The 144,179-nt window shown below is 45.2% G+C and overlaps 1 protein-coding gene across 4 annotated transcripts; it reads right to left on the bottom strand.

Moving 5' to 3' along the window:
* Positions 1–85,433: 85,433 nt before the first annotated feature.
* On the bottom strand, positions 85,434–143,765 carry KLHL38 (kelch like family member 38). Of its 4 annotated transcripts, none has more exons than XM_078686800.1 (4): positions 143,531–143,765; positions 139,442–141,039; positions 116,191–116,296; positions 85,434–90,098 (listed from the first exon to the last, which is right to left on the bottom strand). In XM_078686800.1, the coding sequence occupies exons 2-4, from the start codon at positions 140,789–140,791 to the stop codon at positions 89,809–89,811; spliced, it is 1,746 nt and encodes a 581-aa protein (XP_078542926.1). In that variant the 5' UTR covers positions 140,792–141,039; positions 143,531–143,765; the 3' UTR covers positions 85,434–89,808. The 4 variants fall into 4 exon arrangements, with proteins under 4 accessions (XP_078542926.1, XP_078542925.1, XP_078542927.1 ...); XM_078686799.1 differs by having other exon boundaries at positions 139,442–141,008; XM_078686801.1 differs by lacking the exon at positions 85,434–90,098 and adding an exon at positions 114,805–115,464 and having other exon boundaries at positions 139,442–141,008.
* Positions 143,766–144,179: the final 414 nt, after the last annotated feature.

Raw genomic sequence — 144,179 nt, 5'->3', positions numbered from 1 at the left:
TGGTTGTTGACAGCTTTCTCGATGACTTTTGCCGGGAATGGAAGAAGCGAGATGGGGCGGTAGTTTTTGAGTTCGGCGGGGTCAGCTGTGGGTTTTTTCAGAAGGGCGCTGAGTTCTGCGTGTTTCCAGCTTTCCGGGAAGGTGGCGGAGTTGAGGGAGCAGTTGATGACATCTCGGAGGTGTGGTGCTATGATGGAGTCTGCTTTGTTGAAGATGTGGTGAGGGCATGGGTCAGTTGGGGATCCTGAGTGGATGGAGTTCATCAGGCGGATGGTGTCCTCGGTGGAGATTGGGTTCCAGTCGTTAAGGATGTTCAAGGGGGGTGAAAGTCCTGCAGAAGGTTGGGTAGGTTGGTCTCCAGGTCGGTTGTTGAAGCTGTTGTGGATTTCTGCGATTTTGTTGTGGAAGAAGGAAGCTAGGGAGTCACAGAGGGCTTGGGAGGGGGTGATGTCGTTGGAGTTGGCTGATGGGTTGGTAAATTCTTTGACGATGTTGAATAATTCCTTGCTGTTGTGGGCGTTGTTATCTAGTCAGTCTTTAAATGCGGCTTTCTTGGCAGATCGGATTAGTTGGTGGTGTATGCGGGTGGCGTTTTTGAAGGCGTCCCTGGTGCTGGTGTTTGGGTCTCTTTTCCAGGCCTTCTCGAGGGAGCGACAGAGTTTCTTCGATTTCTTAAGATCATCGTTGAACCAGGGAGCGTTTTTGCTGCCTAGTTTGATTTGACGTTTTTTCAACGGTGCTAGGATGTCGGCGCTGTTGGATAGCCATTGGGTGAGGTTAATGGCTGCTTGGTCGGGTTTGAGGAGTGGGCGGGGGGGTTTAGAAGAAGCGATGAGGAAATCTGGTCGATGGTGATTTTGTTCCAGTTTCTTCGCAGGGTGGGTTGAGGATGGTTGTGGATTGTGGTCTTATTGTAGATAAAGTGAACGCAGCTGTGGTCCGTCCAATGAAGAGCTGTGGTGTGACTGAATGAGACATGTTTGCTGGAGGTGAAGATGGGGTCGAGTGTGTGACCTGCAATGTGGGTGGGGGTATTGACAAGTTGTTTGAGTCCGAGGTTGGCGAGATTGTCCAGAAGGGTGGTGGCGCTGCTGTCATTGCTCTTTTCCAGGTGAAAATTGAGGTCTCCCAGTAGAATGTAGTCATCGGAGGGGAGGGCGTGTGGGGTAATAAAGTCAGTGATGTCGTCACTGAATTGTGCACGGGGTCCTGGAGGCCGGTAGAGGAGGGTGCCTCTGAGTGTGGTCTTAGGGTCGGTGTGGATCTGGAAGTGGAGGTGTTCGGCGTTGGCGAGGTTGACGTCTGAGCTGGTTGAGATGTGGATGAAGTTCTTATGGACGATAGCGATGCCTCCTCCTGTTTGCTTGATGCGGACCTTACGGATGATCTTGTATCCTTCCGGGATGGCAATGGTGATGTCTGGGGCTGAAGAGGCATTCATCCATGTTTCTGTTAGGAAGGCGACGTCCGGTGAGGTGGTGTCTAGTAGATTCCAGAGGTCGATGGCGTGTCTGTGGACCGAGCGGGTGTTGAGCAGGATGCATATTAGGTGGTTGGTGTCAGGTCTCTGTTTGGTGTTGGTGGATGAGGAGTTGGTTTTGGTGCCGTCGAACTTGCAGGAGTTGCAAGAGAAGGGTCCATGGGTGTGTCCAGGAGCGGCTTGGACGCAGTTGGGGGAACGGCCGGGGTTAAGGGCTAGGAGGGTGGTGGCATTGTAAGTGATGCGAGTGGGCTGGGCATTACGGGAACCAGGGGGTCTGGCGCTGGGCGCGGGCTTGGCGCGGACGGGCGTAGACGGGCTTACCTTTGGCGCGGCCGTAGCGCGTGGACGCTGCGCGTTGGGACATCTGACATAAATGGAGAGTGGAGGGGGCCGAGCGTGGGCGGGTCAGCTGGGAGGCGGGAGCGAGGTGGAGGAAGGGCCAGGGGTTCCGGACAAAATGGCAGCAACAACAACAAACTCCGGAGCAGTGGTAGCGTGGGTGCCCGACAATATGCAAATCACGCTATCATACACAGCAACGAGGTGCGCGCTAGCGCTGCTAAAAAATATTAATTCAAGCTCTACGATATGGCCAAGGGCTGTGCAGTCGAGCGCTGCGCTGGGGGTGAGCAATCTGCAGTAGGCGCTACAATAGAGATCACAAAAACAGAGTCAGGCGCTACAATACCGGTCTGCAGTTAAGCGTCACGATGCTAATGCCACAAGTGGAGACAGGCGCTGCAACACAGATCTCAGCAGAGGAGGAAGCAGGGGGAGCGACCACTCGTGTCCAGGGCAGGACGGTCACTGATATAACTGATAGCAGAAGGATTTATGCTATAATATGGCCACTATTTACAACACTCGTATTGTTGCCATGCTCACTCCTAGGTGATGTCTGGTTGTTTTGTTAACACATGAGAATGAAATGGTTGAAAATGAAAGAATCCAAAATGGAGCTTATCCTGAACAAGGTTTCAGCGCAATTGAAATGGGTGGATTTCCTCACACTCCAAATAGAAGATGAATTTTTATCTGTTGGGAAATGGAAACGAGAAGTGTGGCATTTGTATATATATATTTATATATATATATATTCATTCACTTAAAAAAACCTAGGTTTCAGGCCTGATATAGTTAGGAATTAGCATTTAAAAAACCTTAGAAATTCACTGAAAAAACTGTAGGTTTTAAGGGTGTTATAGTTATCTGGACATTTCACTCGTACAAAACCATTAAAATTCCTCCGATATAGTTAGTTGTACTAACTATATCTCGCGCGCCCGCAATCCACTGCTGATGACGTCACATATTACATCATTCATGACATGGTCAGTGACATCACTGATGACATCTCAAATGACATCACTGATGACATCATCCAGTGAATGTGGTTTGCTTCGTTATTTAAATATGTATTATATATATATAGCAATTTGCATTGAAGAATGAGTGGATATATAAATATAAATATCTGGATGGAGGATTTAGTAGCAGTGTGATTGACTGTTTACTTGACTAATTTAAAGTGTCTCTCCAAATATATTGGATAGTGACTAAACTGTGTGAACATCTGTATCACTTTGTCAGTTGCTGTAAAAACTACTTCTCCAGTTGGTTACTAGCTATTTGAAAGTCTATATTAGTTATTGACTAGCTAACTGAGTATTTGTATGGGAGAGTGAATGTGTATGTGGTTCGGTGGGAGGTGTGTGACTGCCCAAAGATGTGTGAATAGTTGATTTAGTAGGTATATGACGTTAAGACTACATGTTATAACAGTTGTTTGGGTGAGTGAATATCTTTATGGGTGTGGTGATGAGCAAATATCTCTCTTAATGGTACATGTTCAACAAAGTAGAAAAATAAAAGGCAATGTATGTGTCAGTTGTTGTTCATAAATAAGTATACATAAGACTCAGTGACTGTATGCGTGACTGTATGGATAACTGTATACTTGTAATAGTGATTTTATAACACACTAAGTAAAATTTACTATCTATATGAATAGATAAAGTGGTGTTTGTATAAGTGTATAGCTAAGTAAATGTAAGTATGATCCATTGTTTGCATAAGTGAATAGGATGACTTTATAAGTGAATAGGATGTGTGCTGGTGTATAATGTCGATATAGGTGTATAAGTATATTTGATAGTGTTCTATTGATCATTGACTGCATGTATGAGTGAATCTGTAGGTAAGTGATTAGATGTGTGTATAGATCTAGGAATCACTGAGTGGGTTTTTAGAAACTTGTATTGGTGTGTCAATGGATTCAAATATGGTACTCTGTATTTAGAGGAATATTTGTACGTTTCAAAAATAGACACTTAGAAACTTTCTGGTGAAAACCACACAATAGATTCCTATGGATGTAAATACAAGTTACTGGTAAGTACGCTTAGATTTACTTTTCAGGGTCCGTACTGGGCTCAAAGATGCAGCACTGACGTCTCTGGTGATAACAAGTGAGTAAATCGGAATTCGTAGTTCTGCTGATTTTAGAGGAATATTGTGCTCAATAGTGAAGGAAGGGGGCAGGGCCTGAGGTGACATGTGTGCAAACACGCCCTGGGGTGCGTTTTAGATTGGGGAATTAATTCCTCTTCAATCCTGAAGTCCCCTGTGAGCCAACTAGCCCACCAGGTACCTCCAGTATGCGCCAGGGAGCTGTGTTGCAGAGAGGTGTTCAGAGGGCACGCCCCCTTTTTACAACACTCTGCAACGCAGCTCCTAGGTGCTTAATGGAGGTACCTGTTGGATTAGTTAGCCCCTAGGGGACCTCTGGATTGAAGAGGAAATAATTCCCCAACTTAAAACGCGCCACAGGGCATGTTTGCACACATATCACCTCAAGCCCCGCCCCCTACCTTCACCACTGTGAAAACGCGCCCCATAGCGCGTTCTAAGTTGGAGGATTAAGTACCCTTGCATACTGGGGGTCCCTGGAGGCCAAGTAGCCCACCAGGAACCTCCAGTATGCGCCAGGGGGCTGTGTTGCAGAGAGGTGTAAAAAGGGGCGTGGCCTCATTACACCTCTCTGCAACACAGCCCCCCGGCGCGTTTGCAGAGGGGGAACTAATTCCCCTTGAATACTGGGGGTCTCTGGGGGCCAACTAGCCCACCAGGAACCTCCAGTATGCGATGGGAGCTGCGTTGCAGAGAGGTATAAAAAGGGGCGTGGCCTCTTTACACGTCCCTGCAAGGCAGCCCCCTAGCGCATACTGGGTGATCCTGGTGGGCTACTTGGCCCCCAGGGACCCCCAGTATTCAAGGAGAATTATTTCCCCCTCTTCAAATGCGCCAAGGGGCGTGTTTGCAGAGTGATGGCTTAATGGTTTTTTTTTTTGGGATGGGCAGGGTACACGTACCTTGCGCATATCCCGGGATTGGGGGGGGCTTTGGGCAGGCCTAGGGGGTCAGGAACCTCCAGTATGCGCCAGGGGGCTGCCTTGCAGAGAGGTGTAAAAAGGGGCGTGGCCTCTTTACATGTCTCTGCAAGGCAGCCCCCTGGCGCATTTGCAGAAGAAGAACTAATTCCCCTTGCATACTGGTGGTCCCTGGGGGCCAACTAGCCCACCAGGAACCTCCAGTATGCGCCAGGGGGCTGCTTTGCAGAGAGGTGTTCTGAGGCCACGCCCATTTTTACACCTCTCTGCAACGCAGCCCGCTGGCGCGTTTACAGAGGGGGAACTAATTCCCTTACATATTGGTGGTCCCTGGGGGCCATCTATCCCACCAGGAACCTCCAGTATACGCCAGGGGGCTGTGTTGCAGAGAGGTGTAATGAGGCCCCGCCCCTTTTTACACCTCTCTGCAAGGCAACCCCCTGGCACGTTTGCAGAGGGGGAACTAATTCCCCTTGCATACTGGTGGACCCTGGGGGTCAACTAGCCCAGCAGGAACCTCCAGTATGCGCCAGGGGGCTGTGTTGCAGAGGGGTAGTCTGAGTCCACGCCCCTTTTTACACCTCTCTGCAACGCAGCCCCCTGGCGCGTTTAGAAAGGGGGAACTAATTCCCCTTGCATATTGGGGGTCCCTGAGGGCCAACTAGCCCACCAGGAACCTCCAGTATGCGCCAGGGAGCTGCATTCCAGAGAGGTGTAAAAAGGGGCATGGCCTCTTTACATGTCTCTGCAAGGCAGCCCCCTAGCGCATACTGGAGGTTCCTGATGGGCTACTTGACCCCCAGTATTCAAGGGGAATTATTTCCCCCTCTGCAAAAGCACCAGGGGCACGTTTGCAGAGTGGTGCCTTAATTTTTTGGGGGATCGGCAGAGTACAGGTACCCTGCGCGTATCCCGGGATTTGTTTTAAAAATAATAATAATTTGGGGGCTCCTTGGTGGTCCTTGTGGGACCCCCTGAGAAGGCCTAGGGGGTCAGGGTGTTTCTACCCTGCCCCCTTTTCTTCTTTTTCACCTTTGTTTCCCTGTTTTCTTGTGGCTCGGTTCTACCGAGGCACAAGATGGCTGCCAACACTTCCTGGTTCGGAGTGTTGACAGACAGTTGACAGCCAATCAGCATGCACCACGTGCTCGTAATTGTACGCGTACGGTACTTCGTCTCTAGATATCACTATGATTTTACTTTTTATATTCTCAGGAACTACTGAACGGATTTACACCTGGGGGCCAACTAGCCCACCCGGAACCTCCAGTATGCGATGGGAGCTGCGTTGCAGAGAGGTGTAAAAAGGGGCGTGGCCTCTTTACACGTCCCTGCAAGGCAGCCCCCTAGCGCATACTGGGTGATCCTGGTGGGTTACTTGGCCCCCAGGGACCCCCAGTATTCAAGGGGAATTATTTCCCCATCTTCAAATGCGCCAGGGGGCGTGTTTGCAGAGTGATGTCTTAATGGTTTTTTTGGGGGATGGGCAGGGTACACGTACCCTGCGCATATCCCGGGATTTAAAAAAAAAAATGTTTGGGGGGGGGGGCTTTGGGCAGGCCTAGGGGGTCAGGAACCTCCAGTATGCGCCAGGGGGCTGCCTTGCAGAGAGGTGTAAAAAGGGGCATGGCCTCTTTACATGTCTCTGCAAGGCAGCCCCCTGGCGCATTTGCAGAAGAAGAACTAATTCCCCTTGCATACTGGTGGTCCCTGGGGGCCAACCAGCCCACCAGGAACCTCCAGTATGCGCCAGGGGGCTGCTTTGCAGAGAGGTGTTCTGAGGCCACGCCCATTTTTACACCTCTCTGCAACGCAGCCCGCTGCCGCGTTTACAGAGGGGGAACTAATTCCCTTGCATATTGGTGGTCCCTGGGGGCCATCTATCCCACCAGGAACCTCCAGTATGCGCCAGGGGGCTGTGTTGCAGAGAGGTGTAATGAGGCCCCGCCCCTTTTTACACCTCTCTGCAAGGCAACCCCCTGGCACGTTTGCAGAGGGGGAACTAATTCCCCTTGCATACTGGTGGACCCTGGGGGTCAACTAGCCCAGCAGGAACCTCCAGTATGCGCCAGGGGGCTGTGTTGCAGAGGGGTAGTCTGAGTCCACACCCCTTTTTACACCTCTCTGCAATGCAGCCCGCTGGCGCGTTTACAGAGGGGGAACTAATTCCCCTTGCATATTGGGGGTCCCTGAGGGCCAACTAGCCCACCAGGAACCTCCAGTATGCGCCAGGGAGCTGCATTCCAGAGAGGTGTAAAAAGGGGCATGGCCTCTTTACATGTCTCTGCAAGGCAGCCCCCTAGCGCATACTGGAGGTTCCTGATGGGCTACTTGACCCCCAGTATTCAAGGGGAATTATTTCCCCCTCTGCAAAAGCACCAGGGGGCACGTTTGCAGAGTGGTGCCTTAATTTTTTCGGGGATCGGCAGAGTACAGGTACCCTGCGCGTATCCCGGGATTTGTTTTAAAAATAATAATAATTTGGGGGCTCCTTGGTGGTCCTTGTGGGACCCCCTGAGAAGGCCTAGGGGGTCAGGGTGTTTCTACCCTGCCCCCTTTTCTTCGTTTTCACCTTTGTTTCCCTGTTTTCTGGTGGCTCGGTTCTACCGAGGCACAAGATGGCTGCCAACACTTCCTGGTTCGGAGTGTTGACAGACAGTTGACAGCCAATCAGCATGCACCACGTGCTCGTAAGTGTACGCGTACGGTACTTCGTCTCTAGATATCACTATGATTTTACTTTTTATTTTCTCAGGAACTACTGAACGGATTTACACCTGGGGGCCAACTAGCCCACCCGGAACCTCCAGTATGCGATGGGAGCTGCGTTGCAGAGAGGTGTAAAAAGGGGCATGGCCTCTTTACACGTCCCTGCAAGGCAGCCCCCTAGCGCATACTGGGTGATCCTGGTGGGTTACTTGGCCCCCAGGGACCCCCAGTATTCAAGGGGAATTATTTCCCCCTCTTCAAATGCGCCAGGGGGCGTGTTTGCAGAGTGATGTCTTAATTGTTTTTTTTGGGGATGGGCAGGGTACACGTACCCTGCGCATATCCCGGGATTTAAAAAAAAAAAATGTTTGGGGGGGGGGGGGGGGGGCTTTGGGCAGGCCTAGGGGGTCAGGAACCTCCAGTATGCGCCAGGGGGCTGCCTTGCAGAGAGGTGTAAAAAGGGGCATGGCCTCTTTACATGTCTCTGCAAGGCAGCCCCCTGGCGCATTTGCAGAAGAAGAACTAATTCCCCTTGCATACTGGTGGTCCCTGGGGGCCAACCAGCCCACCAGGAACCTCCAGTATGCGCCAGGGGGCTGCTTTGCAGAGAGGTGTTCTGAGGCCACGCCCATTTTTACACCTCTCTGCAACGCAGCCCGCTGGCGCGTTTACAGAGGGGGAACTAATTCCCTTACATATTGGTGGTCCCTGGGGGCCATCTATCCCACCAGGAACCTCCAGTATGCGCCAGGGGGCTGTGTTGCAGAGAGGTGTAATGAGGCCCCGCCCCTTTTTACACCTCTCTGCAATGCAACCCCCTGGCACGTTTGCAGAGGGGGAACTAATTCCCCTTGCATACTGGTGGACCCTGGGGGTCAACTAGCCCAGCAGGAACCTCCAGTATGCGCCAGGGGGCTGCGTTGCAGAGGGGTAGTCTGAGTCCACGCCCCTTTTTACACCTCTCTGCAACGCAGCCCCCTGCCGCGTTTACAGAGGGGGAACTAATTCCCCTTGCATATTGGGGGTCCCTGAGGGCCAACTAGCCCACCAGGAACCTCCAGTATGCGCCAGGGAGCTGCATTCCAGAGAGGTGTAAAAAGGGGCATGGCCTCTTTACATGTCTCTGCAAGGCAGCCACCTAGCGCATACTGGAGGTTCCTGATGGGCTACTTGACCCCCAGTATTCAAGGGGAATTATTTCCCCCTCGGCAAAAGCACCAGGGGGCACGTTTGCAGAGTGGTGCCTTAATTTTTGGGGGGATCGGCAGGGTACAGGTACCCTGCGCGTATCCCGGGATTTGTTTTAAAAATAATAATAATTTGGGGGCTCCTTGGTGGTCCTTGTGGGACCCCCTGAGAAGGCCTAGGGGGTCAGGGTGTTTCTACCCTGCCCCCTTTTCTTCGTTTTCACCTTTGTTTCCCTGTTTTCTTGTGGCTCGGTTTTACCGAGGCACAAGATGGCTGCCAACACTTCCTGGTTCGGAGTGTTGACAGACAGTTGATAGCCAATCAGCATGCACCTCGTGCTCGTAAGTGTACGCGTACGGTACTTCGTCTCTAGATATCACTATGATTTTACTTTTTATTTTCTTAGGAACTACTGAATGGATTTACACCATTTAACAAAAAGCACAATCTGTGAACCAAACTCTACCTTTTTGCCAAATTTGGTGTAAATCCGTTCAGCCGTTCGGGCTGTAGCCCTGGCTAAAGGTCCCTATGGAAAATTGCATGGGGAAAACACGTTTTGGGACTCCCCCTTTTTTCTCGGTCCCCACTTCACGAATCACCCCCAAACTTTCAGGGAAGGAGCGGAGAATTTTGCTAAGATTCATCCACCAGCGCCAAAGTTATTCCAAATAGAATGTTGTGGATTTCCTATGGAAACTAGGTCCTAACTATATCAACCTACTGGCGACCTCCAGTAGGTAATATATTTACATATACATATATATATATATCTATATATATATATATGTATATATATTCACTGAAAAAAACCAAAGGCTACAGGGATCTTATAGTTAGGCTCAGATTTTTTTTGTGAATTTCTCTGGTATTTTTGATTTTCTATTTCCTAACTATAATGTCCCTGTAACCTTTGTTTTTTTAAGTGAATGTGTAAGTTTTTTAAATGTTATTTCCTAACTGTAACCACTACCCTTTGACACTAAGGGGCCGATTCCGATCTGGGTCGGAAATCACTCCGACCGAGCCGGATCCGGGGTGTTTTCCGACCGATCCAGACTCCTGCAGTCCGACCGAGTGAGTACGATGCGGCCGTATGCTGTTGGACTCGTTTCGGTCGGACTCCCATTGAAGTCAATGGGAGCCGGTCGTACAACGCGCACATGGGCTCCCATTGACTGAATGGGTACGTTCCGGACAAGTGCGCCCCCTACAGTGTGTACGCATCAATGCCATCCGCACCGTACATGCCTGTGTTGGGGAGACCCATGGGTCTCCCCCTGTGTCCGAGCCATAAGGCTGCAGGTAACAGGGGGTCCGATGCGGACCCCCAAAGTCCAGCTACGTGAGCTATTGCGAGCTGGAAGCTCCGACTCGATCCAGCTGTCCGAATCGTGCATCGTACTGGCTCGGTCGGAATTCGCCTCCATTGCGCGCCATGGTTAGCTTACGGCCGAGACGTACGGAGCAGTTCGGACCCGGAAACAATTCGGCTGGAGATTTCGTGCTTGTTCGCATCGTACTTCGTCGGCCGGACCTGTGTACGAACCGGACGGAAATTCAGCCTCCGAATCCGACCCGCTAATCCCAAACCCGATTCGGAGCCCTTCCGACCGAGATCGGAATCATGCCCCTAAGTGTGTGAGTGAGTACATGAGTGTCTTAGTGGGTGTAAGAGTGTCTCAGTAAGTTAGTAAGTGGGTGTGAGAGAGTATAGGTGGAGCTATAAGTGGGTATATGAGTGCCTCAGTGGGTCTGTGAGTGGATGTGTGAGTCTTTGATAGGGGTGGGCGGTAAACTCTACTCTGCCGGTTAAGTTTGCAGAGTTTTGTCACTCTGCTTGGAATGCGGAGTTCTGCAAAAACTCTGCCAACTGCCAGTGAAGCAGAGTTTACCAGCATGCTCACCCTTAGACTTTATCCCCCAACCAGTAGTGCGCCATTAGGCCCCTCTGCTGAGTGGTTGAGAAAGGGGTCAGGGCCTCTGATGAGGTCTGAGCAATCCCGTTGTTGGGGACTTACTTGTGGGTGTTATTTAGTCCCGGGAAAGTGGTGGTCCGGGAGGGGTCCGCTTGCCCCCCATTAATCTTTCTTTAGCACCAGGGAGGTGGTGGTTCTCAGGGCTCAATGAACCTCAGGAGGGCGACTCATGCATCCCCTCCTTTAAATTTTCTATGAGCCCGCATGCCCACCCGGGGGAGCCCGCATTGCCCACCCGGGGGCTAAATTGTAAATCAGCATGGGAGCCAAAGCTGTAATGTCCTGCCTGGAGTGGTATAAGGCTTATGTCATTGTACAGTTCACATGGATGGCACTGTGCTATGTTTACAGACTTTGCTGTAGAAATGGCAAAAGACTTTCAGCTAGATTCATCATTGTAAAATTGGCTCGCAAAGGGCCAGATTATGAGAATCCGGCCCTTTGCGAGCGCTATTTTTGCATTTGGGATTCATCATCCCAAATGCAAAAATCGCTAATACAGAAAGCGCAAAATTGCGAAGAATCGCATTTAAGGAATCTCAATTAGAAATTCCTTAAATGCTATTCATGAACCTTTTAAAAATTGCGAATTCGCAATATGGGGCCGCTATTTACCCCGCAGTGTAACTTCGTGGTAAATAGCGAAAACGTAGAAAAATGCACTTTAGTGCATTTTTCTAAGTTGCATGTTACACACACACATGTCCTTTGGACATGTGTGTGCGCAACACCTGTGTACATTTGCATTTCAGGGGTGCTACAGAGTGTCCTTTGGACACCCCTGGCACCCTTGAAATAGCTTCCTTATTTGCGATTCTCAAATTGCTAATCGCAAATAATGAATGAATGGGGAGTCATTCCTTATTTGTGATTAGCAATTTGCGAATCGCAAATAAGGAAGCTGTAGAAATCGCATTTAATTGTGCGATTTCTACATGAATCCCGTTTTGCGAGTCCTTAATAGCGATTCCTTAATAATCGCTATTAAGGACTCGCAAATCGGGACATTGATGAATCTGGGGGTTTGTCCCTTTCTATCTCGGCATGGATGACAATGGGCTAATCCCATGTTTAAAAACTTTGAAAGAAAAACAGACATTTAAGGTGAGCAGATTCAGTGTAGCTGGTGTTGTAGGGTGATCAATACAGGTTCTGCCCTCCACCTAAACTTTGGAACTAACCAGAGTTCTCTGCTACTTTTTGGCAAAATGTATGCAGCACTCTATGCCTGAAAGGGTATGAGTATAAATAGATATATATATATACACACAGACATACACACACACACACATGTTTAGTTCGAGGGGTTTACCACCTGAACGAAAAAAAGCAGGGGCATAGAGGAGCTAACTTCCAAGTAAAGTAAGAGAAGAGTAATATAACTTAAAAATGCAATGAAAAATATTGTAAATGAAATACAATAATACTAATAATAGTAATAATAATTAAATAAGAATGGGGAGTTCAGGGGTCAGCCGCCCTCTCTCTCTAGGGAGTATGTGGGGGAGAGAAAGAGGGAGGGAGAGAGAATACTTTATGGGTAACTTTGTAATGTGGGCCCATATTGCAATAGTGGGGTTTTGTTGACATTTACAAACGCCAAGGACCACACTGCACATGCATTTTTATATTACAGGATTTAATTAATTTTACTGCTCTTTAGAAGACCATTTCAGCATCATCTGTTTAGTAATTATTGTCTACCTCAGACAGCAGCTATGTCTTTCAGTCATTTGAGAAATGTGAGTTTTGTTGTGGATAATGCTCTAATATTAAATATGTGTGCTCAATCAATCAATCAATCAATCAATCAATCAATCAGGTAACTTGTAGAGCGCACTACATACCCGCAAGTATTCCAAGGTGCTGGGGGAGGGGAGGGGGAGGGTGGTGCTGTTGCTACTGGTCAAACAGCCAGGTCTTGAGTTGTCTCCTGAAGGTTAGAAGGTCTTCGGTTTGTCGTAGGAGAAAGGGGAGAGTGTTCCAGGTCTTGGCGGCGCGTGGGAGAAGGATCTGCCTCCGGCTGAGCTCTATGGATGCGTGGGACGGTAGCCAGGGAGAGGTCTGTGGAGCAGAGTTTCCTGTTGGGTATGTAGAAGGAGAGTCGACTGTTGAGGTAGGCTGGACCAGTCTTGTGGAGTGCCTTGTGTGCGTGGATCAGGAGCTTGAAGGAGATTCGTTTTTCGACAGGGAGCCAGTGCAGGTTCCTCAGGTGGGGGGTGATGTGGTCGCGGCGCGGGACGCCGAGGATCAGGTGTGCAGGGGCATTCTGGATTCTTTGCAGTCTGTTGATGAGCTTGTTCGGGGCGCCGGCGTAGAGGGCGTTTCCGTAGTCGAGTCTGCTGCTGACTAGGGCCTGGGTGACTGTTTTCCTTGTGTCTGTCGGGATCCATCTGTAGATCTTGCGGAGCATACGGAGGGTGTTGAAACAGGCGGAGGAGACAGCACTGACTTGTTTGATCATGGTGAGTTTCGAGTCGAGGATGACTCCCAGGTTGCGTGCGTGGTTGGTGGGTGCGGGGGGTGTCCCTAGTGATGCGGGCCACCAGGAGTCGTTCCATGCTGAGGGGTTGGGCCCAAGGTTGAGGATCTCCGTCTTGTCTGTGTTCAGCTTAAGGCGGCTATCCTCCATCCATTCGGCGACAGCCTTCATTCCCTGGTGGAGGTTGGATTTGGCGGTGAGGGGGTCCTTGGTGAGGGAGAGGATCAGTTGTGGTTCGTCAGCTTAGGAGATTATGTTGAGGTCGTGATATCGGGCGATGCATGCGAGGGGCGCCATGTAGACGTTGAACAGTGTCGGGCTGAGGGAGGATCCCTGCGGGACGCCGCAGGTGATCTCGGAGGCTTTGGATCGGAACGGGGGGAGGCGGACTCTCTGGGTTCTGCCGGAGAGGAAGGAGGAGGTCCAGTCGAGGGCCTTGTCTCAGACCCCTGTGTCGTGGAGACGTGTACATAGGGTGCGGTGGCAGACAGTGTCGAAGGCGGCGTGAGGTCCAGAAGGATGAGGGCCGCAATCTCGCCATTGTCCAGTAGGATCCTGATGTTGTCTGTAGCGGCAATGAGGGCGGTCTCAGTGCTGTGGTTGCTGCGGAATCCTGACTGGGAGGGGTCCAGGATGCTTTTTTCTTCAAGGTAGTGGGTGAGCTGGATGTTGACTATCTTCTCGAAGACCTTAGCTGGGAAGGTAGGCAGGGAGATGGGCCGGACGTTTTTGAGTTCGCTCGGGTCCGCCTTGGGATTCTTCAGTAGGGTGTTGATCTCGGCGTGTTTCCAGCTCTCAGGGAAGGTCGCGGTCTCAAAGGAGAATTTGATGATGTTGCGCAGGTGGGGTGCAATGGAGCGGCCGGCTTTGTTGAAGATGTGGTGTGGAAAAGGGTCAGACAGTGAGCCGGAGTGGATTGTGCCCATGGTCTTGATTGTGTCCTTGATGCTCACGTTGGCCCAGTTTGTCAGGGGGTTGTGGTTGGTGGGGTGTGGTGGGTCCGGTGTGTTGGGACCTGTTAGGATTGTCCGGGAGTTGAAGCTGTAGTGGATGTCGGCGATCTTGGGGTGGAAGAAGGTGGCGAGGGAGTCACACAGGGCTTGCGACGGCGGGATGTCGTTGGTGTTGGAGCTGGGGTTGGAGAGTTCCTTCATGACATGGAAGAGCTCCTTGCTGTTGTGTGCGTTGTTGTTGAGGCGGTCTTTGAAGGAGGTTCTCTTGGCGGTCCTGATAAGGTGGTGGTGGTTGTGGATGGCGTCTTTGTGGGCTGCGCGGCTGCTCAGCGACTTCTCGCTGTGCCATATGTTCTCCAACTTCCGGCAGACGCGCTTTGACGCTAGGAGTTTCGCGGTGAAAGAGTTGGCTTTGAGGGCTTGTTTTTTTCAGTGGGGGTAAGGTGTTGGCGCAGTCGTCCAACCATCGTCTGAGGGTGCGCGTATATAACAATAAGTATTACTATAAGTCAAATTTTAAATGCAAAGTGCATTGCAAGGAAACTAAAAACATATTCTAAAATGTGCTTTTCTTTTGTTGAACTTTTATGCTCTAGAATGGGTTTAATAAGACATATACAAAGAAAGAAAATAAAGTGCAATGAGAGACAATCTTACTTTTAGGTGACATTGTTCTACATTTACATTGGTAAAGGCATGCATCAAGATTTGCCCTGCAAAGGTGAGCTTGTAGGTTATGTTAATTATTGCTCTGAGAAGAGCACAGTCATTGCGAAAGTGTTTTTTTAAACAGCACAAAGAAAGTTCTGTGTTAACAAATGAATAGATTTTTATTTGATTTGGAAGGCTAAATATGCTGCATGTGTATTCAGCATTTGGAATTGTGGGAAACAGTTAAGATCTGCTTTCTGTGAAATACGAATTTTAAAATAAAAAATCAAACTTACATGCAAAATATTTTTTCTTGCTCTTGCCATGTATTTGTACTCTAAATGTAAATGTAGTGACTCACAAAGTTATGGCAGCGACGTAACGACTCCCTATTATGTGACTCAAAAAGTAGTGACACCTGTTTGCCTACGTTTGTGCCTTTGTGTGTATGTCTTTATCTATACAGTGTAAATGTGTCATTATATAGGCATGTGTGTGTGTTTCTGTTTGTGTCTCATACAGTGTGTTTATTTTCAGTTGGGGGCTTGTATATTTGTTTATGAACATGCCAATATACATATGTGGTTTTTCTATAGCCTGAACCGAGCAAAAAGGCAGTGGAGCGCAGTACATGGTAAAAGACAAACATGAAGTCAACAAGTGATAGAGAGGTAACTAGTTTTTGGACTGTTACTGCATTGTGATGTAGTGTTCTTTGTGCATCTTCAACTCTTTCCTAACTGGATCAGTGTTAGAACTGTCCTGAAGAAAGGTGCAAAGTAGGAAAGGGCCTCCTGCCTCGTGTTTTTTCATTTTTACATTTCCTAGTCTGCAGTATGATGGTGTCCTAACTGCCGATGTACTGGGAAACCAGAGAGAGTGAGTTTGTCTGCAAGAAAAGCGGGGTGCTGGTTGTGATGGCTTTGTAAATTATGCAGATGCTATGGGCCAGCAAGAGGAGGCATTGGAATTCCATCAGAACGGGGTGATGTGATCATATTTCTTCAGGTCCTGGATTATATGTAGTGCGGTATGTTGGATGCTCCTAAATGGTGTCACTGAGTCACTATTGTAGTATTGAGCTTCAGGCATGCACTAGACATCCAGATCTGGATGACGTGCAGGCAGTGTTTAAGGTCAACACTAAGAAGTAGATTTCTACATCATCAGCATGTTGGTGAATCTTGATGCAGTTATCTGTGAGTAGAGCATCAAACAGCACAATGTATTGGTTGAGAATGACGGGGTCAATATGGTCAGCGGTGATAGGGATATTTTGGGATCTAGAGGTACCCATGTGGCCACACTGGTATCAGTTGGACACATAAGAGAAGAACCAGTGAAGCACATTGCAGTTCAATCTCATTCGACTTTAGGATACATATGAGGGTCAGATGGTCGAGGTGGACTGTGTCGAAAGCAGCTGAGAGGTCCAGCTGGAATCTGTTGCTTTACCACTCATGGAGGTTCTTAATTCAGCTATTGAAACAGGAACATTTCCCACTATGTGGAAGAAAACATCAATCCTACCTCTGCTAAAGAAATCAAACCTGGATAAAACAGAAGCAGGAAACTACCACCCTATTTCCCATTTGCCCCTTCAAGCAAAGGTATTGGAGAAACCTATGAACCAAGAACTAGCAGTTTTTATTGAGAACAACCACATTCTGGACTCCACTCAATACGGCTTTAGACCCCAACACAGCACCAAACTGGCCTTGATTAATGCAACAGAGGAAGTCAGACGGGCAGTGGATGAAGGAGGATCAGCAGCTCTGATCTTATTAGATCTATCAGCCACCTTTGATACGGTGGATCACGGTATTCTAATACATCAACTTCAGGAAGTAGGAGTTGAAGGCCTAGCTCTAGCACTGTTCAGATCCTGTCATGCCCCGAGATTCTCAAGTACTGTCCCTTTAAGACCTACAACTATAAATCCTGACTGAGCCCTGGGAGCGACGCTTTACGTTCTTGCGTCTAGCTCCGTGGCTCTTAGTTCCGTCTTGACTCTTCTGCCTGACTTCCTGTTTGGTTATTTCCGTCTGCTGACTGAGTTCGGAGTCCTCTGTCCTTCGCGTTTACCGCGTTGTTCACAGCTTCTACTTAGGATCTCCTCCGGTGCCTTCGCGCCTTTTGCTGCTCCGCCCGATGGCCGGGTTTGCACTCCGCCGTCCGGCCGGGCACTATTTCCTTGACCCTTGCTCCCGTCCATAGCTCCGCCCGACGGCCGGGTTTGTGCTCCGCCGTCCGGGCACACTTTTTTTTGCACCCGATCCTGCCCTTCGCTCCGCCCGACGGGCGGGCTTGGTCTCCGCCGTCCGGCCGGGCTACACGTCCCTACCCACTCCACCACCAGTTCGCTGCCCCGCCCGATGGCCGGGCTTGGTCTCTGCCGTCCGGCCGGATAATGTGTGTCTCCCTTTCCCTCTTTTAGGTATATTATTCTTGTGTTTTACATACTGCTCTAAGGCCGGGCTTGTTCTCCGCCTTTCCATTAGTTGGTCCTTTCCTTCCTGACTTGGCTGTATTCGACTGGCTCCTTCTACTTCTATTTTCTGTGCCAGCATAAGTTCGTGTTTGGGAAAACTTGCGTGGACTCAAATCGGGGTGCAGAATTCCAGAAACTACACATCAAAGACTTACGGTAACAGGGCAGTGCGCTGCCCACTTGATTATGTAACAGTGTTTGAAGGTTATAGTTTCCTTATACATGTGTTTCGTATTATAGATTTGCATACTCAGCATTGGAGGTGGCTCTGGATTATCGCCAAGTGTATTTCAATTACTACATTCATTGGACAATCTTGCACATTAATCCAAGTAAGAACATTGTGTTTAGGTGCTTAATAGTACATGTCCAAGTTGTAGGAGAATTGACATTAATTATTGTTTATTCACTCTAGTCATAGTTCAAGACGACCTTCCACACTTCCTATACATCTGTTCTGAGGCTTAGACAAAACATTGATGGTATGTACTATTGACACAGGGAAACATAGAGACAATAGTATAAGACACTGTTGTTTCATAACGTGTATATTTGTTTCAGCCCTACGTCCATCAGAATTCCGTACAGTGTGTGCACGACCAAGCAGAAGATTACAGTCAAGATTTCTTTTTACCTTCCCAACCTTTCCTTGTTTTGTCTCCCTGTTTTCCCCTGGCGAGCCTCTCGATACTCTAGTGTTTGATAGAGTCGGAAGGCCGTAGGGGAAGGCTGTGGTTTATCTTCGGATCCCTGACTCTCCTGCGGAACCTGCCTGGAAATCATTACAGAGCCTTCCTGCTCAACCACAAACAATTTGTTGAAGTAGGAAGCTACAAATATAAATGTTTTAGGCTTCCTTGTGGGGTGCCACAGGGCTCATCATTGAGCCCTACCCTTTTCAACATTTATGTTGCCCCCCGGCGCGGATGATTAAGTCCCATGGGTTTGAATTAGTATCATATGCTGATGATAACCAGATCATTGTATCAATTGCAAGTAACAATCCTAAGATAGCTCAGAATTTTAAGGAGTGCATGAGTTGTGTCAGTGACTGGATGGCCGAGAATTGTCTCAAATTAAATTTAGATAAAACTGAGGTCCTACTCTTTGGGAAAGACACAACCTTCTGGTCCCCAGAATGGTGGCCAATAGAGCTGGGGACTCTTCCTATACCATCCACTAAGGCAAAAAATCTCAGAGTCACGATAGACACCACCCTCCTTTGGTTCCCGTGTAAACAAACTCACTGCTTCCATCTATTACACTTTAAAAATTTTGAAGAAAATTCTGCCATTTATTCCGGCAGAATTGCAGAAAACAGTGGTGGCAGCCTTATTGCTGTCCAAAGACTATTGCAATGGATTGCTGGTTGGAGCAAATAAATCGGTAATAATAAAACTGCAGGTTCTTCAGAACTCCACCAACAGATTGCTCTTTGCTCTGTCCATATATTCATCTGCCAAACAGGCCTTAAACACCCTGCACTGGCTGCCGATTGAGAAGCAGATTAGGTTTAAAGCACTGTGTATTGCATTTAAGACCCCACAGAACTTGGGTCCTACTTACCTAATCAAACGTTTCCAATGGCATATACTGGCTTGCCTACTCCATTCGGGCTCTTTGAGACTGGTGAAGGTACCATCCTTCCACCTCCAGAGATGGGGTGGCAAAAGCTTTTTTAATATCACGACTAGATGGTGGAACAAGCTACCTTTTCATTAAAAAATTCCACTGATCTTCTGTCCTTCAGAAAGGGACTGAAGACCTGACTTTACGCTCTGTAATTTTGGTAAGAACTGGTTTCTACATCATGCAGATGCTCTGTGAGCTACCCCCACAAGCGCTTAGATACCCGCGGGTAGTAGTGCGCTATATAAATTTATAAATAAATAAAGAAATAAATTAATTAATTATTTAATTAATAAATAAATACATAAATAGAGGTCCCGCAATGTCAAGAGGCAAGGGGCATCCTTATCCGTGGTCAGCAGGGCATTGTTTATGATGTGTAATGTAGTGGTCTCTGCTACAGCGTGATCTGAAGCCAAACTGGTAGTCATGCAGGAGATAGTAAGCAATAATAGGATCCTGGAATCAAACACAGGCTGTTGTTTCAATGATCTAGCTGATGAATGCTAGGCTAGTGATAGGCTGGTACCTGACAAGGTTATGAGGGTCTAGTTTGGGTTTCTTTAGGCGTAGGAGGATCTGACCTGTCTTGAGCGACTCTGGGAAATGTATGCTAGGGGCACTCAAAATGGGTAAGGATGACAGAGAAGTTTAAGGAATGAAGGTAGGATATCATCGTCATAACAAATGGCTTTGATGGCGTTGAGAATGTCAGTTAGATCTACAAGAGTCAGGGTTTTGAAGGGTGACAATTGCAAGATTCTACAGGAAGAGGTGGCCTTTGGAGATAAAGCATGATTTTCAGCCTTGGTGATGCTGTTGGTATAGTACTTTGTTTTGGCTGATGCGTTGAGCTGTCGTATGTTGCTGCAGTATAATGAGGTCATCAGGAGTTCTGTTTTCTTCCATTTTCTTTCCTGTCTTTGGGTGGATCATTTATTGTCTGCAATGTCTTTAGAGTACCAGGGTATTTAAGGCTTTGACTAGCACATGGGTGTTTTAACTGGGTATGGATGTTCACATAGATTTCCTAAAAAATGTGTTGAAGTTGTTTAGAAGTGTGTTAATAGGACGTGGAGTTGATAGGGAGAGAAATTAGTTCATGTAGTAGGTTATCTATGGAGAAGTCTCTGAAGCATCTGGGAGTTGGGTGTTCTCAGTACATTGGTAGAATGCTGAGCATGGAGAAGGAGATAACAAAGTGGATGGTCCAGTTTAAGGGTATGGATGGTTGAATGCTAAACCCTCGCCAGAAGATCAAACACATGGGGACACTACTCGCAGTGGCGGTAACGTGTTGGGATAGAGGCCGGGCGAGAACTAGGGATCTACTTCTTTACACGCCAAGTTTACCAATTACGGGATTACCACAGGCTGGAATGAGCCCCCCTCTCACGCTGTGGCAGTTACAGGATTGGGAGGAGGCAGGCGTGTCATCCATCGGGGATTGCTATCGGATGGTGAATTGCTCCCCTTAACTGAGTTTCTAGAATACCATGACTTACCACCGGGACTGTTTCTGAATTACCATAAGACACGGGGGTCTTGACGGAGCTGTGGGGAATTGCCACGGATGAACCCCCAACACATGCAGCCCTCCACGCGATGGTGACTTTGGGCTCGGCGGGACATCAGGTAAAATGGCTGTATCTGGCCTTAACTGAAATGACCCATTGACCTTTGCCCCGACTGCAAGAAAGATGGGAGAGCACGCTGACTGGGCAACTAAATGAGAGGGAGTGGAAGAAGATTCTGGGAAGCCCAAAAAAAAGCATCTAGGAACGCGGCCTTTAAATTTATACAATTCAATGTGCTCCGGAGAGCCTACCTTACCCCTCATAGACTGAACGTGGTGTACAGTATAGCAGATCAGGCCTGTGCAAGGTGCTCCCAACTCGACGCGGATTTAGACCACCTGATAGGGGCTTGTCCGGGACGCCAAACGTACTGGACCAAAATTGAAGAGACGGTAAATGCAGTTTTGGCCCGGACACTAGCTTGCCCACCAGAGGTGTGTCTGTTGGGTCTCTTCCCGAGACCCAAATCTAAAAGACTGGGTCATAGGTTTATAGACCTGGCTTTCCTCCTGGCTAAAAGGAAAATAGCGCTCAGATCGAAGGCAAAGTCGATCCCCTTAACCGTGGACTGGGAAAAGGATGTGTGCTGCTGGGCCAGGGCAGAGGAAAATGCTTGATCCGGGAGCATAGGGTCACAAAACGACGTAAACCCCTGGCGGAACCATGGGCGGACATATTCAGGGCCTGGGACACAAGTGATATACCTGACCAAGAATCGCAGCGGAGTTCATCGGAATCAGAGGGAATAGAAGAGACACGTGCCCACTCAACGCATAACAGTTACTGTAGAGCCCTCACAAACCTGGTAGACCCCGGGAGGATGGTAGATTTAGACCACTGACACCAAGAACTCTGGAGGATGTAGTCTTTCATTTGGGTTTGGGATACGAGTTCTTGCCGTAGTATATTGTGGGTCCTCACCAACTCCCCCGCTCTTCCCCCAAACAGGGCCCACCGGCCCGTTAGTAAATCAGTCAAGCAGTTGCAGACATACCGAGTGACTAAGGACCCCTGGTGGAATTATGTAAGTTTTAGTGGAAGGTTCAATTGGCATTTTAGATGCATTGAGCTTGGTTGTTTCCACATGTTGTTTTTTTTAAATTTCATATAGTTTGGCTTATTATCTTTTATTGAGCTATTGTATGGCAGCTATATGAACATTGTTTAGAGCATGTAACCACGGAATGCTCAAGATAGAAAGTGGACTTGGATACCCCGAGCAGTACACCCCGATGCAACAAGGAACTAATACGCCGTGATACCAACCTGGAGGGTAACTAGTACCACCTCAGAGAAAACCACAGGGGCACGTGATGTTGTAATCATTATTGTTTGTTCTATACTAGTAAAAGGTGTATTGAGCACGACACGCAACATAGTTTGTCTATTTGAAAATTTGTATCATCTCTGGTTTTGAATGACCATTGATTGTATCAACAACAATATCATAATGCCAATAAAACAGATATTTTTTTTTTAAAAGGGTATGGATGGTTTGCATTGGATTGTTGGTGATGTGGAGAAAACAAGGTAGAGGATGTAGCTTTTGGAGTGTGTTGACTCTGTGACAAGCTGTACCACATTGAGTTGTTTGATGAGGTTTAAAAGGGTGTCTCTGGCTTTTTTAGGGTGTGTTGTCTAGGAGGTTGAAATCATCCAAGATGGTAATGTGGGCTTGTTGGATGGACGAGCTGTCAAGGAGATCTGGGAATTCCTAAATGAAGTCCTTGTTCTAGCTGGGAGGCTTGTGGTTGTGATGTCAGATGATAGCCTGAGTTGCAAAGAGTGGGACATGGCATGTAAGCAGCTCAATGGCACTTGCCTATGATGGACTTAGGGAAGACAACGAGGCGTCCTCCCTTTTTATGTGCGTGGCCCACGTGATACATAATGGATGCTGTAGCCTGTGGGAAGAGGGATGTCTAGGATGTGCCAAGACGTGAGGGGGGAACTTTGTTTTTGTGATAAAGAGGGTGTCAAGCTTGTGATAGGTAATGAGGTCTGCGATGTCTAGTGCATGCAGTTCTGCAAAGTGAGCATTGATGAGCATTAGTTGTAATGTGTGTTCTGTAGTTTGAAGGTGTGTGGTAACTAGTGGGATGTGAACGAGGTTTGGCATATATGTTGAGTAAATGCTATGAGATGGCGTGCTGGGTGAGGCACATGATTATATCTTCCCTTCTAAGTTTCATTGAAATAGGGATTCTGGCTCAAACACTGTCCTGGTCCAAAAGGGCCCAAACCACCAATGCCCTTGTCTTTGTGCAGCCGTTCCTGCAGACGTCCAGGCGATGGAACGCCCTGTAACTGTGACTGAAGTAGGGAAGAATGGCAGAAAACCAATGCTGTCACTTCCTTTGCAGATAAATGATCGGAAAATGTATGTATCGACTTTGTTATGAGAAGAATGATACTGTCTACGACTGGTGAGAAGGTCTTTTGGGTCTAGACCTGCACAGTTGTTGGCGATTGGGTTCCACTTTGGAGATGCATATAACGTAGCAGTCACTGCTTAGTAAGATGTTTGCTAGAAGCCAAATGTTGAGGAGTACTGTCCTATTTAAATTTAGATTTATTATGCAGCTTCCCACCCAGGACACTAGCTGTCCTACAGAAACTAGAACCTGTCACTTGCATGGTAAAGCTGACCTTGAAGTTAGCAAACTGAGTTATTTTGCTTTGATGGTAACCTGTGAGCTGCAGGTTACACATACCTCTGTTCGGCATGCACATTAATACATTGATCCATCTTAATGTCAAATGTCGGCCATTGTAACGTGCCACCAGTAGTCTCTGACATGGGTACATAAACCATCTTACTTACCTTACTAATGTTTGCAAAGTGAGACCCGCAGCAGGTACACAGATATACTCTCCAGTTGCATTCATCTGACTTGACCACTAGAACAGCCGCTGTCTGGCTTACTTCATTTTTAGTCATCTTGAAGCAATTACAGACTTTTGTGAAACAGGGCAATACAGAATCTGCAAAATTGTGATCATGTGTTTGAAGTTTGAAGAGAATCGCACTGGCTGGCTGTAAATGTGACTGGCACATGTAGCTCTATGTGGCTGGGAGATGTGTGTGCTCTCCAGTTTCTTCCATTCGTACATTGCATCCAGCTCTTCATCAGCAAGGGTGTTCCTTTAGGTATCTTGGCTCTAGAACAACTTGCCTCTGTAGCTCAGGAAAAACGAGAATCATCTGCTTTTGATAAAGGCTCTAAAACCTTTTATTTTATTTTCAACCACAGTTACTTTCCTTTCCAGTTGACCTGCTTATAGCTCTTTGTTTTTTTCTGTTGTTTTAGCACTAAGAAGCCTTCCACTGGGCACCCCAGTGTTATATAAGTAGTGAAATACATATATAAAACGTGATAGCTCTGTTAATATGAGTGGAACCTGTATTCTGCAGGTTACACTCACAGTTCTGCAACAGGAGTATTAATTCACAAACATAGTTTAATCACAGTGAAGCCTCGGACCTGCAGGCTACACATGGATTACTGAACAGGGTGCTGAGCTCACTGAGCTATCCTACTGAAGCTTTGCCTGTAACCTGGAGGTTACACACGCGTGTGCAACAAGTGACCATACTAACAGCATGTCCTCAGCACACAGATGTCAGGGGGAGGTGCTGGTCTGCGCTGGGAGAAGCCCCTTTAAATCTCACTTCTCATGTACAACTGCAGGGCAGGTCCATCCAATGCCCGGGCAGTGTGATATGATTGATACCCGTTGCAGGTCAACATAGGCGAGCTTTTTTGTAACCTCTTCACATCTCAGTGGTGGGATGGGCGGTTCTGTAGCAGATTAGATTGCATTATAAGAGCTCTCCATATACTCGAACACTGACAGTTCATAGTGAAAGCTGAAAAGGAGGGCATTGCCAGAGCGTCCAGTATGTCTTACACCACACGTTTTTAAGTTCACATGAATATATCTTGAGGGGTGGAAGAGCCGGGCATGGTGGCTTAGTGGACTTATACCTCCTCTATAGATGCCTGTGTTCAAAATCATGATCGCAGGTTCCAATCCTGCAGGTCCTCTCCGCCTTTCATCCTTCGGAGGCCGATAAAATGAGTACCATTGAGTTGGTTAACAATACGCATCCTAACAAAAGTTACAATCCTTTGCCAGCTTGATGATGGTGCTTCCTTCTCTTTCCAGCCCCGCAGAATCAACTGCCATGCCTAACATCTCACCTGACCAAGGTATTCTATGGAATAATGGCACATATCGAGTAACTTGGTGCTATTCTTGGGTTTTTCTGACAACAGCACCAAGCATTGCTTTATAGGACTAGTAGTTTATACATGGTCTACAAACCATGCATGTTGAGGCCAGGGGCGGGGATATACATTGAAGTAATCCTAAATCTATTAGAACATGGTTTAACTACTTTTAATTTTACTTTGTTTATTCTGTGCACCTTTTTTAAAAATTGTTTTTGTTGCATTTTAAATCACAAAAAAACACAAATGACAATTCAAAGAGAAAATACAAATTATTCTGTGCACCTTTAAACATCGTTTTCACAGTCTAGATCTTTTCGCATTGCAGTTAAAGAATAAATCTTTTCATTTTACAATAGTACATGATAAGCTTTTGCATAATTGTTTTCACCTGAACTAGGATCTTTTGAAACCAGCTCCCTCTCCTTCCCAGCGTCCCCCCCTGTCCAAGCCTCTCTGGTTCCACAGCGTTTTCAGTACACTTCAATCCCTGGGCAAAGAACAAGCAGTTCCCTGTGCTGCCAGCCACAATGCCATTCTGGTTGGCAGACTACTCCATGTTGGAAGGACACCAGGGGCCTCATTTATGAGGCTGTGCGTCACTTTCTACGCCGCTGGTGCGTCACTTTTTGTGACGCACCAGTGGCGTAAAAAATGCGCCTTGTTGGGCCATATTTACAAAGTGACGCATCTAGGTAGATGCGTCACTTTGTAAACCCCTGCGCCACATTATACCTGCGCCAGGTATAATGTATGCAGGGGGGCGTATTGACGCAAGGAAGAGTCGTAGAAGTGATGCAGTGACATCTATGAGATTTCACTCCGTCACTTTTAGGACGCCATTGTGTCAAAATCTTACGCCTGTCTCACAGCAGGCGTAGGACTGACGAAGGACCTTTGACATGGGGCTTGCCCCATGTGAAAGGACACATTGCTGGAGTTGCGTCACTTTTGTGTCACATTCCAGCAATGCGTCACTTTTGCCCTTACAGATACGTCAGAAATACTGACGTATCTGTAACTCCTTGCGACATGATGCGTCATACATTAAATATGACGCATCAGGAATGTCGCAAGGAGTGCTCACTGAGAAGTGACGCATCGCTGCTTTCACGCAGCGATGCGTCATTTCTCATAAATGAGGCCCCATGTGTTCAGATCAGGACTTTTCACTGTTACCACTTACGTGCAACACGCCTACAAGACCACTAATGCTTTCAAGGAAAGTTAAAAACTCTTAGCATGTTGATCTACCAACATTCAGCTATAGGGAAGCCCTACAGCACGTATAGTATCAGTTACTGATCTAAGGACCAGCCAGTAGCCTCATTGAATGAATGAATGAATGAATGAATGAATGAATGAATAAATACAATTTATAAAGCGCAACAGCTGCTCCAAAATGAACGTCCCGGCACCAGGTTATAGTTATAGTTAAAGGAGAGGCTGAGGATACGAGGACAGACCCAAATTAGGTCAATCTAAAGGTCTGAAAAGAATCCTCTGAAGCTGAGCTCCTAATGTGCCCGGGAGAAGGCTCGAGAGTTTTGGGGCTAAATAAGAAAAAGAGCCACCTCCAGCTTTGTGGTTCTAAGGAATGCAGAGCAAATATTGTGATTGGCTGAGTGAAATGCTCTGCGAGGACGGCATCTTTTAATTTTATTTAGATGTTTGTTGGCGCTAACATTTGGGTGGCTCTAAACGTTATTGTCAAAGCTTTACATGATATTCTTTAATTAATGGGAAGCCAATGAAGGAGTATGCATTAATTGCCATTTAATGATATTCAAAACCAGTCTGGCTGCGGTGTTCTGAACCCACTGCAGTTTATTTATCAGTGTTTGAGGAGTCCCAAGAAGCATTACGTTGGCAGTCTTGATGTAATCAACGCATTGATGATGATTTTTCTGGTGTGTTCCGGCAGGAATTTGAGTGTCTTTCTTAGAGATTTCAACAGAGAAAAGTAGACTCCTGTGGTGTCTTTGACGTGTGGCTTAAAGGATAGTGCACTGTATAGCTTTATCCCCCAATGTTTGGTGGTAGTGGAAGGTGTTGGAGATTGGCCCAGGTCTGTTGGTCAAAGATGAGACGGGTCCATTCTAAGGGATGAACCAAATATAAGGGGAAACAACCTTTACAACGCAACTTTTACAACACACTACCATTACAACGCAGTCATTACAACGCAACATCCCTTACAACGCATGCCATTACAATGCAACCATTACACTACAACGCATACAATTACAACTCATGTCATTGCAACGCAGTCATTACAACGCATACCATTACAACGCATACCATTACAACGCATAGTACCCTTACACTATCCAACACTTACCCTACTGTTGCACCCCCTGGAGTTAGAATAGTAATTTTTACCACTACACTTTCCCACACTTACCCTACTGTTGCACCCCCTGGAGTTAGAATAGTAATTATTATCCCTACACTATCCAATACTTACCATACATGCAATGTAATGGTATGCGTTGTAATGGTATGCGTTGTAAAGGTAGTATGCGTTGTAATGGAATGCGTTGTAAAGGTAGTTTTCAGAAAATTTGTTGTAATGGCATGCGTTGTAATGGAATGCATTGTAAAGGATGTTGCGTTGTAAAAAATGCATTGTAAAGGTATGCGTTGTAACGTCATACATCCAATATAAGAATATCAGATTTTTCCGAGTTTAAGCAGAGACAGCTTTTATGCATTCACTCTGCCACAGCTGATAGGCAAACCTGACAATTTGCTGAGACCAAATGTTGATGGTTTGAAGGCAAACATCAACTGGGTGTCATCAGCATAGGACACCACATTGAAGCCCCAAGCTTTAGCAATGACAACAAGAGGACCCATATAGATGTTGAAGAGACTTGGACTCAAGGCTGAGACCTGTGGTACTCCACAATTGACTTTTCTGTAACCTGAGGTAAAAGGGGGGAGATGAACTGCTTGATTTCAGTTGGAGAGGAAGGATTTTAACCATTTCCACATGGTGCCAACAATTCCTGCATTCTCAAACGGTTGCAGTAGAATGTCATGCAACACCGCGTCTAAAGCAGCCGATGGGTCAACCAGGATCACAATGGTGTTTGTACCCAGGTCGAGTCAGGTTTTATTAAAATCTATCACTTCTAAGAGTGTGGCCTCTGTACTGAAGCCTGTCCAGAAGCATGGTTGCATAGGATGTAAGATGTTCGTCTCCTCAATTAAACTGGTAATCTGGCTACTAACCAGGGTTCCAGCATTTTTCCACAAGGCAGGGAGAAAAGAGATGGGTCTATAGTTGGCTGGACATGTGGGGTCCAGGTTGAGTTCTTTTAAGAGAGGAAGGACCACCACCTCCTTCCAACACACTGGCACTGTGTCAGACTTAAGGGAAAGGTTAAAGAGGGAGTTGATGTGTGGGTTCGAGGACCTAAGATGCTCTTTTGAGGATATGTGGTGGCATAGGTGCAAAGGAGAGCCAGAGTGGGCTTTTAAGAGAATACTCTTGGAATCCTTCATAGAGATCTTCTCGAAAGAAGAGAGTAGGGGATTCAACATTTGGGGGACAGGTGGGTGTGTCGTTGACACAATTCCTTTATTATTTCTGAATTTGGAGTTTATGTTGAACACTTTATCATGGAAAAATTCTGAAAAATTATCGACAAACTCCTGTGATGGCAGATTGGATTGATTTTGTACAGATGGGTTTAGCAGAGAGTTAACAATTAAAAAATGTTTTCGAGGTGTATTTTCTGCTTCATTAATTTGTTTAATTAACAGACAGGCTTTGTGTTTAACCCCTTCCATGCTGATGACGGCCCCCGGCCGTCATGCACCACGGTGGGCGTGTGCTGATGACGGCTGGGGGCCGTCATGAACCCGCCCACTCTTCAAAACGGCCGCACAGGCGCAGAATCGCGGCCGCGCCCAAGGGGTTAAAAAATAATAATTTTCCTAAACTGTTTGAGGGCTAGTTTATACCTGAGTTTGTCTTGTTCCCAAAAATGACGCTGTCATTTCCTCAAAATTGTTTTGCACTTTAATTTTTCCTCTTAAGCGTAGCAAAAAAACAAGGTGTAGAAGTAGATGTCTTTCTACCCTTATTCCCTTATTATTTAATCAAGAATGGACTTGAGGTCAGATTTGAAACAGAAGAGACCGCCAAATCGATGTCTGCAGATTGGTTGACTACTTGTGAGCAGACCATGTATAAAGTTAAATCAATGATGGAGTGCCAGGGGCGGTATGAAGGTGGCTTCAGCTTTTTAGGGGCCTGTGTGAGGGGTTGCTCTAAACAAAAAGGTATTAAAAGGTGGTCTGAACAGGCTATAGTGACTGAGGGACCCAAATCTAAAGTCGGAATATTAGAAAAATAACGTCAAGCGTGTGCCCTCCCTTGTGCGTGGGTCCTTCTTTCCTCTGAAATTAAGTTGAGGTCCAACAAAACTTCAACAAGCTGTTCTGTAGCTTTACAGCTATGGTCATCCACATGTAAGTTACATTCGCCCAATACCAAAAAGTTGTCATGCAGTAGACAAAATGCCATGATCACAGAAAACATAGGGGCATATTTACAAGCCTCTATTGCTACAGAACGTCACTTTTTTGACATTGTGGTTGCCATTAATTTTGACGCTGCCCCATATTTACAAGAGTAGCGTAAATATGGGGGAACGCGAAAATTAAGACCAGGGAAAACCTGGCCTTAACAGCCTGCAACGAGGAGAAATGCTTTATTTCTCCTCATTTTGCTGTTTTATGTGTGTTGCATTGTGCAGCCCACATAAAAACAGCAAAACGCCATGCATTTGTTTATGTGCGTGAAGGTGTCCCTTACCACCCATAAACAATCATTTTGAAAATGGTGAGTTCCAACTTCTATGTGTGCTACACAAAGCAGCACACATACAAAGTTACAGATCGTCATTTAAGATTGTTTATGTGCAGGAAGGGACACCTTCCTGCACCTTCCTCAACCAGCCACAGTGACAATTTTTAAATGGTTAACACAGTTTGTATCTCTGCCATCCTTAAAGTCACTGCTAAAACATTAAAACATTAACAGCAAATTTGGATTCGGCTAATGATGGCAATTTAGAAATGATTTAAAACAATATGAATCACAGTCTCCCTTAAATGTGTCAGTGCCTAGCATAAAAAGAGGTAAGCGCAAAGGTAAAGAGCAACAAAGAAGTTGTTGCGCTTACAGAAACCCCTTTAATGTAAACTCTTGCAACACATATGTAGTAGACATTGTTACATGTGACCACCCAATCATTGCTGCATGGGCCCTTCCGTGTCAGGCATCTCCTGCTGTTTTGCTAATCACTGCCTCATGGTCCATGGCTCTGTTCAGTCATGTCTGGCATGTGGCTCCTCCTGCTGTCCTTCTGGCAAGCGGCCCTGTCTGCTATTTGGGCCTGTCTGGTAAGGTATTTCTTCTGCTAGTTGCACATTTCCAGTCTGTAGCCTATGTTGGGGTTTGGCCACTCAAATGATCTGCACTTCCTGACAGCTGATCCTACTATCTTGCTCACAAGTGCATCAACCAGACCTTGGCAACACTGACATATGGTGCATCTGAAGTGGGAGACCCGAGACCCAATCTTCTTTCTAGACCTTTTCTTTAAGTGTTGTTCTCCCCTCAGGATGTAAATTCTCTCTTCTCTCTTCTTAAATGTGCTGTTCTCATGTTTAGGGGACTAAGTCTCTGGTTCAGGCTATCTTAGTCAAATGAGCATCCCGGGGCATGGTCAAACCTAATTATAGGAGATTGTTAGAAATTGAGTTACTGGTTGATTGGAATGATAGCCTTGGTCAAGCAGCAATGACAATCCTAGTCAGGGTGAGGCGCAGGTAAACCCCAAATAAACCTGTGCTCGCTGGTAGCTAGGCACAAAGCAGTCAGACTGAACTTAAAAGCAATGTATAAAGTATTTGTACAACACTTCAAACAGTAAATCAGTGGAAACCCCACCCAAAAGGATTCCACGACATGTTAGAAACATAGACTTGAATTTATTAAATAAGACAAGAACAAAATTACAAAAATATAATTAGTAGAACTGGAGATATTACATTTGAAAGTTTATAGTGAAAAATAGTGCCAAAAAGCACAAATCGCTATTGGGCATATCTTGTTGTGCTGGACTGGGACGAAGTCACAAGGTCAGGCCAGCTGTGATGGAGCGCAGGCCGGCTACAGGGACCCAGTTAGGCCAGCTGAACAAAGAATCTTAAATGCTGGTTGCAGAGCGTTGCGGGGATCCGCACTGAAGACGCGCTGCGTAGCCAAGGCGATGCATCGGTACCGAGATGCGGCAATGTGAGATCCTGTTGCATCAGGTTCAAGGATCCCGTCGACGGACTTACAAAGCGAAATCTGGTGTCAGGTATGCAATGTGCAGCTGAGGTAATGCGTTGATTCTGATAAGCGGTAAAGATCTGATGTGGAGTTTTGGCGTTGTCGTTGAGGCTGCCGTCGAGGAGAGATGCAAGGAGCTGTGCCAGGGAAAGCATTGGGCACAGGCAGTTCAGAAGGCAATGCGTCGGTCCCAAGATGCGGGTTGCGGTGGCATTGTGAGTCTTTTGCAACTGGTCCAATACACACAGCAGCGGCCATGCATTTGTTCTGCCTGGGGAGATACTGCTCAGCCAAAGAGATGCATTGGTTCTGCTCGGAGATGCATTGCTCAGCAGAGAAGATACATTGGTTCCGCTAGCAAGCGCCTTATGCCCACTTCTAAAGGTCCAGAACCCGGGTGGCACCACTTGGCAGGGTGGACTCACAGATGGCACACAGACTCCAGGTGCAGGGTGTTGGAAGTCTATTATGTCCCTGAGTCTTCAGATTAGGAAGCCAGCTAACTAGCCCTTGGAGTCACGCTAGAATATGGCTTCAAGAGTTGCAAGTTCAGTCCTTCTCACCCAGGGAAGAGGGCACCAGGCAGCAGGTCAGCACAGCAGAGCACGAGCTCAGTAGAGTAGCAGTCCAGCAGAGTGGCAGTCCTTAAGCGGCAGAGCAGTCCTTCCTGGCAGAGTATCTACAGGTCCAGAAGTGTACTGAAGTGGTGGTGTCTCAGGTCCTTCTATTATTACACAAAGTTGTGCCTTTGAAGTAGGGAGAAGTTTCTAGAGGCATGCATTTGAAGTGCACAGATGCCCTGCCCTGCCAGCCCTGGCTGCAGTCTAACTACAAAGGGTATGCAGCCATTTGTGTGGGGGCAGGACAAGGACTAAAAAGGTATAAATGAAACTGGCATTTTAAGAATTGTAATGAAAGATCTAATTTCACCATAAATTAGGATTTTAAATTAGGATTCCAGAGACACTAAACTTGAAACAGTTATATCGTCCCATAAGAGCTTTCCACTATCAGGATATTTAAAACTTAAAATACATGTCATCCTTTCTAAATACATTGCACCTTGCCTACATGGTTATCCGAGGCCTAGCTTAGGGGCGACTTATATGTATAAAAAGGAAGGTTTGTGCCTGGCATAAGATTTATTTTGCCAGGTTGAAATGACAGTTTAAAGTACACACACAGGCTCTGTAGTGGCAGGCCTGGGACATGTTTAAATGGTTACTCAAGTGGGTGGCACAATCAGTGCTGCAGGCCCACTGGTAGCATTTAATTTACAGGCTCTGGGCACATGTAGCACACTTTACCAGGGACTTATAAGCAGATTAAATATACCAATTCGGTATGAACCAATATTACCCTGTTTAGAGGTTTCAAGACATGCTCTTTAGTACTGGTTGGCAGTGGTAGAGTGCTCAGAGTCCTAAGGCCAACAAATATGAATTCAGCAAAAAGCAGGAGAAAGGCAAAAGGTTTGGGGGTGACCCTGCAAAAAGGGCGTTTTCTAATGAGGTGAAGTAGGGAATTCAGTTGTGAAGGATGTCTGGCCGAAGGCTGGTGGCTTTCCTGTGCGGCAAGGAAGAAAGAAAAATTGATAACCAGGATGGGTTGAGTGAGCATGGGAGCTATGCCCAGACTGATTGTTTTAAATAAATCCTGTAGTACCGTGGTTCTTCACCTTTTGACTGCTGTTGACCCCCACTTAATCACTACCGGAACCCAGGCACCACCACTGAGTCATTGCTGGAAGCTGAAGACCCCGCCGTTAGAATTTTCTATGATTTGAACTGCAATACACAGAAAATACAAAAATCCACATTCATCAAACAAATACATAAATTATGGAATATTTTATTTAATTCACTAACAAATATTTGTTAAAAATATGAATTTTAATTTTAATAGGGAGGTTGGAGCTTATCTAAATTCAATTTAGGTCACTCAACACCCACACTATTTTCTATTTCATGCACTTGCACTGCTCCCACGAATCAATCTTAGGATACTAACTTAATTGTTAGATTCCAATTTCAAATTCCTTCACATTTACACAAGGTTTTTAAATTGTCAACTTGAAATGTTGCTTTTTCACTTATATACACTTTATTAATCTGTTAGTATTATTTATTTTTCTAAGCCGTTACAACCCCACTGAGTAGGCTTTGTGGACCCCCAGGGGTCCCAGGGCCACCGGTTGAGAACCACTGCTGTAGTACAATATCTGACTTTATTGCTACACTCTTTTAAACAGTTTCCATATGGTCTTCACAGATGTTCAAATGTGTACAGCAAAACCTAAACAGAAAACAAACTTTGATCCCTTTCTCACAGCACACACTACATGCCCTTGCATGTATTCAGGTTATTTTACCAGTATATTGCAGATTTAGTACTGTCTGACCAAAATATTGCATCAAAAATATTAATTACAAAAATATCACCCCATTGGAGATAATAACATAAAATCTACACTCAATTGGACGATATTCAGGGCACAATATTTATGTCAGGTGATATTTTCATCAATGGTAATTTGAAATCCAACCGTATTCGAAGTTGAGGGCATGGACGTCTTACAAACTATATAATGGGCACACATCCCACAAAGGTATGTTGTCATCAAAGTAAGAAAGAGATGACTGCAGAAGGACATATGCCAAGTGACCCTGTTGATGCTATCTTTGTTTAACCCTTGGCTGCGGCAGTAAATCCGCCGCGGCGCTGGGGGGGAAGAAGGGGTAGCGCGGTGCTGCCATGCTCGTGACGGAACCGCGCCGTCATGAGCCACGGGTGCGCTGTGCTTATGACGGCGTGGTTCCGTCACGACTCCGCCCACTCACTAATTTGCCCGCACAGGCTGGGGAATCAGTGCCACGTGGGTGGAGTGGCCACAGCATGACGGAACCACGCCGCCATGAGCACACGGCGCCCATGGCTCAGGACGGCGTGGTTCCGTCATGAGCAGGGAAGGGGTTAAATGGTTTAAGATAAAGCAACTGCAGGTTTGGGGACAGTGTTGAACTTCAAGAATTGCTGAGGCAATGTGTCCCTACCAACACCTCAACACAAATGAAATCAATAGCATTCCATAAATAAGCTATCTGGAGTCAAGAGTAAAATGTAAACCATGAAGGTTTAGTAAGATGAATTTGAAGAGCATTACGAAAAACGCAAATCAAATCAATACAAATGTGTATCGAATTCATATAGGGAATTAGCATAAGGCTCAATCAAATGCAGCACAGAGCATGACATGAAGTCAAGGTTCAAACCAAAAATATTTTAGGACCAAAGTATGACATAAACTCACAAGGGGTCAGTCTCTGGAGTCGGGCAAACCAGACTGTCTCATGTCCAAACTGCAAGGTTTTTATAGAGAAATTTCCAACAGAAATTATTGGAAATTGCGTAGTCAGCATTGGGTAAATAAATGCATCAACTTTTTTGGCTAGTCATAATATAATATTACACAACTTCTGATATCACTATTTAAGCACTATGCCCTGATTGAATATTAATATGCCCTATTCTAATCTAATGTCACAGGTGTGAAAGTACAAATCTAGCTACCAAAAACAATAACAAATTCAATGCATAAATGTATTCACAGTGTTGAGCAGGAGGAGACCTTGGAAATGTTGTGAATTACAATCAACTTTCTTCAAAGTTCACCAAAAACAACATGTCATCACAAAGCATCAGTGCACATTTTGCTGCATGAGGGGCAGTATGAGAAAGGAAAACATGGTCGCATTCAAAACAAAGATGGGTCAGAGCCTAGTTCTGGGCCTGGTTTATGAAACACAGAAAAACACAATTCTATAAAGTACAGCATTTTCGTTTTTTTGCCGGAATGTTCATGATGCTACATTTGGTTAAGGCACACATTTTTATTAAATCAAAATAATCTTTTAGAAACTGAACTCCGTCACCTTCTCGGGACTTTCTAAACTACATCACATGGTCTTATTTGCAAAAAGCAGTGTGTTAATATAGGATGTCACTGTGGCACTGGCGTAACGAAACTCGAGGGGGCCTCCCTGCAAGGCACGTGGAGGGGCCCCCTCTGGGCTCAATCAGGAGCTTTGCAGCCAGAGTGCTGTGCTGAGGGGGCCCCCTGTACACTGGAGTTACAATCTACAATTCGCAATAGTCTGTTGGGCCTGATACCCACCCCTGACTAGAAGACACTTAGTAGGAAATGTATGCTGTTGGGCCTACTGTTGGCAAAATATCACATAGCCATGAAGTTGCTAGGGGCGATGCCCCAAGATAGGAGGAAGGGCTCAGAGACATGTCGAAGTGGGCAGTAGCTACGGAAGTGCGTATGAGACATGTCTGATGCGATACACTGACTGGAGGATGATTTGAAGGCATGGGTGGCTGTTATATATCCATGAATGCTTTGTTCCTCCTTGTTCTCTCGTGCTTGCAAGCACGAGAGATTTCCACTGTGGTTCTAGAATCCCCACGGTCAGTCTCGAGGATTCCTTGAACGTCACTTTGGACGTTGGCTTCCTCAAGACTGGACGGCTCTGGTCGTGGGTGTTTTACCTGACATTTATTCCTAGAATAAATTCAAGATTGGACCTACGCAAGTCTCTGAGTTCCTCATATAACATATTTGGCGACGATCGGGATTTCTCCGCACCCACCGCCAGTCAAGACTCACCAGAACTCGACCACTGTTCGTCTTCCACCTCTTCAACTAAACCTGCCTCCAGTCCGACTTCTGTCACAGGTCGTATACTTTTGGACACTCTCTCCCCGTCCATCACCTGACTCCCGGCGTGGATTTCTATCATTTCTGGCATTTCTCCGGCGCTGCTTGTTTCTGTCAGTTGCTGTCTCGCGCTCAGTCACGCGCGCAACGTTCTAACTTCCTGCTCGCGCTGCATCACGCGCGCTACGCCTTCATTGCCAGACAAGCCCACCGCCTCTAGAAATTCACGTCGTCCTGTCACCTTGACGACGACGCTGGCGGCCATTTTCAGCGACCTTATAATCAAGCCTTCGTCTAGCATTCTGTGCAGCGTTAAGCACGTTTTGCTGCTGTCAATTTCATTTTCAACTACAGCGATAGGCACGCTTCATTGCCTACCATATTTATTTGACTTCATCATTTCACCAAAGTCATTTATTACACAACGATAGGCACACTTTACTGCCTACCATCTTCATTGACATTTCATTGTTATTACAAGTCTTCAAGTAACTACAGCGATAGGCACGCTTTACTGCCTACCATGTTCATTTGACATTTCATTGTTATTACAAGTCTTCAAGTAACTACAGCGATAGGCACGCTTTACTGCCTACCATCTTTACTTTACCTTATTTTTTACACTTAGAGCCTTTCATTTACCATCACAAACATTTCACCATGGCTTCTTCTCAACAGTTTCAAACACCAGCTCCTTTTCTGCAAACTCCTGGAAAACCCACTCTTGCTTGGCGCAACTGGTTCAAAGGCTTTGAGAACTATTTAATAGCCATCGATGCTACCAAATATGATCCTCCTCGCAAGGTTGCTATTCTTTATGGGTGTTTGGGAGTTGCTGCTCAACAAGTTTTTGAAAACTTACCCCATATTTCTGCTCCCACAGGTGAAGCAGGTGACAGCTGGAATGCTTACGAAGAAGCCATTGCTCGTCTCAATAAACAATACGACGATGAACCTAGTATTGTTTTAGAACGTCATAATTTTTTCAAACGTAAACAAAGTATTGATGAGAGTGTAGAAGACTATATCGCTCAACTCAGAATCCTAGCTTCCACCTGCGACTTTGGTGCTAGTACAGATACCTCCATCAGAGACCAATTTATCTTTGCTTGCTATTCGAAGAAAATCCAGGAACGTTTGTTAAGCTGCAAAAATCCTCCTTTATCCGAAACAATTGATATCGCCAAAGGGATAGAACGCGCAACTTATTCCTCTAAAATTCTACAAGAAAGTGTATCTCAACCCTCTGTTCATTTAGTTGATCAAGCTTCTGGTTTCACTTCCATTGACCTTGTTAACAATTCTTCAAGACAACTAAATAGGAAACCACTAATTTGCTACAGATGTGGATCTAGGAATCATCTTGGCAATTCTCCTACGTGTCCTGCTTCTGGCAAAAAATGCTCTTCCTGCAAGAAAATTGGACATTTTCCTTCTGTTTGCAGAGGTCGCAAAAGATTCACTAGAGTCAATAATATTGAATTTCAAGAAAATGTAGAGTCTTGTTCCACCAGACTCAATGATGTTATGTTGTCTATTGAATGTGATTCTATTGAATTTACTAAAATTAAGAGTCCCTTGTGTAAATTGTTGATAGGCACAATTACAATTCAGGTCAAAGCTGATTCTGGTTCTCCCATCACCATTTTATCCGACCTCACGTTTTATGCTAATTGGAGTCATGTTGTCCTTTCCAAGTCAGACGTCAATCCCAAGGCCTTTGGCGAAAAGGACATCGATATGTTAGGCTTCTTTTATTCTGACATTGCTTGCCTTGGCAGATACACATTCACTAAGGTCTATGTTGCCCTCAAGGGCAGGGATATTGTAGGTTGGTTCGATTTAGCCAGAATGGGTTTGATTCTCAAGCCTGGATCTGATCAACCCATTGCCTTAGGCGACATTCCTCATGACTATTATACTAGTCATGATTCTGGGATCTTCAATATTTCAGATCTTTCCTTTCCCATAGTCAAAATGGACACTTTACTGAGTTCATTTCCAAACTTATTTAAAAATAAGGTTGGTACAGTGCTTGGTTTTAAACATGAAATTCGACTTAAACCCAATGCTCAGCCGGTTGTTCACAAAGTTCGTCCTCTTCCCTTGAGCGCTAGAGATGAGCTTAAAAGTGTTCTGAAAAATCTCTGCAACGAAGGAATCATTGCTCCCTGTGACTCGTCTGAATGGGTTTCCCCCATTGTTCTAGTTCGCAAAAAATCTGGAGAGGTGAGATTGTGTGCCGATTTACGCTCACTAAATAACAATATCATCGTGGATTGCCACCCTCTTCCCAAAATTCATGACCTTTTGGCTAATTTGGGTGAAGCTAAATTTTTCTCCCTCCTCGACCTCAGGTCTGCTTATCACCAGATTCCCTTGTCCCCCACATCTCAAGAGTTAACAACGTTCGTCACGCCCTTTGGTGCCTTCAAGTACCTCAGGCTTCCCTTTGGTTTGGCTTCGGCAGCCAGTATTTTCCAAAAACGAATGGACAATCTGTTTCAAGACATCCCTGGCGTGCAGGCGTATCAAGATGACATCTTGGTTTACGCCAACGACTCTTTACAGCATAATCACAATCTTAATACCGTCCTACAAGTTTTAGAAAAAGCCGGCATGACTGTTAGACACGACAAGTGTAAATTTGGTGTTCAAGAGTTAGATTACTTGGGCCACTCTCTTTCTCCTAATGGCATTAAACCCAAGTTCTCTTTAATCAAAGCCATTCGAGATGCTATACCTCCCAAGGATCGTGATGCACTTCGCTCCTTCCTGGGCTTATCCGAATATTATGCCAGGTTCGTTCATGGCTACGCTCAGATTGTTGAACCTTTAAGAACACTCTTGAGAAAAGGTGTTAAATTCGTTTGGTCTCAAGACTTGCAAAAAGTTTTTGACCAAGTCAAGAAGATCATCGAAGATTCACCTGCTTTAAATCCTTTTTGTGACGGCTCTAAGTGTTTTATCACTGTAGATGCCAGTCTTACTGGTTTGGGTGCCGTTTTAGGACAATGGGTCAAGGGCAAAGAACACACAGTTGCCTTTGCATCCAGAACTCTCCTTCCTGCCGAAACCAAATACAGCACAATTGAAAGAGAAGCTCTGGCTTGCGTTTGGGCAATCCAGAAGTTCAAATCTTACATTTGGGGTCGGGAGTTTGAGATTTACACAGACCACAAACCCCTTATGCATATGCTGTCCGACAGTACCTCCAATAGAGCTTCTGCCAGACTTGTTCGTCTTCTTTCCAAACTCCATGAATTTCATTTTATCATCAAACACATTCCCGGGGGTAAGAATTTCAGGGCCGATTGCCTATCAAGAATGTCTTTAACTGATGATTCAATTGTTAATGATGATATTGAGTGTGTTGTTGCCACAGTCGATGCAGTTTCTGAATGTCAACCCATTTCTGTCACACAATGGAATATGGCTTATAAGAATGATGTTGTACTTTCCAAAGTTAAAGATTTCATTGTCAACAAATGGCCTGAACGTAGAACCCTATCCCCTGAGCTAAAAGGTTTTGCAAATGTTTCAGATGAACTTTCTTTAGTTAATGATATGGTCATGCGCAACGATTTATTCGTTCCTCCTCAGTCTGTTCGTGATCATATCATTCGTTCTGCCCATCAGGGTCACCTTGGTGTTGTTAAAACCTGTTAACGCATCAAACAATTTTACTGGTGGCCTTCCATGGACTCTCACATTAGGAATATGATTGACAATTGCACGCAGTGCATTCTCTCTGATAAGCATTGGAAAACTCTTTCCACACCTTTATGTCCCGTTCCTCTACCGGCTGGTCCATGGGACAAAGTAGCTTTGGACTTTTCTGGTCCATATGATGTTTTACCTTCTGAACACAAATTTCTTATCCTTCTTGTTGATTATTACTCCAAATGGCTCTATTATTCCTTTTGCAATTCTGCTTCCACTGACAACGCCATTACATTTTTGCAGTCTATTTTTGATGTCGAAGGCTTTCCCAAGTCCATCGTTACTGACAATGGAACTCATTTTGTCTCCCTAAAAATGTGCTCTTTCCTCAAGTGTCACGATATTTCTCACTTCAAAGTTGCCCTGTATTCACCATCCTCGAATGGTCTAGTAGAGAGATGTAATCGCATTATTAAGGAGGGTGTTCAGACTGCTTTGTCTTCTAGGCTTGACCCTTTGGCTTTCGTTCATGACAAAGTGTGGGCCTACAATACCTCCCCACATTCTACTACTGGTGTCTCACCCTTTAGCTTGCTTCGTAAAAGAGGAGTTCATTCTGCTCTCAATCCCAGTTGGTTGCATAAGAATTGTGATTTGTCTAATTCTTCTTTTTCTGTTCAAGATCGTGTGAGTGCTAAACAATTGTCTATGAAATCACGTTTTGATGAAGGTAAACATTCTGTTGATCAACCTTTACAAAAAGGAGATATGGTTCTTATCAAAAATCCCAAGAGAGTTTCCAAAGGAAGGTCTAAATTTTCTTCTCCAAATTTGGTTACACAAGTTAGTAAAACCTCAGCCCTTCTTGATGACAGTGGGTGGTGGAACAAGCGAGCTCTTGTTAAGATTTCTCCACGTCAAGCCCATGTCATCAAGGAACATGCCACTTCAGATTCCGAGCATTGTGATTGGTTTGATTTCTTTTATGATCAAACACCCTCATCCAATCCTGTTGCTGAGTTTCCCTCCAATCCAGTTATTGAAACCTCAGATTCCCTTCCTTCCACCTCTGCTTTGCCACAGACCTCCGTTCCTGCAGAGTTACCTGTATCACATGATTCGATTTCACAGGAAACTTCTGAAGTGGCAACAAAAAGGGCTTTTCGTTTAAAACAGTTATCATGTAGATTGAGAGACTATGTTTTAGAATAATATTTCAACTTTGCAATTGCTTTACGTTTAAGGCAATTATCCTGCAGATTGAGAGACTGTGTTTTAGAATTATATTGCTTAACTTTGTAATTGCTCATGTTTGCTTTTATGAGTTTTCTTTGTTTCCCTTCTTAGTGGGGAAGATGTTATATATCCATGAATGCTTTGTTCCTCCTTGTTCTCTCGTGCTTGCAAGCACGAGAGATTTCCACTGTGGTTCTAGAATCCCCACGTTCAGTCTCGAGGATTCCTTGAACGTCACTTTGGACGTTGGCTTCCTCAAGACTGGACGGCTCTGGTCGTGGGTGTTTTACCTGACATTTATTCCTAGAATAAATTCAAGATTGGACCTATGCAAGTCTCTGAGTTCCTCATTTAACAGTGGCCATGTTCGCTGACCTACGGAAACTCCTGGAAGTTAGTCCGCGGGGAGCCATTGAGACTGTTGCGCTGACTCCCTGATAAGGGTACAGGATATGACAAGTGAATAGGACTACCAAAGTGTGAGTTGCTGGGAAGGAAGGACACAGGGGCAGCATGATTTTGCAGCATAAACCACAAGATGGAGGGGAAATGGTAAGACCTGAGAAGGATCCTGGAGGATCAGATTGGTTTTCTTTACAAAGTGCTCCTCTGCCAAAACGCTAATACTAGGTTTAGCAGCATTACAATTGCAACAAAAACTGAAAACCACCGCACATGAGATGGGCCACCTGCTGGACGAAGTGTTCATAAATATTAACAATCTATGTGTCAATTGCCCTCAGCCTGTGATTTGGTTGCAGCATTTTATGATCCTGATATGGTTGGTAAAACAGGAGAAGCTCCTCCAAGATTTGATAACTGTTGGTCTAAGCATGACCATATAAAATTTGAAGATTCACTTTTAGATACCCTACCCAAACCTGAAGAAAATGTGTTTGACGCTGCACGGAACTTTGATGAAAGGCTCCTTTCTGCACTAGATAATAAACATTCTAGGCCGGTAACAAGAGTGCCTTGGCTCAATTCTCAGCTGCAACAACTAAAAAAAGAGTGTAAATGATTGGAGAGGAAGTGTAGGAAAGGATATGATCCAGGTAATAAAAAAGATTTTATAAAGGCAATTAACTACCATCATGCCTTCAGAAGGATACGGGCAGAATTTTATGTGAACAAACTTAGATCTGTACCAAATTCATCCAGCGATATATATATATATAGTAGTGACATTTTCTACTAAAATGGAAAGAAATGGATCCCCCTGACATCTTTGGTAGCCAGCTGTAATGAGCTAGCTAATTGTTTTGTCACTAAAATCTGTGGATTATATGTATGCTTTAGTGACACAAAAGCAAAAGGGGAAATATCAAATGGCATGATACCAAGTAAAGAGAACATTCTTTTAAGAAATAGAGGCAAAAGAAGTTCTTGACATAATGAATAATGTAAAAATGTGGGATACCCGCCCCTTCCTATATCATGAAGCAGGTAGAAAAAATTATCCTCCCAACCTTGCTTAGGAGACTCAATTTCTCCTTACAATCGGGTTTAGCACCACCCTCTTAGAAACACTCCATAGTTAAGCTCATCAAAACAGCTTTTGAACCTCAGCAAGCCACAAATTACAGACTAATAGCCCTGCTTCCCATAGTGGGAAAGGTCCTTGAAAAACATAAAAATTGGCATCTACACTTTTCTGGAACATGATGGATTGTTCCATCATACACAAATGGGCTTTTGATCAGGGTATATTACTCAAACAGCCCTATTAACCGTGGTTGAGGAGCTAAAAATTAATCTGGACCGTGGCGGCACTGCTGCATTCATATCACTTTCTCTTTTCATTTCTTGATGAAAGAATCTTTCAGGCGTATGAATCATTTTATTCCGATACCTTCCCGCTTAAGTGTGGAGTCTCTCAGGTTTCCTCACTTAGTCCCACTCTTTTTAATTTATATTTCAGTCCTTTAGCAGTGATCGTCTCTTCATTGTCTTGTATGCTGACAATACGCATATTTTCAACTCTCTTAGCCATGCACTATACAAGTTATGTTTGAATCGAGTGAATAAATTGAAGTACTACTTATCGAACTGTTGTTACCGACTTCCTCCCTCTGGATATTAGCAACTTTTTTCATTCTGATGCTGCCATACTTTCTTGCAAAAGTGAAATTGTATCCTGCTTGGTAATCACAGTCATCCGTGGCATTTTTTTAAAACTTTTTTTAAAATACAAATCTGATAATCAAGAGAGACATTTTTGAAGAATTCATAAGTTGTTTCTGGCACCTCAGTCAATTTCATATCCCTGATCCCTTTTTTGAAGATCTTCAATTTGCACTTTGAGTTTCTGAACTTTAAGTTTAGTATTTTTAATAAATATTCTCATACTATATGAAGCCACCATATATACATTATTCTCCCATTCTTTAGAAAGATGTAAATCCCCAAAATTCTGAAAAATGAGAATTCTCAGACCATGGCGTACCCTTATGTTTTCAGTATATTTTTAAGGGCAGCCCTGTCCTACCACTTGGCTAACTCCGATTTTGTTAACCTTTACAACATAATTAATGTGCTTTTTAGACTTGCATCATTCCCTTGCCTAGTGCCTTCCTAGTTAAGCTTCCATTGTGACCACCAAATAAATCCCCTAGTAATTCTTCTCTTTTACCATTGAAATACAAAGTTAGGTGCAACACTAATGTAGTAAAAATGACCACAACCCTGATATACTTGAATGTCACAACAATTGATTTCTAGAAGGTGATTGGGGTAGCCGGTACAACCATACCTATCATGTAATGGTGAAGTCACAATTCAGTCACTATGAAGTGCATAGATCCATAGGGGTCAATCACTACAACCCTTTAATAAGGATATTGCAAGACCGTCCTTTACTACAGATTTAAAATAGATGATCAGCTCCCTCCCAAGAATACTACTGTTGGAAAGTCATGCTGTGCCCTGGGCACCCCCCAACATTTTTCTGACTGGTACTGGTGGTAACTGACCCTGACTGATGCAGGCCCAGGGCCAGTGCTATGCTGAAAGAGACACATTTAGAATACAGTGACAACACCTACATACACTAATGTACACTATGGGTTGGGGTATCCCTGTGATTGGCATGATCTACCCTCTAAGGCTCTAGTACATAATAAGGTAGGGGGATTGGAGCTACCGATCAGTCCCTAGTTTATAATAGGGCACAGTAGTTTAGAGGTCAACAACCCTTTCTGCACTTGTATGTGTGCACTGCTGAAGCCTGATATCAGTTTAAAAGTGGCCATATGTCGCAGGACTGCTTTTAAAAAGTAAATTGTGCCCAAATTCGACTTTGGTGTTTGGGGCACTTACAAATGAACAACCTACAATGTTTGGGCATATTAGGTACCCCCAGGGTCTCCCCTAGGTGTCCCAGGGGTGGGGGATCTTGTGTTTTTAAGGAGGACCCTTAGAAAAGGGGGTTTATATGCTCTGGGTAAAGTGGAATTGCACATTTCACTCCCCATATTGTGATAAAGTGCTGCCCAAAATCGACTTTGGTGTTGGGAGCACTCTGGAGGGAGGGGTTACATATTCAGAACCCCTAAAGTCTCCCCTAGGTGTTCCTCGGGTGGGGGCCCTGTAGACATATGTAGAGTACTTGTATAATATATTTGTATATGCCCTGGTGCTGGAAAAATGGCCCAAGTCATGTTTCACATTGCAAATTCTATGCCACATAGGTTAACATGGCAAGAAGTTATTAGCTACGAACTCTTGATAGGAGAAGGCTAAAAATCCCATTCAAAGACTTCCTAGAATGGTATTAATAAATCCATCAATATTATATTGTTGAATTTCTCCTAAAATGTACAGACAAGAAGTTATAAGACTTTCTTGTTTGTAAGCCCAGAATCAACCTTCCAGTGGTCTGTCCTGATTGGTCTGAGTTAAGTGGATTAGCCAGGCCTTTTTGAAGCGGTGATAAAGAGCCCCTGGGGTTAACCAGCTCTGCTGGTAGGGCAGTGCTCTGTTGCACAGGAATGCCAGAGCAGGGTGGAGGAGTTGTAAACAATGGACTTCAAGGGAAGGAGAAGACACCAGTACCATTTACAATTCTACTCGTTTGACACCAGCCAGATGCTAGACTTAAGGAAGGAATGATCAGATGCAAGGGGGAGAGACTATGAAGATTGGGGAGAGGAGTTGACCTAATGACTAGGGCGGATGACCTCGTATCTGGGGAACTGGGGTCGAGTCTCAGCAATGACGCTGAACATCCTGTGATTCTGGGGGTCAAATCACGTAATCTCCCTGTGCCCAACATAAAAATGACTGTGTCCTTATGTAATGCAACTGGTGCTATGTAAAGCGTTCTGATACCCGATTCGGGTCAAGTTCACACTATATAAAACTATGTAAAAAAAACTCTGAAGACTGCACCTTATGCACCATTTGAAACTACAGCCTGTGGATTACCTTGCTGTAAAAAGGACTAAAGATTGGACTCCCTGCAAGCTATAGGTTAACAGAGCTCACCTGGAACATCATCACCAAGGATCCTCAACCTTGAGAACTACCAGTGGATTTGTAAGGGTTCTGTCCAAGTGGATTGTGGGAAATGAAGTCCTCAAATTTCAAGGAGCAACTTGGAGATCGCAGACCCTTGGAGTGAGTTTGACACACGTTGGGACCCTTTGGGGAACTTCAGGAAGAAGTTCCAGGAGTTTGGAGAACTCTGGAGCAACTTTGGAAAAAAGCTCCATGAGGGGACTGACTCAACCTGGACAGCCAAGCCGCCTGCCTTCAACCGCGTGCCGGTCTGCCGTCCAGGTTCGTCCCACTGAGAAGCTCCGTAGGTCCCGCTTCCAGAGTTTGACTGGGAGTAGGCGAAATCTGAGGCCGGCGAACCCTCACCGAATCTGGCCTGGTGAAGAGCACTGATCGACCCTGCGAGAAAAAGCTTTAGAAAAGTTTCTAAGTCAGAAGATAAAAACTTTGACTGAGACCTACCACAAGGGGTAGCCGCCAAAGGCTCCATCGTGGTCGGCCTGAAACTTTGACTTTGACCCAGTCTATCGCAACCAGATGTCCCGATAAGGAGCTATAGGTTTCTATGTGCTAGATAATGCAAATCTTTGAAAATTAACATCTCCAGTTCTCTACATTGGATTTTTGTCATTTGGGTGTCATTTTAAAGATAACAATATTTCCAATTTTTATAAATTGATGTTGGATTTTTATTGTGCATTGTGTCTTAATTATTTGCTGAATTGGTGTTTTTAAATGCTTTACATATCTGTCTTTGAACTTAAGCCTGCCTGCTTGCAGCCAAGCTACCAATGGTTGAGCATGGGAATAATTTTCTAAGACCTATTCAGAGCCCTATGCTGTGTTAGTGGCCTTATTGCCACTACTAATAATCCTCTTTCCAACAACTACTCTTTAGTCAATAAAGACTACATCCAGTCCCCGAGGAAGTCCAACAGTCCATGTCTTAAAATCACAATATTCATTGTATTTTATCCTCACAAGCCTCATTAATAGTAGCATTTTTTTTTTTAAACAAGTTGTAGCCAACGCGCTCTGTTCACCATGAACTTCTTCAGGATTACTGTCAAAAGATAAATACAAGTCAGTTACCCATATAGGAGATCTAATAAATAGAAATTTTATACAAACAAATTACTTTTCAATCACATGATTTCAATGTAAGCACTAGATATTAAAGCACTCAGAATATGCAATTTTAATTCCGGAGTCAGTCATGCAATTATTTTGAAGCTGTCTCAATTCTATAGGAGATCTAACAAACACATTTTATAAAAACTTTGCAGTTATTCATGTCCACTTGACATGTCTTAAGAATGGGGACAGGACACCTATTTTTACATAATGGTGACAGTATTACATCTTACATTGATTAGTCAATTAGGATGGATGAATTCATATTTCTTATTATTATTTGCTCAAAGCGACACATTCTCTACTTGTCAATTGTCCCCCACTGCTTTGTACATGAACATGGAAGTTACAGCTTTTAGGTGGCCTGTCCTTCTAGGTGAGTGGATTAGGTCCCACAGATAAGGATTGGGTCAAGAGAAATGGGTGAAATTGTGGTGTATGATACAATGGTATCTAGTATAACACTACAATAACAACCACTTTTTTAGGGTATACTCACACATACGTGTAGTCCATGTCTCCCCTAGGTATAACCTTAATCCTGTACTACTTACCACTGATCTATTTTTGTAAAGCAAGATTTTTAGACAAAGGGCTTGATTTAGATTTCGTGAAATGGGTTACACTGTCACAACAGTGATGGATATCCCCTCTACTGAAATATAAATCCCGTAGGATATTATGGAATGTATATTTAGGTGGACGGGATATCGGTCACCATTGTGACAGAGTAACCCATCTGCTAAAATCTAAATCACGCCCTTAGACTAATGGACCTTCTTGTGGACTGGATGTAGTCTTTATTAAGTGAAGAGCAGTACTCTTGGGAGGGTGCAAATCATCTATTTCGAATCCTTCTTTGAGTATGTTCAACTCACTTGACAACTCCGTAGGCCGGATGCAAATTTAGTGGCCATTTCAGGAAGCTATTTAATTTGAAAAGATGCTCTGGAAATGGCAGTCATGTATTTGAGACAATATGTTCCTAAATGCACTACTGGAAACACACTGCTGCCCCACCACTCTCCTGATGAATGAGCATGGCTCATTTGCTACACTTGGTTTATGTGTAACGCTTGGATTTTTCACAACCCTTATGACTTCAATGATGTAACACTGATAGCAGAGCCCCTACTCTGAAAATTGTTCCAGCTCTACTGTATGAGGCACTCCTCTGCAACTGCCTAAATGCCTGACTTCCGTCATTGCGGGCAGTCAGGCAAAATGACATCACTCCTTAGCCCTGCCTTGTCTCAGTCATTATATGCTCCAGAGATGAGGCAGTCATTTACGAGGGGCTGCTTCTATGTATTGGAAGTCCTTTTTAATAAGCGGGAAAGATCGGGGGTCTAAAGGGGCAAACATTTCGATCCTGCATAGAAGAATTCCCTAAGGAAGAAAGCAGAAGAAATTGTAAGCAAGATACTTACCAAGGATGGCAGGTGCCATTGCACCAGATGCATATCCTCTGATGACTGGAAAGTAAACAGGACGTTCTATGGGTATGTAACCCTCCTATACTCACTTAGGAGTAGTTATAAAAGATGTGGTTAGGGCTATTAGGTGCCTGTCCCTCTAGGTGGGTGGATTACATCTCACAGATAAGGACTGGGTCAAGGAAGAATGAACGAAATGGTAATGTATAATAGGATGCTATGTACTAGTAGAGTTTGATGATCGATTTTACATCTAGTATAGCACATGCAATAACATGACCAGTTTTTTCGAGTTCCATCACTCTATTCATGTCAAGCCTGGTGAAGAATGTAACCACTACTCATTAAACGGTCAAGGAGGTCTGTGTTGATGATCTTTAATGATATGCACATTCGTTTTAAACAGCAGATTCCGTGTACGAGTTCCCTGAACTGTCAACAAAGACAGACATCACTAGCAAATGTTATTTTGGATATTTAACTAAATAGTGGCAGTACAAGGTAGACATTGGTACCAGTGCTGAATTCCCTATTTCTTCAATCGGCCATTTTCCCAGTGAGTGGAGATTTGGAGGCCGGTTTTTAGGTTGAGCATTAGAGACCTGTTTTATATACGTTAGTATATACTTATATGTGTATGTACTTTGTTTGCTCTGGAGATCAGACCTACGACTTGTCTGCTTCCGCTTAGGGACTTTCTTTCTGTTCAACTGCCTCTATTTAATTCTAATAATAGAAAACGACCAGCAGAGGTCAGTAAAATACCAGAATTGCTTTCTACTTGTTCAACTGCCTCTATTTAACTGTTTTGATAGAAAACGACCAGGAGAGGTCAGTAAAATACCAGAATTGCTTTCTGCTGAGGGACTTTCTTTTTTTTAAATTTTTCTGGCAACTGCCTCTATTTAACTTTCTTGATAGAAAGCGACCAGCAGAGGTCAGTAAAATACCAGAATCACTTTAGCATTCTCTAGATTCAGTCCATAGAAATCGTCTTCGACAAGTAACCGTGGACAATAATATTTTTTTTAAATCTTGTATGCTGCTGGTGCCTCTGTTACTTTCTACAGCTCTGGGGGCAGTGCATTCAGTGAAATAACGAGCAATGGCTTTAAAGTTGCTCCGTCTTTCTTTGTGCAGGTGGCAAACCATGTGCATTTTAAAGAGGGGTTAGAGATCCCCTCAAGGCAGGAGTAGTGATTGACTGCACCTTCCTACAGGGGGATGTCTATGGAACTCGGATTCACCCCTCAAGAGGCTGCCCCAAAGGGGCTCACTGACAGTGTGCCACCTGTTTGTAGAGCACTGCAGTGCATTTCCTAAGACCAGGTTTGCCTCTGCGCCCAGGTTGGTAATAGGGAGGGAGCCCACAGGCAAAGTGATGCCCTCAAACGTACAGTTCCTCAAATTTTGTGGGGTCACGCCTCCATGCAGCTTCCTTTTAGGAAAGCGCTGGTGCCACATGTAGGCCAGTACTATCAGTCTTACAGAAGGGGCAACACAAACGTTTGCAGCCCCTTCTGTAATAGAATAGTGCCATGGGGCACACAAAGTGGGCACACATGCCTGTTGCTCCCCGGGGCACTATGTGTAGTATGGCCATTGGTCCTCTGAGAAACTGTAAAGTCCCCACCAAGGAGGGAGGGGGGGTCATAGATTCTCTAAGTCCAAAGGTGTTACAAGTTAAAGTCTGTACTAATAATATTGATGCTTTGTACTTGGAGATCTGCTGTAACTCAGATGCAGTGGCCAAGGCACCCCTGCTCACTCTGGCTCTAGAAATGAGAAGGCACCTAAATATCTAATTCTCTCACCGTCCTCTTCTCACCTCTTAGTCTGTTCTTGAACAGTTACAGTTTTTGGTGAAGCTGTCTGTTGGCCTTGCTGCTAGGTTCCTTAAATTTATAAATATAGAAATATCCTTTACTAGTCAGCCCTTTTGATTTGCCATATTTAATCTAAAGTACAGCTGCACTCTAGTGCTGCCATAACAAAACATATACTCTTGTTTAACACCTTGAATGCTATAGGGATTTTTCTCCTGTGCTGGAACTCCATGAACCCCATTATTCATGACGAGCTGGGCTCGTCATCAGCGTAGCAGGAGGCTACTGCATGACGAGCCCAGCTCGTCATGAGCGTGGAAGGGGTTAAGACAAAGAAAGTCCGCAGACTTTTTCATGCTGGTTTTGAGACGCAGGTTTTAAAAAAAGATAATGCATTATTAAAGAAAAATACAAACAGACACACAATGTGGCAGGTATTATTCGTTGTGTTTGTTAGAAGACCATGGAACCCTAAAGGTAGCAAAGGACCTAGGGTAACAATTGTGTTGAATTAAACTGTGGTCCTTGGTAAAGCAAAAAATAGAGAATGAATATAGAACACAATTGATTCTATATAGTCTACCCAGCTGGATAGACATTTTAATATACAGGAATAAGGTTTCTGTCGGAGGACAGTTGCAATATCCAGTAGGATACAGTCCTGTATCCAAAGCAATACATACACAGTGTGACATGGTGAAAGGGTGACAATTTATACACATGAAATAGAAAAGGAAAACAAAACGAAATGCAAAACAGTCAGACGAAACAGAAGGAAAGCTTGCTCATAAATATACATAATGCGACAAGCTTAATATGAAAACACAGACGTAACACATTGAGATACAATTATTCGTGTGTACGCTGTTTTGTATGGTCGACGACGTTTCGATCCCTTTCATGGGGTAACTGGGATCATCATCAGGGCAACAATTACTGTAAGCCTGAGATAACACTAAAAATGTGGAACAAGCGGACTCGGTGATCCGAGGGTAGAAACTAACCGTTCAGGTCCCTGGCGAGGCAGGGTGCTAGGGTGAAATCAAGGAAAAACTGATAAAGAAGGCAAGGGCGGGTCCGGGCGGGATACCGGTGACCTTTTTGAAGTTATTGCCGCGTGGCGCCAGTTGGCGGGGGATCAGAGGGGACTCAATCGGTGTCCCGATGTAGAGGAATCGGCGTGGAGGATCGGTGAATACCGTTATCCGGCCGTTCTATGGATCATAATTTGCTAGAGCACATTGGCATTTTATGACCGATTCCTCTACTTCGGGACACCGATTAAGTGCACTTTGACCCCCCGCCAACGGACGCCGTGCGGCAATAACTTCAATAACGTCACCGGTATCCCACCCGGACCGCCCTTGCCTTCTTTATCAGTTTTTCCTTGATTTCACCCTAGCACCCTGCCTCACCAGGACCGGAACTGTTAATTTCTACACTCGGATCGCCGAGTCCGCTTGTTCCACATTTTTTGTGTTATCTCAGGCTTACAGTAATTGTTGTCCTGATGATGATCCCAGTTACCCCATGAAAGGGATCGAAACGTCGTTGACCATACAAAACAGCGTACACACGAATAATTCTATCTCAATGTGTTATGTCTGTGGTTTCATATTAAGCTTGTCGCATTATGTATATTTATGAACGAGCTTTCCTTCTGTTTCGCCTGACTGTTTTGCATTTCGTTTTGTTTTCCTTTTCTATTTCATGTGTATAAATTGTCACCCTTTCACCTTGTCACACTGTGTATGTATTGCTTTGGATACAGGACTGTGTCCTACTGGATATTGCAACTGTCCTCGGACAGAAACCTTATTCATTTATATTAAACTGTCTATCCGGCTGGGTAGACCATATAGAATCAATTGCGTTCTATATCCATTCTCTATTTTTTGCTTTAACAAGGACCAGTGTTTAATACAACAAGAAAGGTATTATTTATTAGCATTTTAGAACAAAATAGTTACTTATATATTTCACAATCACACTTTCCCTTCTCTTGAACTCATCTATGTTTTCTTTAATTCTTCTTCTTTTTATTTTCCTATTTCTTTCTTTCTTTCGTCACACCTTTTTTCTCGCACCCACCCATCCTCTTTCCTTTCTTCATTCTTTCATTCCTTCATTCTGCTTTTCTTTAATCCCTCCCTTTCTTCTATCCATCCATTATTTGTTCCTTCCGTCCTTCCTTTCATAATTCCGTTCACCCTTCTTTCTCCTCCCTCTCACTCTTCCTCCCATCCTTCCTACCTACTGTTATTTCGCGATTTTGCTAATAAAAAACAGCTTTGCACAATGCCCGTTCTTTTTTATCATTGTTTTGAATGTATCGAACATTTCCGAGTGCTTAAGGCAACTGATGCAATAGTGTGGCTCACACCTGCATTCTTTGAATTACAACACAGTCCTTGTATCTGCTAAACAATGGAGAATTCATATCTTTTTGTCTCTGGTCAGAATCGTGCCAATATTTTTCTACTCGTGTTCAACTTTGCGGAATAAGGCACACTCTGCAAATTGTAAATCTAATTTAGAAAGACCACTAAGCGCAGGTGTGTCATGCCAAGGCAATAAGACGTGGAAACCAGGTTACCACACGTCAAACGAACGGGTTTAACCCTATACATTGCGCCAGCTGGCACAACTGTACTCACAGGCGCATGCCACCTAGTCAGCCAGACGGTTCCAAAACCAGCACATATGTAGAGAAACGTTATTGTTAATTGTTCTGTGTGAATTCTGTCTTTCATTATCATTGTGGAAAACGGAACACCGGCCTTTTTGCACCTCCACCTTCTCTGTTCCAGGGTCTAACACGCAGGTAATCTCTTTCCATTTCATTTATTTATGAGTTTTTCTGAAGCACGGCTTACAGCATTATGGTTGCGCCAGCATATGCTTGTGGCACCTATGGGGATGAAAGAGAAGGTAGCTGGGTATCAGGTAGTTGTCCGTACCCTTGGCACGGACCCTGGTCTTTGGGGGGGAGGGGCTGGCAGTCTCTAGCTTGGTTATTGGGGTCCCCTCCACGGAGGTTACATTCTGACCAGGGCTGGACTGGGCACCGAAACCGGCCCTGGCAAACTGCTCGGCCGGCCGCCCCTGGGGAGCAGGGGTGGTGCGGCTGAGCTGTTTGCTAGGGCCGGTTTCGGCTGATTTTGTTACAGGGGGCTGATATTGCCGGCCCGGTAACAAAAACGGCCCCACAGGGGCCCAAAACCGGCCACCGCCCTGGCAGCCCACCGGGGAAATGCCTGGTGCCCGCTACAGCCAGTCCGGCCCTGATTCTGACAATTAAGTAAATTATGGGGCATATTAGCAAGAACCTCGTTAAAATTATCGCAGTTTTAGAGGCAGGAAACTGTCGCTAAAACGGTGATAATGGACTTGCTAATATGCGCTATAGAATTCCAAAAGAAGCCCAGGTTAGATGTGCTGGACAACTAGCCTGGTCTTCTATTGGAATTCTATAACGCATATTAGCAAGCCCATTATCGCCGTTTTAGCTGCAGTTTCCTGCCCTTAAAACGGTGATAATTCTAACAAGGTTCTTGCTAATATGCCCCCATGTTCTTCCTAAACACTTAACGGCTCCACTGAGATCTCAGAGTCATGTGCAAGTTCCAGAGCAGGGCTGGACAGGATTTTTATTCCCCCAGGCATTTCCCGGGTGGGCTGACGCCCTTGAAGGCTGGTTTTGAACGCCTGGACCCCTCCTGCTGCCTCTGTCACTTTCCCCAAAGATTACTTGCAGCAGGCACAGGAAGAATTTAAGTGAGAGAGAAAGAGAATGGGAGGAGACAGAGAGAAAGCTACCAGAGAGGGAGAAGTGACAGAGGAGAAGGAGAGGGAGAGATGGATGGAGTGAAAGAGAGAGATGGCATGAGGAGATGAAGAGAGCGGGGCTGGTTTGAGCATTTTGCGGGGGCTCTTTTTGGTTACCCAGTCCAGCCATGTTCCAGAGTGAGCTCTGACAATAATACTGGCTGACCATTTTCCATCTTTATTTCTTAAAGCCATTCTGGTCATCAGGTGTGCCAGGCTGATGTCTGTGTTGCCTGTACACATCACATTAACATAGTAATTGAACAATAGAGGAGATTGTGCGGATCCTTGTGGCACTCTGCACATCAGGCCACCATTGCTGAGCTAATCGTGCCTTGAAAACTTTGACCTGGTGTTAGACGTTGGGTTTCTGGTTGGCAGAGGTATGTACAATGTTGAAGCAGGGACCACAATCCTAATAAGGGCAAGTCACAAACACAACCTACATTAACCTGTGCTCACACAACCTGGTACCTTTGCAAGAGCAGTCAGGTTTAACTTTAGAGGCAATGTGTAAAGTATTTGTGCAACACTTCAAACAGTAAAACAGCGAAAACTCCACACAAAAAAGATACAACATGGTTAAAAATATAGAGCTTAATTTAATGAGCAAAACAAGACAAAACAACAAAAATCCAATAAGTTGAACTAGAGTTATGACTTTTTAAAGAATAAACTGAAATGTAGTGCTTAAAAGAATAAATCACTAACCGGGGCTATCTGGTCGAGCTAGACCGGGTCAAATCAAAACATTCAGGCCAATCGCGATGGAGCGCAGGTCAGATACAGGGACCAGCCTTGGCCCGCTACAAAGTACCTTGGTTGGATCCTTGTCGAAGTTGTGATGCACAGTACAGAGGAGGAGATGCATCACTGACTATCTGTAGATTGCAGGTGATGTATTAACTCCGAGCTTCGCAAAGTCGCGATGTGTCAGAAATGGTGTCTCTTCGCCACGCGGTGGGCAATGTATCTGAGTCGATTCTTGCAATGGCATAGATGCGTCCACTGTGGTAAAGATGTGCCCATTCTGAGCTGCTGCGTCGACTGTGATGTGTGGATTCTGCTGGAGCAGCACTTTAACCCACTTCCAGGGGCCCAGAATTGGATTGGCACCACTTGGCAGAGCAGACTCACAGATGGCAGAATCTCAGTGCTGAGGCAGGTGAGTCGGATGTTTTTGATGTCCGTGAGACTTCAGAACAGGAGGCAAGCCAGCAAGCCCTTGGAGTCACTCTGGTTCTGGGTTCAAGTGATGTGGGTCCAGTCCTTCTGACCCAGACAAGGTGGGTAGTCAGCAATAGGACTGCACAGCAAGAATGCAGTTCTTCAAAGCAGTAGTACAGCAGAATGACATAGTATCCAGAGGTCCAGCAGTGTATTGAGTTGGTAGGGGCAGTAGTCCAGTACTTATACCCAGTGCTGCCTTTCAAGTGGGGGAGCCTTCAAAGAGGACCTTAGAAGTGCACGGAGGTCCTCCCTTCCTGGCCTGGCTCAATACTCACTACAGGGGGTTAAGCAGTCCTTTGGTGGTAACAGGACACAGCGTATACAGGTGTAAGTGTGAGGCTATGGCCAGCTCCTCCATCCCATCCTCCCCGGGAGAGCCCATCAGTCACACCTAAGCTCACTTTGTGTGTGACTGTCTAGAGGGAATGCACAAAGCCCAGCTGTCACCCACCTCAGATATGTATTGGAGACAGGCTGCAGGTACACAGAGCTAAGAGCAGAAAAATGCCATCTTTTTAAAAGTGCAAAAACAACTATTGATGGGTGGAATGCTGCACAGTGTCAAACATTCATCCCCAGTACAGAGATCTGGGCCTAAATCATTTTTTTACTCACCATGCCATTCCAGTTTGGACCCAGGCTTATGCAAATCTGTCTTGATTCTGCACCCCATGGGAAACGTCCAGTCCAAAATGCCAGGCCAGGTCCTCCCTGGACTGGAAACAAGCATCCTGGGACTGGTTACGGGGTATCACCCCTCTTCAGCCAGGCTAGCGTGGCTCTAGTGGCATAGAGAGCATTGGACTCATGTTTGGGTATAACTGTCCCACTTAGGGGCCGATTCCAATCTCGCTCGGAAGGGATCCGAACGCGATCTGGCTGGCAAAAGTATGAGTCATATGTGTGTTTTCTGACCGACTCGTACAGCTGTACGAGCGAGCAAGTACGATCGCCAACCGAATCTTTTCCGGGTCTGAACCGCTCCCTAAGTCTCGTATGAGCAAACCGTGCCGTGCAATGGAGGCGATTTACAACCGAGCCAGTACGATGGACGATTCGGACAGCCATATCGAGTCGGAGCCTTCGACACGTAAAACCTCCAGGAAGCAGACTTCAGGGGTCTGCGCTGGACCCCCCAACACCCGTAGTCTTACGAGTTGATCACAGGGGGGAGCCAAGGGTCCTCACTACACATGCATGTACGGTGCGGGTGGCACAGACACGTCCCTACTACAGGGGGCACCCTTGTTCGCAAAGTATATTTTTCGTCAATGGGAGCCTATGTATGCATCATACAACAGGCTCCCATTGACTTCAACTAGGCTCCGAGCGACCTGTGTCCGTCAGCGCTTGTTCGCATCGTACTTGGGTGCTCGGAGCCCCGGAGCATGAGTCGGTCAGAAAGCTCTCTGGATCCGCAGCGGAAGGAGCCTTCTCCCAGCGAGGTCAGAATCGGCCCCAAAGTGCAACAAATGCAAAAAGAACAATTGATGGATGGAAAGCTGAGCAATGTCAAACATTCACCCCCAGTACAGAGATCTGGGCCTAAATCCATTGTTTGCTCACCATGCCATTCCAGTTTTCAGCCATATGCAATTCAGTCTTGACCCTGCTCCCCATGGGAACAGTTCAGCCCAAACTTCCAGGACAGGTACTCCCAGGACCGAAAACAATCATCCTGGGACCCGTTTCGGGATATCACCTCTCATCAGCCAGACTAGCTTGACTCCAGTGGCATGGAGAGCATGGTACCCACGTCTGAGCATAACTGTCCCACTTAGGGCAACAAATGCAAAAAGAATAATTGATGGACGGACATTCACACCCAGTGCAGCGATCTGGGCCTAAAACCATTGTTGTTGTGCTCATCATGTCATTCCAGTTTGGTTCTAAAAGTGGCATTTTTTAAAATTGTAATGATAAATTCCGCTCTACCATTAAAGGTAATTTATCATTACAATTCCATAGATACTAAACATGACAGCTCTACCTCTTTCCAGTTAGGAATTACAGCTTATTTGATATAAAAATAAATCCCCTGTGTTAGCCTATGGGAGGGATAGGCCTCACAGTGAAGAAAGACTAATTTGGAAGTTTTTCACTACCCGGACATGTAAAACGTAAAACTACATGTCCTATCTTTTAATTACACAGCACCCTGTCCGATGGCTATCTAGGGCCTACCTTAGGGGTGACTTATATTTAATAAAAGAGGAGTTTAAGGCTTGGCAAAGGGTTTTAAATGTCAAGTCGAAACAGCAATGTAAACTGCACACTCAGGCTCTGCAGTGGCAGGCCTGAGCTATGTTTTAAAGGGCTACTTAAGTGGGTGGCATAATCAGTCCTGCAGGTTCACTAGTAGCATTTAATTTACAGGTCCTGGACACATGTAATGCACATTACTAGAGACCTATAAGTACATTAATTGTGCCAATTGTGGATAAGTCAATCAAACTATGTTTAGGGAGAGAACATGTGCACTTTAGCACTGGTTGGCAGTGGTAAAGTGTCCAGAGTCCTAAAACCAACAAAACAAGATCAACAAAATTGAAAGCAAGTGGGCAAAAAGTTTGGGGGAAGACCATCCTAAGCCTAAAAGGTCTAACACCTGGTGAGAGATGTTCCCTAGCCCACATTGCTTAAGAAGAATCTGGTGGCAGATTGTATCACGTGGAGTATTGGTATCGGCTGGTAAATATGCTAATCAGTGTGTGCCACAAATGTTGCCAAGATGAGAGCCTGTAGCGGTAGTATGGAGAGAGTTGTGGCCTACCAGGCATTCCTGTAGTTGTTTGGTCACCTTTTTAATCGGGAAATGTAGACTGGAAATTAGGAAGTAGTTGGCAAAGACATCAAAGAGTTTTTTTTTAGCGAGATAGTTGCTGCATTTGTTAGATGGATAAGGTCCCAGCATAAGAGTTGAAAATCCCTGAACTAGTGCATGTATGCCATCCTGCTCATCATTTCATCATTGTAGCTAACCTGGTATATCATCCTTTTTAGGTTGCCCTTGTCGCTTCCCCTTGGCAGATAATCTACTGGATTTGTTTGATGCTCCCTAGCAGAGGTTTATGCGCTAGTGGATTTTAGGGACCCACCAAAATTGTAATTCCATACAACATGGGTTACAACCATCTCCAGGGTCAGGCCATGTCACTATGACAGGAGCTTGTCATACTTTCCCTGGCTACTTTCCTTGAAGAGAAAATCAGGAATGCCTGTGGTGAACTCTCTAAAGCTTCTTTTAATGAGGTCCAGAAATAACTTGTATCAACAGATCGTAAGCAAGGTTTAGGTATCTCACAATTTCTACCTATTTCGACTGAGGAGTGTTTATCTCTTGTTAGCACCACCAAACACTTCGGCTCGCCGTTTGATATTTGCCCTGATCAGCATTTACATTTTTTTACTCCATCACTTTCCCTATAAGCCATATCTTCAAAGCTTCTTTCAAGGAAAGCTGGGTCCCCCTTCCCCTAAAAAAGGAAGATAAGATAAGACCAATGTTAAAGAAGGTAGCTGGTTACAGCTCGATTTCTCCACTACCTTATATCTCTAAAATTAGAAAGAAAAGGTAATTAAGAAACTACAAGGTAGGAACAATCATCACTTTGATACCACTCAGGCTGCTTTCAGACCAGGGTTTTGTACTGAGTACGTTATTAGATCACCTATAGATGATTTATGATGCTTGGAAGTCAGCAGCAGAAGTTCAGGAATGATTATCCTCCTGGACCTGTCTGCTACCTTTGACTCCATTGACCATGTAATGATTTTAAATCCTCTAAAAGATTTACAAATTAAGGATTTGCCTTGGCCTGGCTTGAATCTTTCAAATAGTTAATTAGAAGTTCATATAGCTAAGTTCAAATCATCTTCTACCCCACTTCAATGGGGAACACTGCAAGGCTCTGCCCTATCTCCAAAGCTTTTTAATCTTTATATTTGGCCCGTGGTCAGGTTTATTAAAAAGTTATAGGTCATCGCTTATCCGTGTAGACACCATCTTCTCTGTGCCTATTCCGTGGCACTTAATGAAAAGAGTTTGCAAAACGTCCACAGGCTGGTTGACCTGTTTTCTGAACTTGCAAGGCTTTGAGAAATAATGGTGTTGGACCTGGCCCTTTCTGCAGGTTCATCCCCAAACTTTGTGCCTTTACCCCATCTGTTTCCTTAACCTGTTTTTGTAGGGTTTTATGGCTGTCTGCTTTACCACTGCTGACCAGTGCTAAAGTCCTTGCGCTCTCTCCTTTAAAATGTTAAAATTGTCTTACAACTAATTGGTACATTTAATGTACTTGTAAGTTCCTAGTAAAGTGGTAGTACTTGTACCCAGGGCCTGTAAATTAAATGCTACTAGTGGGTCTACATCACCCACTATGCCACCCACTTAAGTAGCCCTTTAAAACATAAATCAGGGTATTATTTGCCCCTGGTTCAGGTTTTCAGGGAGGCACGTTGTTCACAACCTTTAGAAAGTTAACATTTTTGTGTCCTAACCATTTGATGCCTGCAGCCTGTTTCCTGGGACACATGGCTAGGTGAAGTTGGCAGTTGGCCTTTGTCTATTCTTCTCAGACAGTATCACAAGGGAGGACCTGGGTGTGTAGGATAGGCCATCTGGACTTAATGAGAGGGGCGAAGAAGTCACCTGTCACAGGTTCTTAATACCAGTATGGCGGTCCACAGGACTGCCGTACTCGCTGTGGCAGTCCGACCACCGCCACCACTGTGGGTCCGCCTGCAGTATGGCGGTTGGACCGTCACGCCCGTCAGCAATCCAGTCTGTCAGGCCCGCCGCGTCCGTCAGCAATCCAGGACCCTGCGGAGGTCGCTCAGTGGAAGGAGGCAGCAATATGCTGGTGGTGCCGGAGTGGCAACGCAGTGCATATTACTAGTTGCTTGTCCACCGCCGCCCCTTTCATGGCAGTGAGCAGTGAGCCTGCCATGAAAAGGGTCCTAGGGGTGCATGCGGGGGGCACATGTTGTGCCCCCCATTGAATTGCACCTCAGTTCCTACACAGTGTGGCACGGATGCTACACTATGTAGGAACATGCAGCAGGTGCTTTCACAGCGGCATCTACAGTTTAGGCTCACTTACGAGCCTTATACACCTGCCGGCGTGAGACCACTGCAGAACAGCTTGCCCTCCATGGATTACAGTTGTTATCCGGCCGGTGGGCGCTCGACGGGCTTGGCGGTCCTTCTATCGGCACTGCAGTGGCAGGCTGACAGGAGGACCGCCAAACTCATAAAATGATCCTTACACTACAAAGACACTGCCTCAGATCATACATAAAGATCTTCACACACGCCTATTGTGACTGCAGAGAGGCTGGGACCAGGGCGGAGACAAGGCAATTCCAAGCACCTCTGTGTGGGGAAAACTCCATAACCTTCTCCATTTCAAAGCTAGCACTAGGTATAAAAGTAGAACCCTCACACCCAATCTTCAGATCAATTCTGTACCTGTGGAAGACTCTGAAGAAGGACTGCCCTGCTGCCTAAGGAAGGAAGACTGGACCTGCTCCTTAATCCAAGAACACCAGTGTGACTTCAAGGGCCAGCTGACTGGCCTCCTGTTCTGCGCTACAGATACATAACAAGCTCCAGAGACCTATACTGCATCTGCCTAGATGCCCAGACTCATTTGGATCTGCCTGTGCCCTGTTGCTGGCCTCTGCTGGAGTGAGTCCTGATCCCCAAGATGTGGGACTTCGCTATCATCAGGATGTACTCCTGGCCAACTGTGGGCTCCCTCAGAGCCTACACAACGTGATGCAACTTGATGCAGCGTGATGCAACTCAAAGCAGGACCTTGAGCCTCAGCCCTTGCAGCTTCTTATCAAAACCCAACACATCGTGGTGGAACTGATGCAGGACCATGCATTGGAGCTCTCGCAGCTCCCCACGAGAACTGACGCCAAGAGTTGCTTAGTCCTTCATCAAGGGCATACAGTACAAACCTTAGTGGGACTAATCTGGTCCATGTATCCGGCCTGAACTCAACTGCAGTCAGACTGAACTTGTGACTTTGTCCCAGTCCAGCCTGACCAGTGAACCGTAGTTGGAGCTTTGTGCTTTTAGATACTCTACTTACCTTAAAACATTTAAATTGCATATTGTCAATTCTTCTAATTGTATTTTTTTTAACCCACCTTTATTGACATTTGTAACTTTGACACAGCAGGTTGCCTACATCCCATCGGGCCGGCACAGCAATATTAGACATTCTATACAGAAGATAGGGGAGCGAACACAGCAAGTCGCCTACAACCCCCCAAGGGGCCGGCCACGTCAGGTGGGCAAGCTGGGCGTAGGCTCATCAACTCAGGTCTCTAACCAAAGTCCCTAAACCAGCAAAAACAGTAAGTCACAGTAAAATTGCCGTTATCACCTAGTATTTCAGACCATTATCTAGTCAGATCCCACGCAGCTCTCCCAACCGAAGTTCCCCAGCCCACACGATCTAAGTCATTTCTCACCAAGTTAAAAAGAGGTCAGCACAGCCCTATGACCAGGAGGCCTCCCCCTCTGCAATCCGCTCCCAGTCTCCTCCCCCGTCCCCCACCCGATCAGGGTCTGAATCTGTGTCCCCAGAGTCGGTATGTGCCAATAAATATGTTTGAAGAGGAGCCCATATATCCTTAGGACGGGATGAGAGTGGCATAAGTTCTGCCTAGGTGTGCAATTGTTCCTGGCAATATGTAAGGTCACTCAGCCAGTCCTTGAATTTGGGGGCTCGGCCCCGCCCCCAGCGACAGGCTATTTGTCGTTTCGCCATCAAAAGAACCAGGGAGACATATCTCCGCACCTTGACAGGAACCTGTATTGTATAGCCTAAGAGAGCAGTAAGGGGATCGTCGGACACATGTATCCCAGTCATTTCATCAATCGCATGCAGCACCTCCCTCCAGTATTCTCGAACAGGCGGCTGTCCCAGTCCAAGTGTCCAAAATCAGCATCCCCGGCCCCGCACCTATCACAGCAGGCAGTGTCACGCAAGTGTAGTCGGTGCAGCCGAGCAGGCGTGTAATATAATCGGTGAATATATTTATAATGTATAAGGCGTAGCCTGCTATTAGCTGATATGGTGCCCGTTTGTCAACAGCAATAGGACCATTGCTCCACCATGATGGAAGTTCCCAATTCCGCCTCCCACTTACCCTTAGCAGGCGCTTGGACTCTCTCCTAGTCCCCCTGAGTCGAGCGATACAATCACAACACTACATGTTCCGGGGGAGTGTGCTGCAGGAGAGTATGTAGGAGAGCCATAACAGGGGGTTCTAATGGAAAGCACTGAGTCAAGGAGCGCATGTCCTGTCGAAGACACACGTAATAGAAGCGCTTCAAGGGGGTGGGGGTAGTGGTGCCAAAGAAGCCGTCACTAGATTTAAACTTCCCATTCTTGTATAGCTGGCCCCAGGTAAGGCAGGCCATCTTGCGCAGCATCCGGCGACAACCCCCCTCTGTCGTGACTGGTAGGTCATGTCTCCCCTGCAGGGGCATCAGTGGCGAATAGAGAACAGGGCATTTAAGTTTGTGTGCTAAATCATGCTATGCACTGGTCGTACATTGGACAGTTGTAGTCGCCAGGTGTCTAGATACCGTGGCAGTGCTGAGATACGCGGTGCTTGGTGTGGGGGCCATATATCCATCCTCAATGGCTAGGTGAGGCATGTATGGGGGAGGGTGCATCCAATAGGCCGCAAAATGCGCCTATTGGGGACTTCAAATCCCCCAGCTTCAAAGGGACGAGTAAAAACCTCCCACGCCAGTCTGGGCTGCTTTCCTCCCCACGCTAGCCTGATCAACTGGGCTCTAACACACAGAGAAGAAATATCAGCTTGGCGCATACGGAAAGTTTGTAAACAGGTAGAGAAGCTTGGGTAGGATTACCATTTTTATTAAAGATACTCTGGCCGCCATGGAGAGAGGCATCGCGATCCATCTGGTGATCTTATCCGTGATAAGATCCAATGCTCGTCCATAGTTGGAACGCATCAGCTCCTCCCGGCATCTAGAGACTCGGATGCCTAGGTATGTAAGTGTGTCCCTGCACCACTTCAGCGGAAAGGCAGGAGCGAATTCCAGTGTGGCATTCGTTAACGGGAACATTTGAGAATTCCCCCAGTTCACGTTTATCCCAGATAATTGACCAAAGAGAATAAGCAATCGAAGAATGGAGTTGAGGCTTACAGCCGGGTCCTGCAAGTACAGCGTGAGGTCGTCAGCATACAGGGAGATTAAAATCTGCCTCTCTGGGTATATCAATGTATAGTCTCAGAAATGTCTAATCTTTGCCGCCAAGGGCTCAATGGCAATAGCAAAAAGTGGGGGTGACAGGGGGCATCCCTGTTGGGTGCCCCGGGTAATTGCGAAGGGGACCGACTGAACCCCGTTGACCATCACTCTGGCTCGCACGCCCGAGTACAGCAAATTGATCCATTCCAGGAAGGGGGCAGGGAATCCCATCCGCTGCAAGACGAAGGTGAGATAATCCCACTCCAGGGTATCAAACGCCTTAGTGGCATCAAGAAATATGGCAGCGGTGTTAGTGTCAGGGTCTATGTCATGGAGGAGAGCGAATAGTGTACGCAAATTATATGACGAGCCTCGAGTGGGCACAAAGCCCGATTGATCAGAGAGCACCAATGCTGTCATAAGGGGACTAATCCGATTAGCAACTAATTTGGCTAAAATTTTCGCATCTACATTTATTAAGGATAAAGGCCTATATGAGTCGCAGTAAGCCAACGGCTTACCCGGCTTAGGTATGGATATGATTCGCGCCTCGCGCATGGAGGGAGGAAGTATACCCGTCTCCCGAGCTTCCTCGAAAACATGCCTTAGTCCTGGGATGAGTAGGTGATGAAAGGTTTTATAAAATTCGTCCGGAAGGCCATCCGGCCCGGCGTCTTCCCAGATTGCAACTGCATTATGGCCGTTATGATCTCTTCATCCTCGTGATGTCTCAAAAGAAATTCCCTCTGTCCATCTCCCAACCAGGCTATCGCCGTGTCTTCAAAAAAGGAAGTGAAGTCTATTGTCTGGGTTCTATGCATTTTGTAGAGGCCCTTATAACATTTACGTAAGGTCTCCAGAATCTCGGCAGAGTCACTGTGCGTTTGACCGTTGTCATCCTCAATCTCTAACACTATGTTCGAAAACTGTGGGGGTCGAATCAGCGCCACCAGCGTCTTACCAGGTCTATCCCCCTCCCCATATTGGCACGCTCTATGATATTTCCCTCTGTATTTACATTCGCTCTCCGCTGTCTCTTGATATTCACTAAGCACACTTCGCAGCTTAGCTTGTAACTCAGATGTGGGATTATGCTGCAATTCTGATTCAATCTCCTTGAATTCCGTCTCCAGCCGGCGTAGGTTGGAGCGGATGTCTCTTAGGATACCGTCACTCTTCGCAATACACAGGCCCCGTATGGTAACTTTAAAAGCTTCCCACACTGTTTAGTACCTCTCCACTGAAGACTCATTTCGGGGAAAAATGTCAGTGATCTCCTGCTCGAGTTCCTGCTTGAAGACTGGGTCCAATAAGGGCAGTGGATTAAAACGCCAGAATTGGACGGGAGGGTCCATATGCGGAGGGGTTATAGCGATCAACCCAGGGGAGTGGTCTGAATAAGTCTGGGGAAGATGGGAGGAGTGCGTCACCCAAGGAATGAGGCTTTTAGTAACATACCATGCGTCATTTCTAGACTAGGAGGCTCGGAACGTGGTGTAGCAAGTACCGTCCCGTCTCATCGGGTGCATGTGTCACCAGGCATCAAGCAGTTAATGGCCCCGATTATCATCTTGAGGGTGGATTGTGAGTGGAAATAGTGGTGTGGTTGTGGATGTGAGCGGTCTAGTGCAGGGTCAACCGTGACATTAAAATCACCCCCCCTCCAAAGTACATGTGTGGAGCCAATCTCTGTAACACTTTGCCCCAGAGTACGCGAAAGAACTCCGGATCGTCCGTGTTCAGTCCATAGCATGAGATTAACGTGAATGATTGGCAAGTGATCCTGCCCCAGAGAATAGAATATCGGCCCTGTTTGTCCATGACTGAGCCCAGCGGGCTGTATGGGAGGGACTTCCTCACTAAGATGTATTTTCTGCGGGCATATGATGAGTAGGATGAGAAGCACGTGTAGCTGGCCCAGCGAGTGGCAAAAGTGGAAGGGACAGAGGGATTAAAGTGCGTCTCCTGCAGCATCGCACACTGTATGTCATGCCAGTCTAAGTAACATAATATGTACATGCACTTGCGGGGTTCCCCTAGTCCTCTTACATTCCAAGTGAGAAAGTGGTATGTGGGTGGTCTCAAACATTCAGTCATAGCAGAAATTGTGAGTGCATATTCCTAAAATGTGGTCTGACATAAATTGGAAGTGACATCTAGGTGGTAGGTTACTATTATCCTGTGGTCTGTGACTTGTTGCAAGGTCTGTCGCTGCTCATAGCCGTAAACAAAACATTCCCTCCCCCCTCCCACATCAGCGGCCCATACCTGCCGTGGCCCACTTCCCTCCCTCCACCCCCTCATCCCGCAACCTAGTGTTCCCAACAGGGGAGCACGATGCAGTCCATGCTATACCTAGCAAAAAAACATTAACAACCATACCATGTAAGGGTTCACCTGAGAGGTGGAGTCCAGAGGGCGACCAGGGGTCTTCCTCACCAAGGTGAGGGTGTTCGGGAAAGCATATGAAGGGTTATTTCGGTTTCAGATTCCAAGGCATCCACGCTGTCCTATGAGATCGCCAACTCGTTAGTTCAGGGATAGCGTGTATTGTTCCATATCACTGCATACAGTCAGGGGGGTTGACAGGCAGCCAGGCCATCCCCAGTCTCAGCAGGCCTGCACTTTCGCCACGGCATCGTCCAGTGTCTCGCAGCCTGAGGGCTTCAACAGTGTCATATGTAGGGAAGGATGCCAGATCCGCCCCCAGCCCCCCTGCCACAAGATCAGTTATCCCTTATCATTGATATCATCCAGGTCGTCGTCGAGAGGCATGATCTTCATATGCAGTTCAGAGCTGGGGGGCTTCAGATCATTCCGCATCTGAGGTACCGCCTCCGGCGTCAGGACGATGTGGCGGGGAGGCACGCCCCGCAGCCTGTCTTTGCAAGATTTTAACGAAGTCCTGTGCAAGCTGCGGAGTGTTGAAAAAGTGTTGTTTGCTTTGATATGTTACGTTAAGTCGGGCAGGAAAGAGCATGGCATAGGGAATATTCAACTGTTGCAGTTTCTTCTTCACCTGTAGAAATTTCCGCCTCTGCTCTTGAACGGCCATAGTGAAGTCAGGATATATAGAACCAGAATAGGAATGGGACTGAGTAGAACAATATGAGGCCTCGCATGCTGATCTGAGAGCACCCTCTCAGTGACTGCAGTTGCCCTGGGGCCGCAGATCGAGATGAAGGGCACTCGGTATGAACATCGTCTCCCTCGCCCAGACAACACCATGAAGACAGGAAAGCAGCACTGACCTCACAACTTCGTAGATTACCACCTGTAGTCCTCCAGCTGGCTCAGTGGCTAACTGATTTGATGAGGAGGCTACTGAATCTTCAAGGAGTGCATATTCCGCTCAGCTGCCCAATATCAATCCGGACTGCTGATGATTTAGTTCAACCTCTCAGCAAATGAATTGTTTTCTTTTTTATTTCTTGTGTGATTTCCTGTAAGCTCCAGTTGTTATATTTGTAAAAGATTGCCTTATTTATTTTCTTTTAGATATCAACTCGAGCGCAAGGGTCCTCCACCTCATGCTGCGATGCATGGCGTTTTGAAGTTCATAGGATGCGTTCCACCTCTTAACAGCATCCTCTCTCATGAAATTCAGAAAGGGACTCAAGACCCGGCTCTCTGACTGATCGCAGCAGGATCCTAGGGCCTGGATATCCTCAAGGGTGATTAGCCGCGCTCTACAAATCCTGATTGATTGATATCATTCACACCAGAGTTGGCGTATGCAACCTGACAGTATTGCTGTGTCCACTCATAAATTACCTACCACGTGGCTATGCTTGCTGTGGCTTAGCAATGTTGGGAAGTATAGCCAAAGGTTTATTCATTTTATATGGTAGTGCCCTATTTGTAATTGGTTGATGCCCTAATGTCCAGGCTTAGCGTCATGTGCCCATGTGCACTCAGTGTTTCACCGGCCTGCTTCTATGATTCCCCAGATAGTTTTTCCAGCTCAGTGTCCTGTTCACGCGCAGATTGAATTGCAGGCCCATATCTAAGTGACCTGCACTTTATCCACTGATTCACTCATTTTATCTTGTTATACATAACACTGGTCACTGTGCTTTGGTGTGGACACATTAACCCCTTACACATTCCGGATCATATACTATGACCAGGAATAGGTTAATCAACACTACTGTTTGGGCAGTTGGGTTTTCTTTCTCGGCCTTGGGGTGGGGTGTGGGAGAGTTCTTTCATTTCTAAATCAGGAACAAGTCTATACTGGGGATGCCAACAATCTGCTGGTATCCCCTAAAGCACATTTATTGCACACTATGAGTAGGCATCTGCCAAGGTGTCCATCACTTTAAACTCATAATCTTACTTTCATGATCTCCCTAAATCAAATATCACTCAGGACCTGGAATGTCAGGGTATGTCTACAGTGAACAAACGTCGAGCATAAAATCCTTCCGTAGACGCAGGTTTGCTAATATAGCATTCTTACAGAAATCCCATCTCACAGATTTGCAAGGTCTCCAACTACTGAAGAGATAGTGAGGTCTTTTTCAGCGTTAAACCAGGGGTGTCCTCACCAGCGTGGGACCCGGGGTTCTGTTGATTTTGCTCTCAACAGAACTGGGCATGGTGGGCCAATATGTTATGGTGGAGGGGATACTGGATGGAGTAGCAGTACTAGCCAACAATTCGGTTCTATACTAATTTGGAACAGTCACGCCCTCATGTGCCTGTACAACATCAATTCAAAATGCCAAAGCCCTGTCGCAGGGTCCTTAGCGATGCATGAAGGTCACTTGACCCATATTGTAGGGAATCCTCATTTTATCCACCCCACATCATCTCCACGTTCGATTAGCTTTCTTTTCTCTACGTCCTTGCTACAGCTGGTTTCTCATTCTAAATATGTGTGGAAGACTCTCAGACCATAACCCCTTGTTAGATAGCATTCTATGGGATAAACCTCTTACTCCTGATCCAACATGGAATCCACAACCCTCCATAGTGGAAGATTCAACTTTAAAGACACCACTGGAGAAAATATCAGAAAATACTTGGCATTTGCAACAACTGTCTCTTAACAGAATGGGTGGCTTTTTAAAAAAAACTAAAGAAACTTTAAATTATTTTCCTTCAATAAAAAAACAAAGAATAAAACAAAATTAGCAGTGCAACAAGCCATATGTGAATTAACAACATATAACAACAGGTTATAGCAATGTGATAAGTAATATTTGGTTGACATCAAGTCAAAATGAACATCCTGACTGTTTTAGCCTCAGTCATCATTTCAGGATGATACTAGTATATTAGAACCATTATTGTGTGAACACACACATTTATCAGACGTTAAGAGTTACCCAGATGAGCGTATATGCTAATTATCAAGTTGCCATATTGGCTACACATACAGCGGGTGAGCGATCAGGTGTGGGAGCTGGCTGCACTCTGTGTGGCGGAGTCTGAAGTTGCATCCTGCAGAGTATGGCTCCTTGCCAGGAATGAGTGCAGTGGGCTCCATATCTCTTTAGGCCTGGAGGTAATGGGTTGTAGTATGGCATAGTCCTCTACTCTCTCATTGCACACTGCCATATCGCATACCCAATTTGCAATCGCGAGCACTGAGTCTCTGTGCCAATGTATCACAATTTATCACTTGGCTAGGAGTAAGGTTTCTGCTGCAAATCTCATAGCAGTCACAGGAATAAGTCGAACATATCCAGGCAGCGCAGTCATTAGGTTGAATGCTACACTTAGTAGAATAGGAATAGTGGTGAAGGAATATAGAAATTTTGGTAGAACAATCACTTAAATAATTATTGATCCATGACTTCCCCTGATGTGACAGTGTTTTTTACCGCTGGGCCGTAATTCTATATGGTTACCTCACTGGACCTCCTGTGTAAGGTCACTCCGAAGTATTTTACAGTGTCATCGTGAAAGGAATTGTAGCAGTGGTCATCTAGTGCAGTCCATCAAAGGGAAGACTGAACTTTCCTCATGGCCAAATGGTCCAAAATCCCAATCTAGAAATCTTCTATCCCCCAGAGTGAAAATTTGGCTTCACTCAGTTCTCCAATGGGCAGAAGCAGAGAGTACAGCAATGCACAGTGATGTCATCAGAGGCTTAAGAAACACCCCATAGCTAGGGAATGGGATATGATTCTAGCACTTAAAGACACAATTAGTAATGACATTAGACCCGCTTAATCTATGGCTTCCTCTTCTACTCAATTAATATTCTGTGCATTCACTACAGGACTTGTCTTACACATGTTCACTGCTAATGACCTGTTATTTATACTCCTTTGAGTTGGAACATCCAGTGCTCTATGCACATGCTTCTTTATTGTATCTGCTGAAAAGTCTGTTTCAATTTTTTGTTACTTTTTGTAGTTCAATTGCGTTTGTTATACACTACTGTAGTTCGGTTATCATCAGATACCTTATAGTGTCCTCCAACTAACCTGATCAGTGTATTTTTTACTGTTTGTTATCAAATATCTATTGTAATTATAAGAATTGGAGGATATTACACAAGTGTGATTTCTTCGTACACACACCCGCACTCACACACACACACACATGCAGAAGTATTATTTTTTTATGCATAGCTCAGCGTTGCATAAGTATGTATGTATGTATAAGAATTCCCATGATATTCTTCGTACCATACTCTTGGCAGTGTGACATTCTCAATAGGCGTCTTCTTGGTTCTACAAGTTAGCATCTCAATCATCTGGCGAGTCAGTTGCAGCCTTCCTATACTCAGCCTTCCTTTTTATCTTTTCATGGTTAGGTGATCTCCTTCTTGCCGGGCTGGCATCTGACAACATTCCTGGTGTGGGCTAGCATTCCTCAACCTCTGCCTGGTATTCATCGATACACCGTTGTTTTCCAGCATTACTTGGGAGCCATTTGAAGATCTTCTTCAGCATCGTCAAGGTATAGAAGCACAATGCATTGACAACGTTGACTTGTGAGGTTATGTCCAGTTTGCTGTCGATGATTATTTCAAATTTCATCTCATGGGTGCTGGGTTTTGGAGCCACATGCCGAAAAATACCTACGAAGCACTTTTAAACCCCACTCCACCTCAAGACCCCTCCTCCCCAAAAAAAACAACTTGCTGGCGCTGATGTCCTGATGTGTTTGCACACCCCTGAGTGTATATATAAAATGACTGTGCGAACAAGGATAACCCTAATGCCTACATCTGTGTAGCCTGTTCGCTAAGAATTACTTTCTATCACCCTATCTGTCCCTAGGAACCTTGAGTTTGATATGCTTATGCTCAGGACATTGAGGGTCACCTTTTAATAAGGATTGTTTATAGATCACATGTTTTGAAATGCCTTTCCTAAAAACGCGGTTGTTTCTTGCCTAAAGCTTTACTGTTGGCTATTGCGAGTATGTGTATTGGTCATCTGATTTTGGAGCAGCAGGGCCAGCTGGGTCAGACATGGCTGAAGAGAGAGATTGGTATTTAGAGTGTGGGGAGGGGTGACTCTTTGATCCGAGTAGGGCAGTGCCTGGCAAGGTGAATGATTGATCCACCTCCCACTGGGTGTCTGATAGCAGGCCCCCTCATTCCGAAAGGGCAGGACGTCGCCTCGTAAACCAAGTGCTCCCCGAGCCCACCAAACTGGTTTTGACTGGAGTCAGTGATTTGCGACCTGAGAGAACAAAGACTTTTTAGATATAAAATGCTGCGCTGGAACAGTGGCCAAGTGTGTTCCTTCTGGATGTCAAGACAAAACTTTGTCCGAATGAACAGAGGAAAGGCCTTTGAAACTTTTGAAAATTTTACCAAGCTTGCCGAAGAAACTACCCGAGGGCCTAAATCGAGAGCGCCTCCTGCAGAAGTCTCAGGTACATTAGACTTCACCCTGTCAGCCGTCAGAATTCCTGTGTGAGGAATTCTACTTGCAGGTGAGGCCTCTTTCGAGTAATCCGAAGCCTCTAGACCTAATGTGAGGACTGCGGACTGGGAACCTTTGAACCTTTTGCTAAATCTGTGTGGGCAGACCAGCAGAGAGAGTTGCCGCCGCTGAGAGCCCACCTAACGCTGTACCTTTGAATCCTTTGCTAAGCCTGTGTGGGCCGCTGCAGCTAAGAGAGAGTTGCCGCCGCTGAGAGCCCGCCTAACGCTGAACCTTTGAATCCTTTGCTAAACGTGTGTGGGCCGCTGCAGCTAAGAGAGAGTTGCCGCTGCTGAGAGCCCGCCAAACTTTGAACCTTTGAACTTTTTGCTTAACCTGTGTGGGACGCTGCAGCTAAGAGAGAGTTGCCGCCGCTGAGAGCCCGCCTGAATCTGCACCTTCGAGTCCTTCGCTGAACCTGGGTGGACCGCTGCAACTAAGAGAGAGCTGAAGCCGCGGAGCGTCCACCGTTGTGCCAGCCGGGCCGAGACCATCCTCTGTCCCGTGGGCCGCCGCAGCCAAGAGAGAGCTGTAGCCGTTGAGTGCCCGCACCCTTTGCTACTTTGCATCATCGTGATTTGTCCCGTGGGCCGCCGCAGCCTTTATATAATTTTCCACCCAGACCACATAATCCTTCCTACAATGTTTATTTCATTTATTACTTTTTTTTAAAACTTTTACTTTTTTATCAGGACTTTCACATGTATAAAACATACAAATTATTGCACTTGATATCACACTGGTTTATGTTCATGTTTCCACTGATGTTATACACTTGACAAAAGCTTAAAAACCACAACTATCTACAATAAATGAACTAGGTACTCCCCACACACACATTCTTCTCTTACTGATTCACAACCATACACTTGCACACCTCACTCTCTCACTCTGCACCCCAGAACAACACTGCATGCACAGATGACAAAAATCTGGGTGAAAACATCAAACCTCGATTATTGTGCTGGTAACTGGGGTGTCACTCTTGCCGGTCACCGCACGTTTTGATAGCTTTAATTAGTTTCTACACCATCTTCTTCAGGACCTGTTATTTTACACTTTATAACTGGTGAAGAGGGGAAGGACAAAGGGGAAAAGGGTCTGTAATCTCTGAGTGCGACAATTTACCGAAGCACAATGGTCCACTCTCCAGGCATGAGGAGAAGCCTGATTAACTATGGAGTTCCACAAAGAAAGAGTTATCCTAGTTATCTGCAAACTTAGAGGCAGATGTGCCAGTACAATCAGTAATTTCTGTACTAGGAACTCCTCCCACTAATATATAGTACTTCAGTCATATAAACTGTAACGTGGTGAATTCTATTCCAGCTGGTATCTTCTCATTTACTCATTGTTTTGCCGATATCATAATCTCTTTACAGTATTGTGTTCTTGGCCATACCATGCAGTTTAATCCTCCAAGTTCGGTCACTGCTGTGCCAAAACTGTGGGCTTCATAATCAATTCTTAGACTGGGGTTTGTCTCCACCGCCGTTTTTGTAAGGATGGTTAGCGGGAGACAGGATTCCTAAGGTCTGACTATGTTCTAAACGGTAACTCAGCACATCCAATCGTTTAGTCCCGGCGTATTCCTCATTTGCTGGCGTCTACTAACCCTCTGATTCAACCTCTTGCAGGTTGAATCTGAGGACTAGTCTGCTTCATTTAGGATATCCTCCAAGTGAGCTCCTAGTGCAAAGGCCTTTGAAGCCATTGCTTTGTTTTGTGGAGTGCGCTCCAAAAGTCTTTGTAACAACGCCTGCTTCTAGCATCACCCATCGGACCCATCTTGCTATCGTTGGGGATGAGACTGCCCTCAAAGGTCACCTCAATGCAATGAGCAACGGTCGCTCCCCATGAGGGCGGACATCTGCCGTCATGGCCTTGTAAGCCTTGATACATATAACTATGCTGAGTTTGGGTGCCTACGGAAAGGCCGGAAACAAAATCACCCACGACTGGCACTTGGTGCAATGAGACACATGGAAGGGGACTCTATCTGGAGTGAAAGATGGTCCCAAGATATTCAGGGCCCTGACATCTGAAACCCGTCTGCAGGGCACCAAGCATAATAGCATGGCCAGTTTGGATGACAGCTGTTTACGGGACAGATACTTGTTACTTGGCCATTTCGACAGAGCTTCAGGACTTTGTTGACATCCCAAAGGACTGGTGCCGCTTCGCTGGAAGAAATTTGACGGGAGAGACTTGCCAGATCTTGAAAGGGACTCCAGGTCCCAGGAAACCTTGCTGCCCTGCACCACCTGAGGCGCATTTGCCCCTCCTCCAGCTGCTTCTTTACTTCTCGCGGCACCCGCTGCGTCAAGGGCGGGCCTGTTTCAGCCCGTTGGAGACCCGGGGAGGCTGGGCTGGGCCCCCCCTCTGACGTCTCCTCCACCAACGATTTGGTTGCCTTTCCAGTAAGTGTTGCATTGACTATTATTGGACTTTATTTCTATTACATCAACTGAGAAATGTCCGGGCGTGTTGGAAGGGGGAAGAAAGCTGTGGGGGTGGTTACGTAGGAAGGGACTCTTAACCAATTTATAACGAGGGCTACATTCGTTTTGGCACACGAGATAGCCATCACAGAGAGTCGTCTTTCTCTGGATTCTGTGTTTGCTAAACAATCATCTTTGGGTGGCCTGACGAATGCACGCACACCAGAAAAACAACTACAAACTGCCCATGTTTCTGGGTCACCGAGCCAGAGTACCCTTCAACTATTACAAGATACAGGGTCCTCACATTTGGATGGAGAGCCCTCCTACTCTATGTCAACGTCACAAAATGTATTGACAAAACCTAATAGTGGCTCTCTTTCATGCACCATGGAAGCCCCCAAAGACCCCCCACAACTCACGGAGCATACGCAGGGGGCGGCCCTCAAGAGGAAGCGAGGGGGTGCTCCCCAGAGGGGAAAAAAGCCTAAGATTTCGAAACCCAACAAGCCTAGTGAACCGGCAAACACAGAGTCCCTCACTATTGAAGCCCCCCAGGAGAGATCCCCTGTTGCTAATAGCATGAATGCAGCTGAAACTGTCGTCAGATTATCCCAGCTTGAGGATGTTTATTGGCAAAAAATGGGTGGTCTCATAACATCGTCCTTACAGCCTTTATTAGAAAGACTTTTATTAATTGAGAATAGGCTTGAAAAATTTGAAGAACTGAAGGCGACCACCTTGGGATGTATCAAAAATAAAATGGCGAACTGTGGCCAAATCCACAAACCTGCGAGGGTTGGATTAAGGGGTTCTGTGGTCCCCGCTATTTCTAACATTCCATCGACCCTAGGCTCGGTTGTGCAACCAATGAACCGTACAATGTTAAAGGATGAAGCAGTGAGTACGAGCAATATAGTCGGTCCAGAGGTACGAAGTAACAGGGTCTGCAACTATGGGGAAAGAGAAGATCAACAATAGCTGGGAGAGGGACAGCCTCAAAAAGCCATTGTAGCCTCCAAGGGGAACTATACTGGTAGAGATGCAAAGAACTTACTTCCCTATTTAGATCTACCCCCTGATTGTTCACCCTATGCTGCTGTCTTGACTGGCGTCCCAGAATTGGAAAATGGTAAAGCTGAACCCTACGTAGAACTAAAAAACAAAACGATCCATTGGCTGAACAATAACAGACCTCTTCCGCGAGATGTACAATGGCAGATTTTATTTGTGCGAAGAGTGAGTTGGGTAGGATGTAGACCCAAAAATATTGTAGGGGACTGTATTGTTATTGATTTCAATGATTGTAGGGCGGAGGAACATGTTTGCGCGGGTCTCCCAAAAAATTTGAGATCTATTATCCAGATCCCGGATCTAAGTTATTTTTACACTCCCCCAGATCATATGTTTAACTCTGGCCACCCTGGAATGATCAGGGGTAGGAACAGCCGGTCTGCTATGCAGACCTACAGAGCAGGCTGGGAGAGTAGTGAGCTATTATCAGCCGTAACACTTAGTAACAGATTCAGCGTACTGGATCTGGTGGATTGACTGACACCTACTGCTATCTGCTTTTCCACAGTGCCCAAACAATTGTGGGTCAATACAAGGGAGGCGGGGGGTGGGGCTATAAATCAACATTTATGGTACAATAACGAAATGGGGGATATCAATGGCGGTAAATCATGTATAGTTAACGCAGTGGAGGTTGTGGGGAACACTACTGTTCCAAATGCAATTAAACATGGTACTCGCAATGCTGATCACCACTCCAAAGAATCAGTTCTAGCCACCATTGACACTGATACTCATGAAATGTCAGATAGATCTGAATGGGAGGTAAATGCTAGGAGCGGCAAGCAACTGCCTGCCAGTGGCCCATAAATTTTGTCTTGGAATATTGCGGGCCTTGCGGCTAAATTAGATCTGCCTGATTGGGGGGATTATATTGACTCCCACAAGATCTGCTTATTCCAGGAAACTTGGGCCTTAGACCCTCAATATAGAGTAGGGTTTGTGGCATACTGTGAGGCGGCAGTCAAGGAATCTAGGGGTAGTCCATCGGGAGGTTTATGTATATGGGTGGGATCCCACCTAGGATGCAAGGTAAAGCGAGTAGAGACACACTCCCCAGATATTACATGTATCCTCTTGTCACATAACAATCTACCGAAACTAGCTATTATTAATGTTTATTCCCGGCCAGTCCAGCATGGTGGGACTTCTTCAACGCTAGATTTTCTGGTAAATCCCCTTAATTCATTTTCCGGGAACATGTATTTTCTAATCGGTGGGGATTTTAATTGCCACTTTGAACCCCTTAATGGTCTCACGAAACCTAATACTAGCGATGAGGACGCCATTTGGTCAATTCCGGCGCCCAATATCTACTCGATCAGGGGGTGGACACCTTTAGTCCTACAATTAACCTCTTTAACCCTGACCTTCTCCCTAAGGGCCTGCAATGGACGGTTTCCGGGTGATAACCTGGGGCGTCCTACCTTTGAGAGATCTGGCCAGGCTTCAGTAATTAACTACTTTTTGCTCAGTGTAGAGATCTGGCATAAAGTGGCAGATTTCAGTGTCAAAGCGCGCATTGAAAGTGACCACAATCCTTTGGTCGCAGTGCTAGACTTCCAGATGGGGGGAACAGGTCGAGGCCCTGACAACCTGCATTTAAACAACCTGGTTGTTGCTGAAGGAGGGAGACGAATTCGATGGGCCACAATAAACCAATCGCCGGAAATTATGTCAAAAATGTATATGAATAATATACCCTTGTTAGAGAAAGCAAGTCTTCTATCAGCCAATCCAATGAATTTAGGACCCGATAGTGACCTAGGAAAAATTCATCAAGAAATGGTTCAGACTCTGGTAGATTTTTTTTTTAATAGCGGGCCTGTTAATAATAAATCTGGCAGTGATAAAAAAACTGGTATAGTAGGAATTGTAGGGAAGCAAAGCGAGCCCTGTTGTCATCACTCAAGGGCGGTGACAATGTTCGTATTCAGGAAGCTAGGGCTGTTTTTAAGAAAATAATTGCAAAAGCAAAATCTGATTGGGAAGCTGATAGATGACAGGCCATTAAGAAGGCTTTGGATTCAAAAGATAGTAGAGGTTTTTAGAACCTGGCCCACACGGGGAAAATTGAGGGTAGGACCACTATCGATCCAAATATTGACGAGGAAGCATGGCATCTATATTTTAAGGAACTATACTCAAGCCCGTCTATTGATTCAAGTGCGAGTGAGACTTTGGTGTGTTATTCTAACCCTGAACCCTCATGGGATATACCCCCATGTACTATTGCTGAGGTATTATCTGCTCTAGCAAAGTTACAACCCAATAAAGCACCAGGGTTGGATAGAATCCCTGGGGACTTGAATAAAAATGAACAGGCAGTGTGGGCTCCATATTTATTATTTCGATTTCAAAATTCCTCCTTGCTATGTGGTCTAAACGAAGGTATTTGTTAAAGACTGGCACTTAGTTCTGCTTTTTTTTATCAATTGTGATTATCCACTCTGTTATAATTAACCTTGCAGCTAGGCATCGGGAGTTAACTCTATGTGAGAGATAGAGTTCCCTCCTGCCGGCTGGTGCACGGACAATGGACGTTTTAAAAGATATTGGACGTGTTTAATAATGTTCTTATATGTTTTTACTGTAAATTCTATTTTTAATGTAAGTTTTAATTTTATGAATTTCCCATCAATGATGATTTTGCACTTCCCAAATTATTGTGGCTTGCGTATCCCTACACATGTATGTACCAGTGTTTCCAACGATATCGCACTTTCTTCTTCTGTCATGGATAATATTTTATTGTGTTGTAAATTCAAATGTGCTTTTATGGCTGTAATAGCCGAAAGAAAGTTTTTTTGATGATGAATACCTCAGTTACGGGGGAAGATATAGCCGGACACCCGCAACAACTTTTTAACTAACGGATGTTCTCTGACTGGTAGATACGCCAAAAACTGCATGGCCCGCCGAAATCATGGACCAAAAAGTATTGATCGTCCTGTATGCCAGACCCTCTGAAGCCAGATGTGCTAGAAAGTTGAGGATGTGGACAACGTCTGCCCTCACGGGATCCAGACCCTGTCGCAGACATCAATCCATCCATCAAGACCAAGCTGAGCGGTATCTTTTAACCGTACCATCTGCCAAGACTCGGGAGAGGAGGTCCGCAGCCTTGCTCGGAAGGCCCGGGACTTTCCATCGAGACCAGTAATCCTCCACACCATGAGCAGGAGAGAGTCGCTCACCATTAGATGGTTAGGGTTGCCCGACAGTTCGCTCAGGAGATGAGGCAACGGGCATAGACGGATTGGAGAAGCCCAAGAAAGTTCCATCAGAACTGGAAACCATACTTGCAATCTCCAAACCGAGGTTATCACCACCAACTCCGCTTCCTGACGGCGTACCTGAGTAGTTACCCTCATTATCCTAGCAAAGGGGGGGAAGGTGTAGCCTTGTTCCGACACCCACTCCTGAAAGAACGCATGCGTGGCTGCAGCTCCCGGTCTCTAGCTGAAGTACCGGGGAAGCTGATGGTCGAGGCGAGATGCAAACAGGTCGGTCGAGAAAGGACCCCAAAGCTCCTGCAGGACTTGGAACATCGGAGGAAACAACTTCCATAGGCTGAGTCCCAAAGTTAGCGGGATTGTCAATCTGCTACTGGTTGTACACTCCCGGGAGGTGCTCCGCCCTTACCAACACCTGGTATGCCAGACAGTATTCCCAGAAATCCTTAGCCCGATCCGCCAAGGCCTTGGAGCGAGTTCCTCCCAGGTGATTGATGTAGCAGACTGCCACTACGTTGTCTATCTTGAGGAGGACTCAGGACTGGGCTCTGTCCTTGGTCCAACACTGGACCACAAAGGAACCTGCAATCAATCTAAGCAGTTGATGTGCAAGAGCCGTTCAGCGGCGGATCAGCCGCCGCCTGTGGTGAACTCTCTACAGCGGGCTCCCAGTCTGAACTACTGGCGTCTGACTCAATCACCAGATCCGGTCGAGAACCAAATATGGCCCGTCCGTTCCACGCCTCCATGTGTGCGAGCCACCAATGAAGTTTGTCCTTTGCCTCTTGGATAGAGGCACCTGTTGGGCATACGTTAGGCCCGGCGCAGATTCCCTGCCGGACAAATGGAGGGGGGGTGGAGGGGAGACCTGGAAGGGGGAGCAGTAGAACTCCATGTGGAATCCTAGTACGGTTTAGAGCACCCAAGCTTCTGACATAAGGGCCCGCCAGTTGTCTAGGATGTGCGCCAACCTGCCGCCCAAGCAGCGACATGAGATAAGTAAAGAATTCACCATGGGAAGAGGGGGCTCCACCACCCTGCAGGCCGTTGTGCTGACCACTGTGTCGGGATCAACCGCTGGTTGGGTATTATCCTCCGAAACGGGACGAGTCCTGCCACAGCCCTCTGAGACTGTTGGCCTCTCCTGGAGAAGGACTGTGAGGAACGACCAGCCGACCGCCCCCTACCACGGCTGGCCCCGCAGTAAAAACATGCATTGAAAATGCGCTTCACTCTTGACTGGGCCCTGTTAAGGGAGTTGAAGGTAGAGATAAATTTGCTGAGCTCTTTCACAAATGGGTCGTAAAGAGACCATCAAGAGCCACCTGGCCTGCTTCTGATGCAGATAGCTCACCTAACTTAGGATCCAGCTTGATGAGCAGTGACCAACGCCTCTCCATGGAGATAGCGCAGTTAGCGTTGCCCCAGAATATGATTGCTCTCTGTGCCCAACTAGAGAGGACATCTAGCGGGATCAGAGCCACGGACGCCTTGGCGTCCTCCGCCATATCAAAGATCCTCACTTGGGTGCCCGTGATGTCCAACAGTTTCTCTTGACAGGCCTGCCAAGATCTGTCAATGCCCTTCTTCGGGTCCTTGATATACTTAGTTAAGAAAGTCGCCATCTCAGCGTCAATCTCGGGGGTAACCGCCACCTTAGTATCTAGAGGCAGGAGCAGACCTCTTGGTCATGCGGTTTACATAGCCGGCTGGCCACATATTTCGTTACCTTCTCACAAGGGATCCACTCTAAGGACCGGAGGTGTAACAGTTCCTCAGGGTCCAAGACATCCGATTAAGCATCTTGAGGGGGCTCCAAAGCCTGGCGTGGCTCTGGGGGCAGGGAGGGAAAGTGGTGCCAGGATCGGTCATGGTCCGATTTTCCGTAGGATCCGGTAGGGGATTCGTCGGAGGACTGAGGAGAAGCAACCTGGCCTGAGGATCCTGCAGGGCTATTCCCACTGGTGGCAGAGGGGGCTCCATCCTCAAGAATAACTGCTTCAATCTATCAAAGGCATGCAGGTCCAACCCGTCAGGTTGCAGACATTTGCACAAATTCTCAGAGGGGAGGGTCGATGGCCTGCTCTGGAGGTTTGGGGGCCAAAGGCCCAGGCAATTTCTCCCTCTAGGTGAGGGGTTTCAGGCACTTTTGTGCCGGATCCATTAGTCTCCTCTCCAGAGCAGTCACCGCCTCTGAGACCGTGCTGACAATGGAGGCATCCACTGCATCGTAAAACCAGTCAATTACTGGGAAATATTGGGTGTCCTCCTCACGGACGCCGACTTCACAGGCGAGCGTGTTTCTTTGTCGCAAGTGACAGAGACGATTAAGAGACAAATCTCACAACTCTCAACATAGAAACTATCCACTGGTCAAATTTTAAAAAATAGACATATTCATGATCTATTCAACAGGAAATCATCACTAATTTATTGGGTTGATAAAGTATATAAATGAGATCTCTGGAATAATACATTTCTGACTAAATACATCTTTTTTTAACATAGTCCCGAAGGTTGTCTAATAGACGAAACCCCGATAGACCGAAACGTCGACAACGACACCATAGGCAATTGGAACGTGTTTAAATCAATTAGATTGCCTTTTATTTATTTACTTCCTGTTCCATTGTGTATGTAATGATTTTGTACCCTTTTCTAACATTTTCAAAACAAGATCAATTCTATTTTGTAAATATATACACCTGTGTCCCTGATATATTTGTTATATCTGAGTGTTACATCATGAAATGATTTTTGATTAACACTGTATATTCATTAGTATTGAATCATTCTTGAGAAGAAATCAATTTGCAAGTAATATCAGAAGGCTTGCCTAAGTAAAAGACAAGAGCGAATATTTCCAACTAAACAAATCCCTTGTGGGCACACTGACCTGCCAATGTTAGATTGCCCAAGCCGTCATGGGTAGTTTGGGTTTCCCACTGTTAGTGATACTCAATCTATCAAAGGCATCCAGGTCAATCCCTTCAGGGTGCAGACATTTGCGCAAATTCTCAGAGGGGAGGGTCAGTGGCCTGCTCTGGAGGTTTGGGGGCAAAAGGCCCAAGCAATTCCTCCCTCTGGGTGAGGGGTTTCAGGCACTTTTGTGCCAGATCCATTAGTCTCCTCTCCAGAGCAGCCACCGCCTATGAGACCGTCCTGACAATGGAGGCATCCACTGCGTTACAAAACTCTTCAGTGACTGGGAAATATTGGGTGTCCTCCTCCTCCTCATAGTAGTCGTCAAAGTCCTCCATGGAAACTGTTTCTCAGAGGGCTTTTAGGGCCAGAGGTAAGTATCAGGTAAGTATAGTGGTGGCCACCCACCCGATATTGGCTGGGCTGGGGTCCAAAGGTTAGAGTCCCTTAGGGAAGAGACAATTATTAGTGCAGCTGTGTAGCACACGCATATGTAGTCCCTATAGGGCAACCCCAGTCTGCACACTCAGGGGTTTAGAACTAGCCACTAGGAACACGACAGATAGACCCTCTTTATTGTTATGGGCACACTAACTCAGAGCCAGTGTGAGTCTGTCAACATGTCGCAGACGAGATAAGCCTGCACTCCTACCCCGAGGCTTATTCACACTCCAGGCTGGCCGGGGGAATCAGCTTACACGGTCAGAGTGGGTGGAAGTGGTCAGCTATGGATGTAACTGACGCGCTCTCCGGCCCACGTTAGATCCAAGATAAGCGTCCTTCACAGACTTGAGGCGGTGTGCCCCTAGTGGCCGGCGGACCACAGCACACTCCAGTCCTGGCCTCAAATGTAGATCGTATTGCGGCCGCGTAGGAGCGATGAAGCGTTCCAGCGCTGCCGAAACAAAGCGGAGGCTTCGCTTCACAAGTAAACAGAACCCAAAACTAGGCAAGCAACCAGTAAAGCAACTAATACGCAGAAAATAAACCCTGAGAAGAGTGTCTGGACATAACTGACACTGGCTGCAACAGTGAAGAAAGAGGGAGTTCCGGCAAGGAAAACACCAGTTAACGAGCCATGAGACACCTGATTGGATGAGCGTTGTTTATAGGAACCTGATGTTTTTTCTCATGAAGTCCTTTATTTCTTCATTCTGGGCCCGATTCACAGAACTAACTTAAGACAAAATCCTAAACTTACTACTTTTGGTATTCACAGAAGTTAGGATTTTGTCTTAAGTTTGTCTTAAGACAAACTTAAGACAGACTTAAGACAAACTTAAGACAAAATCCTAACTTAAGTCTGTCTTAAGTCTGTCTTAAGACAAACTTAAGACAAAATCCTAACTTCTGTGAATACCAAAAGTAGTAAGTTTAGGATTTTGTCTTAAATTAGTTCTGTGAATCGGGCCCTGTATGTTTAAAATGGCTGCTGTTCGGAATTAAAGAAGAAAGAAATGCCTAATCCTCGCCTCCGTTTCCTGACATAGAATTCAAGACCAGCGCCTTGGCATCTGCGGCTGTCACAAATTCATAGTACTTGTAGAATCCTCTGAAAACTGACATTAAGTTGAACAGTTATTCCAAATGTAGAACTAAACTGAGAGGAGCAATTTTCAGACCCAGGAAGATTTCCAACTTTCACCAACCCACCTTTAGTGAATGCTTTTTAGGTTTTGCCTAGGCAGCGCATGCACGGTCTCTTAGCGACATGTTGTATTCACTCTGTGGGCTTACAGCCCGCCCATCACTTATGGTTTGTTAATTAGACTGTAGTTTGCAAAGGCTTGCTTACAGGTGGTTAATCTTTGTTATATGTCCCTCTTTCTTGTGTCTTGCTCCCTCCCATGGAGTATTGGCCTAATACTTATATCCTTTCACTTTAGTGTAATTAGTTTGGTTTATGCAGACTATTTTTTTTGTTGCAGAGTGACTGTGTTTTAGGAAGGTCATGTTTTCTTATGTCGTGTTATTGCTAAAGCTTGTGCAAGATGCGTTCTCAGTGTTTTTGTGTGCTTTATGTGTTTAGCAAGGCTTTCCTGTATTGACAATGTTTTGTAATTTATGTGCTTTCTTTTTTGCTATTTTACATAGCGCGAACTTCACCCAAAGGTATTGGAGTGCATTACATGAGCACCAGTTGGAAAACACCTGGAACTACGCGGCCAGAGCCACGGGTACCGGAAGCCCGCAAGGGTGACCAGGCTTTCCCGAACAACGCATTTGCCTAAACCACGCGGGAAACATCCTTTACAATGAAACTTTTACAACGCAGTGCTTTTACAACGCAGGTTTTACAACGAAAACCATTACAACACTCTAGGATAGGGAATAGATTTAATTTACTATCCAACACCTTCCCTAGTGTCCACAGGGACTGGAGTTGGAATAGTAAATTAAACTATTCACTATCCAGCACCCCAAAGCGATATGCGTTGTAAAGGTTTGCGTTGTAAAAACTGTGTTGTAACAGCATGCGTGGTAAAAGCATGCGTTGTAACGTCATACATCCAAACCACGCATACGCGTGGTTAAGGCAAATGCGCTCTTGTGCTCGGGATGGGTGGGAACTTGATACAGAAACAGGAGCGTCGAAACTGGAAGCGGACATGGACAGGTAAGTGGGGCTGGCGCCCGGTCTGAAGGTTGCATTCGGTGGAGGAGGGTGTTGGGTTAGCTTTATGGGTTGGGTTTGTGGAGAAATTGAGGAATGTGCCATTTTTCAGGGCTCTGGTGGGGGGGCAGGTAGGGTGTTTGTAATTTAGGGGTTGGGGATCATGACAAGTTTTTAGGGCTTGGTCTGGGAGTCGATTTCGGCGGGGAGGTGGTGGCAAGTTTTTAGGGCTCAGGGTATTTTTACGGAGGTGGCAAGTTTGTGGGGCTCAGGGCAAGAACCGGGGCTTGGGGTAGCTTTAAGGGCTGGGGAATTTAGTAATTTAGGGTTTAGAGAGGGGGTTGGAGTAGTGGCGAACTTAGCCACACATACACCCTAGCCATTCATTACTTTATCACCACATTTCGTGGTAAAGTGAAGCTTGGTAAAGGAATGCGTGGTTAAGTCGCATTCGTGGTTCGGGCTGCGTGGTAGAGGCACGCCTAGTTGAGCCTTGCATGCCTCTATCATACAACCGCACCATTTGCATTAGACACCGGGACACATTCACAAGCACGAAGAATTGACAGGCATGGAGAGATTAAATGATGTACCCACAAGCACAGGATGTTGGGCCTCCCGCTGGGACTCAAACTGCTCTAGCCCCAGTGGCAAGGTCGGGCGCCATAGCCCTTATGCCACATTCTCTCCTCTCAAGATCATCATATAAGACGTCTGCCGCTCCTTTGGAACCAACAACTTTAATGCATTCCCATTATGTGTTCCAAAGCAGTGCCGGCGGCCATCAGGTTTTCTACTACGGCAGCCAAGTTCAATTGTGTGTGTATGTGTGTTTGTTCTGGGCAGAACCCTGGGTACTCGCAAGGGGAACAACTTGCAATGGGATAGGTAAAGAAAAGAAACAGTAACAATCACTAAAATATTTTAGCACTTATTTCGAGATGAGACAACCCAGGCATCCAACTAGCTCCACACCCTAGTAATCAATTGTCACAAGCAATTGAAATTAGACAATGGTCTTTATGGACCAGAGATTACTGGGATTATGGTAGATCTTACTACATGACAAGCACTTTAAAGCTAGGAAAGTAGATTAATGAGTCTAGTTATGGCCTAAAGTTCAACCAGAGCCTAGAACCGGAGACTGCCTGTGCCACAAACTGCACTGTAAACTAAAGACAGACCTGTGCCCTGACTGTTGCACTAGTCTCTCATGTATCCTGATTATATGCATGCTGCCGTAACCATAGCAACCAGTAAAACAACACAATTTTGCAACTGAAGTGTATCTCCTATCATTTACTTGTTTTGCTGCATCCAGTAGCATCACCCCGTTAACTGGACAGCCTTGAACGCTTTCTTAAATATTGCTACAGTGTGTTTACTAGCGTTAGCTAACACCTCTGCGCTAAAATCCAATACAATTTAATGTTTATTAATGGCAGAAAAATGTCATATAATTTTTGTTTTCACTCACCACACCGCTTGAAAACACTCACCTTATTCAGTGGGGCCACAGCAATCTGGCATTGCTTTGACCCCTCATACAATCAATATGCTATCTCGGATGACCTTTGTTAATTGTCCGTGTGCTGGTCACACAAATCTCCCTGCAACTGGCCCTGATATGCCATTCAGCTGCCTGTCCGGCTCTCCAAGTTCGGGGTGTTTTGTGAATAGTGTATGTATAACATGGTGAAACCTTTAATAAAGTGTAACTGTCTGGATGTAGAGTTATGCATAGCTACATTTTTCTTTCATGGTATTTTAGCATCAGAGTTGGGTAGCCAAGTTAATCAGTTACTTAAAGTGTAACTTGTTCTTTTTGAAGGTGTAATATTGTAAGTGCGTAGCGCTCATGGTCCCTTTCAGATCTGTGATATTAAATATCTGTTTTATTAACACAAACAATATACACTTACTATCCACACAACTACTGTAGAAAAGAGTAAACAAAAATAGAACCTCTTGCAAAAGTGAGAAATCTATTGGCTTTGCCAATGCTTGCTTTTATATTGGTAACGCAGAAGCAGTGCATATGGACTCTTTTCCAGCAGAGAACATCTACACTGTGAGTAAACGTGTCTGCTGCAACATTTCAGATTTACGTACGCTGTCTCGGAGAGTATTTGAGGTATATTCCTTCGAACATCTTGTTTATTTAGAGTTAGACTAGACCTTGCCTTCACAGATCATTTCCCCAAGGTCACCCCAAAATCCTTCTTTTTACTTACTCTTTGCAGCTTGTTCTGAGGTAGTTGTTTATTCTGGCATTAAATATTTTTTTATAGATAATGTGCAATTCATTTTTGGTTCAAATTCTTTATTGCAATTCATTCAACATAACTTACATTATATGTTAACCACTTTACAGAGTTGAAAACTAGAAAACACTTGTGTTAAACACGAATATGATAAGTGGCAATAAAGTAGCAGATTATGAGAGCCTTTTTCATGTTACAATAGTAAAAGTCAAAAGGCACATCAGTATGGAGACTGAATTAAGGAGAGAATGTGAGCTCACCTCACACACTTCTCTCCTGTCTGCCCACAATATTCCAAAACTGTCGAGCATCAGTAGTTTCACATATTGGCATACACGCCGATATTATAATTCATAAAAACAAGACAGGACTGTGATTTCTAGAAAGGAAAGTAGAAACATAAATAAAACTAACGCTGGTCCCTGACATTTAACACAAAAACTGCGAACATCTGACTGACTCTCTTCAATTACTACATATTAAATATGAGATTAATATTAATAAAAACTGTTATTTATCTAGTGCTACATGGCCTTAGTTCCAAAGCATGGCGTCACCTTAGTTCCAAAGTGCTGCAGTAGAAGATGCAGCTATGAAATATTTCACTTGTATTCTTATTTGACAATAATGCACACTTCTACATTTACCAGTATTTGCCAAAGGAATTAATATAGTGCAAGTTAGGCTACAGTTTTATTGGTGCCTTGTTAAACTGGCCATATTTATTATTGACCAATCGACCTCCAAAGTCAAATTTCAAGTGTTTCTCTATTAGTGGCGTATCTAGAAGGGATTTTTGAGAGGGGAGGTGGGCACGCTGGGCCACAGATGAGCGGGTGTGGCCACAGACAGAGGGCGATGTGGAAAGTTTGTGCGTGCATGGGCGTTTTGCACATTTATATGTGTACATATATAAAAAAATATATATGTCTTTGCTTAAAATGTTTAAATGTGACTTTGTATATATTTGTATGCATTTATATCCATGTAGCTATAGGTGCACACAACGACACACACACACATGCCCAGATTTATATATAGGCTCATATAGTGCCACATGTAGCGTCTCAAAGAGCTGCTGCTTTATAGTGAAAGGTAGTGGCACATACTAATGTGTGCTGCATGGTGTGGTGTTTGACTTTCTCCAGGTGTTGCTCCTGGCACGGGGCAACGGTCAACAGCGGTAGAGGTGAGGCACAATGAGGGACCGGGACAAATGTATTTGGGACAGTGGCACATGCCCCATCCGATCCTTTCTAGAGACGCCTGTGTTCTCAAAAGAGAAGACAAGCTTAATTCTCAACATTAAAGCATGCTGCGAAACGAGTTTCAACCCTTTACTTTTAACTCCAAATATAGCACTGCGTCGGCGTAGCTAAGCTAGGAGGGCAATGCCCTCCTAGCTCGTAACCCCAGAGAGGCACGTAACCCCAGAGAGGTCTCGATCTTAGCCTAAAACCTATGTATATCAGTAAGGCATGCAGCCTAAGTGAAATTCTAGGGGACTCATCAATTGCTTCAGGGGGTCATCATTTATGTTACTGCAACTTCTCTTAAGGCCTGATTATGAGATCATTAGTGTTGGATGCCATAAGAATAAAATTTGAATTGTGTTCTGAATTTAACAGGTGCAATACTTATCACATATTTTGAGGTTAAACCCTCTAAATGGGGCATGGCAAAATGGATTTTGGGGATCATTACACCACAATCCACATATCCCGGTATTTACAGCCCATTTTTCACCCGGGTGCGATAAACATTGTAAGACTTATAATTATGTTGCCTATGAAAACATTTGTTTACATAGGGATCGCAATGTACCAGGGCACTTGTAATGAGGTCCAAACACAAAGGTACGGGCACAGTGAGACGGGTACAGGGTGAGCACTTCTTGTAGTCATACATTAGTCAAAGAAAGTGCCACCTGAACTAGGTTTCCTGCGGGCCACATTCCGCGATGAATATATGACTAGAGGAAGTGCTCGCCCTGGTCCTGATCATACTGTAAACACCAGCCCACAGTTGGGGTACCATGTTTACATGGTGAAGGTGGGCAATCCTTCTTTCACCTGCATGCAGATGTGCTGACCAATTGTATGGGGATCCTATCTTTTAATCACCCTGATGAATGCCCTGGTCCTTTCACAGGCCGTCAGTTAGGGACTGAAACATGTCGGCAATAAATTGGATCTATTGGACACTGTACTCATAAAACATCCCCTTTTTGTTTTTAAGATTTTATGAATACCCAGGGTACCCACCAACAAAGTAATTTCCACAGCTTTATCAAAAGGTATTTTTAATATCTGGATCCCCACTCTTCCAGCTGTCATACTTTATATAAGAACTTCCTCACAAAGGGGAGGTCGATTCCTCCCTGGTAGTATAATCTTACCAGGCTGGTGTAGGAAGCTGATGAAGAAGCATGCCATATTGAATGGGAGAGGTTTCTTTATCATAGCTTGGATATAGTTTTAAAGCCTGGGGTAGCCTTTTTTTAAGTTCAGAATAAAGTTTATTAATCGTCATATAAAGCACTTGTACAATTTAAAGACATCAATGTAAAGATAAAGTATACATTAATATAAATAAAAGAGACATTCCATAGGAAAGAAATTACATAAATAACCAGCTATGATGAAATAGAGTGGTGTGGCTCACTGGTTAGAGGCGGCAGACCCAGAAGCAGAGAACGGCCCGGGACCAGGGTTCAATTCCCGACGCGGCAGGGTCATGGACCAGGGTCAGCGGACTCGATAATTCTCGCCTCGGTGTCTACTCTAACCAGGGATCACACTCGGCAACTCTGGGCATTAGCTTGCCTCATCTCTACAACGGCCCCCCACATTCGCCGGGGATGCCTGGTTTCACCTTGGAGATACCCAGTAGGGACCATCTCACAGGGATAGCCAGGACGGGTTCCCCAGCGGTCTACAGCGCCACGACGCCTCAGGGCAGCAGTGCGCTTTACAAGACACATACATACATAAATATGCAACAATTATTAATTTGTTGATACACTAAAGAATGATAGAATAATTATTAATATAAAGTAGATAAAACAATGAAGGGAACTCAAGGAGGTTTAGCGACTTCCTGTTGAAAGGGAGATTGAGACAGGGAGCGGAGAGCACAAGTATCAAAAAATGAGACAACTGGGTCCCACAACTGTTTTCGTTTTGGAGCCAAAACGAGTGGGTAAACAAACGTTGTGTCTAGCCTATGGTTGTAACATACAGCATACCACCAAGCCTGATACGAGAGTTTAGTGAGATCCTTCCAAGTGTTAGTAATCTGTTGAAAAGCTACTGCAATAAGCAGGTCAATTATTTTTATGTTGAAAGTGCAATGATCCCAAATGGGGGAAATACTACCTAAAAAAATATGAGATGCATGGAACGGGTGTGTAGTGGAAAAGATATTGTTAATTTGAGACCACACCTTAACCCAAAATGTATGAACCAGATTGCACTTGAAAAGCAAGTGTAGCAAATCTGCATGGGGTGTAGAGCAAGTCCAGCATGTATGTGACAAATCAGGGTATCTTTTACTAAGAATAAGTGGGGAAAATAAGAGTCGATTATAAATAAAAAACAAAGTCTGAACAGTATTTGCAGCCCTGGAGGATTTCCGTAACCTTAACCATAACTTATCCCATAACTCAACAGACCATGAGATACCCATGTCCACTTCCCATGCTTCTTCCACTTTAGTTTTTGTGCGTGGTGATGCTGGAGCATGTAGCAAAGAATAAATCCTGGACGCCCTAGTCCCTCTGATAAGTTGAGAGCGCAATTGAGAAATGATGTGAGACTCTTGAGATGACGTGGAAGGCAGCGTGATGTGTAAATCATACGCTGATTGAAGTGCTTGTATTAATTTAAGGTACTTAGCACGAAAAGAAGAAGGAAGATGAAAAGATGCCATAGCTTCTGAGAAAGAAATAATACGAAATTGCTGGAATAAAGCCTGGGGTAGCCTTAAAGGAAGAATAATTATTGTTCTATATTGTCACTGTACCCCGTACCTTTGTGTTTGGATGTGTTAACTGTTGGAGGATGTACAGTGTGCCACATGTTCCGCTTTATCACTCACTGTAATTATATACACTTCTAAACAAGACTAAGCAGGGGGTAGCCCTCTCTTGTTTTACCAACTTTCTATTTGAACCTTTTTTATTATTCTGTACCTGACCTCAGTAATTACAAACAACCCTAAGAAGACGACAGGTAAACAACTGTAAATATTTGCTAAAACTAACTGCCTACACATTGCATGTAAGTGCATTTTTGTAATATGTATTCATGGCAGCACAGTGTATGTGCGGACCTGCAGCATCCAGTAATTTGCAATTGGTTGCACCCAGCCCTAGAATGCTACCTAGATCTCTTCAGGCAATAGCAGCCAGCACTGTGGTATCTCAGGTCTGAGTTATAGCCTGAGGCACAAACTGGAGAGTGAGGCATCCATGGTCAAAAAGCTTGTGTGGCAGTTTCCCCTTGGATGTCCACGTATCTGTCTCAGGATCATAGCAGTCAAAAGAGCTGGAATCTTCGATGGTGTTGTCCGTGGTAAGGCATCGCCCACCAGTGACGTATAGCTTGTTTCTGATTACCGTAGCTCCATGGTGCATCCTTCTGTCTTTCATGTCTGCACATTTTATAAACTTGTTTGTTTTGCTGTCATAGGAAATTATTCTCCTTGTATAACCTATGTAAATACAAAAGAGCTGGTTAAGGAAATACATGCCTACTCACAACAATGACAATCAGATTACAAAAAGGATCATAGCATCAAATCACAAACCTTGTTGCAAGCAAAGTGTAGCGTCCTCCCCAGTCTGTGTACCCGCCAATGACTACGCTACACACTGAGCTTAGTATTACACATCTTTACTTGTTTACGTGTAACTGTGAACTCAACATTCTAAACCAGTCTTCATTGTATTCCGTACTAACACTTACGTCACAGTTCTACAGATACTATCAGGTGCCAAAAGGGTTCCATTATTTCTAAATGCAAGACATTACATCTCCACCTCTGTTAAATTAAAAAAATATATATATTTTCACAAAATAGACATATATAAACATGTACAATTAAATAGCTTCAATCAATCTTTTTGGTGTTTTAATTGTTCGACCTGATCTTGTTCTTGGAAACTGGGAACTGTCACCACTACTATCCAGGATCTGCTTCAACAGTGTTGAGGCAACAGCAGTCACTGGTGTTTCCGACCAAGTCTCTTCTTCAACAGTTAGATCTGATGAACTATTAGTTAAGTGTCTGAAATGAGAAGAGTATCTGGTAATAGACTTCCCAGGGCACTGTGCAGTCACCATGTGTCTACGAGTAGAAACCACTTGAAAAGGTTCTGCAATCCCTCTGTAATCAATAAAAGCAAGTATCGAGAGGCTATAAAGATCTATAAAATAGAAATAAAGTCAGCCAAAGCTCTCTACTATGAGGAAAAAATTACCCTGTCGACAAACTGTCCACATGAACTTTTCCGGATTGTAAAGTCTCTCCTGACCCCCCCCCCGTACCTTTCATTACGTTTGCAGATATCCCCACCCGTTGCAATGAAATGGCAGAATTCTTTCGAATAAAATACAAGCCATTTACAATTCCTTTCCTCAAGAGATGGCATCACATACCCTATTGCTATCTGACGAGATAACCCATGATGGGGACCAGTTGCTGAGGTCATCCCTCCTTTAAATTTGTCCTCCCTCCAAGGACTTCTTAGCCAGCTCAAGTCTGGAGCACCATCAGACGCTGCTTCCCCTAATATCTGAAACCTAATCACCGAAACGGTATCCCCAGGTGTTCTAAATGTGATAAATGCCTCTTTAGCAACGGGAATAGGGCCTCTTCAATGGAAACAGGCCATGGTTAGAGCCCTCCTGAAAAAAAATAGCCTTGACCCGGATGTACTGGCCAACTATCGCCCTATCTCCTTATTACCAGGAAGTGGTAAACTAGCTGAGAAGCATGTAAAATTGACTCTCTCCTCCTTTCTTGAAAACGACTCTCGTCTTCACCCTTCACAGAATTGTTTTAGACCACAACATGGCACAGAAACTGCTCTCCTGAAAGAATTAAGGGAAATCCTAGACGGAGGGGGCTGCGCTGCACTCATTCTGTTAGACCTCAGCGCAGCCATCGACACAGTGAATTACCAATTGCTGGTCCACAGACTGAGGAGGATGGGAGTGGCAGGAACAGCATTAAAATGGCTGCAGTCCTTCCTAGATGATAGATCTTTTGTTATCTTCGAAGAAGGAATTACCTCCAAGCGAATGCCTCTTAGATGTGGGGTTCCTCAGGGTTCTTCCCTGAGCCCCATCTATTTAATGTCTACATGAGTTCGTTGGGAGATATAGTTACACCTTTTGGTATTCAGATCATCACTTACGCTGATGATACCCAGTTGGTGGTGGCACTCAATCAACAGGAGACCACAGGCTTGAAACTAGCCTTATGCCTTGAAAAAGTGTCAAGCTGGATGGACGACTCCTATTTAGAGCTAAATGGAGCTAAGACTGAGCGTATGCTCTTGGGCAACTCTACCTCGCTGAATATAGGGCCCCTCTGGCCTAGCTGTCTGGGGATACCTCTCTCGCCAAAGAACCATATTACGAGTCTAGGCGTATGGTTAGACCATAAGCTAGATTTTAAAGAACAAGCTAGGAAGGTAGCAGCTTGCTGCTTTGGGATCTTAAGAATGCTACGAAAGATACTCCCCCCGTTACCTTCCTCAGAGGCTACTGGTTCAAGCTATGATTTTATCGCACCTGGATTATGCTAATGCCCTTTATTTAGGTGCACCACTAACAACTATAAAAAAATGCAGATAGTGCAAAACTGTGCTGCACGTTTGCTTCTGAAAGCTCCCAAATGCCTTTCAGCCAAGCCGGCATTGGCATCACTCCATTGGCTACCCATTCAGGAAAGAGTCCAATTCAAGGCTCTATGTTTCAAGCATCCTCAGGCAAAAGCCCTCCCACTATCAGAGACATTATTCAACCTTATTGTCCCAAGAGATCTCTGAGGTCAGACAACAAACTACTGGTGGTAGTCCCAAAAATAAGAAGAACACGAAGTGGAGGACGTCGCTTCTCATTTAATGCTGTAAAATTGTGGAACCATCTACCCACTGAAATCCGCCCGCAACCCAATCACTTGACCTTCCCGAAGCAACTTAAAACGTATCTGTTTCCTTAAGACTGTTTGTAGTTGGAACTGCAACGCTACTAGCGCTCGGATGCTCCCAAATAGCCATGCGCTTTAGAAATGCCTTTCCATTCCATTCCATGTCGCAGTACTTTCACCTGTGGTCGAGTGGGGTGTTGAACGATAAGCTCTCACAGTAGAATTCAACACAGCGTTCAAATCGAGCTTGTCAAGAATAGCACCTTGTACTGCTTTCTTTAGCACATTCCTAAAATGCGCGACAAGCCTGTGGCTGCAAAGGTGTGCTCTTCTGATGCTTTATATTCAAATGCTCCAAGAAATCTTTAAACTCTCGACTGTTGAAAGGCAGGCCATTGTCAGACTTCACTATGGCTGGAACCCCCAATGTCGCAAAGATGCCATCTAGTCTTTCAATGACTCCCTCTAGAGTAGTAGATGAAATATCTTCAATTAATTGAAACCATGAGTATTTATCCATAATCACTAGCAGGTGTTATCCATTGTCGAGTGGACCAAAAAGTCAATAGCTAATCTCTCCCGTGCATGCTTTGGAAGTTCTGAAATCTTCAAGGTGTGGTGAATAATTTTTGTAGAAAGGCTGTTGCATAGTTGGTCGGCCTTTAATTCCTTTCAACCCTGTCATTAAAATAAGAAACCAGACTTGGTCTCAGAGAGCTAGTTTTGTGGCAACGATTCCACAATGTCCTTCATGTGCCACTACAAGTATTTTGTCGCAGACATTTGTACTATAACTTCTTCCTGAGTTATGGACAGTTCATCCTTGATATTTTTGCATTTTTGATATTCGTCATCACTGGTGAGCGGTCAAGTGTGTTGGTTCCATGACTGATGCATAATAATATCCTTCATCTTTAACATGCCACTATAATGGCTCATTGCAGTATTAATCTGGGCTAACAAAGTGTCAGCTGGTGTGTTTGATATTACAATTAAGTTAATATAGGCCTCAGCCGTCTTGGATGGAGTACCTGTGAACTTGTATAGGCACTCTGGAAAAGTAGTAAGCAGGGTTCTGATCCTTCCCTGGATGATGCACAAGGGTATAGTTATACTTTTGTAACCGTAGTTCCCATTGTTCATACGAGGAGGCTTTTTGGCATTTGGATTGCCAAATATAGTCAAAAAAGCTTGATGACCAGTTACTAGCGCAAAAGGTTTTCCATATAGTAATACATGGAAATGTTCACAAGCCCATATCACGGCTAAACTTTCTTTTTCTGGTTATGTGTAAGCACGCTCTGGGACAAACTTCACTTGCATGTGCCACAATATGCCTTTGAACATTCGGGTGTCCACTGTGCTGTGCATGGATAGAGTCTAACCAGACGGGGCTAGTAGCATCAACAACAACCTCTGAATGAAGTTTTCGGATTGAGGTATGCCATTATAGTAGCATTCTCAAGAGGCTTGTTTGATTTTCTTGAACCTTTTCTCACATTCATGTGACAATGAAATGAACCATTTTTTTCTTCAGGTCACTTAATGGAGCACTTATAGTGGCAAAGTATTGTATGTATCTGGAACAGTAACTGGACATGCAAAGAAATGACCCCCCCCCCCAATAGGAACATCGTGTGGGAGATCAGCATTTGGCATCGCTTGTACTTTAGCAGGATTTGGTGTCATAACCCCGGCGGAAAATATATAGCCAAAGAATTTTAGCTTTGTCTTATGGAACTCACACTTGTCTGCATTCAAAATCAAACCTGCTTCGGCAAGTAAACAACATACTTGTATAAGAGCTTTATCATGCTCTTTTTGTGTAGCTCCGAAAACCAATATGTCATCTCTGTAATTGAACACATTTACGACAGGCTGTATGATTTGTCGAATGCCGTCTTGAAACAATTCTGCAGGGGATGATATACCAAAACGTAGTCTTTGTATCGAAACATGTATAGAAAAGGTAATAATGTATCTACAATCTTCTTTGAGGTCCAGCAAATGAAAACCTTTATTTAGGTCAAGGCAAGAGTAGACCTTTGCACCATTTGGTTGCAATATCATGTCAGCAATGTGTGAACCTGGATGCTGTTCTCATTCAATTGCCTTGTTTGCCTGATGCATGTCAACACATATACGTATAGTTCCTCCGCTGTCCTTTTTAGGCACTACTACTGTGGGAGAAACCCATGGCATTGGACCAGTAGACAGCTTGATAATATCATGCTTAAATAACGATTCATGTTCTTTTTCAACAGCTTCTTGCAGATGAAAAGCAATTTGTCTATGTCTCTGAGAAACAGGACAGAGGTCCTCATTAATATGCAGCTTTACTTTCAAAATCTTAAGCTTTTCCAAACCACGAAATAATGAAGGGAACTGACTTACAATTTTGTGGTGAGCATTGATGTTGGAATTCCCCAGAATCAGTTCCATATCAGCGGCTGTGCTGAAACTGAGTAGACACGTCCTTGGATGACTGCTTCCACCTTCGTTTTCTTTTGTTACACTGTTGCTACAAATGACTGTTTTGGGGCCCTAGGGGGCTGTTTTTGTTACCGGGGCTGTCAATATTGGCCCCTTTTACAAAATCAGCTGAAACCGGACCTAGCACACAGATCGTCCCGATCCCCCTTACCCCCCCCCCCCCCCTGGGGCAGGCCAAGCAGTTTGTCTGGGCCGGTTTTGGTTCCCAGTCCGGCCCTGAATGGTTCTACTTCCCACAGCCTATACATATTTGTCCAAGAGTCGGACATTTACCTTCGTGTGGAAATGAAAATCCACATTTAAACTTCATTTTACATGTAGACATCACTTTGTTCCCTTCAGTCTTTTGTCTATCAGCACACTCTTCTACTCTGGCAGCCATTAACACTCACTCCAGACTAAGAGTTTCTTTCAGCATTTGTATTCTAAATTAAACTAACAAGCATCCATCAATAAGTATCTGATGCATAGCTTCTTCATTATTAAATGAATTGAACTTACAATGCTGGATGTGTGTGTCGAGCCTCTCCACAAACTCATCAATGGTTTCACCAAATTTCTGACATTCTTGGTTGAAGATGTGTCGTTCGAAATAAACATTGGATATTGGGTTAAACTTGAGATTCAATACTTCTTTAATTTGAAGATATGTGACTTCATCGTCAATTTGCGGCCTTTCCTTTATGACTTCTTTTACACCATCAACAGCAAGATTTTTGAGATACTTGTTTATCCTTTTGTTATTAGGCTCTTCAAGTGCATCAACAAAATCATCATATGTCTCTATCCAAGCAGCCCATCTATTTCCAATATTTTGCTTTTTGGCGGCATCAAATGATGATAGTTTCAGGAAAGCAGCAGTCTGGTAGCCATTTCTGGGAGTGGCTGCCATTAAGGGTGGAGCTCTTTCCGGCTCCCTTGGCTGTTCATCATGAACCTGTTCATGTGAGCTATCTCTAAGGACTGGAGATGTACTGGCCTCTGGATCATCCTTGATGATTTTTGGAAAGATGGCCTCAGTCATCACCTCCATTCGCTCAGCCTTCCACAGTTCAGAAGATATCTTTGGTCGCTTCGGATTGTCACCAGTTTGGTAAGTACAACCCTTGGTGGCAGCGCCTGACGCTGAGGTTGTGCTGGCTCACTTTACTCAGGTTCCGGAATGTAATTAACTGTTTTATTCTTTGGCGTCTCTGTGTACTGTCTGACACCTGGTTGATCTCTGCCTCTCAGCGCTTCTTATTGCAGCGTTATCTTGCAATCTGCTGTTATTTGCTGCTCTTTCCAAACCTGGTTGCACCTGACTTTAGCATTATGAATCCGTATTATGTGACTGCATATTGTGTAACAGCGCAGTACCTTTATGTACGATTTAATCAGCAGGTTCACGGTTACCGATATATAGATTTCTTTGCAATGCTTTCGTTCTTTTCTACTTCTATACAGCAGCTGGAGTTGTGCTTTGACTCTACATACGTTAAGCATCTGTTCCATACTTCGACTGCAAGTAAATTTTTTTGCTGCCAAAACCATTTATTTAAGTCATCATAATCCTCGTTATTATTTCATGAATTAATCCAATAATTCATGTCGTAATATATGTTGATGAAGAATCATGCGTAAGGGGCAGATAGTCCCCGATGCATTTCGAGCATAGTGAATGCCCTTCATCAGTGGGTGTTCCTTAAATGGACAATACCAAATTGCACGCCAATAAATCAGTGAAATTTCTCCACACCAAGAATATTCAAACTCCAGATTACCTCACGGGTGCGGGACTCATTACTTTATCAATATGGTGTGCCCCATCACTAAAGGTCCCAGAATATTGATGGGTCACACGTTTCAGGAGCACTTCTGGAAAACTATCACAGTCATATTGGAAAATTATGCATAAGAAAATGTGACGTTAATGTTGATTAGCATATTTAATTTTTGTTTGTTTCTCCACAGGGAATGTTTTTCCCTGTGAAGAACCATCACTCCCAAATGTAGGGGTGTTTACTCCCCTTTGCTTCTCTGGAAAGCACTTACTACTACCTTTAACAGACAAATACATTTAGGAGCCCTTGCAGGTAGGGGAACTGCCTCCAAAGGCAATTGGAGCACCCACAAAGTTTCAAGTTAGTAAGTATTCAACTACTTTTCCACATTGGCGCACCCGAAATGCAGCAAAACCCACCCGTAACCCTTAAATTCTGAATGTAGTAGATTAACAACTCCCATTTGCAAGATCAAAATTCAGCCAGCCATGATTTTGGTACTAAGACTTGGGTTTTTGACTCCAAAAAAACACTTCTAAATTTGTGAGTCAGGTGCTTCACTTTAAGAACTAAAGCAGCTATGCCTAAACATTTCATCATTAAATCAGCTTCTTAGATTTCCCCAAGAATTATTGCCATGTCCACACGCATGTCATGAGTAAACATGTGGGGCGGAGTAAAGAAAACCTAGATCTGAACATGCGCTTCTAGATTAGAGCATCAGCTATTTTGGTAGTATTCCTTTTTAGGTCTCGGCAACGAGAACTATTGTCATCGAGTAAGCTCGCAAGGGAACACAGAGCGGTGCACGAGCCGACCAGGGTCTGTGGACGCGCACACTCAAAGGCAGGCAGGCAGGCACACGCCAGACACACACAGACAGACAGACACACGCACACACGCACGCACACACACACACACACCCTCCCTCTCTGCCCAGTCCCTCTCTGCCGCCCCCCCTCTACCCCCACTCACCGGGCTCTTTCCTTCCGCAGCGGGTCAGTCACGGCAGCAGGCAGGCTCAGTGTCTTCTCCGGCGATCTTCAGCTGATGTGCACGCCCACGCTGCGTCTCGTGCGCGCCCACCACGCTGTTTCGCGCCCGTTGATCCTCCGCTTGTGATTACTACTCCTTCTAACCCGGATTCTAAATTACTATTTCTTGGTTCTCTAACTCCACTCTGTTGATTCGTAACAAACTGATATTCAGCACATTTCACAGTCTCGCTTTTGCTTCTCATAAATACAATAAGATTATTTTAAGCAAATGTCTACCCTTCTTTTGGTTCTGTGCCTATTATGCTTCGGACTATAGAGTTTTAGAAAGTGTGGTGGAAGATTCCATGATATCAGCGGCGCGCACAGTGCAGAGTGAGTGTGCAGAGTGCAGAGTAGTGAGTGTAGAGTAGTGAGTGCAGAGTAGTGAGTGTGCAGAGAGAGTGTGCAGAGAGAGTGTGCAGAGTAGTGAGTGCAGAGTAGTGAGTGTGCAGAGAGAGTGTGCAGAGAGAGTGTGCAGAGTAGTGAGTGCAGAGTAGTGAGTGCAGAGTAGTGAGTGCAGAGTAGTGAGTGTGCAGAGAGTGTGCAGAGTAGTGAGTGCAGAGTGTGCAGAGAGAGTGTGCAGAGTAGTGAGTGCAGAGTAGTGAGTGCAGAGTAGTGAGTGCAGAGTAGTGAGTGCGCAGAGTAGTGAGTGTGCAGAGTAGTGAGTGTGCAGAGTAGTGAGTGTGCAGAGTTGTGAGTGTGCAGAGAGAGTGTGCAGAGTAGTGAGTGTGCAGAGTAGTGAGTGTGCAGAGTAGTGAGTGTGCAGAGTAGTGAGTGTGCAGAGTTGTGAGTGCAGAGTGTGAGTGCAGAGTGTGAGTGCAGAGTAGTGAGTGCAGAGTAGTGAGTGCAGAGTAGTGAGTGCAGAGTAGTGAGTGTGCAGAGTAGTGAGTGCAGAGTAGTGAGTGCAGAGTTGTGAGTGTGCAGAGTAGTGAGTGTGCAGAGTAGTGAGTGTGCAGAGTTGTGAGTGTGCAGAGTTGTGAGTGTGCAGAGTTGTGAGTGTGCAGAGTTGTGAGTGTGCAGAGTAGTGAGTGCAGAGTAGTGAGTGCAGAGTAGTGGGTAGTGAGTAGTGAGTGCAGCGTAGTGAGTAGTGAGTGCAGAGTGGTGAGTGCAGAGAGCAGAGTAGTGAGTGCAGAGTAGTGAGTGCAGAGTAGTGAGCGCAGAGTAGTGGGTAGTGAGTAGTGAGTGCAGCGTAGTGGGTAGTGAGTAGTGAGTGCAGAGTAGTGAGTAGTGAGCGCAGAGTAGTGAGCGCAGAGTAGTGAGTGCAGAGTGGTGAGCGCAGAGTAGTGAGTGCAGAGTGGTGAGTGCAGAGTGGTGAGTGCAGAGAGCAGAGTAGTGAGTGCAGAGTAGTGAGTGCAGAGTAGTGGGTGCAGAGTAGTGAGTGCAGAGTGCAGAGTAGTGAGTGCAGAGTAGTGAGTGCAGAGTAGTGAGTAGTGAGTGCAGAGTAGTGAGTAGTGAGTGCAGAGTAGTGAGTAGTGAGTGCAGAGCAGTGAGTGCAGAGTAGTGAGTAGTGAGTGCAGAGTAGTGAGTGCAGAGTAGTGAGTGCAGAGTAGTGAGTAGTGAGTGCAGAGTAGTGAGTAGTGAGTGCAGAGTAGTAAGTAGTGAGTGCAGAGTAGTGAGTGCAGAGTAGTGAGTGCAGAGTAGTGAGTAGTGAGTGCAGAGTAGTGAGTGCAGAGTAGTGAGTAGTGAGTGCAGAGTAGTGAGTAGTGAGTGCAGAGCAGTGAGTGCAGAGTAGTGAGTGCAGAGTAGTGAGTAGTGAGTGCAGAGTAGTGAGTGCAGAGTAGTGAGTAGTGAGTAGTGAGTGCAGAGTAGTGAGTAGTGAGTGCAGAGTAGTGAGTGCAGAGCAGTGAGTGCAGAGTAGTGAGTGCAGAGTAGTGAGTGCAGAGTAGTGAGTAGTGAGTGCAGAGTAGTGAGTGCAGAGTAGTGAGTGCAGAGTAGTGAGTAGTGAGTGCAGAGTAGTGAGTAGTGAGTGCAGAGTAGTGAGTAGTGAGTGCAGAGCAGTGAGTGCAGAGCAGTGAGTGCAGAGTAGTGAGTAGTGAGTGCAGAGTAGTGAGTGCAGAGTAGTGAGTGCAGAGTAGTGAGTAGTGAGTAGTGAGTGCAGAGTAGTGAGTAGTGAGTAGTGAGTGCAGAGTAGTGAGTGCAGAGTAGTGAGTAGTGAGTAGTGAGTGCAGAGTAGTGAGTGCAGAGTAGTGAGTAGTGAGTGCAGAGTAGTGAGTAGTGAGTGCAGAGTAGTGAGTGCAGAGTAGTGAGTAGTGAGTGCAGAGTAGTGAGTGCAGAGTGCAGAGTAGAGAGTAGTGAGTGCAGAGTAGTGAGTGCAGAGTAGTGAGTAGTGAGTGCAGAGTAGTGAGTAGTGAGTGCAGAGTAGTGAGTGCAGAGCAGTGAGTGCAGAGTAGTGAGTAGTGAGTGCAGAGTAGTGAGTGCAGAGTAGTGAGTAGTAAGTGCAGAGTAGTGAGTGCAGAGTAGTGAGTGCAGAGTAGTGAGTAGTGAGTGCAGAGTAGTGAGTGCAGAGTAGTGAGTACAGAGTAGTGAGTAGTGAGTAGTGAGTGCAGAGTAGTGAGTAGTGAGTGCAGAGTAGTGAGTGCAGAGTAGTGAGTGCAGAGTAGTGAGTGCAGATTAGTGAGTGCAGAGTAGTGAGTAGTGAGTGCAGAGTAGTGAGTAGTGAGTGCAGAGCAGTGAGTGCAGAGTAGTGAGTGCAGAGTAGTTAGTGCAGAGTAGTGAGTGCAGAGTAGTGAGTGCAGAGTAGTGAGTGCAGAGTAGTGAGTGTGCAGAGTAGTGAGTGCAGAGTAGTGAGTAGTGAGTAGTGAGTGCAGAGTAGTGAGTGCAGAGTAGTGAGTAGAGTAGTGAGTGTGCAGAGTAGTGAGTGTGCAGAGTAGTGAGTGCAGAGTAGTGAGTAGTGAGTGCAGAGTAGTGAGTAGTGAGTGCAGAGTAGTGAGTAGTGAGTGCAGAGTAGTGAGTGCAGAGTAGTGAGTGCAGAGTAGTGAGTGCAGAGTAGTGAGTGCAGAGTAGTGAGTGCAGAGTAGTGAGTGCAGAGTAGTGAGTGTGCAGAGTAGTGAGTGCAGAGTAGTGAGTAGTGAGTGCAGAGTAGTGAGTGCAGAGTAGTGAGTACAGAGTAGTGAGTGTGCAGAGTAGTGAGTGTGCATAGTGAGTGCAGAGTAGTGAGTAGTGAGTGCAGAGTAGTGAGTAGTGAGTGCAGAGTAGTGAGTAGTGAGTGCAGAGCAGTGAGTGCAGAGTAGTGAGTAGTGAGTGCAGAGTAGTGAGTGCAGAGTAGTGAGTGCAGAGTAGTGAGTAGTGAGTGCAGAGTAGTGAGTAGTGAGTGCAGAGTAGTGAGTAGTGAGTGCAGAGTAGTGAGTAGTGAGTGCGGAGTAGTGAGTGCAGAGTAGTGAGTAGTGAGTGCAGAGTAGTGAGTAGTGAGTGCAGAGTAGTGAGTGCAGAGTAGTGAGTAGTGAGTGCAGAGTAGTGAGTGCAGAGTAGTGAGTAGTGAGTGCAGAGTAGTGAGTGCAGAGTAGTGAGTAGTGAGTGCAGAGTAGTGAGTAGTGAGTGCAGAGCAGTGAGTGCAGAGTAGTGAGTGCAGAGTAGTGAGTGCAGAGTAGTGAGTAGTAAGTGCAGAGTAGTGAGTGCAGAGTAGTGAGTGCAGAGTAGTGAGTAGTGAGTGCAGAGTAGTGAGTAGTGAGTGCAGAGTAGTGAGTAGTGAGTGCAGAGTAGTGAGTGCAGAGTAGTGAGTGCAGAGTAGTGAGTAGTGAGTGCAGAGTAGTGAGTAGTGAGTGCAGAGTAGTGAGTAGTGAGTGCAGAGTAGTGAGTGCAGAGTAGTGAGTGCAGAGTAGTGAGTGCAGAGTAGTGAGTGCAGAGTAGTGAGTGCAGAGTAGTGCGTGTGCAGAGTAGTGAGTGCAGAGTAGTGAGTGCAGAGTAGTGAGTGCAGAGTAGTGAGTGCAGAGTAGTGAGTGTGCAGAGTAGTGAGTGCAGAGTAGTGAGTGCAGAGTAGTGAGTAGTGAGTGCAGAGTAGAGTAGTGAGTGCAGAGTAGTGAGTAGTGAGTGCAGAGCAGTGAGTGCAGAGTAGTGAGTAGTGAGTGCAGAGTAGTGAGTAGTGAGTGCAGAGTAGTGAGTGCAGAGTAGTGAGTGCAGAGTAGTGAGTGCAGAGTAGTGAGTAGTGAGTGCAGAGTAGTGAGTAGTGAGTGCAGAGTAGTGAGTGCAGAGTAGTGAGTGCAGAGTAGTGAGTGCAGAGTAGTGAGTGCAGAGTAGTGAGTGTGCATAGTAGTGAGTGTGCAGAGTAGTGAGTGTGCAGAGTAGTGAGTGCAGAGTAGTGAGTAGTGAGTGCAGAGTAGTGAGTAGTGAGTGCAGAGTAGTGAGTTCAGAGTAGTGAGTAGTGAGTGTAGAGCAGTGAGTGCAGAGTAGTGAGTAGTGAGTGCAGAGTAGTGAGTGCAGAGTAGTGAGTGCAGAGTAGTGAGTGCAGAGTAGTCAGTGCAGAGTAGTGAGTTCAGAGTAGTGAGTAGTGAGTGCAGAGTAGTGAGTGCAGAGTAGTGAGTAGTGAGTGCAGAGTAGTGAGTAGTGAGTGCAGAGTAGTGAGTAGTGAGTGCAGAGTAGTGAGTGCAGAGTAGTGAGTGCAGAGTAGTGAGTGCAGAGTAGTGAGTGCAGAGTAGTGAGTGCAGAGTAGTCAGTGCAGAGTAGTGAGTGCAGAGTAGTGAGTAGTGAGTGCAGAGTAGTGAGTGCAGAGTAGTGAGTAGTGAGTGCAGAGTAGTGAGTAGTGAGTGCAGAGTAGTGAGTAGTGAGTGCAGAGTAGTGAGTAGTGAGTGCAGAGTAGTGAGTGCAGAGTAGTGAGTGCAGAGTAGTGAGTGCAGAGTAGTGAGTAGTGAGTGCAGAGTAGTGAGTGCAGAGTAGTGAGTGCAGAGTGGTGAGTGCAGAGTGGTGAGTGCAGAGTGGTGAGTGCAGAGTGGTGAGGGCAGAATGCAGAGTGAGTGTGCAGAGCAGTGAGTGCAGGTGCAGAGCGGTGTGTGCTGTTGAGTGGTGTGTGCTGTTGAGTGGTGTGTGCTGTTGAGTGGTGTGTGCTGTTGAGTGGTGTGTGCTGTTGAGTGGAGTGTGCTGTTGAGTGGTGTGTGCTGTTGAGTGCAGAGTGCTGTGTATTGACAATGTAAATGACAATGCCATTTATTTATGATTTAAAGAAAAAAAAAGAAATGTCATGAGCAATGCCAATAGCTCTACCTTTAATGATGCCGAGACCATTGCATTGTAAATGCTTGTTATGCTTATGCATCGTTTGAAAAGTTCACAATGAAAAATCGGATTGGCTTTAACTAGGCACCATTCCTGGATACCAACTGCTGTTCAGTATTCATACCCCCAAAAGAAGTCTCCTACTGAGATCCCACCATAGAGGGAAACCACAACCCTCAACTAAAATTAGAGGTGGCCTGACATTCTTCTTCAAGTGTCTAATTCTTGAACACTCTTCAGGAAGGATTCCAAATTTACTCCATCATCAGGTTCTGAGAGGGTCTCCTGGTTGTGAGAACTCCCCACCACCCACTCATTCTGGCACTTATCATGACGTCATTTCATCTCATGGCACCTGCTACATCTGGCTTAGTACAAAGAGACCTGAATGTTCAAACTGCCTCGCTCTGGAACTATCGTAAACTTTCCTTAAAGCTTATATTTTTTTGATTGCTTTACTAACCTCAAGTGGATCCCTAGTTTCATGCAAATTTCTCCCCCACTCCTCCAGGGCCCGATACATTTTAGCCTTGTTTCCTAGCTGGGGCGTGAGAGGACAGGAAGCAGGCTCATGGCAGTGCCAGCACATCCTTACACAATGGCGAGAATGTTACCGACCTGTCCCTTCTTGCTTCACAATAGCAGAGAACTAAGCATATGCCAACAGGCAATGTTCAGCGACCACACACCACAATAAAACCACATATTTATACAAGCTGTGGCAGCATGGAAGGAGTGCTAAATTTGGAACACTGCCAGACCTCATAATAATACCACATGTAGTTGTTTTTACGGTAGTTATGAAAACACAATTAAAATATACTATTGTTTTGAAATATGTAACCTTTTTCTACCTGAACAATAACGTTTGTGTCGTGGGCAACCTGCAAAGGGCATTGCTGAGGGCATTCTTGTTCTGGAATGAAAATACCAAAGAAACCTACAATCTTTTTTCCGGCACAAGGTTTATGTTATGTTAAGTTATGTTATTGGTGCTTATATAGCGCACAGCTGCCCCAGCAAAGTGGCGTCCCGGCGCTTCCAGCATCAGAGACCAGACCTCCTTATGAAAGGAGGACATCACCTTAGTCGACTGACCTGGTCTAGAGGCTCTGTGGACTAATTCATCCACAGGAGGCAACTGTGTGTGACCTTATGGTGATAGGTTCCAGTCCTAGTGGACCCACTCAGCCTTTCATCGTTTAGAGATTGATCAAGAGAGAACCATTGGTTTGTGTAACAAGAGACATCTGTGATTCTGCACCCAGATGAATGTGTACTTTGCAAATGCACATGCTAAGCTGAGTTACAATTTTGGAGACAGCCCGATAAGTGGGAGATTTGTGGAAGGCATATTTCCGGTGGGTGACCTAGTTTAAAAGATAATTCAATGATTATCCCACCAATTCAGGTTGGGGACTTTATCACTGAATGCCACACCTTGGGCCACTTCACTGACCCTCTGCTGGGTCAGCTCTGCATAAAATCTGCCAATTCACCTGGCATGGGTGATGGTTTGTTCCAGGATATGACAGTCTGTGCCCTGACCATTCCAGGGAAAAGTGAAATACTTCTGCCTTGTCCCCTGATGTACAGTGATTTGAAGCTCTTACACTCAAACACATTTAGCTGAGAAAAAAGCAATAATCTGCCTGCTCTACCCAATGGTGGAGGAGCCCTGAAAAGAGCACTTAATGCAGAGCTCCTGAGAGGGTACATTGAAGCACTTCAACGAAAACACACTTCTCTGCAAGCCTTAATGTTTTGTGAGGCAAAGTCCGAGGGAAAAGTAAGTCGGAAAAGATTACATCTTCGAAGTGCATGATCACAAACCTCCACTGGACTCATCCCACTGGTATGTATGACACAATCAGGAAGTCACTTTGGTATAAAGGGACCAATGGTATATTGCAATGCTTCACTCTGCCTGGTAGTACATCACACTGAAATAGTATTTGCATTATATTCATTGGGGCAATGATCAGGGGAATTTTGTGGTTGTTACACAGTGATGTTATGAATCGCTCACTTCAGCAGCAATTAAGGAGGTAGCACAGGACAACTTAAACGTAATTATTCTTCAGAGCAATTTTGTGTCTGCAGACAATTGCTCATAAATTGTAATTATAAATTGTATTTAGATAGCACTTACTACTCCTGATGAGGAGGAATTGAAGAGCTTAGCAGTGAGTAGCATGCTTCTCCAGAACCCACAGTTAGAGGTAAGAAACTAGCAGATTCGTAAAAAGTGATATTTGTTTGTTTCCCTGTGGATCCCTCATGCATTTGGTGCATTGTTTTGAAAGGGATAGATTGATCGACGTGGACTAGTAAAGGGAAGATGTGAGTTGTTATTGGGAGTGGTGAATAAGTGCGACTGTTAACTGGATGAATTGGATAAACGAGGAAAGAGTTTGGAAAGGGTGTGTGGGAGGCCGTAGTAGAATGAGAGGTTTGGGTTGAGTCAGGCAGTGTAAGGCAATATAAGAGGTGTGGGTAAAGGACTACTAACTGAGCAAAGTACAGTGATGGAAACATAAAAAGAAAAAACATGGAGAATAAAGGAGCGAAAGAAGGCAAGAAGAAAGAGGGAGTTAGTAAGTGTAGGAAAGTAGGATCTGCTTTTATGGTTATCCCCACTTTTTGCCTGGGAAGAGGTGTGGCGCAGCAGCCAGGGCCGCTGACTCCGGAACCCGGGGCTCACATTTCGATCCCCGGTGTGTGCCAGTGGCAGAAAAGCCCAGCACCATGTGACTCTGGGCAATAGCTTGCCTAATCTTCCAGACGGCCCCAGCGCCTTAACACCCTCGGGTAATTGTTCGCGCTTTACAAATACTGGACATTTACATTACAAATACTGGACATTTACATTTATAATTTGTTCCTGACGAGTCTGACTGGGATCCTACTAATCAGGACCCCAATCTCTGTGCTTTCTCCCGTAAATTGGTTATGGTAAGTACTTAGGTACCTCCCAGATTGCACACTGGTGTACCTTTATATGGCCCTAGTATGGTGGTACCAAGGGCATAGGTACACCAGGGGTTCCCAATGGGCTGAAGCATGCATTATGCCACCCATGGGAGACCACTCAAACTGTAACTACAGGCCTGCCATTGCAGCCTGTGTAAGCTAGTGGTAGCACCACTTACAAAATATATAGTTGTCCGATATCTAAGGTGACTGCACTTAAAACCTATAAGTCACCCATACAGCAGGCCTTTCAATCCTGAAGGCAGGGTGTGAGGGTACCCCTTCATGAGCAGGACACCTTTAGAGACTACGGAGTCCATTCTCCCAGGCTGTAAGTGCGACAGCTAAATAACATATAGAGGGGCATCGCGTCATTACGCGGTGACCATCTCGAAACAGGCTGGAACAAACCCTATCATGTTTGGTATCAAACATTTTGGAATCATACTTCCCACACTGTAAATGGTGTGGGAGGTATAATTCCAAGCACTGGAAGAGCCCTCCGTTAGGCTCTCAGTGCTCCCCGTACCAGCCTCCTTGACCCGGACAGCACAAAATGGTTGCTGCGGACCAGAGACACGATTCTGCCCTCCTGCTGCTGAGCCAGGCTCGAGCAGGGGAAGGCAGAACAATAGGCATTCTGTCACAGGGAGTTGTGACCACCTCCCAGGCAGGGTTTAGTGTATTGGGTCCGGGTGGGAGCACTTACTAGCACCACTCAGTCTGCTTGAGGGGCACATTTGGTGCCCTTCTTGCATAGTCCATTTCAAACCAGTCCAGGGATGCGTTGGCTCCCGCTCTGGGGCAAAACTGGACAAAGGACATGGGAGTATCCTCCCCAGGGAGAGAACCCTGAATCTTCCCAACCCTTTCCTTAGGGTTCTTAAGGGCTTACCTCGGGTGGGTCCCTAGATTCGTCGTGGACAAAATTCATTTCGAGATAACGCTTCTTCTTCAACCGTCTGGGCACTCTGGACTTTGCTGGACTTCATTCTGAGCATCAAGGCTGCAACTGGGAAGAATCCCGCTGCTCCCGATCTCGTCGTGCTGCTTTTCTGCTGCAACGTCCGTGCCTGTGCGCCATAGATTAACCTTCCACAGGCCTGTGGGCATCCAAGACACCTGAAGGAAATTCCCTTAAAGGGAAGGAGTCACTTCCCTGCATTTGCAGGCACCACAACTAAGATGAACAGTCTACTGATCCTGGGCTCCATCGGACTATGAAAGGCTCACCAACACAGGTGGTGGTTCTTCACACCCCTCGAGGCCTGCCCTGTCCTCTCACCAAGTTTGAGGCCAGTACCCCTCGTTGGAGTCGCAGGAACCAAACGCCTTTGCACCACGTTGACTTGCCGTTGTCAAGGCTTGTTGGCTTTCTTACATCAAGATCTTCAGGCTCCAAGTAGCCCTCACCTCAAGCACGTCCAGTGACAAAGATCTTTGTCCTCACCGCATCACTTACATTGTGGGTTTGCTTCTTTGGTGGGCTGCTCGAGGTCCTCTTGCGACTCCTTTTGAGAGTCACTTGAATTCTGTGGGCTCCCCTGATTGCTTGGGCTTGCCCTGACTCCCCTGCTTGTGGTGAGTCACCTGGACCTTGCTGATCCCAACACTGGACCTTCTTCGCTTTCCATTTTGTTTGCAGTTGCCACGGTTTGTTGGTGCTCACGACGGACACCGACCCCTTAACTCTCGATATCAGACGTGGGACAGCTGGTGCACGGCTCCTGGTCTTCCACAGCGTCGCCTGGTCCTCACAGCTGCAGCTCCAAGGTCACCGTCATCTATCCTGCAACACCCTATAATCGGTGGGCATTCGTCTTCCGTGCCTCCTGGTCACTCCTGATTGGCATAGACTCTGTCCCCTCTGATTGCAGGTACTTCTCAACTTGAATCCACTTTTGAGTTCCATCGGACACTTTCACCTTCTCCAGCAGTAGAATCTTCCTGAAGTCCTCCACTGAGTCGGATGGAGGTGTCCGACGCCACTTCACACCTATGCACCCGGCTTCCCTTGGATAGGTAACCTGGTTCCTAAGGTATCTACGGGTGGGATGGCTCGCCAACCTTCTGTCTCTCATGGGATTTTCACTGGGAAGAGCCCTTCTTTAAAATTGCAATTGCGACTTCCCCATTGACTCGCATTGAGCCTGCGGTCGTGTTCCCACTCTGCACACGGCCTCCGTGGGGCTCCTTGTTACTTATCTTTGGTGGTTCCTTGGGTCCCCGGCACTTCTACATCTTCTGGGTATAGTCTTGACTTGAGTCGTGGTTCACATACCACTATTCTAGTATATGGTTTGGTCTCCCCTGGTGACTACTGTGTATCCTGTGCTACTTGCCTTTTTCTATTGAAAAGTATTGTGTGCATTGTGTATATATATCTCCAGTTAGGAGACATCTGTATGCGTTAGTGAGTGTCTTATAATAAATACATATTTTTATAAATGCAGCGTGGTTCTTCGTCACCTACTCTGTACCTATAAGATTATGTTCTGGTAAAACAAGCTGCTTTACACTCCTTCTGGACTAAGCCTGAAGGCTGCTCTTCACAGCTACCACTTAGAGAGCTTTCTAAGGTTGGCTAAGACCACTAACATTACCAAAAGGGTTGTCTGGATTGGTGCAGGGTGCATCATATACCAAGCCAGCCTCTCAAAGTAAGTAAAAAAAGGAAGAAAGGAAGGAAAAATTGGGGAAAAAAGATTAAAGGAATGAGTGGTGAAAGTAAGAAAAGTGAGACACGGGACAAGAACAAAGGGTGGAAATAAATACGCCCGAAAATGAAAAAAGAGAGTGAAAGAATGGATGGCTGATAGCTGGAAGAATGAATGACAGCTGAAAGAGTGAAAGTTTGAATAGAAGGGTGGAAATATGGGTGGATGGATGGATGGCATGGGAAAGAACAGATGGGGCAAGTGAAGGATGGATGGATTATGGGTAAAACAATAGATTAGTGGGTGGATGATGGCAGCTGTGGTCCATGCAGGTAACAGCGGTGGGGCCGTGTGTGTGGGAGGGGGGGCAGATTTCGAGGGACGATGCAGAGGGAAAATTAAATAAATAATTATTTTTCCCTCTGCATCGTCCCTTGGAATACCACCCCCTGCGCAGCCCCATTGCTGTTACCTGCACGGACCGCGGCTGGATTTTGGGTGCAAGGATGAAAGAATGGATGAATCAGTAGTGAAAGAATGGCTGGATACAGTGATGGAAGGACGGCTGGAAATGTGAAGGGGCCTCTTCTATAAAAGGTCCACTAGAGGCATGGTTCAAAGTGATGAGCTTCTCGTTACTACCTTGTTGTCAAAAACTGTTGATGCCATTCATCCCCCTGAACATCAGTATCCACAAGGGCAGGTCTCCTGAAAGGGGATTATTTACTTCTAGGCACAGAGTTTGTTGGCGTTATTTAGTCACTATTTCTTCTCAGTGCTATCCTAATCCTCTTGTAACCCCCATGTAATGAAAAGACCTTTCTGCTGTGTACTCAATGCAGCTTCTTTAAAGAGTAACAGTTTCAGATTAGCTTATCGATGTTTATCTTTTCAGAAATAAGAAAAATATCCTAACCCACAAATACGTGCTGGAGCACAGAAATGTTTCCATAATACGGTGTGGAGTCCTGAGAGACTTAAAAGATTTGATATGTCACCCCCTTCTCCAAAACAGTCTTTAAAACTAACTTTTTAGCTCATATCCTGTTACGGTACAGCAGGGCTCGAAAAATAAAAAATCATTTCATTTTTAGGTCGAGCCTAAGCAAATGCGAAGCATTTGCTGTCTGGCTCGAAAACTATTGTCACCCGTTTTTGGGAATGTGGACACGAGCTGGGCACGAGCGCAGATTTCACCTCGTGGGCGCGCACGGCGCCGTGCCCATCTCGTGCCTCACATTACCGTGCGCAAACACACACACACAGACACACTCACGCATGCACACATACACAGCCACTCGCAAACACAGGCACACACACACTGCATACACACACGCACCCCCCCTTACACAGACACACGCGCACACAGACACACGCGCGCACACAGACACACGCGCGTACACCGTCCAGGCGCCTCCCTTCCCACTACTCCTAGCCCAACAGAACCCCTGTCCCCGGCTGACCTGCTCTGCAGCGGCCTCAATGCCGGAGCGAGTCCTAGAGGAGATAAAGTGAGCGGGCTCTGCGGCCGGTGTTGCGGTGTTGCTGCGAAGGGAGCGCCGGGTGTTCACCATACTGCCGGCACGGGTTGCGCTAAATGCCGGGGCCTCTCACTGCCTGGGCTCTCTTAGCGCCATTCCTCTTTCTCTCGGGCTGCTGTCAAGCGGCGCTGCCACTGTTCTCTCATTCTTTTCCAGCGCTGAAGCCTACGCCACTTCATCCCATTCGACCGCGTCGTTTGTAAACAATGAAACATGCCCGGTGCACTCAATGAAGGTTAAGGAGCCTGCATGATACACAACCCGAGTGCTCATAGCGCAGCGAGGCTCCGCACACATGGTTACCAGAGCTGCTGGTTGAACGCCGCCTCGCCCATGCGGGGCTTCGGGTCTCAAGGCAGCCGGTTCTCTGGTAGTATCCCGCACGGACAGGTAATGGAGACCTGCAATGGTCCCTCGCGCGTCCCTACGAACCCCCTCGCTCACACGTCCCGGGAGCTTGCTAGTAACACCCGCCGGCAGCGCTGTCTCTCACCCTCCCGCACAGCTTGGGGACAAAGTGGCCGCCTCTCACCTGCTCCTGCTCCGAATCGTACTCCTCGTCATCGACGCTGACAGACATGGCCATCGCCCGGCGGAGCCTCCTTCCCGGAGAGGCTGCAGGCCCCTCACACCGAGGACGGCCTCATGAATAACATGCACCCGAGCGGAACAGGAAGAGGTTGAGCTCGGCTCTTGACCAATGGCAGCCGGCCCAGCTCGCCGCGGCTCCACACAAAGGCCTGCCGCCGACCGGCGCCCCGGCACAGGCAGCGTCGACACGGGGCGAGTGCGGCGCTGTTTACACCGGAGGCTCCACCCGGCACGGAGCGGAAACGGAATGCACAGCGCGCTCGTGCCAGCTGTCACACCCGTCCCTCCATGAGGAAACCTTTTATACACACACATATCGAGTTCATTGTTATATGTGGTGCCGGTCCCACGCACCGTGGCTGAGGGCGAATTTCTCTTTGCGAACTAATTTATCCGGTTAAACGCCATGACTCACGTTATACAGGTGCCATAGCACAGCGGTCTGAGAGTGAATACAGCGGCAATCCCGATTGTATCATGTCGGGTGCGTGCGGGGGGCGCCTCTGGCATTTTTTTTTCTACACCCCCTCACCCCCAGCATGTTTTGCTCTTACGACCGTGGTATTAGTAGACCGGCTTTAATAATCAACATTAACATTTCTATTGGTAAAAGACTGACTCACTAGCATAACACTGGATCTCAGTGGGAAGTGGGCCAATCCTTGTACAACAGAACCACTCCTGGTGTGCAAATGCCTCTGCCTGCGACAATTAAGTACCTTATGAGTGACTCTTAGGAAGACAATCACGCCTACGACAAAGCAGTTACATCATCCATGTAACAATATATGTTTATACAAAAGTAACGTCTTAAAGAAGGCATAAGAAACTATCTTAAAACTACCTGAAGCCTGTCTGAAGACTAAGACCTACTTTTTGCACTGAAATGATTATGGTTTCCCTGTGCAGCAACACTATGTCATGGCATGGCGGGGTCAAACTACTGCCAGCAGGAAATAGTAAGCCTTGCCCCCTCTTCATGTGTGTGATACCTTCAGGCAGTGCTATCTTTTCAAAGAAAAGCACATTGTATTGTCGGACTTGTTGTTTTGAGATTTTAGGTGGGCTGTTTAGAAAAGTAAAACTTGGTGAGAGTGTGTCATAAATATTTCAGTGTAAGTAATAACAGAACCAACAATGTTAAATTTGAGAGGGAAGACCGCAGCAAACAAGATACAAAAACGCAAGTGTAGTATCTATGCAGGCATACATTATCACATATTTATAATTTTCTGGAATCATGAAATATACATTTTTACAGAAACTTACTAGTGTATGGAACTCATTTCTTGCTAGGGTCACTGCTGAGCAGCCTAGTCAACACAGCGCCATCCAAGGTGTTCTGATCAGCATATTGTCGTAATGCTAGCGTATTTCTGGGTACAGGCACTGACCTTGCCAGCGTAGCACACTCACCAGCACAAAGGCTGTGCTGCGGGCGCAGAAACGACTGGCTAAGTCTCCTTGGTCTTGTATAACCCCATACAGTAGTTCATGTCCTACAGCCTCTCTCGGTCAAGTAGCGATGTAGCGAGTATGTCAGTGTACTGACTTTTGTGTATTAAAAAAGAACAAACTGTAACCTTAGAACAATTTCAAAGCGCTAATCTCAAACGGCATAGGAATCTTGTTTTCCTTATCACTATGTGCTCGGTGCAGACTCGGCCTGGCCGGGACAAGACAGCTCGGGGGACTGTCACTGGGTGTCATGTAAGCAGCAGAGGCTATTGCCCTCACTCTATCTATCGCCTCACTCTATCTACCACCCTCACTCTATCTATCTATCGCCCTCACTCTATCTATCGCCCTCACTCTATCATTCTATCGCCCTCACTCTATCATTTTATCGCCCTCACTCTATCATTTTATCGCCCTCACTCTATCTGTCTATCGCCCTCACTCTATCTGTCTAATCGCACTCACTCTATCTATCGCCCTCACTCTACCTAACTATCGCCCTCACTCTATCTGTCTATCGCCCTCACTCTGTCTATGTATCGCACTCACTCTATCTATCGCCATCACTCTGTCTATCTATCTATCTATATATCTATTGCACTCACTCTATCTATTGCACTCACTCTATCTTTCGCACTCACTCTATCTATCACATCACCACAGCATCACTCAGCACCACCACAGCATCACTCAGCACCACCACAGCATCACTCAGGGGCACCACAACATCACTATGCGCAACCACAGCATCACTGAACGCCACGGCATCACTCGTCGCCACCACAATATCACTCGGCGCCACCACAGCATCAATCTTTGCAACTATTCAACAACAACTGGTTCAAATATGTTCTCTCAATGTTTCAAGCTTTATTGCAAATGTCACAAAAAGATGTTAATATTTCACTTCTGTTCTTGGATTTTCGTCACAATAAAATACACTGAACATAATCTTCACAAAAGTTATTTACAAAAGTTTAAGCTATTGCCATTATAAATTACAATAACTTTTATTTAAGTATTAATTATTTTAAAAAAATGAAAAGCCATTGTTATTTGTAAGTCACGTAAATACTACACATATTGCATTATAAATGCTATAGGTGTCACATTTGCAAAAGTTATAACTATTGGCATTGTAAATGACAAAGCTATTAATTTAGCTATTTTCAAAACCAACACATAAATAAAATATTGTCATTTACAATACCAATAGCTCAAACTTTCCTAATGCGAGACCTATTGCATTGCAAATGCTTGTTACTAGACCTGCAGTGCTTTTTCACTTTGTTTGCAATAAAGACGCCTTTAAATCTTGCTATCATTTCACATTTCCTCTGCTTTCAGAGACAGAGGTCAACAGTCAGTTTGTCTTCCTACTCACCAGGACCTAAATATAGCTTGCCGTAATTGAATCTGGCTCGCAAATGCGAGCGTGCGAGTGGATTTTTCGAGCCCGGTACAGAGTCACAAAAGTCGCAAGAAGCCCACTTTCCTAAAGAAGCCCAGCTGACCAGTTCCAACTGGGCCTGCCCTGGTGGCTTCTACTAGGGTGAGTCATGACCTAGAACTGGTGTCCCATAGGTGCTGGGGCCCTTAGATAAGTGTCAGAGTATACTCCTTCTGTCCAATCGGCAAAAGCTGAGATATAGAAACTTTTTGTCAACTTTTCTCTGAAGAACCGGTGATAGACCAGGACTGCAGTCGAGCCAAAGCAGTCAACGTTGAATTGCTGGTCAGATTCAACTAGCTAGTATGATCTGCTGAAGGAAACCTCACTTCCAGGAAAGTTTATGAGTCCAAAAATTAAAACCTTAACCGTGAACGATGCTGAACCTAAGACAAACGATGTGAAAACTATCCTGAGCATGGACACCGGGCTTCGCCCACCTTAGTTGCCGACTGCACTGGGACCTAACTCTTCAGAAATCCGCTGCAATCAAACCTCGTTTTGGATTTAGAGTGCCACTCTGACGACTCGTCGACAACCAACTTTCTCCAGAAAAGTTTCTATGTCCGAAAGTAATTCTTTGACAGGGACCTACCTGGGCCTTGAATCTGACCCGTGCTCCATTGCAGTCAGCTTCACACCTGACCCATGTCCCAGTCTAGTGCAACCACCTGCCTGCGGATGGTGGTGTGCGCTTTTTGGTGCTAAAACGTAATTTACATTTTAAAAATTCATATCTCCAATTCCCCATTTTGGAGTTTGCTGTTTTTGTGTCATTTTGTTAATTAAAATATTCTTTTTTATTATAAATTGGAGCAGGATTTTTATTGTGCTGTGTTCTCAACATTTTAACTTTTTGGTACTTCTAAATGCTTTAAACGTTTCTTAAGTTAAGCCTTAGCCATAGCCACCAAGGGCTGTGCTTAGGTTTAAATTACTGACCTGGACCTAACGAGGATAGTGACTTTAATATCATCCATCTCAATTAATAAACCCCTTTCTCGCAATTATTTACCTATTTGTACCAAGTCTTAAGTTGACAGAGAGCTGGCCACGAACACCCCTGATGTTCATAGGGCTGCTACCGTCCAACTTCAGTGTATTAAGTCCTTTTGTATGTCGTAAATAGTCTTCGTGACATCTGGTACAGATGGAAAGTAACAAAGTTTCTGCTTGATCTATCAGTCCATGGGCTAAGTCTGCATCGTTCCAGCTTCTGAAATTTCAGGAATTCAGCTGCCTATGGTAATACACTGCCATTCTTACAGGGGTATGGTGGCTTCATGGAATGAGAGGCAAAGTGTTTCATTAGGGGAAGTCTGTCGGGTACCTTCATGGTCTTCATAAGATATGCTTACATGTCATTGTAGACTTTCATTTCCACAGATCACGAATGGTCTTGTCACAAAGCTGTTTTTAAATGCTATTAAATATAAATTTCTTGTTGTGATGTAAAACATAAAAGGTGTCACATTTATTTGGCACAGGTCTCTTATTTGTGTCTGGTACGTGTTTTGGCCCATGAGAAAGCAAATGGGGCTTTCTGCATCCTCATAATCTAAGAACTGGGCCAAGAAAGATAGACTTCGAGATGGCGACCGGCGTATTTACAGCTAATCTTCGTTATTCCAATTCCACACTTCTTACTCCCTGTCCTGCCCTTCCTCGTTTCCTTCTCAGTCAACATGCTGGTTTACTAGAGCAAGTGTGTTGGTTGAAGGCAGCCATTAAGTCACTGGGTCATTTATAGGCACTGAAATGAGAACAAACAATTTGATGATCTCTGTTGCCTTTATGCATAAACAGAAATATTAGAAATTAGTTTAAGAAAGATATGCTACTAAAAAGGTTAACACTTAATTAACTATTTCATTGCCTGAAGCCAGATGGTGAGTAGACAGCTTGATAAAATGGACACAAACCAGTATACCTTCCTCGAACAAAAACACTTATATGTGCAAAACCAAGAAGAAAGAATTCCCTATGTATTATTGAGCATTTTCAATACCTCCAAAATATCAATCACACTATATATGAAGCCAGAACTTACTTAATAAGTCCAGGATGCAATCCAACAAATATGTTAACACTACAATTAGAGTACATTTAGGCACAAATGGTACAGTACCAGCGTATTATAGTCTAACAAAATGACTGTGCCCTAAATATAGTTTAAAAACGTATTGCCCTCCGGAGCTAATCTACAAATCTATGTTCAATGGGACAAAATTAAGGACACCATATATATATGTCGGGTAATATTTCTAGGATACCAGTATAGATGTGGTGGTAACCTGTGCTCAAAGCACCTTTGAAAATATTATTTTTTTAAATATTAACAAATATGTCTTATTCATTTAGAAGACATGGAATTAAGTTTGTTAGTTCTATTCGTATATGCAAAAAAAGTGTACCCCCTTTTCCAGATTAGGCTATGGTGAATAGCAGGCAGCGATTAAGGCGTTTAAAAATCAGTTACCTCCAACAATGATGATCCGATCTCCAATTACTACTGCTGGTGCACAAACATTTTTCACCATTCTGGTCTCCATTCTGAACCACATGTTTCTGGATACATGGTAAACCTAGTGTAAAACATAAAATTAGGAGTGTTGAGTAATCATGAGGTTTGATTGGCCACATTTAAAAAAAAAGGAAAAGGGTGACAGTTCTGAACACATCAGAAGGTACAATTCCCCTGTTATTTATGTGTTAACACTAATAATCATATAATTAATATATATGCGTGCATGAGTGCCTTCTTTTCTAGGTCTGGCTTTGTTAACATCACATAATTCATGCTTAAATCATTTGCCGAATGATGGTCTGTGCTGAGGTGAGTTGGAATGATGGTTTAGAGTGAGAGCTTTGCAAGTATCTTGGACAGAAATTAAGTTTAGCCTGATCCCCTTGCTAATTTTCATCTCTTAGTTTCATATTGTTGGCCATGGTAAACAGAAATTCTGATCTAATGAAAAGTGGACCCTTCAAGCTTCCACAGAACTTAAAAACATTACAGTGCAGTAGTTTTACGGCATGAACCCTGAAATAAGCTCATGTTCAATGTAGAAGGTTTGCTGGAAAAACAAAGCTGAAATTAAGTGAAATTGGCAATATCATGAACACCAAATGAAAATGTATGCCTAGTGTTTAGAATTTAACTTGGTAAAGCTCATGTACGCAAATTGCTGCTGGCAGATCTCTGTGTACACACTTCATGCTATGTTTCTAGCCTTGGGTGTTCACCCAACGTATTAATATACTGGGAATTGTAGCCTTTGCATTGGTTGACAGTAAATGTGCTTGTTGTATAGAATGATCTGTAAAATGAAAAATAAGGACTAGGTTTTTTCATTTGATTTGGAGTAGAATGACAACCATAACTGTGATATATGTTAGTCCTAAACTCTAGGACCTAGATAGATGCAGTGACAGAATTGCAATGCTATTTCTGTATGATTATGCCAAATAAACTAGACATGAAATGGGTATGGAGAGTTGCCTAAATTGTTACCTTGACACAAACATTCTCAAGAAGATGATGACTTGCTTCTCCACTTCAAGTGTGAGTACCTCTGTAGAGGTGCTAAATATTAAGTAGGATAGGGAGCCTAAATCTCCGCAGCTGCAGTTACCAATATTCTACTAATCAATCGGTCCCTTCATCTGTCTGCTTGTCCAAACCATCTCTGTGTGCCTGCTACTGAGCTGTCTAAAAGTAAGTGTTTCTGAAGGACAGCGGGTATGTCTGTACGTGTATTGGTCTATGTGAATGGATGACTGCGTGTCTGGTGGTCCACTTTCAGGAGTGTCTGTAGCTCCAGTGATATTTTTCATAGGTGAAAGTAGATTTATGTGAACTACTGGTCTGTGTGCACTCGTAAGTGCATGTCTTGTGACCGTAGGGTCTGCTGGTGAGCGTATGTGGGTGTCTGTATGTATTTTGGAGAGTGTGTGAGTGTTTATGTGTCTGTATTTGTGTTTGTGGGTGTATTTTTGTGCATGCTAGCATGCGTGGACTTTTGCACACAGGGCACAGAGAGCCACAGAAAAGCTTGAGGGCACGGGGCATATATTTACACTTACTATATACACTTTTTACAATACAAAAGACATTGAAAACATTTCACCATTACACATTACACAAAACATTTAACAAGAAAAGAAATGTTGTTATCTAACTTCACAGTTGTACCCTACCAAATGATTCTACCAGGTTTATATATTAGACATTTTTAGTTTAAACCTGATCACGCAAAGGCTCAAAACATAATGCGTAATTTTTTATCCATTACATTCATGGAATTATTATAGGGCCTTTTGCGGAAAGAGCATTCGTTTTTACGACGAATGTACCAAAGCCTCCAAGTAGGAGGCACCAACTCCAAGTAGAAATGGCCAGGCACATGTGCAAAATACCATAAAGGCAAAAAGGAATTATTTTGTAATCCCTATGAAAAGTCATTATTATAAGAGGCAGTTGTATTTTGTCTGTTGAGTTTGAGTCTTACAGTATGTTACACCAGTCCTTAATTTGTATCACAGATAGTCTGGGAGGTGAGTGTCAGCAATAAGGGGACACGTATCATCTGAAAACAAAATTTCACTTATAACAAATAGGTTCAAGAATCACCATTTCCAACCAAGGAATGTCACACGTTGTAAATAGCTGATAGTATACTGATCCGTAAAGCACAGATTTTACCATTTGCAGACGTCTAGCAAATTCTCAGGGTTTGAGAGTAGACTTTTATTAAAATGTTGTACAGAACATTTTAGTACTATAGAAAGACAGTATTATACAGTGATGCAAAAAATAAAGTGTGCCTCCTTCCGATTTCATGATTTAACATGTTAATGTGTATCCTATGTTTATCTAATGCCCCAAAATCCTAAGAGTAAATAAATCTAACATTATGTGACAACACACACATTTCACTGCATCGTAAATTATTTAAAAAAAATCAGGCAGAAAGAAAATTGTTCCTAACTAAATACTGTGTAGGAAAGTTTCAATTCTATTAAGGACAGCAGAGGCGAGGATTATGCTTTAAACTCTCTCCGTATGAGTCTCTGGGATTGGTATGAAACAACAACCAATCACATAACAATGGTAGTCCATTTTAACATCTAATCAGGCTCCTCCGCATCCGTGATAGTCCTCCTTCCAGTTGAGCCTCCTCTTTCGTTGTGCAAATCAAGCCTCAGCAACCTCTTCTCTGGCTTGTTTGTTCCCATGTGATCCTATGATCAAAGAAAGGAATCAGTATGGGTCTTTTCCTTTGTGTAAAGACACAGTGCATACCCTCCCTGAAGGATAATGCTACCAGGGATACTTAATGACCGTAATATTATTAAAGTATACTTGTCTTGAAAAAACCTGCTTACTTACCCCATAGGGTGAGATCCCTGAAGAGAAACGTCTTGCCGGGTGTGATAATCTTCGCCTCCATGTCCCTAATAGAACTGAAACTTTCCTAGATGATAGTTAGGAACAATTTTCATTCTATGTCAGGACCGCAGGCAAGGATTATGCTGGTTCAAAGCTTGCTCACCACCAACTGAGCCATATCCAGCCCAGGCTTAAAGTAAAAGCTTTTGATCGTAGAGTCTGAGGACCAATCCACCGCGTTCATAATGTCCTCCAATCTCGCTCCGAGCGAAAAAGCCTTGGAAGCCATGGTTCCTCTGGCGGAATGCACCCCAAAGGTGGTCAGATAGATGCCTGCTTCTTGCATCACTCAATGCACCTGCCATGCAATGGCAGGAGAAGACAATGACTTATACGGTTTCTTGAGAGTCATAAGGAGCTTTCTCTCTCTTGGGAATCTAAAATCTTCAGACATTTCTTCAAAAAACCTGAGGGCACTGCACAATGCATAACTTTGGGGAGTCTGGGAAGGCTGGGTAAAGGATGGTATTGGACTTCATACTTCTACAAATGGCGAATGGGGAGAAATAGCCTGCCTGTAATATTAAGAGCTCGAACATCCGAAACTCTTCTACAGGAAACGAGGCATAGTAGCATTGCCAGTTTGGTGGAAAGCTCTTTATGGGACAGGTACCTGTCTGGTTGCCAGGACAAAAATATATTTAGCACGTGGTTGACATCCAAAGGCACTGAGTACCGGAGAGCCAGAGGAAGGGATAACCGGATTCCTCTCAGGAGCCTGCACACAAAAGGATGCTCCTCTATTGGTGTGCCCTCCTGAGATGGCAGAGAGGAAGGTGTTAATGGACTGGTAAGCCAATCCTTCGGTCACCAGACTCACTAGAAAATTCAACACTTGAGTGATGTCAGCGACCATGGGATCCATACCCCTTCGCCAAGACGCCCTCGGGCAATCGTGCGCTTTAGAAATATGATAATCAAATCAAATCAAATCAACTCAAATCAAATCAAATTCGGAGACACCAACATGTCCATCGAGTCGAAGCTGACTTGTACCCCATGCTTAGGATAGAGTACCTCAGCCTGTTGCGAAAGGCCTGGACCGACCAGCGTCCCCTGTAATTCTCTGAGCCATCAGGGAGCCCTTCAACACCAAATGAGAGGAGGTGAGGAAATAGGGGGAGTCTGATTGGAGAATCTCACAAAAGTTCCAGAAGTACCAGAAACCATACTTGCGATCTCCACAATGGTGTGATCATTACCGCATCCGGTCGGTGTTGTTGGATCTGGACCGAGGCCCGCATGATCATTGCGAATGGAGGAAAAGCATAACCCTGCTCTGGAGCCCACTCCTGTGGAAAGGCATCCCTTTCCACTGCTTATGTGTCCGGCCTGGATGCGAAGTGGTCCACTGAAAATGGACCCTACCTGTTCTGCAACTCCGCGAATTACCTCGGTTTCGCTGGATATTCCCCACCCCCCGAATACCCAGCGGTAGTTGATTTACTCAGAAGGTACTCTGCTATCACAGAGACCAGATGGTGCTGGCAGTATTGTCAAAAGCTGGTGATGAGGTCCAAGAGGACTGTGGAGCGAGTGCGCCGCAGATGGTTGATGTATCTGATGGCTGAGACTTTGTCTATCTTGAGCAGAACGCAAGATTGAGCCCTGTCTTTCGTCCAACATCGGATCGCGAACGAGCCGACTAGGAGCTCCAAACAGTTGATGTGCACGGACCGCTCCTGAGGGGAGCACAAACCCAGCGTAGCGAACTGGACACATTGTGGGCCCCATCCGGACCTGCTGGCGTCTGTCTCTATGGCGAGGTCAGCACTGAGCCAAAGATCACTCTGCCATTCCATTTTTCCATGTGTGAGAGCCACCAGGAAATTTTCTCCCGAACTTCGTCTGTGATGGAGACTGTCTGAGAGTAGGTAAGGCCCCTGCGAAGGTGTGATGCCTTGAGTCACTGTAGGGCCCGATAATGCAAAGGGTTCGGAAAGATGGCCTCAATCGAAGAGGGCAGGAGCCCTACTTGGCTGGCAATCTGTCAAAAAGAGGTCCGCGGTTTCACCAGGGTTCACTGCAGTTTGTGCCTGATTTTTGTAATCTTTTGAGATGGCATACTGAGGGAAGAGGATGATGGAGTCTATTGTGAATCCCAATAAAATTGCTCTATGGGAGGAAACCAGAAGGGACATTGATTCACTGATCATGAATCCCAGGCTTTTCATGAGATCTACTGTGGTCTGCAACTAGACTGACAGCTGATGGGGACACTGGTCCATTAGGAGCATGATGTCTAAATAGATAATGATACGTATTCCCTGCGTCCGACGGTATTCCACCACAAGTTTGAGGACCTTGGTGAAACACTAAGGGGCGGAGAAGAGTCCAAAGGGAATGCTTGAAAACATGAACGCCTGATGACACCAAATAGAATGAAGGAACCACCTGTGAGGTGGAAAGATGGGGATTGCCAGACAGGAGTCATTGAGATCTAAGCGAGCCATCCAATCGGATGGGCGAAGAACATCTCGCAGGAGGTGGATGCCCTCCATTTTGGAACGCCGGCACACTAGCCATTTGTTGAACTCTCGTAGGTTTATCACTGGCCGTTGACCCCCTTTGGACTTGTCCACCAGAAAAAAGGTTGCTGACAAAGCTGTGGGGGTGATTGGTCATTGGTTGAATAGCCCGTTTGATCAGCAAAGTGTAGACCTCGGCGTCTGTCAGTGCGGCTGCACTTGAAGAGAATTGGATTGGACGGGGTCAATTCATCTGAAAGGGATTACCATAAAACTCTATCTGAAACCCTTGAACCGGTTGTAGGACCCAAGCATCCGTTGTGATCTTCCCTAGGCGTGGATGAAAGATGCTAGTCTGACCCCCACTTGTGCCATAGAAGACAGGTGAATAATCAGTGGAATTGTTCGGGTTGGGTGTAGTGTGTTTATCTAGGTACCTGAATCAATATTCCTATTCTCTGCCCTTGTCCGGTTATAAATCAATAATATCCCTACAACGGCATGGAAACCCTTTTCATAATTCAGTCATAGCGCATGCTGTCACATTAAGCAAGCCTACTCCTCCAGCCCCCTAGAAAGCACACTGAGTTCTTAAACAAATCCAAGCCTCCAGCAACCTGGGAAATCCCCGCTGCTATTGTTTTGATTTCGTCCGAGAACTCCTGTAAAGCACTGTAAGAACGACCAGTTCTTAGTGACATCTTTATTGACGTCTTATGTCCATCCTTACGTCAAACCCGGCACCTTTCAGGTATAAATATACCAACGCTGCCTTAAGCAAACACACGGTGGTAATCCTGAAGCAGAGCAGCTACTACTTCCGAAGAGCCCAGCTGATGCGAGAGCCCACGGACGCTGCCCCTCCCTTTTGACGCGCTGAGAAAGACGCTGTCTTTTCTCTTGCCGAGAAATCCAGCCTCCGGCGTTTCCAGCTTACCCTTGCGGGTGACTGGGATACCGAGTCCTGAGAGAGAGATACCAGCCCTCCTGCCTTCTATTACCCAGGTACTGAACTGACTAAACCCTTACAGAGAATTCTTGAGTCAGATTCTTGGCAAAACAAACTTAACTTAAACTGCTACTTACTTACTCCTTCCCACGTATTAGGCTTAGGTCAGGTACACCGGGGTAGGCGTAGTTAGAAGCACCAGTTGAGTACGATTAGTCAATGTATATATGTATGTATCTATTTTATCCATTTTAAAGTATCATATGGCTAAGAAACCATATCCATGCTTTTACAGTATTATTTCATAATCCTGCTTTTACTGTATGCTTTTTACTTTACTACAAGTATTGCAATTGTAGCAATTCATTTCTCTTGTATGAGGCAAGAGACTGCTCAATAAATAACATCTTTTATTGAAAACGCCCGTCTCTCTTTTTCTCTGCAATCTGGTGAAACTAAGTAAGCACCTTTGACTGAGTGAAATAGCTGTCTTTTGTTTTCACACGACTCTAGAGATACACTCTTATTCAGGGAGAGCAAAGTTGTCATGTTTTATGGTTGTCAGAAACTAAATCCCTTCTTGTCTATCCAGGGAGGTTAAACTCCTCCTCGCTTATTCGAGAAAGTTTCTAGTGAACCCTGAGCTAGCTGGCAAAAACTTAAGTCTAATATAGTCAGTAGAGACCTAGATAACCTCAGTCCTACGTCTACACTACTGAAGATATTATTCCAATGCGCAGAGCCTATTGGGACTATAGGAACTACACTACATGGCGCCCAACGTTTGGTAAGGCGATAAATCTAACGCAAGACGTTATAGTAACTCAGTCGTGCTTTTTCACACAGACCCTTTCTCCCGTAAATACTCCAAAGACGTCTGGAGTGGGTCAAAGGTTAAAAATCAGCCGAAACTTAGTAGGAAGAGATTTCTATGTATAGTTTTTGGTTTATTCAACGTTGAAGGATACAGTGTTCCAAAATATTGTGCACCTAATCTTTGTTTCCTTGAAACTTGATCTGCAACAAAAACCTTTCTGCCAGTAACATGGGGGAAAGTGAAGAAGAAAGGGAGGCAGCTAGAATGGCAGCTCGACTCCTAGAGGATGACAATAGTCTCCTACAGAGTGACCCGGATGCAATACTCATCCCGGTCAACATAAGAAAAACTATAACTCTTAAACTTATAGAAAATGGACTGACATCGAGAGGTGGTACATATTCATATTCGTAATTGAGGCACATGAATATCGGCAAACAGAGGTATTCTATTCATGGATAAACTTTCCAGCAGCAAACGCTGTCACACACGAGTTCCACTATTACAAAATAGAGGAACCTCCGGATGACTACACTCCTTTCGAGGTGGTGGAAATCCCATTAATATACCAAGAGCACCTGCTCTGGTTTAAAGCCTCTGATTCTAAAGTGCTGGCCTTTGGTGGGGTAGAAGTTTGGGAAGCAGGATTAATCTTTTTATTAGCCTCACCTGGAGCCTTGCCCTCTAGGGAAGGTTTGGAATGTAATCCGGCTGGATAAGTGGCCCCTACCACGACGGCCCCTTGGAAAACCCGGGATGGATACATCCGCTTTATAGATGTCCAAGGAAGTGGATGTATTCACAAACTTTATAAAGGGTACCCTGAAGAGTCCCCCTTGGGCCACCGCATCTGCCTTGGAAGTGGCGAGGTACCCAGGTTTAAGGTACAACTTGACAACAGTGAATGCCGGCATTCCGTAGACAGTGCACAGTTGAGATCATGGAACCCGAAGCCTTGGCATCCTCTGCCATGTCCAGGATCATGGTCAATGGTCCGATGGTGTCTAATAGCTTGTCCTGGCAAGCTCTCCAGGCCAGGTCTATGCCCTTTTTTGGGTATTTTATGAATGTGGCTAGGCAGGTGGCCATTCCTAGTGCCCTTAGGGGTGATTACTCCCCGCTTTGCAAATACCAGATGGATGATGGATATGTCGGTGGTTAGGGCAACCTTCCCTTCCAAACTGGGCAGTGAACAGCTATGAGCCTCTTTCTCCAGTGGTCTACGGAGGCGGTTGGCCACCTTATCACAGGGGACCCACTCGGCTGACCGTGGGTGGAGGATCTGATCAGGATCCAGCATATCTGAACCTGCCGAAGCAGGGGTTGCCTCGCTGGGATGGGTGCCATGGTCTGGAGGACCCTACTTCCTCATCAGAGGGTGACTCATCATCTTGCTTTAGCCAGGCAAAGGCACCTAGGTCAACACCTTCCTCTCAGGGACATTTCGCCGGCATGAAGTCTGCACCCAGTGGTGCTGGGGGCACAGAGGAAGGTCCTGGCGCATTTGGCGCTGCTTGGGGCTTTTTGGCGCATTCACACGCGATGAGCTGCACAAAGCGCTCCTCCATGGGGCCCATGTCCTCGTCCACGGCCTGGTGCCTCTACCACTGCCCAGTAAATGGAGGCGTCAACAGCATTATAAAAATCATCAGTCCAAGGCAGGTATGCTAAGGGATCCTCATAGACATCCCCTGAGGCCTCCATGGGGAATGTTATGGCGCCATTTGAATTGGGGGAAATCTAGGTCTATGTCTAGGACAAGTGCCACTAATGTGACACGGCCCTCACAAGGTCAATATGGCAGTCAGAGGGCTGCTAATTAAGGACTGACGGTACAGTGAAGGATTTGCTGTGGGCAGAGCTGCACAATAATGGTCTATGCCAGGGAAACACTCACCCCTGTTTTAGTGTTGGGGGTAATGGTTTGGGAGTGTGTTCCCTCGTGATGACCCTTGTGGTGCCAGAGGGGCATTATGAGCATTCAATGCTGACCCTGCAATGTCAGGCAAGTAATTTCTTTGATAGTACAGACCCCATTTCATGGGACTTAACCCTCCAGACCCCAAGGCTCCGGGATTGAGGCTGCTACCGGACGAGCGATTTCAATCCTGTCAGAGTTTAAACTAAAAGGAATCGAGCGTCGTGGGTGCAGATTACAGTGCCACCGGTGGGCGGAGGACCGCAGCGATGAGCCACGCCTAATTATCAGCCACAGAGGAGCGCGAAGCGTTCACACGGCCGTTTTAAATAGGAATAATAACGCCCGCTGACATACATGCACAGGAGAAGAGGAAAATGACTTAGCTTGTAGCTGCGAGCAGAGAAGAAAGGGGAGGCCCTACAGGAAGGAAGGACTATTACAGATGCGGGAGGGGCCTGATTGGATGTTAAAATGGACTACTATTGTTATGCGATTGTTTGTTGGTTTATACCACTTCCAGAGACTCATGGGACTGGTAGTTTGTTTGGGCATTTCCAAGTTAAAACATTTGTTTAAAAAATGGCTGCTATAATAAAAAGCAAAGAGAGTTTAAAGCACAATCCTCACCTCTGGGCCTGACATAGAATCCAGGAGCCTTTTGTGAAAAGGTAAGTGCATCCTTACTATTCAGTGTCACTTAAGGTGGCCATTTAACTGAGGCACTGACAAACAGGCGCAAATAATAACTTGATCATCAGGAATGCCACAAAATAGGTATAACATAGAGACAACGTTTTGTCTGGAGCATTCAGGGTCAAAATGGCAGCCTCTGCAAAGGAAACAATGCTGCTCATTAGTACGGGAAGGGTTTCAAAGCTTTTTCCAAACCACATTTGGACCATCATTCCACAATTAGATTATTTACAACTAGAGAAAGTTCGACAAAGTTCCCAATCTATCTGGGGTGGGATCCCAGCAAATTAACCCCATATCAGGTCATACGATGCTCTTATACTTTGCAAAGAACTTCAAAGCCACATCCAGGAATATGCAGGCCTCTGTGATTCTACTATTAGGAACATGTGAACAAATACAGTCTACATCGACTTCTAGAGAGAGATAACACTGTGTCTCCAGGAAGAACATTGCTGCATTGCTTAAGTATGCAAAAAGAGTAAATAAGGAAAAGAGCTTTCCGTTTTACCTGAAACCAGGGGCAACCAAGCACTAAAGAGCAATGGTTCCTTGTGCAATAATTAGATCAAACAATCTATAGATGTAGAATGATAAAATTAAACAGTCAATAGATTTACCAAGTCAATCATTAATATGAATTAACAAACATAATTTAAGCAAAAGAATACTGTGACTATAGCCAAAGAGCAAACTTAAGTAGATGACATTAAAAAAGAGGTTCACCATCGCCGGGTCAAGAATAAGATTACAAGTGAAGATGATGGTAGCGTCTCTGCAAACGCCTATTTTTTTGGTTTCATACACACTTTCATATTTTTTCAAGTTCTTCTGCACTGTATGATCAATTGAGCACTGAGCATAGTCATGATGAAGTAAATGGCATACACTTAAGTTTGCTCTATGACCATAGGCACTTATTCTTTTGCTTGAAGTATGTTTGTTAATTCATATCAATGACTGACACGGTACATTTATTGAAAGTTTCATTTAATTATTTCTAGATTGTTTAACTCCACAAGGAACCCTTGTTCTTTATTCGCTAAGTTTGCAAACCAGCACCCGAACGAACCACAAGGCATATGGGACAATGTAATCTAGACAGATGAGACCAAATTGGTGTTGTTATACCGTAATGCACAACACAATATTTGGAAAACCAAACACTGTGTATTGCATAAAAACCTCCAAACGAAGGCTAAGCTGGTGTAGGGTGATAGTTTAGGTCCACTTTGCAGCAAGACGTAAATGACTAACAATCATTTTGTACACCATAGATTCCTCTCTATTTCAGAAGCCTACAAGAAAATGTGAGACCGCCTACCCAATAGCTAATACTTAGCCGAAACTAGATTATGGACAAAGATCTAAATCACAAAAGTAAGTTTACAAGTGAACAACTGAAAAATAAAAGAATCCGGATTTTTGAATGGACAACTCAACCCCATTGAGATAGTGTGGCAGAGAGTTTTGCATACCCAAATGCCCCAAAACATCACCAAGCTTACGCAGTTTAGTAATGAGAGGAGGGGCCGAATAATTTCTATGTGATGTGAGAAAATGATGAACACCTAAAGAAAACATCTGCTTCAAATTAACACTGTTGAAGAAGATGTCAAAGTGAAATTGGCAGCAGCGGCCGGTGGTGGGAGTACCTGCTGGGCGGTGACGTGGGGAGAGGGAGGGGCAGGGTGGGGGGTAGTAATATATGGATTATGGAGTTTAACAGGTAAGTAAACATATAAAGAAATAAAACGAATTTCGTTACGTGCACTGCAACGCATTTGGTGATGCAGTGCACGTAACGAAATTCGTTTTATTTATTTATATGTTTACTTACCTGTTAAACTCCATAATCCATACGTTACTACCCCCCACCCTGCCCCTCCCCCTCCCCACATCACTGCCCGGCAGGTACTCCCACCACCGGCCGCGGCTGGAAATTGGTGTATGTTATTTGTCACATGAGTTACTAAAATGTATCTACTCTACTATTAGGCTTTTGTGAGGACTAAATAAATGCCAGGTATGTCTTATTTTTCTCACCCGCTCACAATTGTGAGTAAACAAGCTATTTTTAGCATCTACTAGTCCTAACATGGTTAGTCAACCTTGGCTGGAAAGGAACAGGTGTTATTTTCATTCAGAAGGTGAATGAGCAATAAAGAGGCCATTATATCTTGTTTTTATTTTGACACATTTGCTGTCTGTTCAGGGAAAGAGGTCAAATGTCAGTTTGTCTTTTAACTAATTGCAATGGAAAATGAAGTTTATTTTTCTCTTTCTTACTGGTTAGAGGTTTTTGTCAAGTGAGCTGTCTGAAGATGTCAGTTATTTTTCTCTAACACATAAAATTTAAATAAATAGCCTGTAAACTAATATTAAAAATATTTCAAAATATATCAGGAATTACAAAAGCAACTTTGTTAGAAATTAAGAAGTTTTTTGCAAACAAGGGGTTAAATAGGAGCAAAACAAACCAGAACACTTTACTTGGTGATGTGTAAATGACACATATTTGTAGGAACTATTTACAAATATTATTGTTTGTACACTATATAGTTTTATCAGTAAAGCCACATGTCAGTGGGAAAGCTTGGCCGTTTTTAATGTAAAATCTGCTGATTGCAAATGACAGTGTGCCTAATGAACTGAGAGGCAAGTCAGGGGTCATGTGTATCCTAAATGTGGCTAGATTTGTATTATATATGAAAAAAAGTTTAGTCTATTAAATCAAACAATAGTTTTTTGTACAGCAGACATGCTGAACTAGCACATTTGGAGGTACTCTCATATGGGATAATGAAGAAAATGGCGGCTCCTTGAATAAAATATTTGCCCAAAGGTACATCATTTGAAACCAGTTTATGGGTCAAGAGATTTACAAATAGGTTGAGTAGACCGGCAGGTCTAGTCACATTTGTATGTTTTTTCAAGACCTGATGTAAAACCACTAAATCTATTTCTAAACCCTTGATGTATGTGATATCATTCTGTACATGGTGGAGAAAGCAGTTGCCTTCTCTATTTGGTTGCCAACGCCTTCACTAACTCCCCAGTATGTCCGCCAGCCACCACCCGACACTGTAGATGGATTAAAAGACATTACACCTTTCCTCCTCCCCCTCACGAAGTTGCCGCAGCGGCATTGGCGGCTTCGCCATTCACTTTTACACCAGAACACCATCACAGACCGCATCAAGACAGCTATTGCACACTTCCTCGTTACCAAGACACGACCCTAGCGACGCATTGGCTGGCACTTAAAGCAGTGCTACGAGGTGAATTCATTGCGATCTCCTCGGCTATCAACAAAGATCGGGCCCAAAAACGAGCTGAGCTTACGAAACGCATTGCTGAGCTGGAGCAGATGCACCAGCGCACGGGTGCCGCCAGGGCCTGGCGCCAACTGTGCACCGAGCGGAAGCAGCTAGCCGCCTTGGACCAAGACAAAACTGAATATGCAGCCCTGCGCCTTCGGCACTCCTATTATACAGGAGAGGACAGGTGCGGCTAGGTATTGGCTCATAAGTTGCGGGAGTGCGACAGCGACAGGGAGTTCAAGCTATACGATTACGAGGGCGACCTCACCTCTGACGATGCTGCCATAGCAGGTGCCTTCCGCAACTTTTACGCCACGCTTTACTCCGGTGACTCCCTTGACTTGCAACACAGTCTTGAATACCTAGAGGAGGCACAACTTTCGTCCCTGAGCCCGGAGCAGGCCGCCAGCCTGGATCGGGTTATTGGACTGGAGGAGGTCGTCGCGGCAATCTCCCGCCTCCAGTTAGGGAAATCACCTGGCCCGGATGGGTACTCTGCGGCCTTTTACAAAACCTTTTGTAGCCAAGTGGCCCCTCTGTTACGTGACCTTTTCAATTCCTTTGGCCAGCCCGACGCGATACCGGCCGAGATGTTAGAAGGCTCGATCACGGTCATCCCAAAACCCGGGAAGGACTCCACTAGCTGCAGTGCTTATAGGCCAATCTCCCTTTTAAACATAGATTTTAAGCTCTATACGAGCATCCTCGCATCACGGCTCGGACCCTATATGCTTCAATTGGTAGAACCGGACCAGCCAGGCTTTATCTCCCAACGCCAAATGAGCGACAACACCAAAAGAGTCCTACACCTCATAGAAGTTGCCTCCCGGGTGCGGCCAGAGTGCATGCTCCTGGCGATAGATGCGGAGAAGGCCTTCGACAGGGTCCACTGGCCCTACCTAGAGCAGGTTTTGCGCGGGTTTGGTTTTGGAGATACCTTGTGTACCCGCATCCTCAATTGCTATCACCTGCCCCAAGCTATGGTACGAGTTAATGGTCAGACCTCCTCCCGCTTCTGCATAGAGAGAGGCACCCGGCAGGGATGTCCTCTTTCGCCCCTTCTCTTCGCGCTCTATATGGAGCCCCTTGCGCGGAGAGTTCGGAACCACCCTTGCATTACAGGGATCAAGTTTGGGGCGGACATGCATAAAATCAGCCTTTATGCTGATGACATTCTGCTGTCTCTTGCCGACCCCCTCCAGTCCATGAGGGCCCTCTTTGTGGAATTACAAGTCTTCGCGCAGGCCTCGGGCTTTAAGATTAACATGGACAAGTCGGTCGACCTCAATATCTCTTTGTCAGCGTCTACACTGACCTGCTTGCAAGAGGAGCACCCTATTCAGTGGTCTACCACCTCAGTTCCATACCTGGGGGTCCTCTTGGGCCCAACCATACCAGATACGGTCGCGGCTAATTACGAACGTCTGCGGACCTTGATTCGGAGGGAACTGGGTAGATGGAGACACTACCCCTTCTCGTGGCTTGGAAGGATAGCAGCAATCAAAATGACACTCCTTCCTCAGGGTGGATCCAACAAACACAGTCTGAACTGTCGCAATTTATTTGGCAAGGACGTAAGCCACGGTTTAAGCGTGCAGTGGCTGTCCTTCCAGCGGAGCAGGGTGGGGTTGGTGTCCCAGATTTGCAGCTCTACTTTAACGCGGTGCAGCTCCGCTACTTAGTTGAGTGGCAGCGTCCAGAGTCCGAAAAACACTGGTTGTTCCAGGACCAGGCGGTTGCGGGTATGCCATTGCAGGGGATCCCCTTCCTCAGGAAGAAGCATAGACCTCCCAACCTCTACGCTTCCTATATCACAGGCACCACCCTGGAGATCTGGGATTGTACCGCCACGGCGTGCGAACTGACGTCGTTCCCTTCCCCTCTAAATCCCCTCTTTGACAACCCTGATTTCACGCTGGGGCTAGATCCTAGGGCATTCGCGGATTGGCGCCCCTCCCCATGCCGGGCCCTAGGCCACCTATTCGACCTCCGGGGCATTCTATCGTTCCCACAGATCACGGAGAAAGAGAGAATGCGCTATTTACAGCTTAGACACTGGGCACTCCAACCACAGATCAAACTGGGTGCCCAGCGCCTCCTGACCCCCTATGAGAGATGGTTGATCACCCGCCACTCGGACAAAAAGCTCATATCCGACCTATACAAACACTTGCTCTCGGCCTCCGCCTACACTTGCACGGTGGGAGAGGGAGTTGGGTAGATCCCTTTCACATAAAGAGTGGACCGGAATTTATTATAGGGCCCGATACTCAGCATACCATACAGGCCTCACGGAAACAATGACCAAGGTAGCCACCTATTGGTACTATACACCAGAGCGTCTCCATTGTGTCGACCCTCACATTAGCGACCGATGCTGGAGGGGGTGTGGGGAGTTAGGTACCCTGGAGCACCTCCTCTGGAGTTGTGATCGCATCCAACCTTACTGGACCACGATCCTCGATGAAATAGACTCTCATTTAGACACGCAGCTTCCCCGCTTTCCAGCATACATACTCTTAGGCTTACCCAACCCACTGATGTACCCCTTGAAGTCCAGGAGAGGCCGCCTGATAGCTATAGCCCTAGGGGCTGCCACTCAGAACATACTCGCACACTGGCGCTCTCTACATGCGCCGCCCCACTCGGGTTGGTTACAGAGACTCTGGCGGATTATAGGGATGGAAAAGTTGTCCCTCTCATTGGCGGGTAAGGGGGATGAGTTTCCCGAACTGTGGCGCCCCTTCATGACCCTTCTCACGGCGGAATTCCCGGAACTGTCTTGCCCTCGCTATCTGAGGCTCTTAAGGTTGGCTGACACGCAGATCCCTGCGAAACATAAATCTAGGCAAGCACGTTGAAAGTGGCAGGCGCGGCCTTATTCCCCTTTGTTCTTTTTCCCTTTTTCCCCTTAGCAATGGTGGATAGGGGGTGGGGGGGGGGGGTAGGGAGGGTTCAGGGGGAGGGAGGGGGGGGGGGTTTGGGTTTTGATTTTCTTCCCCTGTTGGGAACCCTCACTTGTTGACCTGCTCCCAGCATTTACTCTGTAAAACTTACCTCGCAGGCTGTATACTGTCTTACTTGCATTGTCCCCCAGGAGCTGGAGGTCCTGTTTTTATATGCCATTCGAAAACCAATAAAGAGATTTAAACCATAAAAGGCATTACACTGGAGGACTCCTTTTTTAAAAAAAAAAAGATAAAAAATGGTGGGTGTGTCTGAATCAGAATCCCAGGCCCCCTCACCCATCTGTGATGTTGGCATGGTGATGTCACATATTCCGCCATCGAATGCGGAGGAACCAGGTGGTGAGTGTTTTCATGTGCTTCAATGGGGTTTTTTATTTCCCCAATGCCTCACCATATTTCAGGTAGGCTCTGTTGGAAAGAAGAGGAGTCTCCCCTTTTCAGCAAGGCTCCCTGTAACGGTTTCCTGTGCCTCTAGGCGCGAACACCCATTTAAAAAAAATATTAGTAGGGGTTCTGTTGTGTCATTCACATTATTCTTCCACCCGTGCAGCACGAGGCAATGGGTATGGCTACTCATGCCAGTGGCTAACTTTACTGTGAGAGATAGCGCTCTAAATTTTTACAAGCAACATGCCTGTGCACAAAGTTGCAGGGACTACTATGTGAATGTGTGCTTCTTGAGATAAAAGGTGTTTTTGCCTTTAGGGAATTAGTTTTAGCAATTGTTCAGCAGCGCCCCAAACAATAAAGGTTTGCATAAGCAATGACAAAACAAGCGTTGACAAATAAGTCTGGTGATCACTATCAACCTTTTATTTATACCATTTGTAAAGCGCGCTGTTACCGAGCGGTGTCCTGGCACTGAAATGATATCTCCCCAAGGTGACAGTCCGGTTCTAAAGGCCAAAAAGCCAGGTTTTAATATTTTTCCTGAAGGCCATCAGGTTCGTACTTTGCTTCAAGGCCAAGGGCAGGGCATTCCAGGCGGTGGAAGCTCCAGAGATGAAGCTTCTGCCTCCCCATTGTGCTTTCCTGATCCGAGTTGTCTTCACTAGCCCTTTGTTGGCCGACCTCAGCTGTCTGCCTGGCGTGTACAGTTGGAAGTGCTGTTGGAGGAAAGATGGACCCAGTCCATGAACAGCCTTGTACACAATACACAATGATTTAAACATTATCCGTTTGCGCACCGGAAGCCAGTGCAGTTTCCTTAGTTCCTGAGCCACCGGCACAAACTTGGGCAGACCAGTAATCAGACGTACGGCCGCATTTTGCATCACCTGCAGTTTATTAAGCAGCCCCTGCTGAGCTTCCAGGAAGAGACTGTTGCAGTAGTCAAGGCGGGAGAGCACAAGTGCTGTCACCACAGTTTTCCTGCTACTGTCCGGTAGGAAGGGGAGAACCTTCCTAATAGTTTTCATAATCCAGTAAATGGAGGAGGTTAATGCATTGACTTGCGGTTTGAAGGATAGTTGACTGTCAATGAGAACTCCCAGGTTCTTTACCTTCGTTGCCGGAATGGGTGGAGCTCCCATATCGTCGGGCCACCATTTAGGGCTCCAGAAACTAACATCAGCACCAAAGAGTAGAACCTCGGTTTTAGAGGAGTTCAGTTTTAGGCAGTTACCTGCCATCGACGTACTAACCGCAGTCATGCAGTCCTGGAACCTGGCAGCTATGCCTTCTTCTCTCACCGGGAGCAGAGATACCACGATCTGAGTATCGTCTGCGTACGATGTTAACTCAAATCCAAATGACCGAATCACCGGGGCGAGGGAAGAGACATAAATATTAAATAAGGTGGGGCTAAGGGATGAGCCCTGTGGGACCCCCCCTGGGAGTTTGAAAGGTCTAGACTCAAAATCTCCCAGGGACACCACCTGGACCCTATCGGCAAGGAAAGATTTCAAAATGCCCAGGGCCATCCCCTGGATCCCGCAGCCTTCTAAACGATCCACCAGAATGCTGTGGTGGACCGTGTCGAAGGCCGCGGAAAGATCGAGGAGTACCAAAGCTGTACGTCCCCCTGCATCCAGCGCCTTCCTGATCTCTTTAGTAGATTTGATCAGAGCAGTCTCAGTACTGTGACCTTCCCTAAACACGTGTTGGGCTGTGTCCAAACACTGAGAGGTCCTGAGAAAGGCACAGAGCTGTGCATTCATAACCTTCTCGATAAGTTTAGCTGGCAGTGGTAGCCTAGCTATAGGCCGATAGCTATTGGGGTCTGAAATATCGAGAGTAGGTTTTTTAAGCAGTGGGGCAATTGATGCTTGTTTCCAGCATGTTGGATATTCTCCGATGTCAAACATCTGGTTAAATAGGTCTGCGAGAATACACGATATAGGGGTAGCTGCCAACTTTGCAACTGACGCTGAACAGGGATCTTGAGGCGAACCTGATTTAGTTGCATGAAGCAATTTTTTAATCTCTTCCAAGTTCACCGGACAGAACCCAGAGAGTTTTGCCTCGTGTGGATTGACCAAGAGGGTCCTGTGTGTCCCTTCAAGAAGAGTCAACCCCACTTGATGCTCGAGTGCCGTGAAGATTAGTTCCACTTTATTTGAGAAGAACTTGGCGAGAGTCTCACAAAGTTCCAAGCTTGGAGGAACGATCTCTGACTTGGGAGTGACCAAACTGGTGACTGTGTCAAAGAGTTCCCTAGTAGACTTCTTGGCTCCCTCAATCCGATCAGTAAAATAAGTGCCTTTGGCATTCCTAATCATTTCTTTGTAAATCCTTTGACTGGCTTTGAGCTTGATTTTGTCTGCCTGAAGGTAAGCCGTACGCCAAACTCGCTCTAGTTTTTTACAGATCACCTTATATTTTCGTAGGTCATTGGAGAACCAGGGAGCAGATGGTACTGTACGAGTGGGGCAACAAAGTTTAGGCTGAGCTAAGATGGTACATGCTCGATCTATCCAATCTGTGTACCTCTCTGCAGCTTCATTTACATCTGCTGGCAGAGTGATCATAGAGGATGTAAGCCGATCCTCCAATGCCATTCCATCAAGATCTTTCCAGGGTCTGTACAGCTTAGCTGACTTCCTATCCTGCCTGGCCCTATCCAGCTGGGGCGTTTGGATGTTGAATAGCACAACTGAGTGATCTGACCAGGCCATGGACTCAGTATGGACAAACTGTAAGTCAGGATTGTTCGTAAAAAGACCATCCCGAGTGTGCCCTGCTGTATGCGTGGCCCCCATTACCACCTGAGTAAGTCCCGCCGCCTGCATTGCTTCAACCAGGGCTAGAGTGTCCAGGTCTGAGCTACCTTCTAAGTGGAAATTAAAATCTCCTAGTGCTGTAAAGGATTTAGTACACAGGGCTTCCTCCAAGATAATACCCACTGTTTCGAGGAACTGGGACCTGGATCCGGGTGGTCTTTACAGGAGGCAGCCCTGGAAAGTTTGGTGATTTGACATTGATAGCTTAAACCCCAGTGCCTCACACGTTTGTGAGGACACCGCCTGAAATGATCCCCGGATGGAGGCATGATAAATAAGGTGTGTATCACTTACAACGCAACTTTTACGTAGTAATGCTGTTACAACGCAGCTATTACAACGCAGGATCCATTACATCGGATGCCATTACAACGCATGGCATTACATAGCAGATGGTATTACAACGCATACCATTACATCGTAAGTATTGGTAAGTATATAAAAAAAAAATTTTTATTTAATATTATATAATTGATTTAATTATTATTAATTATAAATAAAAATAAATAAAAATATTTATTTATGTTTTTAAATATTATAAATTAAATTTATTAATTTAAGTAATTTTTTAAATAAGTATGAGTATAGGAGTATATGTTTTGGGGTACTGAGGTATATGTTTTGGGGTGTTTGGGTATTTTTAGGTTTTAGGGCAGGGTTTGGGTTTTGGGGTACAGGGGTGTTTTTAGGTTTTAGGGCAGGGTTTGGGTTTTGGGGTACAGGGGTGTTTTTAGGTTTTAGGGCAGGGTTTGGGTTTTGGGGTACAGGGGTGTTTTTAGGTTTTAGGGCAGGGTTTGGGTTTTGGGGTACAGGGGTGTTTTTAGGTTTTAGGGCAGGGTTTGGGTTTTGGGGTACAGGGGTGTTTTTAGGTTTTAGGGCAAGGTTTGGGTTTTGGGGTAAAGGGGTGTTTTTAGGTTTTAGGGCAGGGTTTGGGTTTTGGGGTACAGGGGTGTTTTTAGGTTTTAGGGCAGGGTTTGGGTTTTGGGGTACAGGGGTGTTTTTAGGTTTTAGGGCAGGGTTTGGGTTTTGGGGTACAGGGTTTTTTTTAGGTTTTAGGGCAGGGTTTGGGTTTTGGGGTACAGGGGTGTTTTTAGGTTTTAGGGCAGGGTTTGTGTTTTGGGGTACAGGGGTTTGTGTTTTGGGTTAATTAAATTATATTTACCATTTTTAAATTAATTAAAATATATTTAATAAATTAAATTAATTGTATTTCATTAATTACATTTTTAAATTAAATTAATTAAATGAAATAAATTATTTCAATTAATTAAATTTAATATCAATTATAAAAATATGTACATTAAGTTAATTTTATTATTTTAATTAAATTAAATTATTCCCATTTTTTATTAAAATTACATTTATTAAATAGATATTATTTTATTAAATTAAATTAATGGCTTTTTTTAAATGTATTTTATTTAAATTAATTAAATTAAATTAAATTAATTAAATTAACTTAATAACATTTTAAAAAAAAGGTATACTTACCTATACTTACGATGTAATGCCATGCGTTGTAATACCATCTGCTATGTAATGCCATGCGTTGTAATGGCATCCGATGTAATGGATCCTGCGTTGTAAAAATTCCGTTGTAACGGAATGCGATGTAAAAATCCGCGTTGTACTAACACCAATCCACTAACACCAATCCGATAAATAATGGCAAGCCCACCTCCTCTTTTACCGGCTCTGTCCAGAACACGGCTCAGGTAACTTGACGGCGTGGCATTAACTAGATCTGGTCCAGAGGCCGAACCGTCCAGGTCTCCGTCTCAACCTTTTGACTTTGCAAATGGTTGTTTAGCTCTCATATTTACTAGTGGGGGGCATTTATTGTTGTGCCCAAGTCTAGTTTTTGGGACTGTCTGACTCATATATTTTTTTTTAGTTGACTTCCACCTAAAATAATTTCTGCTGCATGCCAGTGTCATAATAAATGAACAGTGGCTGGAGTGGGCTTACCCCTTGTACTTTGAAGCATGCTATGGTATTGGGTATGTGGCAAGTTGAAGTAATACTTAGTTTTTTTGTCTTTTTTAAGCATCTTTGGAAAAGCTGCTATCGATAAGTGCTTTTCTACTGTTGCACACATCTCACAGACGCATATACCCACCCATCAATAAGTGTCTTTACTCTTTGCTACACACATCTCACAGTTGCACACACACACCAACTGATTTAGATACATTTTTCAGCCTTCTACGTATGATAGTGCTTTAGAAGGAAGATTTTAGACAATCAGCAGAGATGGCGCCTAGGTGGATGACTGTTATCTATGCCCTAACTCAAGGTGGGAAGGACACCTCTTAGGCAGGATCATATACTTAGATAGCATCTAAGGGAGAAGACAATGCACATAGGACTGCATTATGGATGCAGCTCATTCACAGGCCTGATATTCCCCTCCGGCGAGCTGCGTAGTCATGGAAGCACATTTTCCTGGGCCGGCTCGCCTCCTCCAATATGGTGCCCACCAGGGGACCACTCCGAGCATCTGTGGCCTCCAGCTATGGACGGTACAGCCCTGCAATGTATTTATTAGGTTTACACAGCTATTCCAACATGGAACTGGCTGTGAGACGAACTGCAGAACACCGGGCAGTCTAGTCTACGCTGCTTGTTAACCTCACTCACGGGCGGATTGTTTTCAGCTACGTGCGAGTATTTAACTGTTCTCACTTCACGGTTTCTCTGCCTCCGTGGTGGCAGACAGGGTATGTTACCAAGCATTCAGCGCACTACTAAACCATGATTATTGACCTGATTGTACACAATTTTGATTCTTAAAGGCACTTTTCAGGACCAAGAGAGAGTCTGACCACTGAATTGTTTTTACTTCTTTAGTTTTATCCCGCTAAATTAGCACGTCCTCTGCTTTCACCTGAGGAGGCCATACTACCAATCCTAATTGGGTGCGTTGAACTATACATGTAGTGTCTCTGATCTGATGTCTAGTGTCCATGAATGTGTCACCTATTTGTTTTTATATGTTTTCCATATGCCTTGTGATTTATGAACCTTCATCACTAAGGTCTGATTCGCCATTGCATGCATTGATAAATTATGTATGTCACTGATTGGGCAAAATGTATACAGGTATGACTTATACCTAGTGTTTTACTTTTTATATTTATCATTTCAGGTTGACTTTTACTATAGCTATATTAAGTTATAATACAAACTCTTGATTATTTTTTACATATTGCTGTGGTTGGGTACTTTTTACCAACACTTTGCCACTCAAAGTATCAACGAGCACAGAGTTTAGCCAGACATTACTCTTCAAATGATACACTCAGTTTTTTCTAGCTGTAATTTCCTCTCCAGCTTTTCCACATAACACTACCAGCTGTGGTAGGTGTATTGCAGGGCTTGTGGTTATGTGCCTTATCCTGTCATAGGGCTATCTACTGTCTTGTATGGATTGTTCTAATGTTCAAACTACTCCCTTGGGTTCGTCTGGATCTGTTAAGTTTTTTTTCTGAGCTTTTAAATTCTGCTCTAGTCTCACACGCTTCAGATAAAGTACATTAAACCCTATACCATGCTCCTTATTTAATTCTGTATTTTAAGATGGATTTATAAAAAATGTTAAACCCTTTCCCATCTCCATTGCTGTGTTTTTCAGCATATGCAGACGCCAGCTTGATTAGTGTCAGCTGAATATATATTTTGGCTTAAGCATATAACCAACATCGGCATGGGTCAACGAGTGCTTTGGATCATGTGAGCTACTGATGCAAAGATTTAGCAACATACAATTTTTCCCTAATGTAAAAAAGCACAATATCTACTAATTTAATGGCAAGTACAGTACCAAATAATTTTTTATTACCTCCAATTGGAAATAGTATTGCTTGGTGCAATTAATATAACTAATAAAACATACGGAAGATTGACATTTGCTTTACCTGTATTAGGCGGACAGGATTTTGCATGCAATCTTCGCCTCCGAAAAGATAGATTCTTTGGTCTTTTGCAGCAACAGCAGGATGAAGGACAGCAAGAGGCATATTTGACATAGCCTCCCAGGTATTGTAAATAGTGTCATATCTCTCTACAGAACTCAAGATCCCGTGGTTGTTGCCAATACCTCCAATTGAGAAGATGTAGTTCTTGTAAGTGAGACTCCTGTGGGAATAGCGGGGGACAAGCATGGGTTCCCCCATCCTCCACTGATTCAATTTAAGAGACAGAATGTACATATTACAACTCACTTGGCGCTTCTCATTACTGACAGGCATCCCTCCCAAAACATAGATGTTACTGTGCAAACCTACTGCAGTGGCCTTGTAAAGTCGCAGTGGAAGCTTGGCAAGACTTATCCATTGGTGAGTCTTTTCATCATACAACAGAACGTCTCTCGTTGTCTGCTGGCTGTTCTTTCTGCCTCCCACATTGATCATGAACTCTTGCTGAGAGTACCTCCGCGGAGCATGCCACATTGGTTTGATATCTGGAGCATTTGTGCTGGAAAGACAAAACAATAGTTTGCGGGCCGTCTCCAAGTAGCTTTTACAAACCGGGGAGGACTGAATAAGTGGATCATTGGCAATAAACTGGAAGAGGAATGTTGGGTGGACGTACTGTATCCTGACCTTCTCAAACAAATCCTGCATGTAGCTTTTCCTTGCCTGTGGGTCATGTTGTATCCAGACCATTATTGTCTCAAACACCTGCTCTTCTTCTCCGCATAGATCATCGTCTCCAAGATAATTAATCAGTTCCCAAGCACAGAGCTCTTTTAGGTCTTCAGAGTTTGCTACTTCCGGAAAACATTTCAAGGCCATATCCAGGGCTTTACTCTTGAGATTCTCACAGCATAAAATGTCTGACAACCTTTTAATGCTCAAACAGTTCTTTGGTGTCAGCTGGTTCTGGAGGTACTTGGAACAGGCCTCAAATAGCTTTGGATACTGGAACATTGACGCAGCCTCTATCAGCAACAACACATTCTCCCCTGTGATGAGAATTTCTCCAGTGTATACATATAGGATGATTTGAGACAGGGTCTCCTGGTCAATACAATGGATGTCCACTTTTGCTTGATGACTTTCCTTAAAGTTGTTGCAGAACATAGCCTTAAAGTAAGGGCTGCTGGAGGCAAGCACATTTCTGTGGCAGGCAAATTCACAGTCACCAACGCAGATACGAACATCAGTCAATATCTCGTTCTGTCTGAAAATGTTAAATTGCCTTAGCAGTTCCAATGCAAAGTTGTGATCTTGGAAAAAGAACCCCTCTAGTGATTGTTTTTCCATTACGGACTAGGTGGGAGAATCCTGTAATTTATACGGCACACCTTACAGAACCTGTATCATATCTTCCATCTCTGTTTTTGCAACACTGAAGAGCTGAGCTAAAATGAAATTCTTAATGGAAAGCTGGAAACAAGGATTACTGCAAGTGAGGTCAATGAACGACTTTTCCATATGTTTTTGTGACACAAGAGGAATTGAAATCACTTCTTCTGTGATCCTAACAGAAAGCAGAAACGTTGTAAAGAGTGCTGTTTACAAAAATAAATAAATCAAAAATAAATAAATACTGTTGATTAGATCATGCAAGTTTACTTTGTTAACAACACGAAGGTGTGCATACAATGTATCACAATACTAGCACAAGCATGAATCACATACAATGAAATATCAGACAAAGCAAATCAGGATGGGTCAAATAACTCTTTCATATTGCTCAAGAAAACATTTTCTTCAAGGATCCTGATTTTTACAGCTAATTTATTAACATCTGAGATGTTCCAGGTGCCCCCAGAAGATTACTACGCCATCTTAAACGTACACAGCATCCCAAGATTGTTCTGCAGCATTCATGGGGTAGATACTTTGCTGGCCAAGAATTCTTGTGATTGAATGCACCCTAAGGCAAACCCTGCTGGTCAGAAAATCTCATAACCGACCATTTCATAACAATCTGTGTACCATCTTCTGTCATCTACCAGGATGCAGAGGCAGAGTAAGTACCATATTAGTTTGTTACAAATCAGTTTAACCCATATGTTTTGTACTTTTTGCGACTATTCTAGTTTATGACACAAAAGCTTAATTGCAGAATACATCCTGGTCAGACAGGAGATTAAGGAGCAAATTGTTCTTTTGTTGCATCTGGCCCAGGGAGCTTTGTTAATCTGCAAACGTGTATGAGGACTTTGCTCCTTTCTGGGTGCAGATGTCTTGCAATTTTATCCCTGGTCTGTCCAGTTTTGCCTTACCATAGTACCCCCTGGCACTTAAGGGAACTACTTTGTGTGTGGGTGTGCTCAATACCCACAAACGAACCAAACTACGCTCAGTTCCGAAAGGCTCTGAAAACTTGGCTTTTCAATAAATAACCATCATGACTATCTGTTATCTTCCGACCTCTGCGTACCTTGCGCCGGGAAACCCTAATGTGGGTATATGTTGCGCATTACAAATTAAATAACTAAACTAAACTAAACTCCTTGTGAAAGAGTGGCATGCCGTAACTTATAGTGAAGTCAGCCAATGGCTGCAGTGGACTGAAACATTTCTCCATTAATGCATGTTGGTGTGTGTGGAAGGAAAATGTGAATGAAACCAACCACAGACTAATGAATGAAGTCTGGATGAAACCCCAATAAATAACTATGATACAGATATAATTTTAGTAAATTCAAAAGGTCTTGGCTAACACAGACCTAAAAAGTCAATCAGTCTGGCAATGGCTGGAAGCCTCTTGCCTTTGAGAAGAAAGACGGAGAGAAAGACAGAAGAAAAGAGAGATGGGAAGGAGAAAAAGAAAGAAAGAGAGAGAGAGGGGAAGGGAGTAGGAAAGAAAAGGAAAGCAAGAAAGTGATGGAAAGAGAATGAAGAACAAGAGAAGGAAAAAGGATAGAAAGAAAGAAAATAGAAGGAAGGAATGAAGGTAAGAGAAATAAATAAATAAATAGTGAAATGGAAAGAAATAACAAGAGAAGGAAAAAAATAGACAGCAGGAAATAAAAAAGAAAACTGAACAAAGGCAAGAATTAAAGAATGGAACAAAGAAATAAAAGAAAAAGAAAGAAAGAAAGAAAGAGTAAAAAGAGGATCAGCTAATACATAACAGTTGCAAATGGACACTATCTGATCTGGTATGCTTTGAAATAGCAGCATCCAGAAAAGCAAAACACTCCAGAAGTAATTTACAACAGCATCGGCAGGAGATGGGGTCTGATTAAGATGGAATGTGCATCAGAAGCTTTCTGCTATCATGCTCTAAACACAATTACCACAATAAAGTATTTATAAAGTAAACACAAAAACACTGGCACTGAAGGGAACTAACTTGTGTGCGGATGTGCTCCTTGCGAAAGAGAAAAATGTAGTCACCCAAAGTGAAATTAACCAGTGGCTTAGGTAGGGTGACCCACTGCCCCATGCTATAGTGGGCAGAAGCAAAATGTGAAAGACACAAGAACAGACGAATGGATGAAGAACGGTGGTTGAAAGGCCCTCTATGTAAGTATATAATACATATTTTAGTAAAATCAAAAGGTCTTGGCTATTGCCTGACCTATAAAGCTTCCAAGTGGTCCCATGCCAGGTGTGACTCATTCTCTCTTTGCATGCTGGGACTGGTAGGCCCACACACATAACAAGAAATTCACAACAAAACGTCCCAGAAAGCAAAAGTGCTGTTTACTTCAAAAAGCAGGATTTAGTTACAGATGTCAAAGAAAACATGGGGTCCCAATACAGTTACAAAACAAATATTCTAGCCTTAAGGACACAAAATAGTTGACCAATTTGAACATCGAATGCAAGCTGTTTTTAAAAATGCACATTTTCACATTTTTCAGACTAAACCACGAAGAGCTTTTATTTAAACAGACAGTGCGGTCAGTTGGGGGTGGGAAACAATCGAAATTCTGTATTAGTTTTAGCTCGTTCTATGAGGTCGAATAAAGCCTGGGCATAAGGATAAATATCCCTACAAATTAATTGAACAATACAATTACACAGCACACAAGACAGACTTACCCGGGAACTTTCACTTTCGACCTGGGACGTCACAGCTGCCCACCTTACTGTGTTTTGCGGACCTTGCGAGAAGCCTCTAAGCCGCGCCTGCGGACAGAAAACCCCCCAGTGTTTCTCACGGCGGCAGATTAATCCGTCCACACAGGCGTCTGCTTTTGTTCAATTCTGAAGACACTTCCCCTGCTTTTTGAGGCTCTGTAAAACAACCATGGGGCAGCGAGGTACATACAGCAAACTAAATTCCGGGCCTAATAATAGCCGCAGATGTACTTGGCACTGTTGGTGCATGTGACTTGGCCTTAGCAATGCGGCGGCAGGTTCTGCGCACGCGCGAGAACTGTTTACATTTTAGAAATAGAAGCCTGGAGCCTCTGGCTGCTCATTTGGAAAATAGCTAAAGACAGACAGACTGCCATAATCCCAGTGAACAGTTTCAATTTTCATTTTACTGCGAGCCGGACAAAGAGTGGTAAATAATTTAGAAAGGAAAAAGTGTTCCTGGGAAGAAGATGTATCCAGTGCTTAAGGGAACATTCCGGGAACAGGCCTCGTGGAACAAGGAAGGGGTGTCATTTATTTCTAGGAAGTTTGCTAAAGGTCGCTCTCAATACCTGCTTTTTCAAGGAACACTTTAAAGGCAGGGAGCGGT

This window comes from Lissotriton helveticus, chromosome 4_1 (assembly GCF_964261635.1).
Source record: "Lissotriton helveticus chromosome 4_1, aLisHel1.1, whole genome shotgun sequence".
NCBI classification, from domain to species: domain Eukaryota; kingdom Metazoa; phylum Chordata; class Amphibia; order Caudata; family Salamandridae; genus Lissotriton; species Lissotriton helveticus.
The sequence above is the reverse complement of the archived record's forward strand: the minus strand, read 5'-3'. Positions and strand labels throughout refer to the sequence as shown.

Coding starts and splice junctions, on each gene's coding strand:
- KLHL38 (XM_078686800.1), bottom strand. CDS start 140,791: ATGGAAAAACAATCACTAGAGGGGTTCTTTTTCCAAGATCACAACTTT. Junction 116,297..139,441: donor ATCCTGTCCGCCTAATACAG/GTAAAGCAAATG, acceptor GTTTTACACTAG/GTTTACCATGTATCCAGAAA. Junction 90,099..116,190: donor TCGGATCATCATTGTTGGAG/GTAACTGATTTT, acceptor GTATTTACATAG/GTTATACAAGGAGAATAATT.